This window comes from Martes martes, assembly GCF_963455335.1.
Source record: "Martes martes genome assembly, contig: scaffold_119, whole genome shotgun sequence".
Taxonomy (NCBI): domain Eukaryota; kingdom Metazoa; phylum Chordata; class Mammalia; order Carnivora; family Mustelidae; genus Martes; species Martes martes.
This window is the reverse complement of record NW_027666574.1, coordinates 832-145,010: the sequence shown is the minus strand read 5'-3', so window position 1 is coordinate 145,010 and position 144,179 is coordinate 832. Positions and strand designations below refer to the sequence as shown.

At 39.2% G+C, this 144,179-nt stretch overlaps 1 protein-coding gene across 1 annotated transcript; it reads left to right on the top strand.

Moving 5' to 3' along the window:
* Positions 1-63,336: 63,336 nt before the first annotated feature.
* LOC308337917 (ankyrin repeat domain-containing protein 26-like) lies at positions 63,337-129,795 on the top strand (the record flags this gene model as incomplete). The annotated part of the gene is made up of 17 exons (XM_080831463.1): positions 63,337-63,621; positions 85,368-85,482; positions 85,640-85,813; positions 88,371-88,477; positions 89,945-90,082; positions 92,163-92,230; positions 96,223-96,251; positions 96,343-96,415; positions 101,540-101,613; positions 104,028-104,176; positions 117,518-117,685; positions 119,573-119,606; positions 119,953-120,094; positions 125,364-125,577; positions 127,253-127,436; positions 128,169-128,303; positions 129,643-129,795. Coding segments are annotated over exons 1-17 (2,022 nt in total), but the record flags the coding sequence as incomplete, so codon positions are not given.
* Positions 129,796-144,179: the final 14,384 nt, after the last annotated feature.

Sequence of the window (144,179 nt, the reverse complement as noted above, 5' to 3'; positions counted from 1 at the left end):
CTCTCCCAAACGAATAAATTTTTAAAAATTTAAAAAAATTAATCTTAACATTTATTACTTCCCACTTTAATGGAGACCAATTTCTGCTATATAAATTATGTATCTTATTAACTCTTTTTGTCACCCATTTTTCTGTCTGTTTGTTTTTTCTTAACAAACTCCCCAAACTTTAAACTAATTGTTTGAAGGTTTATAATTTAGACAGCATATTATTATAAAATTGTCAGAATTATCCTAAATAGAAATGAGTTTATTAATATTTATTTATTAATGTTAGTTTATTTTTGGAAGAGTGCATCTTTAACCCAAAAGGTCCAGACGGAAAGGGCAGATTCCACCTCCACTACCCTGGTATCTGTGTTATAACCTAATTGCCTCTGGAGCTGTTTCAGTTCTTTCTGATCACAACTCTGCCATCTACTTCTCCCCTAGCAGTTGTTCGTCTAAATTATTCCTCAGTGCCAAATGCCCAATTTCTCTGAGGTAATGTGTGAAGTGTGCAAGAGTGGTGAAAGCCAATGCTTGAAAAATGTCTTTGAGGGATGTTTTTTTATTTGTATTTTCCTTTAGAGATTTTACATATCTATTTGACAGAGAGAGCAAGTGAGCACAAGCAGAGGGGAGCAGCAGGCAGAGGGTGAGGGAGAAGCAGGCTTCCCGCTGAGCAGGGAGCCCAGTGTGGGGCTCAATTCCAGGACTCTGGGGTCCTGACCTGAGCTGAAGGCAGATGGTTAACTGACTGAGCCACCCAGACCCCCCAGGATGGTTTATTTTTGCAGCTCTAAACTGGTTTACTAAATATAAGTATGTGTCATGGCATCCCCAAGAATCTTTGAAGTACAACCATTCCAGAAGGCAGCGGGTATTACCTGTTAAGCCATGGACATCACTGATAGCCATTTCTCTCCCTCCTTAATTTGAATTACTTGTTAGTTAGGAACCCTAGAAATATATGTACTTCTTTAGAACAGTTTTAAACCTATAATTATACATAGTACGTCTGCTCTGTCACATTTAGCATGTTAAAACACTATTTAACGGCACATTCTGTTTACTATTATGGAAACTTAAAAAAATGAAAGTAATTTAGGACTGATTTGGGGAGAAATGAAATACTAAGCATTGTGTTTTGTAATCTGAACAGGACTAGTGAGAGGCTGGCAGAGACCAGTACCAAACTTCTGGTGGAGAAGCAGCAGAAGCAAACTTTGCCTGACACTATTAATATGAGGCAGCCCTTGATCTGCCTTATGGTAGAAATGTTAATAATAATAGTTCACTATTCAATAGAAATGTTGCTCTAAGAGAAGATGTGGTGATTCATACCTCAAACTCACGGCGTTCAAGTAATGACATCGGGCCTTTCTTGACCAAGGTTAGTTATATTATCCATCCTTTTTTACCTTGGGTTTCATATTTCTGATATAATTTTTGTTTTTAATTTGGTAAAATTCTGAGTTGTTTAGCTAACTAATACAGACTAAGTAAAAGTCATAATTATTTGTGCTAATAAAGAAATGAGAGAGAAATTTTGATTTTTTTTCTTAGTTCCTGGAGCTCTTACTTTCAAGAGTTACCTATTATTACCTTTATTCGATAAATGTAACTAAACTGACATATTTTATTATTTTTTCAAGATTTTATTTATTTTAGAGAGAGAGTGTACAAGAGGGGGAAAGAGTGTGAGACTCTGAAGCAGACTTCCTGCTGAGTGTGGAACCCTACATGGGGCCCAGTCTCACACCCCTAAGATCAGAACCTGAGCCAAAAACAAGAGCCAGACACTTGACTGAGTTACCCAGGCACCCCAAAACGGACACATTTTAAATTTCTTGAAAACCTACATCTAAATTCAATTTTAGAAAGTAAATATTATTGCTCACTAATGAAATCTATACTTAGATGCTTTGACTAATTGCCTGGTTGGCAGTGGTTCATAACAATTTTAAAGTTCGCTGTTACCCATTTTTCCCACCCCTATGTATAATTGAACAACAAGAATCCAAACACTTAATCACATATGGATATTTATTATTTAAAAGAATCCATGATAAGTCCTTTTTATGATTTAAATAAACTTGTAATGCTAAAGAGATTAATTTTTCTTTTTAAGTTGTAATTGTTGTCATTTTTTTTTACCTGTGAGTACATCCTTAATTGTTATCTTACTTGGAGCATTTATTAAAACTTATAACACTTCTATTTCAATTTTTACAAAATGTCTTGCTGAGCAATTGTAGAGCATTTTCTAAATCGCTAAATCAAGCAAATACTGGATTCTTTTTTTTTTTGAGAGAGAGAAAGAGGGTGAGAGAGCGTGTGTGCAAGCTGGTGGTGGGGGGTGAGGTGCAGAGGGTAAGCAGGCTCCATACTCAGTGCAGAGCCTGATGCAGGGCTCAGTCTCAACAATCCTGAGATCATGACCTGAACCAAAGTCAAGATCAGATCCTTAACTGACTGAGCCACCCAGGTGCCCCACAATTGGAATTTTTCAAATGAAGTTCACGTATATCGACCTTGCCATCACTTGAATGATTGATGACTAAAATGGGAATAATAGGGAGTCTTTAAGTAGCAGCTAGTTTCCATTGTGTATCATTGTTATTAAAATATCCATTTCAATCAATGTACATAGGTTTATGGTTTTGAAGGTATATTCATGGTCTTACTAATGTAGACAAAGGTAGCATAGGCTCATGGTAAATGAGGCCTCAATCTTGTTCTTTTATTTGGTTTCCTTATTGTCTTGCTCTCTTCCCTTCTAATTTGAGGACTTTCTTTAGTGTTATGCTTGGTTGCCTTTCTTTTTCTTTTTTGTATATTATAGATTTTTGTGATCACAATGAAGTTCATATATAACATCCCATGTGTATCCCATGAATTCTATTTTAAGTTGATGGTTACTTAAGTTCAAACACATTTTAAAAACACTACATTTTTCCACCGACCTTGTTTTATGTATTTGATGTCTTAGTTTACATCTTTTTATTTTGTGTATCCCTGAACTAATTACTGTAGATATAATTGTTGTTACTACTTTTGTCTTTTAACATTCATACTGGCTTTATAAAGTGATTGATTTATTACTTTTATTGTATGTTTGCTTTTACCAATAAAACTCTTTCTTTCATAATTTCCTTATTTCTAGTTATGGCCTTTTCTTTCTTTCTTCTTTCTTTCTTCCTTTCTTTCTTTCTTTCAATCTATTTTTGAGAGCAAGTGAGAGAGAACACAGATGGGAGGGGAGGGCCACAGAGAGAGGGAGAAGCAGACTCCCTGAGCATGGGGCCTGGTGTGGGGCTTGATCCTAGGAGGTTCCTTAACCTGTCCTCATTTTGAAAATTCTTTTATCTTTTTGTTTTTTGTCTTGGATGATTTCTGCTACCCTGTCTTGTAGATCACTGATCTGTTCGTCTGCAGCTTTTAATCTGCTGTTGATTCCCTCTCGTGTATTTTTCATTTCAGTTATTGTATTTTTCAGCTCTGATTCGTTCTTCTTTATATTTTCTCTTTGTTGAAGTTCTCACTGAATCCATCCATTCTTCTCCCAAGTTTGCTGAGCGTTTTATGACCATTACTTTGAACTTTTTATCAGATAGATTACTTATCTCTGTTTCATTTAGTTATTTTTCTGAAGTGTCGTATTGTTTTTTCGTTTGGAACATATTCCTCTATCTCCTCATTTTGTCTGACTTTCTGAGTTTATTTCTGCAATTGTTCTTTTCAACTTTTTCCCTCTTTAAAGTATGTTGCTTTGAACAATGAATGTTAGGTATCAAGTCAAGGAAGAAGAAACCCTTTCTAAGTATTGTCTGATCATTTTTCTTGTTGGAACTGTGGTGGAGTAGGTGGCAGATGACATTGCTCTTCTTTTTCTGAGTTGAGGACACAGGAGTCAGGCAGTTGGAGATAAGCCTAGTGACTTTAATACATACTAGCAAATTGGAGGATGTGGCTTAGGTATGTAGCCACAGAAAACTTCCTAATGCTTTATTTCAAATTAGGCACTTCCACACACAGTTGTAAATGGAAGGAAGAGGTGTTTGATGCCCAACCTACAAAGATGAAAGCAGACCTTGATTCATGTTACTATGGCAGACATAGCTTTTCAAAGAAGAGATCTGGAAGCACATAGGCACTGCTGAGTGCCTTCTCCCAAATTCACCCACTAGGTAAATCTCCTTTCCTGTCACGAAGAAGGTAGAGAAATGTTCTCACATGGAAATGAAGATTTACCTGTAATTTCTGAGTGAATTTAATTTATAATTAAAGTTAATTGTGTCTTTTGTACATATGAACTAATGGAGAGGCTAGATGGCAAAGAGAAATCTGTTCAGTGTTTTAAATTTCGCTATAAATAACTCACAACATAGGTAACTCATTTGTTCATTGATTTTGATAAACCAAGTTTTATTTGAAGGAAATGAATAATTCTTTCAAGGAAGAATTTCCTCAGGTTCAGGTTCTTTGGTTCAACTAACGATTTTCTCCTTCAAGTTCCCTGTCCCTTCAAGTTAAAAAAAATTGTGCTTATAAATTGAGTATATTGACTGTTACTAATAGGAGTTAAGATAACTTCTCTTCCTTTATTTTTGTTCATGACTATAAAAATTTATAGTTTAGTTAGAAAGCTGTTTTCTGCCTAATGCCTTAACTTTATTGAGCCACATGACAAAGTTTTATGTATTCATTTTCTCTGAGTTCTAGTTAAAAATGCATGTATTTTTCCTGAATATGAGGAAGTAACTGGCATAGAACTCTAAGCTCAGTAAGACCTAAAGCAAATTCCTGGCCTGCAACTAGGTGGTATTTTGACCTCAGGCAAACTACAATCTCTCTGAGGCCTTTTTGTCTCTTATGTAAAATTAAGGACTTTGACTAAGTTAGTGACTTTTATACCTCTGGGGAAAATTTTTTTTTTCCAAAGAATAGAACTAACTTTTTTTTTTTTTTTGCATTTAACTATATTATATAAAACAGAGACAAGTAGAGCTGTTTAGCTAAAGGAGAGATGAGACTACACCTGTAGACTTCCTTGTCCCTCAATCCTGCTGTGTCCCAGTGGAACCTTAGATTTCTATGAGCCATAGTTTGAAAACTAACAGTTATGAGAAAATCCTAGTTAATAATTCTTTGAATTAAAATTTGCTGATACATTGCATATTGTTTTTCTGTGTATAATTTTCTCACCCTCCTATTTTTTTGATAAATGGAAAAATATAAATAAAATTGCAAATGCATTCTCCTTATTAGTGGACTTCTAGCTATTTCTACCATCTAAACACAGTTCTCACCTGGAAATAAAAGTCACAGAAGTAAATACTTAGGAAAAGCTCTTGGGTAAAAGACAGTAACATCACATTGGTAATTCCTTAAGTCATGTCATATAAAAAAGTGTTTTATATTTTACATAGTATTTATTAATGGTATTATAAAATTGCTTCAATAAAAGTTTCTCCCATCAAGTGGTATTGAGTTATTAGTTTTACAAGGCTGTCTAGTAATGTTGTCAGATTATTAATTTTATAAGGCCTGAATATAATGTTATTGTCAAAAAGTGTTATGATTCCTCAAAAAATTAAAAATAGAAATGCAGTACCATTCAGTAATTCCACTACTGGGTATTTACCCAAAGAAAATGAAAACACTAATTTGAAAAGTTATATGCACCCCTATGTTTTTTGAAACATTATTTACAATAACCAAAGTATGGAAGCAACCCCAGTGTCCATCAATAGATGAACAGATAAAGAAGATGTGTGATATACAATGAAATATTTATTCAGCTATAAAAAAGAATAAAAGAATGGGATCTTGCCATTTGTGACAACATTGATAGACCTAGTATTATGCTAAGTGAAATAATGCAGAGAAAGGCATATACCATATGATTTCACTTCTGCATGGAATCTAAAAAACTAAACTACTAATAGCCTACTGATGACTGAAGGTTTACTGATAACATAAATAGTTCAGTAACATTCATTACATGTATTATATACTATATTCTCACAATAAAGCTAGAGAAAAAAATGTTAATGAGAAAAACATAGGAGAAAATACACTAAAATACAGTATCAAAAAAGTCCATGTGTAAGTGGAGTAGACCTGCATCATTCAAATCCATGTTGGTCAAGGGTCAGCTGTATATTACAAATATCCCCATCTAGAATTTTCTTACTTATACCTTTCTCATGGAAGTTATCCTCTCACTGAATACCCCAAATGGGGTCTAATGTGGGGTACTGAGGGTTGCCTGGGTGGCTTTAGTTGGTTAAGTGACTGCCTTCAGCTTAGCTCATGATTCCTGGGTCCTGGGCTAGAGCCCCACTTCAGGCTGTCTGCTAAGTGGGGAGTCTGCTACTTCCTCCCCCTCTGCCTCTTCCCCCATCTCTCATTCTGTCTCAAATAAATAAATCAATAAAATTGCTGGTATAAACATTGGGGTTCAGGTGCCCCTTTGGATCAATATATTTATATCTTTGGGGTAAATCCATAGTAGTGCAATTGCCGGGTCATTGGGTAGCTCTATTTTCAGCTCTTTGAGGAACCACCCTACTGTTTTCCAGAGTGGTTGCACCAGCTTACATTCCCACCAGTGTAAGAGGGTTCTGCTTTCTCTGCATGCCTGACAACATCTGCTGTTTCCTGACTTGTTCATTTTAGCCATTCTGACAGGTGTGAGGTGATATCTCATTGTGCTTTTGTATTTATTTCCCTGATGCCAAGTGATGTTGAGCATTTTTTTCGCGTCTGTTGCCCATTTGTGTGACTTCTTTGGAGAAATGTCTGTTCATTTCTTCTACCCATTTCTTGACTGGATTGTTTGTTCTTTGGGCGTTGAGTTTGATAAGTTCTTTATAGATTTTGGATACTAGCCCCTTATCTGATATGTCAATTGCAAATATCATTTTCCATTCTGTAGATCATCTTTTAGTGTTGTCAGTTGCTTTCTTTGCTATGCAAAACCTCTTTATCTTGATGAAGTCTTTGTTTCCCTTGCCTTTGGAGACGTGTCTAGCAAGAAGTTGCTTTGGCCGAAGTCAGAGAGAATACAACCTGTGTTCTGTTCTAGGATTTTGATGGGTCCTGTCTCACATGTAGGTCTTACATCCATTTTGAATCTTATTTTTGTGTGTGGTGTAAGAAGATGGTCCAGTTTCATTCTTCTTGCTTGTGGCTGTCCAGTTTTCCCAACACCATTTGTTGGAATGACTGTCTTTTGTTCCATTGGACATTTTTTGGACATTCTTTCCTGCTTTGTCACAGATTAGTTGACCATAGAGTCGAGGGTCCACTTCTGGGCTCTCTATTCAGTTCCATTGATCTATGTGTGTGTTTTTGTGCCAATACCATACTGTCTTGATGATGAGAGCTTTGTCATAGAGCTTGAAGTCCGGAATTGTGATGCCACCAGCTTTGGTTTTCTTTTTCAACATTCCTTTGGCTATTTGAGGTCTTTCCTGGTTCCATACAAATCTTAGGATTATTTGTACCAGCTCTGAAAAAATGTTGATGGTATTTTGATAGGGATTGTGTTGAATGTATAGATTGCTCTGGGAAGCATAGACATTTTAACAGTATTTGTTCTTCCAATCCATGAGCATGGAAGGTTTTTCCATTTCTTTGGGTCTTCCTCAGTTTCTCTCATGAGTGTTCCATAGTTTTCAGAGTGCTGATCCCTTGCCTCTTTGGTTGGGTTTATTCCTAGGTATCTTAATGGTTTTTGGTGCAATTGTAAATGGGTTTGACTCCTTAATTTCTATTTCTTCTAACTCATTGTTGGTGTATAGAAATGCAACTGATTTCTGTGCATTGATTTTATATCCTGCCACTTTGCTGAATTCCTGTAGGACTTCTAACAATTTTAGGGTGGAGTCTTTTGGGTTTTCCACATAGAGTATCACATCATCTGTGAAGAGTGAGAGTTTGACTTCTTGCTGATTCAGATGCCTTTATTTCTTTTTGTTGTCTGATTGCTGAGGATAGGACTTCTAGTACTATGTTGAACAACAGTGGTGAGAGTAGCAATCCCTGCCGTTTTCCTGACCTTAGGGGTGAAGCTTTCAGTTTTTCCCCATTGAAAATGATACTCGCTGTGGGCTTTTTGTCGATGGCTTTTATGATATTGATGTATGTTCCCTCTATCCCTGCACCATGAAGAGTTTTAATCAAGAAGGGATGCTGTACTTTGTCAGATGGTTTTTCTAGATCTATTGAGAGCCTCATATGGTTCTTGTCCTTTCTTTTATTAACATATTGTGTCACAGTGATTGATTTGGGGATGTTGAACCACCCTTGCAGACCAGGAATAAATCCCACTTGGTCATGGTGAATAATCCTTTTAATGTACTGTTGGATCCTGTTGGCTAGTACCTTGGTGGGGATTTTTGCATCCGTGTTCATCAGCAGTATTGGTCTGTAATTCTCCTTTTTGGTGGGGTCTTTGTCTGGTTTTGGGATCAAGGTAATGCTGGCCTCATAGAAAGAGTTTGGAAGTTTTCCATCCATTTTTATTTTTGGAGACAGCTTCAGAAGAATAGGTGTTAATTCCTGTTTAAATGTTTGGTGGAACTCTCCAGGGAAGCCATCTGGCCCTGGAGTTTTCTTTGTTGGGAGATTTTTGATGACTGCTTCAGTTTCCTTGCTGGTTATGGGTCTGTTCAGGTTTTTCTGTTACCATTTCTTCCAGATTGCCTAATTTGTTGGCAAATACCTGTTCATTATACATTCTTAAAATTGTTTGTGTTTCCTTGGTGTTGGTTGTGATCTCTCTTCTTTCATTCATGATTTTATTAATTTGGGTCCTTTCTCTTTTCTTTTTGCAAAGTCTGGCCAGGGGTTTATCGATCCTATTCCTTCTTTCAAAGAGCCAGCTCCTAGTTTTGTTGCTGTGTTCTACTGTACTTTCGGTTTGTATTTCATTGATTTCTGCTCTGGTCATTATTAATTCTCTTCTCCTGCTGGATTTAGGCTTTCTTTGCTGTTGTTTCTCCAGGTCCTTTAGGGGGAAGGTTAGGTGGTGTATTTAGGACCTTTTTTGTTTCTTGAGAAAGGCTTGTATTGCTCTATACTTCCCTCTTCGGGACTGCCTTGGCTGCATCCCAAAGATTTTGAACGGCTGTGTTTTCATTTTCCTTTGTTTCCATGAATTCTTTTACTTGTTCGTTAATTTCCTGGTTGACCCATTCATTCTTTAGGCGGATGCTCTTTAGCCTCCGTGTATTTGAGGTCTTCCCAAATTTCCTATTGTGATCGAGTTCAAGTTTGAAGGGACTGTGGTCTGGAAATATGCAGGGAATGAACCCAAATTTTTGGTACCGGTTGAGACCTGATTTGTGACCCAGTATGTGATCTCTTCTGGAGAAAGTTCCATGTGCCCTGGAGAAGAATATGTATTCTGTGGCTTTGAGATAGAGTGTTCTGAATATATCTGTGAAGTCTGTCTGGTCCAGTGTGTCATTCAAAGCCCTTGTGTCCTTGTCGATCTTCTGCTTAGATTATCTGTCCATTGCAGTGAGTGAGGTGTAAAAGTCCCCTACTATTTATAGTATCATGCTCGATGTGTTTCTTTAATTTTGTTATTAGTTGGCTTATGTAATTGACTGCTCCCATGTTAGGGGCATAAACCTTGACAATTGTTAGATCTTCTTTTTGGAGAGACCCTTTAACTATGATAGTCTCTTTCTAAATCTCTTATGATGTCCTTTGGCTTAAAATCTAATTTGTCTGATAGAAGGATTGCCACCCCGGCTTTCTTTTGATGTCCATTAGCATGGTAAATGGTTTTTCCACCCCCTCACTTTCAATCTGGAGGTGTCCTTGGGTCTAAAATGAGTCTCTTGCAGATAGCATATTGATGGGTCTTGCTTTTTTATCCAATGATACCCTATGTCTTTTGCTTGGGGAATGTGGCCCATTGACTTTCAGGGTAACTATCAAAAGATATGAATCAAGTGCCATTGTATTACCTGTAATGTCATTGTTTCTGTATATTGTCTCGTTTCCTTTCTAGTCTATCTCACTTTGGGGCTCTCTCTTTGCTTAAAGGATCCCCTTTAGTATTTCTTGCAGGGCTGGTTTGGTGGTCACAAATTTTTTAGTTTCTGTTTGTCCTGGAAATTCTTTATCTCCCCTTCTATTTTGAATGACAGCCTTGCTGAATAAAGTATTCCTGGCTGCATATTGTTCTGGTTTAGCACCCTGACTGTACCATGCCAGTCCTTTCTGGCATGTCCTGAGCTGCTTTCTGGATTTTTCTCTTTGTCTCTGAAATTTGCAAGCTTCACTACTATATGTCGAGGTGTTGGCCTATTCTTATTGATGTTGAAGGGGGGTCTCTGTGCCTCCTGGATTTGAATGCCTTTTTCCTTCCCCAGATTATGGAGGTTCTCTGCTATAATTTCTCAGATATACCTTCTGCCACACCTCCTTTCCTCCTCTTCTGGGATTCCAGTTATTCTAATATTGTTTTGCTTTATGGTATCACTTATGTCTTGAATTCTCCCCTCGTGATCCAATAATTGTTTATCTCTCTTTTTTCTCAACTTCTTTATTCTCCATCATTCTGTCTTCTATGTCACTACTTCTCCTTTCTGTGTCATTTAGCCTAGCAGTTAGAGCCTCCAATTTCTAAAATTTGAAACAGTTAATATTTATTAGTTAATTACAGCTCAGTAAGTCTGTAAAAGATAAGTAGTGTTTTATTTCACCATTACCCATTATGTACGTGATGAATTTTTTAAAATTTCTATTCAATTAGCTGATACATGATATATCAGTTTCAGATATAGTGTTCAGTTAACCATCAGTTGTATATAATACCAAGTTCTCTACACATTACATGCCCTGATTCATGCCCATCACCCAATTACCTCACCCCATCCCACCTCCTCTTCAGCAAACGTCTGTTTTTTTCCTATAGTTAAGAGTCTCTCATGATTTGTCTCCCTCTTTGATTTCTTCTATTTAGTGTTTCCTCCCTTCCCTTATGATTCTATGCACTCTTTCTTACATTCCCCATATGTATGAAACAATATGATAATTGTCTTTCTGTGATTGACTTATTTGTCTTAGTATAGTACCTTCCATTTCCATCCACATCAATGTAAACGGTAAGAGTTCATCCATTTTGGTGGCTTCGTAATATTCCATTGTATTTATATATACACCACATCTTCTTTATTCATTCATCTGTTGATGGACATTTGGGCTCTTTCCACAGTTTGGCTATTGTGGAGATTGCTTCTATAAACATTGGTGTCCAGGTGCCCTTCAGATCAGTATGTTTGCATCTTTGGGGTAAATACTTTGCAGTAGAATTACAAGGTCATATTTTTAACTTCTTGAGGAACCTCCAAACTGTTTCCGGAGGTAGAGCCTCCACTTTTTTTTTTAATTGCATCTCCTTAATAACCTTTTGATTTCAACTTGGTAATATTTTTGTTCTTTTATTTCTGCAGAAAGGGATTCTCCAGTGTCTTGTGCTTTGTTTAAGCCCAGCTAGTATTTTTATAGTTGTTATTCCAAACTCTAATTCTGCCATCTTACTTATATCCATACTGATTGGGTCCCTGCCAGTCAGTAGTACCTCCTGTTCTCTTATTTCAGGTGAGTTTTTCCATCTAGTCATTCTGTCTAGAGAAGAATAGAAAATGAGAGAACAAAATACTAAAATAACAACAACCCCGGAGAAATATAATCTTAAACCAATGAGAAGAGACCAGAAACCAAAATAAATAAGTAAATAAAACAAATATTTAAAAAGAGAAAGAATATAATCAGACAGATGATGAGAACAGAGCAATACACTAGATTCTGGGTACATTTTGGTCTGTTTGCTGGAGGGAACTGCATCCCAAAATTGTTAAGAAAGAAAAAAATATATATATATATGCAAAAATAACGTTAAACACTACGAAAGGATAGAATGTAACTATAAAAATTGAAATTAAAAAAGTTTAAAAAACCCGAGTAGATAAAATTAGAAATTGGTTGAAATGGAAAAAGAAAAAGAAAATTAAACTTGAAAGGTTAAGGAGCCATGGGTTCTATATAATATTTTCCTCCAGCACTAGAGTTTTGCAATTCTCTGTGATTGGTTAAACTTGATCCTAGCAGGAAGTTCTTGCTGATTTTCTGGGGGAGGGGCCTTTGAGCTTGAACTGATTCTCAGAGGTATTTGCCCTGGTGGTATTGCACTGCCCTTGCAAGGGGGCCAGGCTAAGTAAGGGTTTCCAGATTCCCCTTTGTGGCTTTTGCAGTGCTTGAGAGGATTAGAATGAAAATGTGAGCCTCCCAGTGTCCAGCCCAGAGCTGAAAGCAGGCACCCTCCACTCTTCAGTGTGCCCTCACAGCAAAGCTGTCAATCACTCTTGTCTCCCTGGTTTCTGTATGCACTCTGTATATGCCCAGCCTTTGAGCATTTTTATTTCAGCCATGCAACCCCCTTTGGAGTTTCCAAACTTTGCAGTCTCCTGTGGCATGCATTCATGCCGCTCCTCCAGGGGGAGGGAGGGAGGTTTTGCCCTGGATTTTCTGTGTGTTGGGCCCCTGCTCTAAGAGCCGTTACCCAATGGGATGGGGTTTGTGGTTAATGGCAACACTGAGCTGAAAGCCCCCTCCTCTGCTCTTTGATTGCAGCTGGCTTCCCTGCTGAAACACCTGGGAACTCTCCCATACTCAGGCACCCCATTCTTTCTGTGACCTCGGGGATCCTGAGATCAGGCAGTTCTACCTAGGATTCCGACCTACTTCTCCACCTGAGTGCTTTTCAAGCAGGGATGTCCCTCACCAGATTGGACTTATAAAAATTCCAGTTTGCACGCCACTGCTCTATCACTTTCTGATAGGTGGTTTATGCCCCTCCCCCCACCAACAGTTTATCTTCCCATAAATCACCTTGGATTCACTTCTCCACGCCACACCTCCTACCTTGCATCAGGCTCATCTGGTGGGGCCACCTCTTTAGAATCTACTTTTGAAAGACATATAAATTGTGACGACGTACTGAAATCATACAGAGGTTACTCACAGTTTCTGAAGAAAAAGTAAAGCATCTGAAATATAAATAGTAAAAATTTATTTACCAGATGTTTATACAACATTTTACTTGTTTTCTATTAAATGGATGATGTGCAAAAAATCTTTACTAAAGGAAAATATTTCTGGATCATGTGTGTAAGGAAAGTTTATATAATATTTGGAGCTATGTTTCTTGGCAGCTAATTAACTTTTAAGCAGATTTTTTTATATGGAAATCAGCCTTATGGGTTTTACATGCTCCAGGCTGCCCAAATACCAGCTTTCTAAACAGCACCCAACCAACCAAGACTTCATGAATACTTCAGTCATGTTAATTGATAACTTTTTGGTATTTCCCAATTTTTATTACTACATATGAACCTAGATATTTAGACAGACATTATTTTGATATATTGCTGCTATGTTTATTGTCAATGTTTGCATGTATTCTAATTTTTATAGTGCCATAAAACCTATGTATGATTTTAGTTTTAAATACTGATTCTGGGGCGCCTGGGTGGCTCAGTGGGTTGGGCCTCTGCCTTCAGCTCAGATCATGGTTTCATGATCCTGGGATTGAGCCCCACATAAGGTGCTCTGCTCAGAGGGGAGCCTGCTTCCATCTCTCTCTCCATCTACCTCTCTGCCTACTTGTGATCTCTCTCTCTCTGTGTCAAATAAATAAGAAAAATCTTTAGAAAAGAAAATAAATGGATAAATAAATAAATAGTGATTCATAGCTCTTCCCTCATGGTGAAATAAGATTTGCCTAAGGCTTTTCACCTTTTCTGTTTATTTTTTATTTACTTTTTGAGAACAGTCTTAACATTAGAAGAAAAAAAAGAACTTTTACCCCAGAACCATTTGCAAGACAATTGTTAAATTATGCCTGATTCCCATAGCATTTATATCCTACAAGTCAGTACATTCCACATAACTACTGTACAACTTTGACAATCAGACAATTAATTCAAATACAGTTGACCCTTGAATAATGCAGGGGTTAAGGGCACTGACCCTTTGTAGTTAGAAATATGTGAATAACTTTTGACTCCCCAAGCACTTGAGTACTAATAGTCTGCTGTTGACCAGAAAACTTACTTGTACAAAAACAATTAACTTCTGTTTTATATGTTATATGTATTCCATACTATATTTTTACAATAAAGTAAGCTAGAAAAAAGAAAATGTTATTAAAATCATAAGGAAGAGGGGAAGCCTGGGCGGCTCAGTGGGTTAAAGCCTCTGCCTTCGACTCAGGTCATGATTCCAGGGTCCTGGGATCGAGCCCCACATTGTACTCTCTGCTCAGCAGAGAGCCTGCTTCCTCCTCCCTCTCTCTGCCTGACTCTCTGCCTACTTGTGATCTCTGTCTCTCTCTCTGTCATATAAATAAATAAATAAATAAATAAATGAAAATCTTTTAAAAAATCATAAGGAAGAGAAAATACACTTACAGTACTGTCATGTATTTATTGAAAAAATCTGAATACAAATGCACCCATTCAAACTGTGTCAACTATACATTTTTTTTAAGATTTCATTTATTTATTTGACACAGAGAGAGAGAGACAGTGAGAGCACAAGTTGGCAGAGTGGCAGGCAGAGGGAGATGGAGAAGCAAGCTCCCTGCTGAAAACAGAGATTAATACAAAACACCATCCCAGGACCCTGGGATCATGACGTGAGCCCAAGGCAGTTGCTTAACCGACGGAGCCACCTAAGCACACTATACGTTCTATCATTTAATCATTTAATCCTCATGCTTTTTTAAAGTTTTGCCACTTGTCTGTACTATCTTTACAGCAAGGAAGGTCCTGTTCAGAGCCATATATTTAATTCAGATGTTGTGTCTCTTAGTCTTTCAGTTTTGAACAGTTCCTTAGTCAGTCTCTCCTGGATTTTCATGACTTTTAGTCTTTCGAAGAGTTAATTCCAGTAATGTAGAATGTCTTTCAGTGCAGGTTTTTCTTATGTTTCCTTATGATAAAATTCAGATCAGGGATGCTTGGGTGGTTCAGGTCATGATCCCAGGGTTCTGGGATTGAGTCTCGCATTGGGCTCCAAGCTCATTGGAGAGCCTGCTTCTCCCTCTGCCTGCTGCTCTCCCTGCTTGTGTTTTCTCTCTCATAATACTGAGTTTTCCAAACACGATTTTAATTGATTAACTCCCAATGTTTAAAAAATTTCCTATAAAGGTCTTGTGGATATTTTTTAGATTTATTCCCAGTTATTTGATACTTTTGATCCTATTATAAATATTATTTTAAAAAATCAATTTCATTTCCTGTTGCTAGGATATAGGAATAAAATTATTTTGCATATTGAGCTTAGATTCACCTATCTTGCTAAACTATCTTATTGTATTGTCTCTCACAATTCTGGAGGCTGGGAAGTCCAAATTCAAGGCACTCTCAGATTCAGTGTCCAGTGAGGGCCTGCTTCCTGGTTCATGGATGGTGGTCTTCCTCCTGTTTCTTCGTACTGCACAGGGCCATGGGGGCTCTCTCAGGACTCCTTTGTGAGGGCACTAATCCCATTCATGAGGGTTCCGCCTTCATGAGTAATCACTTCCCAAAGTCTCCACCTCCAAATACAATTACATTAACACTAAGATTTAACACACTAATTTGGGAGCCAGGGGGACAGAAATGTTCAGTCTATAGCAAGGCTGTTCCTTGTTCTTTGCCAGGTAGACCTCTCCAATATGGCTTTTTACTTCCTGAGGCCAGTAAGGAGAATTTCCCTGCAGAGAGAGCTCAGTCGTCTTTTAAGGATTTCACCTGCTTCAATCAGGCTTACATAGACTAATCCCTTTTTGATTAACTTGAAATGAACAATTAATTATATCTGCAAGATTCCATTACAGTTGCCATGTTCTAATGGCTAGAGTCAAGTCACAGATCTTGGCTACACTTAAGGGAAAGGATTATAAAAGGTGAGAACACCAAAGAGCATTTATTATGGGGTCATCAAGGGTCTTTATTTTATAATTATATTAACAGATCCCTTATACTACTAGTTTTCTAAGTTTTATCATGGATTAATGTTGAATGAATGAGTGTTTATTTTGCATATATTGAGATAATTTTTTTAATAATTTGTCAGTGTGGTGAATTACATTATGTGCTCATGTTAAACCAACCTTGCATTTCTCAGGTAAACTGAAGTAAGTTGTGATTTCATTCATTTGTTTCATGCATTGCTACTATTGATATGCTAATATCTTAGTGAGGATTTTCTCCTGTCCTAGGACAATGTTAATACAAGGGATATGAATACGTTTAACTCAATTTACTTGGCTTCAAACTTATGTGTATTGTTGCTTTGTATTTTCTGTCTTTTATCTTTTAAAAAAATCAACATTTTTATAACTTTTATAGGATACTCTCAATGTTCATTTAAATTGAACTATATATTTAAGTTTTTTCCTCTCTTCTTACATCTCAGAATTTCTATTTGGGATTATTTTTCTTCTGTTTGTTTATGTATATACTTTAAAATTTTCATGAGTGAGAACTGCCAGGTAATGAACCTCTATTTAAAAATGTCTTTATTGGGCACCTGGATGGCTCAGTTGATTAAATGTCTGGCTTTGGCTCAGGTCATGATCCCAGGGTCCTGGGATTGAGTCCCACTTCAGGCTCACTGCTCAGCCTGGAGTCTTCTTCCACTCTGTCTACCCCTCCCCACCACTTGTGCTCCCTCTTTCTCTCCTCTTCTATCACTCAGTTACAAATGAATAAAAGTTTTTTTTTAAATAAGTAAATGTCTTTATTTCCTCTTCCTCTTGATATACATTTTCATTGCATAGAGAATCCTAGGTGAATAGTTATATTCGTTTATCGTACAGAAAATGTTATTCCACTGCCTTTGTCTTTCATAATTGCTCTTTAGAAATCAGGTGTCTCCCTGTTTCTCCTTTGAACATAATCTTTTCCCCACTCTTCTCCTTTTCCCCACAATTTTTGGTTACTTTAAAGATTTTACTCATGGGAAAAAAAAAAACAAAACACTTTTTCATTTACTGCAGGTATGCTCTTATGTGTCTAGATTTGGATGTCTTATTATTTATCTTAATAACGTTCCATAATTAGAATTGCATTTACAACAGCTCCAAAAACCACGATAAACCTAGGAATAAGCCTAACCAAAGAGGCAAAGGATCTGTACTCTAGAAACTACAGAACACTTATGAAGGAAATCAAGGAGATGAAGTCACATCCCATACTCATGGATTGGAAGAATAAACATCCTTAAAATGTCTATGCTGCCCAGAGCACAATCTACACTTTCGATACAATCCCTATCAAAATACCATAGACATTTTTCCCAGAGCTAACACAAATAATTCTAAAATCTGTGTGGAACCAGAAAAGACCCCAAATAGCAAAAGGAATGTTGAAAAAGAAAACCAAAACTGAGGCATCACAATGCCTGACTTCAAGCTATATTACAAAGCCACAGTCATCAAGACAGTATGGTATTGGGGCACCTGGGTGGCTCAGCGGGTTAAAGCCTCTGCCTTCAGCTCAGGTCATGATCTCAGGGTCCTGGGATCGAGACCCGCATCAGGCTCTCTGCTCAGCGGGGAGCCTGCTTCCCCCTCTCTCTCTGCCTGCCTCTCTGCCTTCTTGTGATTTCTGTCTGTCAAACAAATAAAAATAAAATCTTAAGAAAAAAAAAAAAGACAGTATGGTATTGGCACAAAAACAGACACACAGATCAATGGAACAGAATAGAGAGCCCGGAAATGGACTCTACATTCAACTAATCTTCAACAAAGCAAGAAAGAACATCCAATGGAAAAAAGATAGTTTCTTCAGTAAATGGTGCTGGGGAAACTCTCCAACAACATGCAGAAGAATGAAACTAGACCATTCTATTACACCATATGCAAAGATAAAATGGATGAAAGACCTCAAAGTGAGAGGAAACCATCAAAATCCTAGAGGAGAACATAAGCAGTAACCTCTTTGACACTGGCCACAATTTCTTTCAAGATGCCTCTCTAAAGGTAGGGGAAACAGAAGCAAAATGAATTTTTGGGACTTCCATAAAGATAAGTTTTTGCACAGCAAAGGAAACAGTCAACAAAACTAAGAGGCAATCCACAGAATAGAAGATATTTGCAAATGACATTTTGGATAAAGGGCTGATATCCTAGATCTATAAAGAACTTCTCAAATTCAACACCCAAAAAACAAACAATCCAGTCAAGAAATGGGCAGAAGACATGAACAGACACTTCTGCAAAGAAGACATCCACATGGCTAACAGACACATGAAAAAATATGCAACTTCACTAGCCATCAGGGAAATTCAAATCAAAACCACAATGAGATGCCACCTTACACCGGTTAGAATGGCCAGAATTAGCAAGATAGGAAACAAATGTTGGTGAGGTTGTGGAGAAAGGGGAATCCTCTTGTGCTGTTGGTGGAAATGCAAGCTGGTACAGCCACTCTGGAAAACAGTGTGGAGTTTCCTCTAGACGTGAAAAGTAGAGCTACCCTATGACCCAGCAATTGCACTATTAGGTCTTTACCCCAAAGATAAGGATGTAGTAAAAAGAAGGGGCACAGCACCCCAATGTTCATAGCTGCAATGTCCATAATAGCCAAATAGTGGAAGGAACCGAGATGCCCTTCAAGAGAGGAATGGATAAAGAAGATGTGGTTTATATATACAATGGAATATTACTCAGCCATCAGAAAGGATGAATACCCAATATTGCATTGACATGGATGGAACTGGAGGGGATTGTGCTAAGTGAAATCAGTCAGGCAGAGAGAGACAATTACCGTATGGTTTCACTCATATGTGGAACATAAAGAATACAGTTGAGGACCACAGGGAATGGAGGGAAAATGGAATGGGATGAAATCAGAGAGGGAGACAAACCATGAGAGACTCTCGACTCCAGGAAACAAACAAGGGAGTAACTGGGTGTTGGGTATTAAGGCGGGCATGTGTTGGGATGAGCACTGGGTGTTATATGCAACTAATAAATCATTGACCACTACAACAAAAACTTATGATGTACTATATCCTGTCTAACTACATAATAAATTTCGTTTGGCTTTTTGAATCTATGATTTGGTATCTCAAAACATATTCAGGCTTTCTTATCTAAACTTCATATCTCTTAACCTCTTTTTCTTGTTTCCATGGTGGTTTTTTGGTCTCTCTCCTTATATTTTCAATTATTTCTTCTATTTTCCAAGTTAATTGTCACCTCTGCTGTATCCAGTCTGCTGTCTGACCTAGCCATAGGAATTTAAATTGGGGTAATTGCATTTTTAAATACATTTTCTTTGGGTCTTTAAAAAATGTATTAAAATAATTAGTTTTCCGGGACGCCTGGGTGGCTCAGTTGGTTAAGCAGCTGCCTTCGGCTCAGGTCATGATCTCAGCGTCCTGGGATCGAGTCCCACATTGGGCTCCTTGCTCAGCGGGGAGCCTGCTTCTCCCTCTGCCTCTGCCTGCCACTCTGTCTGTCTGTGCTCCCTCGCGCTCTCTCTCTAACAAATAAGTAAATTAAAAAAAAAAAAGTTTTAAAATAATTAGTTTTCCATTATTTGAGAACATGGTTTTTTTAATTCATTAACTGAGGGTTTTCTTTTTTTTTTTTTTAAGATTTTATATATTTATTTGACAGAGAGAGACACAGTGAGAGAGGGAACACAAGCAGGGGGAGTGGGAGAAGGAGAAGCGGGCTTCCCGCAGAGTGGGGAGCCCGATGCGGGACGTGATCCCTGGACCCTGGAATCATGACCTGAGCTGAAAGCAGATGCTCAATGACTGAGCCACCCAGGTGCCCGAGGATCTGCTTTTAAGAAAGAAATAAAGGTTAAGGTTAGGGACCACTAATCAGACAATGGGAATGACTACATTTTTGTTCTTTCTAAAAAAATTTTTAGCTGTAAAATGTACAATGTGAAAGCCAGACAAACACCCCACTAAAAAGGAGATCTACAGGCCAGTGTCTCTGATGAACATGACTAGCAAATCAAATTGAATAATACATTAAAAGAAGTATTCACCACGATCAAGTGGGTTTTATTCCTATGTTGCAGGAGTGGTTCAATATTCACAAATCAATGTGATACACCACATTAATAAAAGGATAAGAACCATATGATACTCTAAATGGAGGCAGAAAAAACACTTGACAAAATACAGCATCTGTTCTTTTTTTTTTTTTTTAAGATTTTATTTATTTGACAGAGAGAGAACACAAGTGGGCAGAGAGGCAGGCAAAGAGAAAGAGAGGAGGAAGCAGGCTCCCTGCCTAGCAGAGAGCCGGATGCGGGACTCGATCCCAGGACCCTGAAATCATGACCTGAGCCGAAGGCAGAGGCTTAACCCACTGAGCCACCCAGGCACCCCTACAGCATCTGTTCTTGATAAAAATCCACAACGAAGTAGAGATAGATGGAACCTACCACAATGTCGTAAAGGTCATATAAGAAAAACCCACAGGTAATATCATCCTGAACTGGGAAAAACTGAGAGCTTTCCCCCTATGGTCAGGAACAAGATGGATATCCACTCTCACCATTACTATTTAACATAGTACTGGCAGTCTTAGCCTCAGCAATCAGACAACAAAAAGAAATAAAATGCATCCAAATTGTCAAGGAAGAAATCAAGCTTTCACTATTTGCAGATGACATGATACACTATGTAGAAAACCTGAAAGGCTCCACCAAAAACATTGCTAGAACAAATACATGAATTCAGCAAAGTCACAGGACATAAAGTCAATATACAGAAATATGTTGTATTTCTATACACCAATAATGAAGCAGCAGAAAAAGAAATCAAGGAACTGATACCACTTGCAATTGCATAAAATGTAATTAGATACTTAGGAATGAACCTAAACAAAGAGGTAAAAGGTCTGTATTCAGAAAACTACAGAACACTTATGAAAGAAATTGAAGAAGACAAAAAGAATTGGAAAAACTTTCCATGCTCGTGGATTGGAACAAATGTTAAAATGTCTATGCTACCAAAAGCAATCTACACATTTAACACAATCCCTATCAAAATACCACAAGTGTTTTTCACAGAACTAGAACAAACAATCCTAAAATGCATATGAAACCACAAAAGACCTTGAGTAGCCAAAGCACTCCTGAACAAGGAAAAGGAAAGCTGGAGGCATCGTGATTCTAGATATCAAGCTATATTACAGAAATGTAGTCATCAAGACCGTATGCTCCTGGCACAAAAACAGATATGTAGATAATTGGAACAGAAGAGAAAACCCGGAAATGGATCCACAACAACGCGGTCAACTAAGCTTCAATAATGCAGGAAAGAATATCCAAAGGATATTCAACAAATGGTTTGGAAAAACTGGATAACATAATGCAGAAGAATGAGACTGGAGCACTTTCTTACACCGTACATAAAAGTTAATTCAAAATGGTTGAAGGCTTGAAATGTGAAATAAGAAACCATCAAACTCCTGGAGGAGAACATAGGTAAGAACCTCTTCGACCTTGGCCAGAGCAGCTTCTTACTAGATGCATCACCAGAGGCAAGGTAAACAAAACCAAAAATGAACTATTGGGACTTCATCAAGATAAGAAGCTTGTGCACAGTGAAGGAAACAACAAAACTAAAAGGCAGTCTATGGAATGGGAGAAGATATTTGCAAATGGCATATCTGATAAAGGGTTCATATCCAAAATCTATAAGGAACTTACCAAAGTCAACACCCAGAAAACAAATAATCCAGTTAAGAAATGGGAGGAAGATATGAATAGACACCTTTACAAAGAAGACATCCGGATGGCTAACAGACACATGAAAAGATATTCAACATCATTCATCATCAGGGAAATGCAAATCAAAACCACAATGAGATACCACCTCATGTCTGCCAGAATGGCTAAAAATAACAACGGACAAAATAACAGGTGTTGGCAAGGATGTGGAGAAAGGGGAACCCCCTTGCACTTTTGGTGGGAATGAAAACTGGTGCAGCTACTCTGGAAACCAGTATGGAGTTTCCTCAGAAAGTTAAAAATAGAACTACCCTATGATCCAGCAATTGTACTACTTGTTATTTACCCAAAGACACAAAACTACAGATTCAAAGAGGTATAGTTCCCCTGATGTTTATAGCAGCTTTATCAACAATAGGCAAACTATGGAAAGAGCCCAAATGTCCATCGACTGATGAATGGATAAAGAAGATGTAGTATATATGCACAATGGAATATTACTCAGCCATTAAAAAGAATAGAATCTTATTTTTTGCAGGGATGTGGATGGAACTAGAGTGTATTATGCTAAGCAAAATAAGTCAGTCATTAAAAGACAAATACCATATGATTTCACTCATATGTGGAGTTTAGGAAACAAAACAGATGAACATATGGGAGGGGAAAGAAGAGAGGGAACCAAACCATAAGAGACTCTTTTTTTTAAAATAGATTTTATTTCTTTCTTTGGGAGAGAGAGACAGCGCATGAGCAGGGTGGAGGAGGGGAGGGACAAGGAGAAACAGGCTCCCCGCTGGGCAGGGAGCCCAATGTGGTGCTCTATCCCAGGACCCTGAGATCATGATTGGAGCTGAAGGCAGTTGCTTAAACGACTGAGCCACCCAGGTGCACCTCGAACCATAAGAGACTCTTAACTATAGAGAACAAACACAGTGGTGATGGAGGGAGGTGCGTAGGGGATGGGCTAGATGGATGGTGGGTATTAAAGGAGCACTTGTTGTGATGAGCACTGGGTGTTTTATGTAAGTGATAAATCACTGAATTCTACTCCTGAAATCAATATTGTACTGCATGTTAACTAACTAGAATTCAAAAAAAAAAAAAAAAAAAAACCTCTAAAAAAAAGTGTGCAGTGTGACGGGTTGATATATGTATACATTGTGAAAGGATTCTCACAATCTAGTTAATTAATGCATTCTGCCCCCCACATATTTATTTATTTTTTTATTTATTTAGTGAGAACAGTTGTTTTAGTTTCTTAGCAAATTCCAATTACACAACACAGAATTATCAACTATAGCCACCATGTTACACATTAGATCTTCAGACCATATTCATGTTATAACTAAAAGCTTATGTCCTTCTCTCAACCTCTACACATTTTCCCCACTCTCTAGCCTCTGAAACCACCATTCTGCTCTGTTTATATGAGTTCAACTTAAAAAAAAAAAAAAACTTTTGTAGGTTCCACATATACATGTTATCATGCAGTATTTATCTTTCTCTTGCTTGCTTTATTTAGCATAATGCCTTCCAAGTCCATTCATGTTCTTGCAAATGGTAGGATTTCCTTACTTCAAAGGCTATCTATCTATCTATCTATCTATCTATCTATCTATCTATATACACATATATGTGTATATATATACATATACACATATGTGTGTGTGTGTGTATATATATATATATATAAATGAATTGGGTAATTGGATAAAGTAAATATATATATTTACTTTATCCATTTTACTTTATCCATTCATCCATCAATGAAAACAGGATTTTTCCTGTACCTTGGCTGTTGTGAATACTGCTGTGAGCATAGGAGGATAGATATCTTTTTGAGATAATTTAATTTTCTTTGGATACATATACCAGATGTGGGATTCATGGATCCTATGGTAGTTCTATTTTTAACTTCTTGAGGAACCTCCGTACGGTTTTCAGTTGTACCTGTACCAGTTTACATTCCCATCAAGAGTATATTAGGGTTCCTTTCCTCCACATTCTCAGCAGCATTTGGTACTTCTTGGGTTTTTTTTTTTTTTTCCGTTTGGTACTAGACATTCTAAGAAGTATAAAGTTATTTCTCACTATAGTTTTGATTTTGTTGCTCTGGTGATTAGTGATGTTGAACACATTTTCATGGATGTGTTTTTATGTCTTGGAAAAATGTTCAGATCTTTTGACCATATTTCAATTAGGTTATCTAGCTATCTATTGAATTGCATGAGTTCCTTGTATATTTTAGATATTAATGACTTATTGATTATGGTTTGGAAATATGTTTTCCCCATTTCATAGGTTGCCTTTAAAAAAAAAATGTAATCACCCAGTGCTCATCACAAGGGCCCTCTTAAATTCCCATCACCGATTTCACCCATCTCCCCACCCACCTCCCATCTGGAAACCATCAGTTTCTTTACTCTAGTTAAGAGTCTGTTTCTTGGTTTGTCTGTCTCTCTTTTTTCCCCTCTTTATTCATTTGCCTTGTTTCTTAAGTCCAAATATGAATAAAATCATATGGTATTTGTCTTTCTCTGACTGACTTATTTCACTTAGCTTTATACTCTCTAGTTTTTTTTTGGTTTTGTTTTGTTTTGTTGTGTTTTACATATAATGTATTATTTGCTTCAGGGGTACAGGTCTGTGAATCATCCGTCTTATGTAATTCACAGCACTCACCATAGCACATGCCCTCCCCAGTGTCCATAACCAAGCTACCCTATCCCTCCCCTCACCCTCCAGCAACCTGCAGTTTGTTTCCTGAGATTAAGAGTCTCTTATGGTTTGTCTCCTTCCCAATCCCATCTTGGGATTGGGAGGGAGACCCACCATGACCCCCTGCCCTGCCTTTCAAATTCCTCATATCAGATAGATCATATAATAATTGTCTTTCACTGGTGGGCTAATTTTGCTTAACATAATACTCTTTGATATCAGCCACAGCAACTTCTTTCAAGATATATCTCCAAAGGCGAAGGAAACAAAGGCAAAGATGAACTTTTGGGACTTCATCAAGATCAAAAGCTTCTGCACAGCAAAAGAAACAGTCATCAAAACAAAGAGGCAACCCACGGAATGGGAGAAGATATTTGCAAATGACAGTACAGATAAAAGGTTGATATCCAGGATCTATAAAGAACTCCTCAAACTCAACACACACAAAACAGATAATCATATCAAAAAATGGGCAGAAGATATGAACAGACACTTCTCCAATGAAGACATACAAATGGCTACTAGACACATGAAAAAATGTTCATCATCACTAACCATCAGGGAGATTCAAATCAAAACCACATTGAGATACCACCTTACACCAGTTAGAATGGCCAAAATTAGCAAGACAGGAAACAACATGTGTTGGAGAGGATGTGGAGAAAGGGGAACCCTGTTACAGTGTTGGTGGGAATGCAAACTGGTGCAGCCACTTTGGAGAACAGTGTGGAGATTCCTCAGGAAATTAAAGTAGAGCTTCCCTATGACCCTGCAATTGCACTGCTGGGTATTTACCCCAAAGATACAGATGTAGTGAAAAGAAGGGCCATCTGTACCCCAATGTTTATAGCAGCAATGGCCACGGTCGCCAAACTGTGGAAAGAACCAAGATGCCCTTCAACGGATGAATGGATAAGGAAGATGTGGTCCATATACACTATGGAGTATTATGCCTCCATCAGAAAGGACGAATACCCAACTTTTGTAGCAACATGGACAGGACTGGAAGAGATTATGCTGAGTGAAATAAGTCAAACAGAGAAAGTCAAGTATCATATGGTTTCACTTATTAGTGGAGCATAACAAATAATATAGAGGACAAGGGTAGATGGAGAGGAGAAGGGAGTTGAGGGAAATTGAAGGGGAGGTGAACCATGAGAGACTATGGACTCTGAAAAACAACCTGAGGGTTTTGAAGGGGTGGGGGTGGGAGGGTGGGGGAACCAGGTGGTGGGTATTGGGGAGGGCACAGATTGCATGGAGCACTGGGTGTGATGAAAAAACAATGAATACTGTTACGCTGAAAATAAATAAAAAATTTAATTAAAAATAAATAAATAAATAAATACAAACAAACAAACAAACAAACAAAAAAAGAGTCTCTTATGGTTTGTCTTCTTCCCAATCCCATCTTGGGATTGGGAGGGAGAACCGCCATGACCCCCTGCCCTGCCTCTCAAATTCCTCATATCAGATAGATCATATAATAATTGTCTTTCACTGGTGGGCTAATTTTGCTTAACATAATACTCTCTAGTTCCATCAATATCATTGTAAATGGCAGGATTTTGGGCTTTTAATGGTTGCATAGTATTCCAGTGTATATACCTCATCTTCTTTAACCATTCATCTGTTGATGGATATCTAGTCCCTTCCCATAGTTTGGCTATTTCAGATAATGCTGCTATAAACATTTGGGTGCATGTGCCCCTTCAGATCACTGCACTTATACCTTTAGGGTAAATACCTAGTAGTGCAATTGCTGGGTCATAGGATAGCTCTATTTTCAACTTTTTGAGGAACCTCCCTGCTGTTTTCCAGAGTGGTTGCACCAGCTTGCATTCCCACCAACAGTGTAGGAGGGTTCCCCTTTCTCCACATCCTTGCCGACAGCTGTCATTTCTTGACTCATTAATTTCAGCCATTCTGACTGGTGTGAGGTGGTATCTCATTGTGGTTTTGATTTGTATTTCCCTGATGCTGAGTGATTAAAAAAATTTTTGATAAGATAAGTTGGTTGAAAAAAATAGAGGAAAGAATGTGAGCAGGCAGGAGACTGAAACAAAGCCATGCACTAGACTTAAGGTATATTTTGATCTGTTAGAAGAAACTGTATCCCAGAAGAAAGAAAAGTCTATATGTACACAAAAAGTAAGGTTAAATACAATGAAGGGACAGAATATAACAATGAAAATTTTAAAAGATTTTTTAAAAAGGTATTGATAAGATAAAATAGTTTAAAAAGGTTAAAATAGGAAAGAGGAAAAATTTTTAAAAACCAAATAAGAAAAAAATAAAATTAAAAATATTTAACTTTGAAAGACTAAAGAATCAAGGGGAAAAGCCATGAATTCCATGTGTTGCATTCCCCTAGCTCTGGAGTTCCTCAGTTCTCACTGATCTGTTAATATGGTCTTGGCTGGATGTTCTTGCTGATCTTCTGGGGGAGGGGCCTGTGTGATTCTCAAATGTCTTTGCCCGAGGCGGAATTGCACTGCCTTTGCCAGGGGCCAGGCTAAGTAATCTGCACAGTTATGGTCTTGGGAGATTTTGTTCCCTGAACGCTTTCTGTAGAGCTTTGGAGGACGGGAATAATGATGCCGGTCTCCCAATCTCTGGCTGGAGGAGCCAAGAGCTCAGGGCCCCACTCCTCAGTGCGCCCTGAGAGAAAAGCGTCAATCTCTCCCGTCTCCCTGGTCTCTGGCCACACTCCAAGTTCACCCAGCCCGTGTCTGAGTGTTTCTATCTCTGGTGCAGGGCCCTGTTTGGAGTCTCCAAGCCCAGCAGATTCCTGCCATCCTGTTCTTCCCGGAAGAGGAAGGTGAGTCTCCCCGGATCAGCCACTTGTGTGGTCCCTGCTCTTTGAGATCACGGTTGAAGGTAACCCCGAGCTGAGAGCCCCTCCTCGGCTCCATCTCTGCTGCCATCTTCCCTGCTCTGAAACCTGGGAGCTCTGCCACACTCAGACACCCCTGGTCTTTCTGTAACCACACTGTTCCCGCGAGGGCTCTAACCCCTGCTTAGCCTCTGGAGAGAGGTCCCTCAGTGGAATCGACTTCTAAAAGTTCTGATTTTGTGCTCTGCTTCTCCACCACTTCCTGGGAGCCAGCCCCTTCCCCCACAGTCTATCTTCCTGTGTATCACCTCGGATTCACTTCTCCATACATCCTACCTTCCAGAAAGTGGTTGCTCTTCTGTTCCTAGAATTGTTGCTCTTCTCTTCGATCTCCTGTTGAGTTTGTAGGTGTTCAGAATGGTTTGATAACTATCTAGCTGAACTCCTGGGACCCGATGATAATTAGGTCTCCTCCTCCTCTGCCATCTTGCTCCTTCTCCCTCTATACACCCTTATACTCTCTAGTTTTAACCATGTTTGTTCTTTTTTTATGGCTGAAAAATATTCCATTGTATATATACCACATGTTCTTTATCCATTTTTCTCTCAATGGTCACTTGGGTTGCTTCCATATCTTGGCTGTTGTTAAGTAATTCTGCAGTAAATATAGGGGTGCATGGATCCCTTTGAATTAGTGTTTTTGTAATCTTTGGTTAGGAACTCAGTAGTGCAAAACCAAAAACAAGAACAACCCCCACCCCCCACCCCCAAAAAAAACCCAGTAGCGCAATTACTAGATTGTCAGGTATTTCTATTTTTAACTTTTTTAGGAACTTCCATAGTGTTTTCCACAGTGGCTGTACCAGTTTGCATTCCCACCACCAACATTGCAAGAGTTCCTTTTTTTCCACATCCTCACCACTCCTGATATCTGGTGTTTTTTTATTTTAGCCATTCTGACACGTATGAGGTGATATCTTATTGTAGTTTTGATTTGCATATGATAATGATATATGATAATGAGCATCTTTTCAAATGTGTGTGTTGACCATCTGTAAGTCTTCTTTGGAAAAATGTCTGTGCCTTCTGCATATTTTAAAATTGGATTATTCATTTTGTGTGTGTTCAGCTTTGTAAGTTCTTTATAGATTTTGGATTCTAACCCTTTATTAGGTATGTCAACCCTTTATCAGGTGTGTTATTTGTAAATTTCTCCTATTCCATAGTTTGCCATTTAGTTTTGTTGATTGTTTCTGTCACTGCACAGATGCTTTTTATTTTGATGTAGTCCCCATAGTTTATTTTTGCTTTTGTTTCCCTTGCTTCAGGGACCTATCTAGAAAAAAACGTTGCTATAGCCAATGCCAGAAGAATTATTGTCTTTGCTCTTTTCTATGATTTTTGTGGGTTTGGGCCTCACATTTAGGTCTTTAATCCATTTTGAATTTGAATTTATTTTTGTGTATTTTGAAAGAAAGTAGTCTAATTTCATTCTTTTGCATGTTGCTGTCAGTTTTCCCAACACCATTTGTTGAAAGGACCTTTCCCCATTGGATATTCTTTCCTGATTTGTCAGAGATAATTTAATTGCCCATACAATTGTGGGTTTATTTCTGTGTTTTCTACTCTGTTCAGGTGATCTCTGTGTTTAATTTTGTGCCAGTACCATACTGTTTGGATTACTACAGCTTTGTAATATAACTTGCATTTCAGAATTGTGATGCCTCCAGATTTGCTTTTCTTTTTCAAGATTGCTTTAGCTCTTTGAGGTCTTTTGTGATCCCATACGAATTTTAAACCTGTTTGTTCTGGTTCTGTGAAAAATACTATTGTTTTTTTTAAATAGGATTGTGTTAAATGTGTAGATTGTCTTGGGTATCAAAGTCCTTTTAACAATATTTGTTCTTCCAATCCATGAGCATGGAATGTATTTCCATTTCTTTGTGTCTTCTTCAGTTTCTTTCATCAGTTTTTTATAGTTTTCAGAGTACAGAACTTTCATCTCTTTGGTTTATTTCTAGGTATCTTATTATTTTCATTGCAGTTGTAAATGGGATTGTTTTTTTAATTTCTCTTTCTGTTGCTTCATATTTGGTGTATAGAAATACAACAGATTTTTGTGCATTAATTCTGTATCCTGCAACTTTACTGAATTTGTTTATCAGTGCTAGCAGTTTTGTGGGGAGTCTTTTTGGTTTTCTATATATAGTATCATGTCATCTCCAAATAGTGAATGTTTTACTTCTCCCTTACCAATTTGGATACCTTTTATATGTTTCTGTTGTCTGATTGCTGTAGATAGAACTTCCATGAATATGTGGAATAAAGGTGGTGAGTGGACATCCTTGTCTTGTTTCATAGCTTGCCTTTTGCTTTTGTTGTGGTTTTCTCTGCTGTATAGAGCTCTTTCTTTTTTAATTTTTTAGAAAAGATTTTATTTTTAAGTAATCTCTATGCCCAAAATGGGGCTCAAATCTACAACCCCAAGATCAAGAGTTGCATGCTCTACTGACCAAGCCAGCAAGGCACCCTTGCACAGAGTTTTTTAGTGTGACGCCGTCCCATATGTATATTTTTCATTTGTTGCCTTTGCTTCTGGTATCCAAAAAAAAAAAAAAAAGGTCATTGCTAAGACATTAAAGAGCTTACCTCTAATATTTTCTTCCAAGAATTTTGTTGTTTCAGGTCTTACCTTCAAGTCCTCAATACTTTTTGAGTTGATTTTTGTGAATGATGAAATGAGTCTAGTTTCATTCTTTTGCATATGGATATCCAGTTTTCCCAGTATCATTTATTGAAGAGACATTTTTCCCTATTGTATATTCTTGATGTTTTGTCAAAAGTTAGTTGACTCTAAGTGTATGGGTTTATTTCTGGGATCTCTTTTCTGTTCCATTTAAATGCCTGTTTTTATGACAATACTGCACTGTGTGATTACTATAGCTCTATTACTACACATAGTTTAAAATCAGAAAGTATGATGTCTCCAGCTTTGTTCTTTCTCAAGATTGCTTTGGCTATTCACAATCTTTTCACCTCCTTAGTTAAATATATTTCTAAGTATTTAATTGTGCTGGATGTTATTGTAAGTGGGATTTTTAATTTCCTTTTCAGATCATTTGTTGTTATTGTATAGAAACACTACTGATATCAGTATGTTGATATTGTATCCTGCAACTTTCCTGAATTTGTTAGTTACATCTAACAGTTTTTTTGGTGGAATGTTTAGGATTTTCTATATATAAAATCATGTCATCTGCAAATAGACAGAACTTACTTTTTCCTTTCTGATTCAGAAAACTTTTTGTTTTGTTTTGTTTTTTCTTGCCTGATTGCACTGAGTCAGTGTGGTGAGAGTGGGGATCCTTGTCTTGTTGTTGATCTTAGAGGAAAAGCTGTCAAGCTTTCCTCATTGAGTATGATATATGGGTGCTTATTCCATATGGCTTTTATTATTATGTTGAGGTATGTTTCTTTATCTAATTTGTTGAGCGTATTTATCAGGAATGGATGTTGAATTCTGTCAATTGCTTTTTATGCATCTACTGAGATTATCATGTGATTTTTATCTTTTATTCTATTAAAGATGTTATTTATTACCCATTCTTATTATTATTAGGTTTTTTTATTGATTTGTGTGTATTAAACCATCCCTGTATCACAAGGATGAATCCTGCCTGATCATAGTGTATGGTACTTTTATTGCGATTTGAATTTGGTTTGCTAATATTTAGTGAGAATTTTTCATCTATGTTCAGAGAGGATATTGGTCTGTGGTTTTTTGGTTTCGTTGTTTTGTTTTTCCTTGTAGTGTTCTTATCTGGCTTTGGTATCAGGACAATGCTGGCCATGTAAAATGAATTTGGGAGTATTCCTTCCTCTTCAATTTTTTGGACGAGTTTGATAAGGATTGTTGTTAATGCTTCTTTAATCTTTAGTAGAATTCAACGAATATAATTATCTGGTCCTGGTCTTCTTGTCATTGAGAGGTTCTTGATTAATGATTCAATGTCTTTACTCATTATTGGTCTGTTAATATTTTCTGTTTCTTCATGATTCAGTCTTTATAGGTTATATGTTTCTACAAATTTATATATTTCTTTTTGGTTTCCAATTATTGCCATATAATGGTTCACAGTAATCTTTTATGATATTTGTATAGTTGTGGTGTCAGTTATGTCTCCTTTTTCATTTCTGATTTTATTTAATTGTTTTTTTTCTGGTTGAGCAGAGTTAACACAATGTTCCATTAGTTTCAGGTGTACAATATAGTCATTCAATTTCTCTATACGTTATGCTATACTCACCACAAATGTAGCTACCATGGTTTTTTTTTAAAACCACTTAAAAAAGAAAAGATTATTTATTTATTTGAGAGAGAGAGAGAGCACAAGCCAGGAGGGAGGGGCAGAGGGAGAGAGGGAAGGAGACTCCCTGCTGAGTAAGGGAGCCCAGTGCAGGTCTCAATCCCAGGACATTGAGATCATGATCTGAGGCGAAGACAGATGCTTAACTGATCGAGTCACCTTGGTGCCCCTGTAACTTCCATGTTTCACTATACAATACTATTACAATAACATTGACTATAGTCCCTATGTTGTGGCTTTTATTTCCATGACTGATTTGTTCCATAGCTAGAAGTCTATATCTTCCACTCCCCTTCATACGTTTTCGCCCATCCCTTCACTCCTACTCCCCTGGCAGCCATCAGGTTATCCTCTGTATTTATAGGTCTGATTCTGCATTTGGTCTGTTTATTCATTTGAGTTTATTAGATTCCACATTTGTCTTTCTCAGTATGACTTAATTCACTGTGCATAATACCATCCAGGTCCATCCATTTTGTTGCATATGGCAGGATCTCAGCCTTTTTAAGGCTGCATAAAATTCCATTTTCTGTCTTCCTCCCTCCCTTCCTTCCTTCCTCTCTTCTTTCCTCTCTCCCTCCCTCCCTCTCTTTCTTTCTTCCTTTTTTCTTTCATTCTTCTTTTCTTGTCTTGTCTTGTCTTTTTTCTTCCTTCCTTCCTTCCTATTATGTTGTGTTAGTCACCATACAGTACATCATTAGTTTTTGATGTAGTGTTCCTTGATTCATTGTTTGTGTATAACACCCAGTGTCCTCCTTAATACCCATCACCATCCCCCACCCCCCTCTCCTCTAAAACCCTCAGTTTGTTCCATTTACTACTTCTTCCTTATCCATTTGTTTATTGATAGAAATTTAGGATGCTTTCATATCTTGGCTATTGTCAATAGTGCTGCAATAAATGTAGGGATGTATATGTCTTTTCAAAATTAGCATTTTCCTTTTCTTGGGTAAATTGTAGAGGAATTATTGGGTCATATGGTATTTTTATTTTTAATTTTTGGTGGAACCTCCATATTGTTTTCCACGGTGTCTGTACCAATGTGCACTCTCACCAACACTACCCAAGAATTCCTTTTTCTTCACATCCTTTCCAACACTTGTTATTTCTTGTGTTTTTGATTGTCGCAATTCTGACAAGTATAAAATGATATGTCATTGTCATTTTGATTTGCATTTCCCTGATGATGGGTGATGTTGAGCATCTTTTCATGGTCTTTGGTCATCTGTATGTCTTCTTTGAAAAAGTCCTTTTCAGGTGTTTTACCCATTTTTTAAACTGGAATTTTTTTTAAGTGTTGAGTCATGGAAGTTCTTTATGTATTTTAGATATTAACCCTTTATTGGATATGTCTCTTGGAAATATCTTCCCTTATTCTGTTAGTTGTTTTCTTGTTTTGTTTATGGTTTACTTTGCTGTGCAAAAGCTCTTTATTTTGACGAAGTCCCAATAGTTTATTTTTGCTTTTGTTTCCCTTGCCCTAGGGGACATATCTAAAACAGATCTTAAAAAATGTTGATATGACTGATATCAGAGAAATTACTGCCTGTGTTCTTTTCTAGGATTTTTATGGTTTCAGGTCTCATATCTAGGACTTTAAGTCATTCTGAGTTTATTTTTGTGTATGGTTTTAGAAAGTGGTCCATTTTTATTCTTTTATATAGCTCTCCTGTTTCCCTATATCGTTTATTAAAGAGGCTGTCTTTTCCCCATTTTGTAGTCTTGCCTCCTTTGTCATAGATTAAGTGACTAATGAGTATAGGTCTATTTCAGAGTTCTCTTCTGTTCCACTGATCTGTGTGTCTATTTTTGTGACAGTACCATAATGTTTTGATTATGGAAATCTGGAATGGTGATATCTCCAGCTTTGTTTTTCTTTCTCAAGATTGCTATGTCTATTTGAGGTATTTTGAGACCAAGAAAAAAAGAGAAAGGACCCAAATAAACAAAAACAGAAATGGAAGAAGAGAAGTAACAATAGATACCACAGAAATAGAAAGTATTATAAGAGAATACTGTGAAAAATTATATGCCAACAAATTGGACAAAGTAGAAGAAATGGATAAAATCCTAGGAACATATAATCTTCCAAAACTGAATGAGGAGGAAATAGAAAATCATTTCTGATTTTATTTATTTGAGTCTTCTTCTCTTTCAGGCTTAGTGTAGCCAAAGTTTTGTTTAGTTTTTTATTTTTATTTTTATTTATTTGACAGAGAGAGATCATAAGCAGGCAGAGAGGCAGGCAGAGAGCTGGGCGGGGGGAGCAGGCTCCTTGCTGAGCAGAGAGCCCGATGCAGGGCTCGATCCCAGGACCCTGGGCTCATGATCTGAGTAGAAGGCAGAGGCTTAACCCACTGAGACACCCAGGCACCCCTGGTTTAGTTTTGTTAATCTTCTCTATTATTTTTCTGGTCTCTGTTTTATTATTTTTGCTCTGGTATTTATTATTGCCCATTTTACCCCAAAATTTATTCATTTGTTGATTTTCTGTCTGGGTGGTTTATCTACTATGGAAAATAGGGTATTAAAGTCTTCCAATCTTATGATTTTGTCTGTTTCTCTCTTCAGACTTTTTTTTAAAGATTTATTTATTTTAGAGAGGGAGCATGGGGTGGGGGCAACGGCAGAGGGGACAGGGTGTCTTTTTTTTTTTAATAAACATATAATGTATTATTAGCCCCAGGGGTACAGGTCTGTGAATCTCCAGGTCTACACACTTCACAGCACTCACCATAGCACGTACCCTTCCCAATGTCCATAACCCCATCACCCTCTCCCTACCCCTCTCCCCCCAACCCCCCTCAGTTTGTTTTGTGACATTAAGAGTCTCTTATGGTTTGTCTCCCTCCAGATCCCATCTTGTTTCATTTATTCTTTTCCTACTCCCCAAACCCCTTATGTTGCGACTCCACTTCTTCATATCAGGGAGATCATATGATAATTGTATTTCTCCCATTGATTTATTTCGCTAAGTATAATACCCTCTAGTTCCATGCACGTCATCGCAAATGGCAAGATTTCATTTCTTTTGATGGCTGCATGGTATTCCATTGTGTATATATAGCACATCTTCTTTATCCATTCATCTGTTGATGGACATCTAGGTTCTTTCCATCATTTGGGTATTGTGGATATTGCTGCTATAAACATTTGGGTGCATGTGTCCCTTCTGATCACTACGTTTTATCATGTGGGTAAATACCCAGTAGTGCAATTGCTGGGTTGTAAGGTAGTTCTATTTTCAACTTTTTTAGGAACCTCCATACTGTTTTCCAGAGTGGTTGCAACAGCTTGCATTCCCACCAACAGTGTAGGAGGGTTCCCCTTTCTCCGCATCCTCACCAGCATCTGTCATTTCCTGACTTGCTAATTTTAGCCATTCTGACTGGTGCGAGGTGGTATCTCATTGTGGTTTTGATTTGTATTTTCCTGATGTTGAGTGATGTGGAGCACTTTTTCATGTGTCTGTTGGCCATCTGTATGTCTTCTTTGCAGAAATGTATGTTCATGTCCTCTGCCCATTTCTTGATTGGATTATTTGTTCTTTGGGTGTTGAGTTTGCTAAGCTCTTTATAGATTTTGAATACTAGCCCTTTATCTGATATGTCCTTTGCAAATAATTTCTCCCATTCTGTAAGTTGTCTTTTGGTTTTGTTTACTCTTTCCTTTGCTGTGCAAAAGCTTTTGATCTTGATGAAGTCCCAATAGTTCATTTTTGCCTTTGCTTCCCTTGCCTTTGGTGATGTTCCTAGGAACAAGTTGCTGTGGCTGAGGTTGAAGACGTCAATGCCTGTGTTCTCCTCAAGGATTTTGATGTATTCCTTTCTCACATTGAGGTCCGTCATCCATTTCGAGTCTATTTTCGTGTGTGGTGTAAAGAAGTGTTACAGTTTCATTTTTCTGCGTGTGGCTGTCCAATTTTCCCAACACCGTTTGTTGAAGAGGCTGTCTTTTTTCCATGGGACATTCTTTCCTGCTTTGTCGAAGATTAGTTGACCATAGAATTGAGGGTCTTTTTCTGGACCCTCTATTCTGTTCCATTGATCTATGTGTCTGTTTTTGTGCCAGTACCATACTGTCTTGATGATGACAGCTTTGTAATAGAGCTTGAAGTCTGGAATTGTGATGTCACCAACTTTGGCTTTCTTTTTCAATATTCCTTTGGCTCTTTGAGGTCTTTTCTAGTTCCATATAAATTTTAGGATTATTTGTTCCATTTCTTTAAAAAAATGGATGGGATTTTGATGGGGATTGTATTAAATGTGTAGATTACTTTAGCATAGACATTTCACAATATTTATTCTTCCAATCCATGAGTATGAAATATTTTTCCATTTTTTTGTGTCTTCCTCAATTTCTTTCATGCCTACTTTATAGTTTTCTGAGTATAGATTCTTCGTCTCTTTGGTTAGGTTTATCCCTAGGTATCTTATGGTTTGGGGTTTAATTGTAAGTGTGATTGACTCCTTAATTTCTCTTTCTTCTGTCTTGTTGTTGGTGTAAAGAAGTGCAACTGATTTCTGTGCATTGATTTTATATCCTGACACTTTCCTGAATTCCTATACAAGTTCTCGCAGATTTGGAGTGGAGTCTTTTGGGTTTTCCACATATAGTATCATATCATCTGCCAAGAGTGATAGTTTGACTTCTTTGCCGATTTGGATGCCTTTAATTTCTTTCTGTTATCTGATTGCTGAGGCTAGGACTTCTAGTACTATGTTGAATAGCAGTGGTGATAATGGACATCCCTGAAATGTTCCTGACCTTAGCGGAAACGCTCTCACTTTTTCTCCTTTGAGAATGATATTTGCTGTGGGTTTTTCATAGATGTCTTTAATGATACTGTAGTATGTACCATCTACCCCTACACTTTGAAAAGTTGTGATCAGGAAGGGATGCTGTACTTTGTCAAATGCTTTTTCAGCATCTATTGAGAGTATCATATGGTTCTTGTTCTTTCTTTTATTAATGTATTGTATCACATTGATTGATTTGTGGATATTGAACCACCCTTGCAGCCCTGGAATAAATCGCACTTCATCGTGGTGAATAATCCTTTTAATGTACTGTTGGATCCTTTTGGCTAGTATTTTGGTGAGAATTTTTGCATCTATGTTCTTCAAGGACTTGGGTCCGTAATTCTCTTTTTTGATGGGTTCCTTGTCTGGTTTTGGGATCAAGGTGATGCTGGCCTCATAAAATGAGTGTGGAAGTTTTCCTTCCATTTCTATTTTTTGGAACAGTTTCCGGAGAATAGGAATTAATTCTTCTTTAAATGTTTGGTAGAATTCCCCTGGGAAGCCATCTGGCCCTGGGCTTTTCTTTGTTTGGAGATTTTTGATGGCTGTTTCAATCTCCTTACTGGTTATGGGTCTGTTCAGGTTTTCTATTTCTTCCTGTTTTATTTTTGTTTTTCAACATTTCCTTAGCAATTCGGGGTCTCTTCTGATTCCATACAAATTTTAGGATTATTTGCTCCAGCTCTTTGAAAAATACCAGTGGAATTTTGATTGGAATGGCATTAAAAGTATAGATTGCTCTAGGCAGTATAGACATTTTGACAATGTTTATTCTTCCGATCCAAGAGCATGGAGTGGTCTTCCATCTTTTTGTGTCTTCTTCAATTTCTTTCATGAGTGTTCTGTAGTTCCTTGAGTACAGATCTTTTACCTCTTTGGTTAGGTTTATTCCCAGGTATCTTATGGTTCTTGGTGCTATACTAAATGGAATTGATTCTCTAATTTCCCTTTCTGTATTTTCATTGTTAGTGTATAAGAAAGCCAATGATTTCTGTACATTGACTTTGTATCCTGCCACGTTACTGAAATGCTCTATGAGTTCTAGTAGTTTGGGGGTGGAGTCTTTTGCGTTTTCCATATAAAGAATCATGGTTCAGTTGTGGTTGTTTATATGTCTCTAGGAATGCATCCACTTCTTCCAGATTGTCAAATATGTGGGCATAGAGTTGCTCATAATATGTTCTTTTTTTTAAATTTTTTTATTTTAATAAACATATAATGTATTTTTATCCCCAGGGGTACAGGTCTGTGAATTGCCAGGTTTACACATTTCACAGCACTCTCATAATATGTTCTTATAATTGTTTGTATTTCTTTGCTGTTGGTTGTGATCTCTCCTCTTTCATTCATTATTTTATTTATTTGGGTCCTTTCTATTTTCTTTTTGATAAGTCTGTCCAGGGGTTTATCAATCTTATTTATTCTTTCATAGAACCAGCTCCTAGTTTCGTTGATTTGTTCTATTGTTTTTTAGTTTCTATTTCATTGATTTCTGCTCTGATCTTTATGATTTCTCTTCTCCTGCTGGGTTTAGGTTTTCTTTGTTGTTCTAACTCCAGCTCCTTTAGGTGTAGGGTTAGGTTGTGTATCTGAGACCTTTCTTGTTTCTTGAGAAAGGCTTGTATCACTATATATTTTCCTCTCAGGACTGCCTTTGCTGTGTCCCACAGATTTTGAACTGTTGTATTTTCATTATCATTTGTTTCCTTGAATTTTTCAATTCTTCTTTATTTCCTTGTTGACTCATTCATTCTTTAGAAGGATACTGTTTAGTCTCCATGTATTTGCGTTCTTTCCAAATTTCCTCTTGTGATTGAATTTTAGCTTAAGAGCATTGTGGTATGAAAATGTGCAGGGAATGATCCCAATCTTTTGATCCTGGTTGAGACCTGATTTATGAACCAGGATGTGATCCATTCTGGAGAATGTTCCATGTGCACTAGAGAAGAATGTGTATTCTGTTGCTTTGGGATGGAATGTTCTGAATATAGCTGGTCCAGTGTGTCATTTAAGGCCTTGATTTCCTTGTTGATCTTTTGCTTAGATGATCTGTCCATTTCAGTGAGGGGGGGTGTAAAAATTTCCTATTATTATTGTATTATTGTCATTGTGTTTCTTTGATTTTATTATTAATTGGTTTACATAGTTGGCTGCTCCCATGTTAAGGGCATAGGTATTTAAAATTGTTAGATCTTCTTGTTGGACAGACCCTTTGAGCATAATATAGTGTCCTTCCTCATCTCTTATTATCAGTTTTGGCTTACAATCTAATTGATCTGATATAAGGATTGCCACCCCAGCTTTGTTTTGATGTCCATTAGTATGGTAAGTTGTTTTCCACCCAGGACAGGGAGTCTTAAGCAGACTCTGCATTGTGTGCAGAACGTGATGCAGGGCTCCATCTCATGACCCTGATCATGACCTAAGCCAAATCCCAAATCTGGATGCTCTACCAAGTCTGCCAGCCAGGCGCCCCTCTCTTCAGATGTAGTAGTATTTGCTTAATATATTTCGGTGCTCTCGTGTTGGATGCATATATGTATTTATGATTGTTGTATCTTCTTGATCAGTTCACTCTTGCATCATTCTGTAATAGCCTTCTTTGTCTTTTATTACTATTTTTGGCTTAAATTCTCTTTTGTCTAATGTAAGTAAAGCTGCTCCTGTTCTCTTTTGGTTTCCACTTGCATGGAATATCTTTTTCCATCCATTCAATTTTAGCCTATGTGTATTAAAACTGAGGTGAGTCTTTTGTAGGAAGCATATATGTGGGTCTTATATATTTTATCTGTTCACCCACTCTGTGTTTTTTTCCTGGGAGAAATCAGTGCATTTTCATTTACAGTAATTATTGATAGGTAAAGATTTACTTATGCCATCTCATTGTTTCCTAGCTGTTTTATAGTTCCCTTATACCTTTCTTCCTCTTTGACTGCCTTCTGTTCTGAATTGATGATTTTCTGTAGTGGTATGCTTTGATTCTCTTCCACGTATCATTTGTGAATCTATTGTAGGTTTCTGCTTTTTGGTTACCATGAGGTTTACATGAAACATCTTATATGTATAGCGGTCTATTTCATACTGATAACAATTAAACTTGAATCACATGAAAACTCTACCCTTTTACTCCCTTTTATATGTTTATATTATAAATATAAATACATATAAATATACAATATATTTTATATTATATACTATATATGTTATATAGTATATATATATTATATTATATACTACCTTTTTATATTGTTGATGTCACAGTTTACTTCTGTTTGTATTGTGTATCCATTAATAAATCATTGTAGCTGTAGTTTTTTATTTTATTTTACTTTATTTCAGTGTTCCAAAATTCATTGTCTATGCACCATACCCAGTGCTCCAGGCGATAAGTAGCTGTAGTTATTTTTAAAAACTTTTGTCCTTTAACTGTTAAACTAGAGTTAAATGGTTAACATACCAGTGTTGTGTATTTTCATGTGTTTTCATGTTTCTAATTATCATCCTTTCACTTCAGTTTCAAGTATTCCTTTCAGCATTTCTTGGAATGCAGTTCTAGTGGTAGTGAGCTCCATCACCTTCCTTTTTTGGGGGAAAGTCTTCATTTTGCCTTCCTTTCTGAAGGCAACTTTGCCAGGTTAAATATTCTTCTTTGGCAGTTTCTTTCTCACAGGATTTTGAATATATCATTCCATTCTCTCCTGGCCTGCAAGGTCCCTGCTCAGAAATCTGCTGTAGCCTTATGGGGCTTACCTTGTATGAGAGAGTTTTTTTCTTTTGTTGCTTTTGAAATTCTTTCTTTGTCTTTGATTTAGTGAGTTACATTATAATGCATCTTGTAGAAGATTATTTTGGGTTGAAATTTTGTGGTGACATATTACCTTCATTAACTTGGATCTCCAAATCTCTCCCCCAAGTTTGGGAAGTTCTCAGCCATTATTTCTTTCTTTCTTTCTTTTTTTTTTTTTAAAGATTTTATTTATTTATTTGACAGAGAGAGAGATCACAAGCAAACAGAGAGGTAGGCAGAGAGAGAGAGTGGGGAGCAGGCTTCCCGCTGAGCAGAGAGCCCGATGCGGGGCTCGATCCCAGGACCCTGAGACCATGACCTGAGCCGAAGGCAGAGGCTTTAACCCACTGAGCCACCCAGGTGCCCCTCAGCCATTATTTCTTTAACTAACCTCTTTATCACATTTTTCTCTCCTCCTCTGGGACTCCAGTGATCCTTACATTGTTTTTTGTTTTGTTTTGTTTTGTTTTGATGGTGCCCCATAATTTTCATAAGTTTTCTTTATTCTTTTTCATTCTTTTTCCTTCTTGCTCCCCTATTTGGATAATTTCAGTTAATCTCTCTTTTATGTCACTGATTCCTTATTCTGCTTTGTCGAGTCTGATATTGAAGCTCTCTATTGAACTATTCAGTTACTGTATTCTTCAGGTCCAAAATTTCTGTTTGCTGTTTTTATTTTTTATTTTTTTAAAGATTTTTATTTGTTTATTTGACAGACAGATCACAAGTAGGGAGAGAGGCAGGCAGAGAGAGAGAGATTGGAGGAGGCAGGCTCCCTGCTGAACAGAGAGCCCGATGCAGGGCTTGATCCCAGGACCCTGGGATCATGACCTGAGCCGAAGGCAGAGGCTTTAACCACTGATCCACCCAGGCACCCCTGTTTGGTGTTTTTAAAAAATGTTTTCTCTTGGTTGAACTTTTCATTTTTCTCTTGTATTGTCTTCCTGATTTTGTTAAGTTGTTTATATGTGTTTTTTTTTTTTAAATAGTTTCCTGAACATCTTTAGAACAACTGTTTTGCACTATTTGTTGAGCAATTCTTGAATTTCCATTTCTTTGGGGCCAGTTCCTGGAGGTTTACTCTATTCCTTTGGTGAGTCATCTTTCCCTAATTCTTTGTGATTCCAATAGCCTTTTGTAGGTCTGTGCATTTGAAGTAGTCACCTGAACTTTATGGCCTGACTTGGGTAATATAAGACTTTGACCTCAAAGTGGGGGCATGCTGGGCACCAAGTGTGGGGTGTGAGTGGCATGGTTCTCTTTGGCTAAGGCCACTAGGGTCCACAGCATTGACAACATTGTTGTCCTTGATAAGCATTCAAGGGGTCCATAGTGGCTTCAATGGCAGTTGGGGTCCTCAGTGACACTTCCAGGTACAATGGCTAGGGCCCAGGCATGTAGTGATGGTGGCCAGAGCTCGTGGTGGCATACTTGGCTGCAGAGTCCAGCTGCAGGTGCCTGTGTCGTGTCATGTGTCAGTTGGGCACATCATGCAGTGGTGGGGTCATGTAAGGCAGCAAAGGACAGGCCCAGCTACAGGCTCACTGGCATGCACTACTGTGGCTGTTGGGTATTGCCATGGGTGCTTAGTAGTGTGGACTGTGGACAGGATTCAAACCTGGGATGTGTGGGTGCACAGCTGGTGGGGCTAATGACAGAATACAGGGCCTAATCCAGGCCCACAAGCAATTACAGAATCCCTGGCTGTTGGTGTGCTCCCCTATGTCGCCACAGTCTTACTCCAAGGCCTACACACTTCACCAGAGGCCAGTGACAATTTTCAGGCTTACCAGGCTTGCAGCGTGCAAGTGCACAGCTAGATGGGTAGCCCCAAGTGCACCCATGGGGGTGGGGTCAGCGTTGGGGGTTTAGACTGGCATCTTACACCTGGGGAAAAACAGAGGCTTGAGCTGGCTGCTGGTGCAGTTCCCAGGCTCTTTTTGCAGCCAGAGAGGGGAATTAGAGGGAAGAGACTCAGACAACGGGTGTCAGCAAATGCCAATACCTGAAAGCTGGTGAAAACTGCAGGTTTTCACCTTAGTGAAATTTAGTGAAACTTACTTCCATGGAGGCTTAGTTGGTGATTGATTTCTTCACTGGCAAAACCTGCTGGGCTTCACTGTAGGGGGTCCTGCTACGTGGCTGCTATTAGTAGCTATTTTGTTTCCTTTTGTTCCTAACCATCTCTGCATATCTCACTTTTGTTGGTCTCTGGGTGGGGTAAACCTGAATTGGGACCTTTGTGCAGTATCCCGAAAGCCTGGAGAAGCTGGTCCCTCACTCTGCTTTTCCTTTTCTAGTAAATGGAACTCCTTCTGGCTGGGGACTCTTGGCACTGAGCAGTGCCAGCTTGAGGGGTGAGATGATGCAGGCAAAATGAAACGTTCTTCTTTTCTTGTGCAATTATTCTCAAGTTTTTTTGTTTCACTGTGTTGCTAAGGTTTCTTAAGAGGACTCCTGAGCTCTTCCAGAGCCGTTTTTGTTCATGGAGAGCTTTCTGATTATTGATCTTTGTGAAGGGATGGAGGTGTCCCTACATCGTTGTTTTGGTGATGTCACTCCCACCTTTCCCAGATTTTTAAATGCACTCCAAAATTTGTGAATCATTGTGCAAGATAGTAAAGGAGGGAGAAGTCAAGTACCATGTTTTATTGATCCCGGGTCAGCACAATTCCTTATATTGACCGTCATTACAAATTTATATTATTTACTTATCATCACTGTTACCCTTAGAATTAACTTGGGAAATAAAAGATATAACATTTTTATTATTTTCTTTACCAAGCTCTAGAAGGCCATACCACCTTCTGGGGAGTCATCAGTGCTATCGCTGTCAATCAAAGTCAGGTACTGTCATCACCAGACCATCTCAGAAGAGCAGGAGAGGCCCCTGCAGAGCATCTATTTGACTCATGTTGACCCATTAAGAGTACAGGACAAGACTCACAGCATGGGAATGTCTGCTGGAGATCCCACTAAAGTGGAGACCTTGGCAAACACCATTGGAAGAAATAAGCAACAGGGGACTCCTGCTCTGAAGGTTGGTCAGTGAAAGGCAGCAGTGGCCACACTGAATCTGCAGGGGGAATAGTAGGCCTCATTAAGCTGCACTATATAGAGATCCTTCCATCGTTGCACTATTTAGACAGTGTAAACAGCATAAACACTAAGAGGTTGAATCTGTCCATTCCAGCAAGCCTGGAGGCTTGTAAAAGAGTCCCAAGAATTTATCAGGGGAGCTAGGGTTAACAATTTTGGATTTGGGGGGAACCAATGTTCATGTTGTCATTAGACGTTTGAAGCAGGAATCCCAGAATCTTAGGAGGCTAAATGAACCATTTCTACAGGCTGCCAGTTCCAGGAAGTCCCTACAGCTCCCAATGGAAGACATGGCTTATTATCTGGACCAAAGAATTTGGATACATCCTTAATTGGCCATACTTTTATAAAGGCTTGAAAACAACTCCAATAGGTTATCTAAAATATTGGTTTGATCAAAAGAATCTTAAGACTTATTTAAAACGTCTTCAGTTGTAGCACAAAAGTAAAAGGGGAAAGTGCCAAGATCTGAGGTAACAAAGAAATAGGAAAAAAATCAAATATATGGATATATAGTAGAAGATGAAATTGTAAACTAGATCATACAGGGTGCTTTGTAGACTATCTTTAAAAATGTGTGTTTTAAGTATGATAGGACATCACTGAAAGATTTTTTTTAAGATTTTATTTATTTATTTGAAAGAGAGAGAGAGTGAGAGCACTAGCAGAGAGGAGAGGGATTGTTTTATTTATTTATTTATTTTGGCTGTTATGCACAATGTTATGAACATTTTTTTTTCAAAGATTTCATTTATTCATTTGAGAGAGAGAGAGAAGGAATGAGAGAGAGAGAGAGAGAGTATGAAAGGAAAGAGGTCAGTGGAGAAGCAGACTCCCCACCGAACAGTGCGCCTGATGCGGGACTCAATCCTGGGGTTCCAGGGTCATGACCTGAGCCGAACGCAGTTGCCTAACAAACAGCTACCCTGGTGGGCTTCTATGTACATTATTGGGCAATCCTAACTGGTTTTGGTGGTCAGGATCATGGGCCCCAGACAAGCAACATAGGTTGGCCAGTAAAATTGAAAGAAATATTTTTCAGATACTTTTGAGTTTCTATTATGACTTTTGACGACACTAAGTGCTGAGATTTGGAACATAATTATGTTTGGGTTAACTATCCTAAGATTTGGGGATTGTTTTATTTTTGTTAATGTGTAGGTGTGAAAAACAATTGCTGTGTAATTTTATATGCTTTAGATCCTTCATAGTGAGGCTGCTGAGCTGTGTGGCAAGCAAACAGACACAAAATCTGAGGTCCTGAACTGCAGCCACTCTAGAGAAAGACAGTCCAGTCTGCAGCTGCTTAAAGAATGAAGACATGGGGTGCCTGGGTGGCTCAGTGGGTTAAAGCCTCTGCCTTCAGCTCAGGTCATGATCTCAGGGTCCTGGGATCGAGTCCCATATCGGGCTATCTGCTCAGCAGGGAGCCTGCTTCCCTCTCTCTATCTGCCTGCCTCTCTGCCTACTTGTGATCTCTCTCTGTGTCTCAAAAAAAAAAATAAATAAATCTTAAAAAAAAAAAAGAATGAAGACACAGAAAATTCATCTAACTGAAATTGAGCAGAATGAACAGTTGAGGGAAATGATTACTTAGACTTTAAACTGAAATTGGGGACTTTAATTTCTTGGATTAGTAATGCACAGGGACAGCAGAATTTTTTCACACGTTAGCCCTTTGGGACTTCAACTAAAAGATTTTGAATTTTAATTTTTTAAGATTTTTATCTTTTAATTACATCAGTGGGAAATTAACAATGGGAAGGTTTTTTTATTGAATTTAGGAGTATCACAGTATGTCGATATATGATATTTGGAATATTTTAAAGATTTTATTTATTTATTTGACAGAGAGAGATCACAAGTAGGCAGGAGGCAGGCAGAGAGAGAGAGAGGGAAGCAGGCTCCCTGCTGAGCAGAGAGCCCGATGCAGGACTCGATCCCAGGACCCTGAGATCATGACCTGAGCCGAAGGCAGCGGCTTAACCCACTGAGCCACCCAGGCGCCCCGATATTTGGAATATTTTAATTTAATTTGGAAGATTTGATTTCATTTTAATGTTTTAGTGTTGTTATTTAACCTCACTGCAGAAACTCTGAGAGGCTATGTTGGGCAATGTAGCTGGGCAAAATTTGGAATAGGAAATAGAACAGAAGTGAACGTTCATCTTTAAATTCAGAATGGCCACTGAGATCATTCAGTTAATATACCATTCTATCCCATTTCAGACCTTAGAGCAAAATCTAATTCTATTAGCAGTAAGAAAGGTCCTAGAAAGTCCCAGAGAGATCCACAAATGCATATGGAAGGGCTGTTATTTTCTTATAACAAATATTTTCTTCACTATGATAAATGCATATTAGTTCTATGCTAATAATGCCTCATGGACTGATTTTTAGAAGATATCTAAAAAAAGTCAGAGACCTACATTTAGAATAAATTTTTTTAAAAATGCAGCAAAGATAACTCTTCTATTCAAAGGTAAAGGAAAAATACAGGGAATGATGATTGTATTATCACTTACTCTTCCATCTGGGAGATGGAAAATTTCTTTGCTGTAGGCTTTTTAAGCAGTTAGATGACAGAGACATTCAAATGTGGAAAAAAAAAAATAGTTCTGGATTTTCCTCTCTTAGCTGAATCACTGCTACTTCCACTGCCAGGAGTGTACAAATGGTGATTGCACTTTGGCCCTTCAGTTTTTTCTCCTTGGGCCAGAGTGGAAGATAAATTTGGCTGTTCTTCCAAGTGTGGGCCTTGAGCCCTTTCCTGCCAGCATGGGAAAGAGGCTGGAAACCAGCTATGCCCTTTCTGCCCCTGACCTGTCAGCACGGCGGGTTTTCCAGAATTTTCCCACTTGCTGCTACTTTGCATACTCTTCTCTGGAAAGGGAGTCACTTTTCCATTCCTGGCATTATATCTTAATTTGGTGCAAGGTTGTGGTATAAGATTGGACCTTTTGTTTGTTTGTTTGTTTCATCATGAAAGACCTGTTCTTTACCGTTTTTATTTTTTAAGTTCATGTCATTCACTTTCAAGAGTGATTTCGAAAGGGATTTCAAGAAGGGCACCTGAGTGGCTCAGCTGGTTAAGCATCTGACTCTTGATTTCGGCTCAGGTGGTCATCAGATGGGTCGTGATCTCATGGGTTGTGGAATTGGGCCCCATTTCAGGCTCCATGCTAGTGGGAAGTCTGCTTGAGATTCTCTCTCTCCTCCCTCTCCTTCTGCCCCTCCTCCTGCTTGCACGCATGCTCTCTCTCTAAAATAAATAAATAAATCTTTAAAGAAAGAGAGAGATTTCAAAATTTGTGCGTATATGGCCATTTTATCCTGACTTTAGAACTTTTAAAAATGTTTCAGTGTCTCCTTTAAAAAAAAGTCTGGCAAATTTGTTTAGTTAATGTATGGACACCATGTAAGGTTCTGAAGCAGAATGTCATATACATTAAAAGCCATCTCTGGAATTTTGAAGTTAGAGAAAAATTCTGCAAAACATCCCATCTAACCGTCTAATTCTAGTAGTGTTCTGAAGCTCACCTACTTTTTTTTTTTCTTTTTCAAAGATGATTAAATATTACACAGTCAGAATTTCACATTCTACCTGGCATATGGTGAGTGTTCGACAAATGTTGGCTTTTATTGTTGCTACTCTTTAATTTGCTCAGCCACATGTGATCATCACACAACAATTTTACCCTATGCTTATGTAGTACCTTTTTACTCTCCTTCTCTCTTCCCTCCCTGGCTCTTTCATTCTTCACTTTTTTTCTTTTCTTCTTGCTCTGGTCAGCTCCACAATCATCCTCTAAGTCTGCTACTATTTCTATCCTCATTGTTCCTATCAATAACTCCCATCAGGCAAATAGTGCAGATTTGTATGTTTACTTTAAAAAAAAAAAAAGATTTTATTTATTTATTTGAGAGAGAGAAAGAGAGCACATGAGTGGTGGGGGTTGGGCTGAGGGAGAGGGAGAAGCAGGCTCCTGGTTGAGCAGGGAGCCCAGCGTGGGGCTAGATCCTAGGACCCTGAGATCATGACCTGAGCTAAAGGCAGATGCTTAACTAACTGAGCCACGCAGGCTCTCCTATACATTTACTTTCTAGTCCTATAAAGTACAAATGTGTTTCTTCCTTTTTTTTTTAAGATTTTATTTATTTATTTATTTATTCATTTGACTGAGAGAGACAGCAATAGCAGGAACACAAGCAGGCGAAGTGTGAGAGGGAGAAGCAGGCTTCCCAAAGAGCAGGGAGCCCAAAGAGGGCCTCCATCTCAGGACCCTGGATTCATGACCTGAGCCAAAGGTAGATGCTTAATGACTGAGCCACCTAGGCGCCCACAAACATGTTGCTTATTGAGGCATATTATTAAATTTAAACATAAACTGTTTAAATTACTATATCAACTACACTAGGAGGTCCTATATGTTAGTATAAATGCAGACCACCCAAATATTATTGCTTATGGGGATATCCTTTTGTTCTTCATGGACAGATGTGAAGTACCAGAATGCCTTTACTATGCAGAAGGCCTGCTTCTGCTTGGCACCATTTTGTATTCAAAGTAAGGATGCTTGTTAGTTAACTCATGGCATTTTCCTTTAGTCTATAAGATGTGAGGCCTTTGGGAGGACATTTTAGCTCATGCTCATCTTATTTCTTTGGTCAATCCAGATGTTTCTGGGAAGAAGGATTTTAACACTTTTTATAGCATTACGTTTTCTGGAAGTCAACCTATGCTTTCATGGACTCTGAAAAAATCCAGTCGTATGTTGTTTCCAGTGCTTGGAATCGTCTCTCAAAGACATTTGCTGATTACTATGGTAGTGCCTAAAAAAGGTTTTAGAGCTCTTTTCTATGAATGCATTACTGTAGCATTCAGAATTAAGATCTGTCTCTGATTCAAAAATCAAAGTATAATCATGGAAACTATTTTTTCAGGAAATTAGATTTTCCTGGCTGAGATAGCAATAAGTCTGACTGACAAGGAAAACTCTCCACATGAACAATATTTTATCTGGGAATTTCAGAACACTGAGAGAAATGATTGCTTAAGGTGGGCCAGATTTGGGCAATGATTCTTTAATATATTGAAAGAGTGAGATAAAATTTTTATTTTTACTTCTTTGTAACCACAAGATGGCACCACTTTCCTATTTTTAAAAGTTTGACACTGCTATTTTTCATTTTTTACGTTTTTTTAAAGATTACAGATGTTTGGGGACATTTGGTTATAACTTTCCCTCAAATACAGGCTCATAGACTATAAGGCTAGAGTTACGGTATTAAATAAGAATTTGTAGGTAGAATAAGATTTATAATATGCATCGCATATGCATGGCATTTAAATGGTTTAAATGGTTGGAATCTCAGCCCAAGGGAAAGGAGTTTCTCTGGGGGTTTTGTAAGTGAAAAGGGCAATGGGCAACTTAAACTGAGAAGTCAGATGTAAAGTGGTCTTGGCCAGCAGTTCCCTGTCTGGTCCAAGGGTATGAGCTGGCAGAGAATATAGGCAGGAGGAGAAGGAGGGTAAAAATGTCAGCTGTGCTGAGAGTTGAACTCTTGTAGAAATGATATTTTGAAGTGATGGGAGTGCTGAGGTTGTGTTTGAGGAAGAAGGAAGAGATCAGAGGAGGAGAAGCATACCTAAGGCCGAAGCAAAAAGTAGAAGGCAATTCCACCCACTCCTCAGCTCTGACCTAACTCTGTTAACATATCCTGGTTTAGCAAACTGTCCTGGGCCTACAAAAGACAAACGAAGGGAACCAATGGGGAACCAGCCACCTTCCTGTCATAAATGCTGTTGTAAGGCTGTTGTCTAGCTATAGTTATAAGACCTTCCTGTCCTCACCGTCCATTCCCTGTTCTCCTTCTCTTCATCAGTCCAATCCCTTTGGGTTATAGTTAGTAGAAATCCAGTGCAAAGTAGCTTAAACAAAGGGGAATTTATCCACGCATGAGACTTAAAAGTTCAGGGTTTGAATAACTTCAAACAGTTACATATAGATGTTTCACTGTTGGTTCTGTTGTTGTTGTTTTTTCCCCTGTTGTCTTCATCCTTCCTCACATCTGTCCAGGTTGCAGGAAAGACTGCCCCAGCAGCACTAGACCTTCATGATTTTCATAGCCATCAATCTCAGAAGCCATTAGTTTCTCTCCCAGTATTCCTACAAAGACCCTCATTGATGGCTCTGGGTTGTGTGTCCACTTGGCATAAGAATTATATGGACCACACAAGGTGCAATACTCAAAAGAAAAGGTTTATGGACAGATTTTAAGTGTAACCCATGTCCATTATATCTTCCTAAGAAAGTATCTGGATAATAACATGGCCCCAGGCCAATGTTCCCAATGTAGTAAGAACTAATCTACTAAGTGCAGGGAAAATGCACAGCTTATAATTATGGATAAGGACTAGACCTAAGTTTGGAGATCTTCAACCTAGGAGGAAAGCCTCTTAGAGAGAATTAAAGGTTTGATCTGTTGTTACCCTCGAGTATTTCCTGTTCTTTTTAGCCATTGACTTCTATGAGTAAGTATAATGGTGGTCAGGTTGACTCGAGAAGAATTTCTGGTCTCAGAGTCTCCTGAACTAAACTCAGTCTTTTCCCCTCACCCTCCTTCTATCCCTCCCTCTGTACCTTCCCACCCCATCATCAAATGTGACTGGATTTCCCTTGCCCCATTGTATGTAGGACTCGTTTGGAATCCTGAAATGAGACATCCAACAGAAATCTTGGGACTAAAATCTTTGTGTTCAAAGCAGGGAATTGGAGATGTTTCTTTATACTGATGTGTGGTGATATAATTATGCCAATAACGAAAGCTCTAGATGTAGTTACTTTCATTAATTTCCATCTCACAAAGGTAATAAGGGTTCTGTAGTGAGTGCCTGGGAAGATGGCTCTTGCCAAATCTGGAGAATATAAGAAAAGAAGAGTTCTTCTGGGTAAACGTTCTTGGTGCCAGGTATTAGAAGCTTTTGTAGACCTCAACAGCATACTGAGAAGTTTAATGATATACTCATATATTTTAGGCTAAGTTTATTTTATAAAGGGTCAACCCATTATATTAGCATGATGACTGTGCTTTCCTTGTGGAAAACTTGGAAACAGACTTATAATAAAATGTCTCCCTGCCCCCCCCGCCATGAAAACTAGATTGTTTAGTTTGAGAGAATTGATCATAGTCTTACAATGACAGTTTCTACACTATTTTACACAGCATTCTCAGAGTATTGAACATTTACTTTGACAGCAAAGCTGTGGAAAGAAAGGTTCTGACAGTGGTTATGAATGAAAAACCAGGTAAGAAGCTTGACTTTAAGGAATAATTTGTATCCTGTTAATTGTCCTATGGGTCTTAAGGAAATGAGATAGACAATAATCCATTGTTAGTGGGCTAACGAGGCACAACATCTGAAAAGTTGGCACGTATATTGCAAGTTCCTTGATGATGAATGATGTTGAACATCTTTTCAAGTACCTGTTGGCCATCTGTATGTCTTCTTTGGAAAAATGTCTATTCAGAGCCTCTACTCGTTGTAAAATCAGACTGTGTTTTGTTTTGTTTTGCTATTGAGTTGTAGAAGATCTTCTTGTAGTTTTGATATCCACTCTACTCCAAGTCCTATTTCTATGTTCCCTTTTCATTGACTGGCACCACCCTTCAATTGGACAGGTTAGTTTATCTCTCATCCCATCAACCACTGAATTTTAAAATTTTTACCTTCAAAACATCTTTTGAATTCTTCTGTCACTTTCCACCATAGTCTGAACACCATTTTTTTGAATGTGGAATACTACATTATTAGCCTTAAAAATGGCTTTCTTGTATGCAATCTGACCTTCACCCTGGCAGAATAACCTTTTCAAATATGAATCTGTTGATACCACCGCTTAGACAAGACACTTCAGAAATTCCCCTTTATGTTTAGGATAAAGACTATTTCTAAACATAAGTCACCAGTGCCTGTATGATCTGGCCCCTCCCTTAGACTCTGGCTTTCACCTGCACCACCTCCCTCACTCCTCCATGCTCCAACCTCTCTGGCCATGTTCTCTCTAGCCACAGAGTCTTCTCACATGAGGCTCCTTCTGTCTGGATCACTCTTCTACCTCTCCACTACTTACCAAGTGGACTCCTATCTTCCCACAATATAAGCTCAAGCTTCAGCTCCTCAAGTCTGCCTTCGTGCACCTGCCTTGCAGCTCTTTCTTGGCACTTATCACTGATAATTTTACATTTGCTTCTATTATTATTGTTAGCCAATAATGCCTATCTTCCCTACTGGACTCAAGCTCTACAAGGTCATGACTTATGTCTGCCAATCATTAATTCCATAGTCCCAGGCAAGAGAATGTAAGAGGAGCTCAATGAATAGTTGTTAGATGAAAGATTGCTTATATTGCTTTACGACTTACTTTTCTATCTAAAAGAAAGCGGTGTGCGGTTACTGTTAGGTTTGGGCTGCCTTGAGCATTGTTGTGAAGTGGCCAGCAGAACCTTCAGTGGCATACATGAAAGGGATGTAGCAGGCTACTGTGTATGTTCTTTCAGAGGAGGTTGTGGATAGAGGAGCCCAATTTCTCAGAAGAAATAGATGTTGCTCCCACCTCACTTCCTGTCTAGCCACGTAAAAAGCAGCCTAAATGAAGCAAGTTAATTTAGCACAGTTTCAGATGAAGTCTCACACTATTCCTGGGATGGGATAGCATTATAGGATAGTCAAGGTGGTCTGAGATTGGCTGTGGACAGTTGCAATTGGTGTTCTTCTATACACGTTGGGAAGCATGTCAAAGTTTCCAGAAGTGTTACCTGAAATAAAAATCTTGTTTGCCTACCTAAAAACTGTTCCCACCTTTTCTGGGGATGTAGAGTCTTTATTGCATTCCAGTGTGTAACCCTAACTCATGCGCCTTGAGAAAGATACAGTATCCAGACCCCAGCAAGAAATTCTAATGGATCTAAGCCAGCCATTGTGACCCAGTTTCCTTGTCAGTTATTGAATCTGATGCAGGCATGCCACGGCATGTGAGAGGCCTTCGTGTTCTTGGAGAAAAGGCTCTTCTCTTGTTATCAGAAGCACATGGATAAGCAGTCCCCCTCCTTCTGCTCAATGCTGTTGTGTCTGAATGGGGTCCTGAGAAGGCTGCAGCTAGCTTGTGACATGGGAACTAGTCTGCAGATGAGACACATGCTGAGCATGGCAGAGAGGCAAGGTAGAAAGTTCTGAGCTGCAGGCTAGTTCTCCAGGCTCCAGCCTCCAGACTGCCACCAAGCCACCATCCATCTAAAATGTTTTAATGTAATAAGTGTATTCCCCTGCTTTCTTGTCAGTTTCCTGCTGGAGTATCCATTTGGCCTCTGCAAACCATTTTTCTGTTCTCACCTTTAAATATGGCACCCCCTCTGAACCTCTACTCCGCTTGTTTCTTGGCATTTAAAGTCCTGTCATACAAGATCGCTTGCCATTCCTGAGTGCTAAGGCCTGTTATTTCATGGCTCTGTCAGATTGTTTACGCTTTGTGTTCCCTGTGGTTTAGAAATCCTATTCGCTGTGATGCCTCTCTTGACTTCTGAGGTAGCATTTTTTTTTTACCACCAGACCTATAACCTCTTTTTTTTTTTAAGATCCTCTTTATTTGAGAGAGGAAATGCATGCGACCAGAGGAGGAGCAGGGTGGGGGAGGGAAAGAGAGGGGAAAGAATCTTCGGCAGACTCCTTGCTGAGCTCAGAGACTGATGTTGGGCTTGATCCCATGACTCTGAGATGATGACCTGACCTAAAACCCAAAAGTTGAGTGCTTAACCGACTGAGCCACCCGGGTGCTCCCAGACCTAGAACTTCTAACATAATATCAAAATGATTTCAAAAAATTAGTTATTTGTTTATCTCTCCCCAGTAGACTGAAAACATTCTGATCAGTGGTTATTTATCTTTACATTTTCACAACCTATACAAGTTCAAGTTTGTAAAAGGTACTCAGTAAACATTTAATAAATTAATGACGTTTTTCCTCTGGTAGAGATAAAGGAGTGTGAACATCAAACCATTGGAACCCTGAGTCCACATGCGACCTACTGTTTTCAGTATAGTGTTCTTACAGAGAGTTTCTTTATTAATCAATGGATGGAAGTGTAAGTTCCAGAGTTAGTTTCCTTGCCATTGATCAAGTAATTTATTTTTGAGTCTTAGTGTAATTCTTCTGATGGTCAACAAAAACTAGAAATTCTAGAATTTTGGAAAGGATTTTTTTGTGAGTGATCATTATATTATTGGGCAGTGTTATCTGTATAGTAAGTCAGTACTGATGCCTTGTTTGTGTATTTAGGGGTTCCTGTTGCGGGACAGGGGATCAGATGTTGAGAGTTTGGACAAACTCATGAAAACCAAAAATTTACCTGAAGCTCACCAAGATGCATTTAAAACCGGTTTTGCAGAGGGTTTTCTGAAAGCTCAAGCCCTAACGCAAAAAACCAATGGTAAGTTGATTAGACACCATCCATATTTGGGAATAATATCTAAAAGGAAGTCATAGTCCTACCTTTAAGTGATTACACATATTTTTTCTAACACATATGCACCTTTTCATTGGTTATATTCCATTATATTTGTAACTTAAGCTGTGTCAAAATGGAAATACCTGTTGACACTCTCCCTTTTCTCAAATGAGAACCAGAGTCAAGGACAGAAGCATGAGTGCCTTCGTGAGGTTTTTGATAATAGGGTGCTGAAAGGAAATCATGGCAATTATACAAAAGAATGTCAGGTTCCAAAATTGCATTTGATGGAATATGATTACTGTCAATAACCTAATTCTTGCTTTTCATCAAGGTGTCATTTGTCATTGTTGTTATTTAAGTTTTTTTTTTTCTTTTCTTTTCCTCCTCCAGATTCTCTGAGACGAACTCGTCTGATTCTCTTCTTTCTGCTGCTGTTTGGCATTTATGGACTCTTAAAAAATCCATGTTTTTCTGGTGAAGGCTCTTTTTATTTATCTGACTTTTATTTTTAATCTTTTAAATACTTGACTATTTTTCATAGTCTGCCTTAGACAGGAGAGAAGAAGCATTTCCTGTTTTGTTTTTTAAAGATTTTATTTATTTGACAGAGAGAGAGAAAGATCATAAGTAGGCAGAGAGAGCGGGGAAAGCAGGCTCCCTGCTAAGCAGAGAGCCTGATGTGGGGCTCGATCCCAGGACCCTGAGACCATGACTTGAGCCGAAGGCAAAGGCTTAATCCACTGAGCCACCTGGGTGCCCCAGCATTTACTGTTCTGGTGTCTAGGCCTTTCTTTCCTAAGTCAACAGTTCACAGATTGGGTCAATTTGAGGTGTTTTTTTGCATTGAAGTAGAAAAGTTTTAATCTGTTATGGTTACATGCCAACTGCATTATCAGGGCTCATTATATTTACATTGCTTTGTGGGTTACAAGAAAAGTTCCTTCAGACACTGTACGAATTTCAAGTTTTATTTTGAGAAAATAATTAATATTTTGTTAATGTTCCAAGGATTATGTTATAGCAAAAATGTTAGCTTAGCTTCTGGTAATGGTTGGTTTTCCAGACTTCTAGAAAGTTACACCTGTCCAGTTATAAAATTTGAAAACATGTAGAATAATTTTATAATAACAATACAAAGTGAAATAGTCCCCTATTTCAAAGACACACTAATAAATTTATGAAAAATGTATATATAATACATAAGTGTATAAAAATCTGGGGCTCCTGGGTGGCTCAGTTGGTTAAGCATCTGCCTTCAGTTCAGGTCATGATCTCAGGGTCCTGGGATCGAGGCGCCTGCACCTTCCCCCACTTGTGTGCTTTCTCTCACCCCCTCTCAAATAAATAAAATCTTAAAAAAAAAATATATATATATATATATATATATATAAATTTAGTATACAATTAAGAATTGCCTCAAGCGATTCTCATAGTTCTCCGTTTGCCAGTCTAAAATGAAGTAATAACGCCCATCCTAAGTAGTTCCTGTTGCTTTCTCAGCTATTCAGTTTTTACCTTGTGTTTTCTATGTTCTTTAGGATTGGTTACCTTGAGAGAAAAACGGATAACAATTAAAGAATTACAGTTGGTCAGGGGCGCCTGGGTGGCTCAGTGGGTTAAGCCTCTGCCTTCCGCCCAGGTCATGATCTCAGGGTCCTGGGATCGCTCCGCATCGGGCTCTCTGCTCAGCGGGGAGCCTGCTTCCCCCTCTCTCTCTCTGCCTGCCTCTCTGCCTGCTTGTCATCTCTCTCTCTCAAATAAATAAATAAAATTAGAAAAAAAAAAAAGAATAACAGTTGGTTTGGATCAGGACCTCATCCCAGAACTTGCATGTTACCCCAGATATTTTAAGGTTTTTGTATCATCAAACCTTAGATGAGATTTTAACATCCATCCAGGAATATCCTTTTCTTTTTTTTTTTCTTAAGATGTTATTTATTTGACAAAGAGTGAGTGCAAACATGGGGAGCAGCAGGCCCAGGGAGAAGCAGGCTCCCCGTTGAGCAGGGAGCCGGATGTGGGGCTCAGTTTCAGGACCCTGAGATCATGACCTGAGCGGAAGGTAGATGCTTAACTGACTGAGCCATCCAGGTACCCCCAGAATATTCTTTTTATAGTCAGAGTCACCTTCTTTTGTCTCCTCATTTTCAAAACACAACCAGTGTAGGGACACCATATGATTGATACTGGAGGGGTGGGGTTAGTTCTGGCTATTATTTTATGTTTCTTAATTTCTTATATTAAACAAAAATATGTATCAAAATATGAAGTGCATTGCCTTATAATTTCTTATAAGGTTCAAGTGGTTTGGCTATAAATTTAATTTGCATAATTTATAAAGTCCCTCTGTATAAATCCTTAAATAAACAATGTAGTGGGCTAAAACTGTTAGTATCCAATGTAGAATTACTACACTACATTTACTCTTCCAACTTGTGTATTCTTGGTATGTTAAGTGTTTTCAACAAAACTCTAGTTTTGCTTACTGATTTTTTTTTTTTTGCATCTAAATTTCTGTCTTAAAGACAATATTTTTGTCTTCTTCTGAGGAAATTAGAAATTGCTCTAATTACTCACTTACTTCTGTTCAGTAGGGAAGTTTAACCAAAGGGGAGAGGTTTTAAGAAAGTTTTGTGATAGTTCCCTGTAGTTGATCTGAAGTATTTTACTGTCTTTCAAGCTTTCACTGTCATTCTTAATGATGTCATTACTGATATATATCATCTGAGGGCAAGTAATAACAGCTGCTAGAGGAGGAGGCTGCGTGAAAAGTGAAATAATCTCTTTTAAGGTTTACCCTTTTTAAAAAAAAAATGTTAGTGCCAGTTTTTATGCTAATTTTAAGGCAATGAATTTTGTGGTGTGCATCCCTGACCAGTTGTATCAGGATAATTTAGGGTGATTGTTAAAAATGCAAACTGTCCTGGGCCTTTTTCTAAAACTATAAACCAGAAATTCTGGGCCATGGCCTGGGAACTTGCATTTATACATTTCTCAAGTGATTTTTATGCAGAGTTGAGTTTGAGAATGATTGGTTTAAATTTCTCTTAGATATGATAGGGGAAGAGGGAAATAATTTTTCATTTTAAAATATTTATTTATTTGACAGAGAGAGAGATCAGAAGTAGGCAGAGAGGCAGGCAGAGTGGGAGGGGGAAGCAGGCTCCTTTTCTGAGCAGAGAGTCTGATTCTGGACTCCATCCCAGGACCCTGAGATCATGACCTGAGCCGAAGGCAGGGGCTTAACCCACTGAGCCACCCAGGTGCCCCAATTTTTTATTTTAACTGGAAGGTGTAAAAATGTTATTTTAGGGGCACCTGGGTGGCTCAGTCATTAAGCGTCTGCCTTCAGCTCAGGTCATGATCCCAGAGTCCTGGGATGGAGCCCGCATCAGACGCCCTGCTTGGCGGAAGCCTGTTCCTCTTCTCCCACTCCCCCTACTTGTGTTCTTTCTTTCGCTGTGTCTCTCTCTGTCAAATAAATAAAATCTTAAAAAAAATGTCATTTTAATGTGAGTCATTTATTCCTTGAACATGGTCTAGGAATCTGGAAGATGTAGTTTCTTTACCTCACTATGAATTAATGTATGTAAACTTAAATATAATTTTCTGTACTTTCTTACATCTGAATAATAGGGTGGTTGAAATCTTATGAAACTATCAAATATATAAACAATTATTTTTTTTTCTCTTTAGTCCGCTTCCGGACAACAACAGGGCTTGACTCTGCAGTAGATCCCGTCCAGATGAAAAATGTCGTCTTTGAACTTGTTAAAGGAGTAAGTTAAAAAGTTTACCCTGCACTCTTCAAATATTATCTAATTATATAAGGCCAATATTTGATTTTAAAGGTATAGAATAGAAAATATATACATTGGTCTCTACCTCCAGTTCGAGGCACTAAAACTCTTGTAATTCCCTAAATGACAAGAGTACTAAGTGCATCTTTGCTTCTGCAGTTTGGTCTTTGCAGCTTATGTGTGACACAGGGCTTCTAAATCCCTAGGAATTTCCTGGGCGATGGCACGGTCATTGTATGAGGCCACTCTGGTGGGCTCCTGGGTGGGGCTGGACACTAGATAAAACGAAGCCATGATTAGAACCTTGGAAGTTTTAGCTTCACTGCGTATTCTCCAACCCTCTTTTAGGTATTGGGACAGAAGAAATAAATCTCTGCTGTCCTTTCTAACAGAAACTAAACCATGATATTGCATATAAGGAAATAATAGAGTATGTTCAAATGTGATGAAATCTTATGGGAAAAATATGGAGCCGCGTGAAGAAGATTGGGAGTTTTGAGAGAAAGATCACAGTTTTAAATGGGGATGTTCAGTTTCTGATTGACTGAGAAGGTGACATTTGAGTGAAGATTTGAAGATGATGGAGTAAAATGCATGTGTTTTTTTTTTTTTAAGATTTTATTTTTAAGTAATCTCTACACCCACCATGGGGCTCAAACTTGCAACCCTCTACACCCAACATGGGGCTCAGACTTGTAACCCTGAAATCACATGCTCTACTGACTGGCCAGCCAGGTGTGCCTAAACCATGTATGTATTTGAGCAGAGGACACTTCTAGCCAAAGGAAGAGAGAGAGCAAAGATGCTGAGAATTAATGTGCCTGACTTGTTTGCTGACCAATCAAAAGGCCACTTTAATATGGAGCAGAATGAGGGCTCTTACTCTTTCCACACTCTCTTCCTTATCTATGCATAAATATTTTTCACAGCCTCGACTATTAGGGAATAAATTATCAGGAGTCACTATGATAATTTTATACCAAGTAGTCCTTCCCTTCCCTTGGCAATTTTTTTAAGATTTTATTTCTTTATTTGACAGAGAGAGATAGCACAAGTAGGTAGAGACGCAGACAGAGAGAGGAGGAAGCAGGCTCCCCACTGAGCAGGGAGCCCGATGCGGGGCTCGATCCCAGGACCCTGAGATCATGACCTGAGCCGAAGGCAGAGGCTTTAACCCACTGAGCCACCTAGGCACCCCTAAAAATATAATTTGTTAAAAAATATTTTATTTATTTATTTGTCAGAGAGAGAGAGAGAGAGAGAGAGCAAGCAAGTGAGCTCAAGCGGGGGGGAGAAGCAGGCTCCCTGCTGAGCAGGGAACCCAATGCGGAACTCGACCCCAGGACCCTGGGATCATGACCCAGGGTGTTCGAGAACTGGTCTCCAGCACAGCGCTGGCTGGTTATCACTTAGCAAAGCCCTAAAGTCCATGTATTTCTTTAGAGAGTCTAAATTTTATACTTTGCTTGTCCTGGGTCTCCAGAGAACTTTGTGTTTGGACCCAATAATTCCTTTAGGCTGAACCATATCAGAAACCCCTTTCCATGTGACGAGAGGCCCCTAACCTGCGAAGCAGGGACTCTATCCCACAAAAGAAGCAGAAAACATCGCATGCGCTCTGCCTTGGCGGCTCAGGTGTAGTGACATGACCCAGGCTACGCCAATGAGAGGGACACACTGCGGTGACGTGATGGGGAGACTCCGTGGGATCCATCTGACAGGTGGAAACAGCCGCATTCAGGGTCCAGATCTGACAAGTCTTTGCAATGAGCTCAGTCATCTCTGCGGCCCCCAGAGCACCTCCCACCATTGTCTGCCCTGACCTTCCTTCCTGGAAGTTATCCTTCCCCCCTTTGTCTGTAGGTCCACTACATGTTTGTATCCTGAAATAATACCTTGTCTTGTTTTGCAGGGTGTGGACCTTCGTCCAGACGGACTCATACCGCACGCGCTGTTCTGTCTTGTGGACGCTGGACGCTGTTACAGAGATTTGCCCGTATTGTCGCCTGTGGGCGCAGTGCATTGATTTTTCCCCCAGGGTCTTATCCCACTGCATGAGCACATCCCGGTGTGTTTACCTATTCCGCTGTGGAGGGATAGCTGGGATGTGGCTAGACCTTTGCTGGTTGGTATCTCTTGCTCTATGTGGCTAAGGTAAAAAGAAAATCCTCACCTCTGGCAGAGGCTGGGAGAAATACAGGGTACATCTAAATATTGCTTGGCTTGGTTTGGTATAGGGCATAAAGAGGTTAAAAACATTGTCTCTGTCACCTTATATCTCAAAACTTTGATATCATTGTGACCAAGAAAACCAAAGCGAAGCCTAGTGAAGTGAGTGGAATTATCTGGAATTCTAACGGTTTCAAAGACATGACGACGTGGCAGCGAAGCAGAGGACGGAGCAACAAGCAGTGCCTTCAGTCACGGACATCCGAACTGTGAACTTGGAAGAACCAGCAAGGCCCACACAATTATTTACATCCGTAAAACTTGAAGACATACCGGAGTGTGAAGAAGTCTAGGAAATTTCTCAGGGCAAGCAGCCTCCCGATCAAGGAATATTTGTTAGGTGTCTACTTTGCGCAAGACATTCCATTAGGTATTGTAGGAAGTACACAGATGTTTACAAGATGGAGGAAAAGATGCCCTAGACCTTAAAGAGCTTATCCATTGACTATCAGATACAGGGACATGTACGCTAAGGGTCAAGTGAATGGCTGTAAGGTTTCTGCTTTACTCCTGGGTTACAAGCTCTGTGAAAGCAGGGACTGAAGCAGTTTTCTTTCTTTCTTTTTCTTTTCACCCTCCCTTCCTCCCTCCCTTCCTTCGCTTTATGTATTAACTTGAGAAAGAGCACAAGCAGGGGGAGAGTGGCAGAGGGAGAGGGAGAAGCAGACTCTCCGCTGAGCAGGGAGCCCGACGCGGGACTGGATCCCAGGACCCCGAGATCATGACCTGAGTCGAAGGCAGATGCTTAACTGACTGAGCCCCCCGGGCACCTCAGCAATCTCTCCATTGTGTCTCCACAGTTTTGGATGAATGTGTGAATGAAGAATCTGGAATCATCAGGAAAGACTGTGGAGAAGAAACATCTTTTTATTTATTTACTTAATTTAAATTCAATTAATTAACATATAGTGTTTTATTAGTTTCTGGGGCAGAGGTCAGTGATTCATCGGTTGCATATAACTCCCAGTGCTCACTTCATCACATGCCGTCCTTAATGCCCATCCCCCAGTTACCCCGCCCCCCCCACCTCCCCTCCAGCAACCCTCAGTTTGTTCCCTGGAGTTAAGAGTCTCATGGTTTGTGTCCCTCTCTGATTTCATCTTATTTTATTTTTCTCTCCCTTCTCCTATGATCATCTGTTTTGTTTCTTAATTTCCACATGAGTGAACTCATGTGATAATTGTCTTTCTCTAGTTGACTTATTTCGCTCAACCTAATACCCTCTAGCTCCATCTCTGTTGTTGCAAATGGTAAGATTTCATCGTTTTTGATGGTCGAATGCTATTCCGTTGTGTATATCACATCTTCTTTATCCATTCATCTGTCCATGGACATCTGGACTCTTCCCATAGTTTGGCTATTGTGGACACTGCTGCTATAAACATTGGGGTACACGTGCCCCTTCAGATCACTACGTTTGTATCCTTTGGATAAATACCCAGTAGTGCAATTGCTGGGTCGTAGGGTAGCTCTATTTTTAGCTTTTTGAGGAACCTCCGTACTGTTTTGTAGAGTGGCTGCCCCAGCTTGCATTCCCATTACATCGCAGCGTAAGAGGTTCCCTTTCCCGAGAAGAGGGTCTCGGTGTGAATGCCAAAGGGAGTTAGCACTGACTCTGAACAGTAGGAAAGAGGATACGGAATAGGTAAAGGGGCTGGGCCTTGGCCTTGGGGATTGGAGAGAGGAAGAAGCCAGGTTGTAGCCGAGTGCTCTTCAGGGCATGAAGTGGGGACAGTGTCTGGAAGGACGGGGTCGGGCTCCAAAGTCAAGCTCTTGAAAGCCAAGTGAAGGATTATAGTTTTATTCTACACTTCGTGAGAACAACTGCATTGCGGTGCACTGAACAGGGGAGGAAAGCGGTGTTACGGGAAGATTTGTTTTAGAGGGATGCAGAAAAGACTGTGTCAGATGGGATCCAGAGAGGACTGGGATCCCTCTCTCTACTTGGTCGGGGCTTATTTGCACAGTAGCAGTTGGAAGATGCCCAGGGCTGGTAAGAAGGGACAAGCCCTGATGCACAAGCGCTTTTCAAAGTAGCATCATATATTCTACTGTTCTTTTGGCCAAAGCAAGTCACCTGTTCAGGCCCCGATTCAAGGAGGTGGAAAATAAACCCTTCTTGATGGAAGGAGGGGCAATGCCACAAGGCAGACAGGAGAATGTATAGGAAGGGGTGAGCTTCTGGCTGTTTTTGAAGCCTCCCACCCTGGGCTAGGGGCTGAAGAAAACAGAAAGCACTAGATGCTTGGCGGTTGGGCTAGAAAGAGCAGAAATGCATCTACTTCCCGGAACACATCTAAATGCCGTAGTCTTAAAATCTGACCTGCTTAATCTAATTAACCCAGAAATTATGCAGATCATTTCGGACAAGTGTTTAACCCAGCTCTCAGAATCCGGGTGTCTAGAAAAACAGACTCAGAAACTTTGTCTTTCCGTAGTTCTTTCCGTCTCTGAGACATTTTAAGAATAAAAGTGAACATTGCATTTAAGCAGTTGGAAGCATGCCTGGTTTCTTATCAGCCTGTGGCAGCAGGGGCACTCCCTCAGAGCAAACCTGTTCTGGTCCTCCCACTACCCACAATTTACAGCCTACTGCATCACAGGCACGGTGTATGGGGTTGACACGCTTTTTGGAGACCTTAAAAACATTTTTTTTTTTTTTTGAGTCATGAGCAAACTTTTAACTCAAAATTGCAAGAGATACTGAAAAATCTAGATGCAGATACATCATTAAAATAATTTGAAAGCAATTTCTAGATCTTCTCACTTCCTTTGAGTTCTCAATTAGAGATGCCCCCCAAAATCGCACAGCCATTTTCATTTAAGTGACCTCTTTATAGTGAAATAAATCCCGAAGTAAAATGATAAATACTCCTTCTGACTCAGTTTCGCGGCGAAAACAGAAAAAAGAACACTGAGGTAAAGTGGGGATGAATGACCGTGTTTGGTCTGCTAACAGGTCCCCAATATGAGCATCTGCCCAGGGCCTCCCGGGGGCGGGGACTCCACCGGCTCGGCAAGGGCCTCGCACTCAGGGCTGTCCACGCTTTCCAGGCGGGAGACGCCGTCATCGGAGCCAAGGGAGCCAGGTTTCCGGGGGTCCTTCCTGGCCTTTGACCTGCTGTGGCGGAGCGCCAGTTCCGCGGGAGACCTGCTGGCCTGCAGGCCGCGCCGGGCCACGAAGATCCCCTCCTGCCGGGAGCAACTGCACCGAGGCTGTGGCCGGCCGCCCCGTTATCCTTCAATGAGGAAGAACCCGCTCCCGCCGCCCCACCAGGATCGCGTCCCCGACCGGCTCCGGCCTCCACTTCCTCGGCGCGTGGCCCCACCGCCCCTCACCAGTAGGCCACGCCCCTCGGCGGCTGAGGAGCGCGCCTTTCTCTGACGTCAGGTCCCGCCCCGGCCCCGCCCCGCGCCCGCCCTCCGCAGCTTGAGCGGCTTCGCCTGAGGCGGCCGTTGGGGAGGCGGCTGAGGCGGCGGTTGGGGAGGCGGCTGAGGCGGCTGAGGCGGCGGCGGTGACGGGGGCTTCGGTGGCCGATCCTGCGGACGGCGGTCGGCTGTCTGTCTGCTTCCGTCCCGGAGCGGCGGGCGATGGTGCGGCGGAGCGCGCGGACGCGGGCGGCGCGGCGGCGGGCATGAGGGAGGATGGAAGGGCAGGACGAGGTGTCGGTGCGGGAGCAGCACTTCCACAGCCAAGTGCGGGATCCACGGTGAGCCGGCCCGCGCCCCGCCCCCCGCGTCCCCGCGTCCCCGCGCCCCCGCGTCCCCCGCGCCCGGCGCCCCCCCCCCCCGCCCCGCGCCCCCCGCCCTCTGCGCCCGGTGCCGCCCCGCGATCCCCGCCCCCCGCCTTCCGTGCCCGGTGTCCCCTGCCCCCCTGTCCCGCGCCCGGTGCCCCCCCCGTACCCCGCGTCCCCCCGCTCCCCTTCCCCCGCCCCGCGCTCCCTCGCGGAAGCTCAGGTGGGCGCAGTACCCGCACGGGCCGCTGGGCGCTCTTCTCGTCGCGGGGGGCGGACGCCGGCCCGGCGGACCCGCGAGCGTGCGGTGCCCAGTGGCGGGCCCGGGAGCCGAGCGTGCGCAGCCCGCCCTCTGGCCCCGCTGGCGTTGGCTCAGGACCCTGCGGGTTGGGGGGGCGGCCGGTGATGTGGGCCGCGCCCGCCGTGCTCGGGGGCCGCTCCCGGGAGCCGTCGCGCGGGGGTGCCTGTTCCGACCAGCGCTCGGCCTCGGGCACCGGTGTGTGCGCCTTCCGTCCCGCAGCGCAGCGCGGTGTGCGCGTGTCTGTGTCCCCGTGGCCGCGCGGGGACCGTGTTACGTGCGTGCGTGCGTGTGTGTGCGCGCGTACTCGTCCCCTCTTCGGACCGACGGCTCCCGCGTTCGGCCCCGCGTTCAGCCGCAGCGCCGGGAGCCGGGGAAGAAGTTCTGCTGCGGAATCGCCGCCCTCGTGTGGCTCTCGGTCTCGGGGACTGAGAATCGCCTTGCCAGGCCCTGGCTTGGAGCGAAGCGCATTCCGCGAGCGACGGCCGTGCGACGGCGGCGCGGGGGCCCGGGCTTGGGGCCTGGGGCGCGCGTGTGCGCCCCTCGCGGGCCCGTGACGGGTTCCGAGCGCTCTGCCCCGGGTGCCGCCGCGGCTCCGTGCACCCTTTCGCCAGCTCAGCGCGTGCCGTGCTCTGTTCTGGATTTCAGCCGCTGCAGGAAGCGCGTCCTCATACTTTTATTTTCTTACTTTGTTTTGCACAAAAAATTGTATATGCGCTTCCCTGATGATGAACGAATTTGGGTACCTTTTCCTATATCTATGGTCATTTGGAACGCTTTCGTGAAGCGTCTTCAAATCTTTCCCCATTTCAGATTAGTCCTGTAATCTCTTAAATACTGATTTGCAAGTTTTCTTTATGCTTTCCGAATATGGTAATTGCGTCAGGTATATGTATTGCAGGTTTTTTTTTTTTTTCCACTTTGTGGATGCTTTAACACTCAACGACGTATCTTCTGATGAGAAATCCTTAATTTTCAGAGTTACTTTAACAGAAATTGTTTCACGGTCAGTCCTGGCTCTGTCCTGTTTAAGAACTCTTTGCCCGCTCCAAAATTGGGAGGACATTCTCTGTTTTCTCTAAATGCTTTACTGATTTGCTCTTCTCATTTCGATCTGCAGTTCATCTGGAATTTGTTTTTCGTGTATGTTTTGAGGTAGGAATCTTTATTTTTTCCCCCCACCTGGATGTCCAGTCCCTTTAGCACCATTTACGACCTTTGTCATGACTTAGGTAACTATAATTGTGGGGGTTAATTTTGTAATCCACGCTGTTCCATTGATCTGTTTGCTTTTTGCCTTACTTTTTAATTAATTACGGAGTCTGTCATTTGGATTGAGAAGGGGACTTGCGTTGTAGTAGCCACGAGCTTTATTACCTTGCTACTCTGGAAACAGCCTAGTTTTGGTGCTCATTTCAAAGTGCCTTAGTTCTGCCACTTGTCACCCCAGCTTTCTCCGAACCAGCACCTCTGGGTGGTGAATGCATCCTCTGCAGAAGCTGTACAGATGCGAACAAGCCCACTGGGTTTCCGGTCTTTGGCATTTTTTTCTCAGATTATTCAGAGGGAATATAAATACTTGAGTTTTCTCTAAGACGTGCTGCCAATACTTTTATTTAGCGATTTTTTGGTTTTGCCCTGTAATGCTGTAAGTTTTACGCTTTTTCTGATACAATATTCATAGCATGTGATTAACATTTTTAAGTGTACAATTCATTGGCTTTAAGTGCATTCACATCTTGTGCAACCATCCCCACTGCCCATCTCTAGAACTTTGCTGTCCTTCCAAACTGAAACGGCCCTCATGAGTCATTGACTTACCATTCCTTTCTCCATCCAGCTCTTGGCAACCACCATTGCACTTTTGTCTCTGTGCATCTGGCTCATGCAGGTATCTCATGTAAGTGGAGTCACACAGTATTTGTCCTTTCGTGTCTGGCTTATTGCATAAGGCTTTCAAGTTGCATGCATCTTGTAGCACGTGTCAGAATTTTTTTCCTTTTTAACGTTAGATGACATTCACTCGTATTGACATAGGACGTTTTGTTTATCCATTCATTCATCACTGCACATTTGGGTTGTTTCCTGGCCTTTGTAAATAGTGCTGCTATGAACATGGGTGTACAAATACCTCTTCAAGACCTTGCTTTCAGTTCTTTTAGATATATGCATACCCAGAGGTGGAATTGGTGGGACCACATAAAAAAATGCTATGTTTAATGTTTTGGGGAGCTGCCATGCTGTTTTCTGTAGTGGCTGTGCTTTTTCACAGTCCCACCAGTGGTGCTCCAGGATTCCAGTTTCTCCACCAACACGTGTTGTTTTCTGTTGTTTTAAAATACAATAGTTATTCTAATGGGTGTGCAGAGGTATCTTATTGTGGCTTTTATTTGCATCTCCCTGATGATTAGTGCTGTTGAGCACTATTTTATGTGCTTCCTGGCCATTTACATTTGTATATCTTCTTTGGAGAAATATCTGTTGAGTCCTTTGCCTGTTTTGAATTGGGTGGTTTTGTTGTTGACTTTCAGGAGTTCTCTATATATTCTGGATATTAATCCCTTATTAAATGTCAGATTTGCAAATATTTTCTCCCATTCTGTGTGTTGCCTTTTTACTCTATTGATAATGTTCTTTGTATATGTTATGTGTATTATATACTGCATTCCTACAATACAGTAGCTAGAGAAAAGAAAGTCTTACTAAAATCATAAGGGAGAGAAAATACATTTACAGTACTGTAATTTTTTAAAAAAAAGATTTTATTTATTTATTTGACAGAGAGAAACACAGCAGAAGAGGGAGCACAAACAGGGGGAGTGGGAAAGAGAGAAGCAGGCTTCCTGCCAAACAGGGAGCCCAATGTGGGGTTTGATCCTAGGACCCTATAGTACTGTATTATATTTAGGGGTGCCTGGGTGGCTCAGTTGGTTAAGCGTCTGCTCTTGGCTCAGGTCATGATCCCTTGGTCCTGGGATGGAGTCCCACATCGGACTCCCTGCTCAGCTGGCAACCTGCTTTTCCCTCTGTTGCTCCCCCTGCTTGTTCATGCTCTCTCTCTTTCTGTCAAATAAGTAAAAATCTTTAATTAAAAAAAAAAGTTGCTAGAGAAAAGAAGATCATAAGGGAGAGAAAGTCCGTTTACAGTACTACATGTATTTTTAAAAAGATTTTACTTATTTGATAGAGATATAGCGAAAGAGGGAATACAAGCAGGGGGAGTGAGGGAGGGAGAAGCAGGCTTCCTGCCAAGCTGGGAGCCTGATGTGGGGCTCAAGCTGGGAGCCTGATGTGGGTCTTGATCCTAGGACCCTGGGATCATGACCTTAAGCCGAAGGCAGACACTTCATGACGGAGCCACCCAGGTGCCTCTATAATACTCTATTATATTTAATTTAAAAAATTCACTTATAAGCGGACCTGTGCATTTCTAAGCCATATTGTTCAAGGATCAACTGTACATGGAAAAATGAGGATTGATTGTCTCCTGTTAAAATTTGCTTCTTTGAGGAGCTGAAAATTTTACCTTCAGAGGTTTTAGCCAGGAAGTGGGCTTCTGGTGGGAAAGTTGCTGGGCCATAAGAAAGAAAACTCTGGGTTGTTTAATGGTCTCCTGAGAAGACTGTGACAGTCTTGGAATAAGGAACAGACATCTGTTGTAGCAGCTGAGCATCTACCTGCTGTGAGCAGGTGGACGGTCTGATGATTCTTTAGGTTCCCTATAGCTCTTTTTCTGCTTATTTATGCTGATATATGATTGTTCTGCCCTTTAAATTTTTTGAGGTGTCAAACTGGATGGGAAGCAATAAGTTTCTTTTTATCAGATTTTGCTTGACTAAAATTTGAAATCACACAGATACAACTACATTGGAGAGATTCTTATGCCAGGATTCTTTTTTATCGATACTTTGAAAATTATTTGGCATAGTCCTGAATTTATAGAAAAGTTAGAAATACAACAAAAAAAGAGCCTTTCTGCCCCAGAACTGTTTGAGAATTTGCCAACCTGGTTCTCCATTTCCTCAGGATACTTTTGTATATAATGCCTACAAACAGTGTGTCCTCCTGTGTATCTACCATACAACCATCAAAATAATGAAATTGAGGCTGTACCACTCATGCCCCATTCAGATTTACCAGTTGTCCCAGTCATGTCCTTTGTTGCGAAAGGACCCCGTTAAGAATCACAGGCTGCGGGATGCCTGGGTGGCTCGGTTGGGTAAGCGGCTGCCTTCGGCTCAGGTCACGACCCAGGGTCTTGGGATCGAGTCCCACATCGGGCTCCTTGCTCGGCAGGGAGCCTGCGTCTCCCTCTGCCTCTGCCTGCCTCTCTGTCTGCCTGTGCTCACTCTCTCTGACAAATGAATAAATCAAATCTTAAAAAAAAAAAAAAAAAGAATCACACGCTGCTTGTAGTTGTCGGGTCCCTTTCGTTGCCTTCAGACTGAAACCCTTCTTCAGTGTTTTCTTGACTTCCCTGTCCTTGATGCTTCTGAAGACTGCAGGCCGGTTGTTCGGATTTGTGTCTTCATGCTTGGTATCAGATTATTCATTTTGTGCCTGGGGTGGGGCGGAGGTGAGGAAAGGGAGAAAGGCTGCCTGCACTTAACGCACACATACACAAATACTCTCACGTACTCTTACTCAGCCGTAAAAAGGAATAAGGTACTACAACGTGCAGGAACCTCAGAAACATCATGCTAAGTGGAAGAAGCCAGACCCGAAAGGTCGTTGAGTGTGTGATTCCATTTATGAGAAATAAACTAGTAAAGGTAAATCCATCCATGTCATATTGATGGTTACCAGGGACCAAGGGGAGGGCAGAATGGGGAACAACTCCTTAGTGAATACAAGGTTTTATTTTGGGGTGATGAAATGTTCTGGAACTAGAAAGTGGTGGTGTTTGCACAACACTGTGACTACACTAAATACCACTAGATTGTTCACTTTGAAATGGTTAATTTTATGTTATGTGAATTTCACTTAAATAAAAAAAATACTTTCAACTGAGAAGTGACTTGAATAGGGCTGATTTGATTCATAACTGAACAGTGAATTTAAATGGACCTTGCTTTACTAGGTTTGGTCATTTAAATTATTTTAAATGCCCTGGGGAAAACATCTGTAACTTTATATTGTGAATTCTTCTTGCTTCGTGGATTTAAAACTTAGGCCTATTACTTTATTTAAATTTATAGGATTAGGGGTTATAGTTTTATTTCAGACCATGACATTTATGAAAATTCTTCAGTGATTTATCATTTTTCTCTGCCTAATTTCCTGGTCTAGATAATTCACTTACCTCAAAAAGCTTCAGCAAATCACACACTGAATAAAGGGCAGATATAATTCCTTCCCAGTGAAATCCTCTAGGGATGAAGTAAGTACCTGTGAGATGTGTGCCACTCTCCTCTCTGTTTAGTCTGCGCTCCACTCTTGGTGGTACATTTCCATACATGCATTTGTGGATCAGTCACTTACGAACAGACCAGAGCACAGCACTTAGGCTTTACCCTGCAATGCATTCTGTGAAATGGTGGCTGTGCCTCGTTTCCTTCTGAGGAGGCTCAGGAGCCCTGACCTCCCCTTCTGCTTTCACCAGTTCTGCTGCCATCGCTGTTGCGGTGGGTCTGAGGGCTTTGGGTTCTCCTGGCGGGTGGTTCCTGCATCCCGTGGGTGGAGGCAGGCAGCTGGGGGAGCACTGACATTAAAGATGGGAGAGGGAGGAGGGGTGAGGGCACCTAGGAGAATCAGGACTAGTCTGTTCCCTTCCACCGCCTCCCAGTGACCCTTCCGGCTTTCACTGCTTTTTTCCCCCCTTGTGTGATAGAATGAGTGAGAATGGAAGAGGAAGGCAGATCTGGATTCAAACTCTGAACTCAAGATTAAGTTCAGGTCCGAAGAGATTGAGAAACAAACATTTGTTTTCTCTTTGTGTGAAGGAGAGCTGCCACTTACTCTGTCATGCTGTTGTGTGGATTAAGTTGCATCTGCAGAGTAATCCGGACTTGGTGCTGGGGCATTGTACGTGGGACTTCGGGGTTGCCTCTCTTCTCTCCACCATCTTTCCTTCCCTTGCCCCCTCCACCGAAGAGGAGGAAGCGGAGGAGAGTCCTGCTAACCGGGAGAAGAAAGGGAAAGGGCTTGACAGGTTCTTAAGTGCAGTGGTTGGCAGCACTCCGGGGTCTCCACAGCTGGCTCAGCACGCATGGCAAAATGGAAGGCCTGTTCCTCGGCCTCCTCACCTCCCGTTAGCCCTGCGCTTGCTTTCTCCTTTGCTCCTCTGTTCTGCTCTTCGCCTGTACCTGCTTGTGCCTCCAGATGAACTTTGCAACCAAAAACTACATTTTCTGCGAGCTACTGTTGGCTAGTTAGTTGATTTGAGAATGAAATCGGAATGCCTAACTGGTGAGACTTTTACGAGCCTTTGCAGGTGAGAGGAGGGTTTCCATTGCAGGAGGTGGTCCTAGCATGACGTATCAGAGCCCCGGGGGGGTGACCTGGTGTGGGCTCTCAGGGTCTGAGAGGAGGGAGGGAATTTTCCCTGCAGAGGGAAATCCCGGCGTGGAGTGTGAGCTTGGGGGTGATGAGGGGCACCCGCACGTGTTTAGGGGTGCTCTGTCACAGGGTGTCAGAGGTTGGGGAGGGCACCCATACAGGATGACAGAGCCCAAGTAGGCTGGTGTCCCTGGAGGGATGGCCTGGCATGGGTATCAGAAGTCAGTGGGGAGGGAGGTAGGGCAGTCCAGAATGGGGAGTCACCTAAGCAGGAGGGTGGCTCTGGATAGGGTAGGAGTGTCAGATCATTTCCAGGGGATTGGTCCATTGAAGGTGATGGGGGCCATTTGCAGTTACAGGAAGGGGAGAAAAATGAAGATGAACAGGGTTGTTGCATTGCGGTTGGACTTGCCAGTGGACGATCAGTGCGGCCTCATGGTTTTTGACACAAAGTTATCGCAGCAGATCTCGATGTAAAGGCGGGTGTAGGTAACTGTGTATATGTACCTGTATGCATAATGCGCACTTACAGTCCTTGCCCTGTCCGTTGGGAGCGTGACACCCCAGCGGCAGGGAGTATATTCAGCACCAGATCGGTATTTCTAAATACAATTTCCCACTAATAGGGACCCAGGCTCCTTGGGGGAGAAGCTGACTGCAGGGTAGGGGAGGGGAAGTTCCAGGCTCATTCTGTGCGTGTGGTACTGCCGGAGTGCAAGGAAGTGCCCCAAGAATGATGGGTACATGTCAAAAAGACCCAGAAGCCTCCGAGGGCTTTCCCACCAATCAGGGACAATCTCAGTGTCCGGAGAATGATTGTAGTGGACCCTACACAGAATAAAATAGAACAATCTTGAGTCCAAACTGATAGGAATCCATAGATGAATAATCTTTCTTGGCAAGGAACAGGCTATTTTCCCTAGTTTCAAACTTAGCTTCCCACAAAATACTTATTATTTAAAAGGGAAAAGAGTGATGTTAGAGTCAGAGAGCCCTGGCAGACACCATCCTGACCAGTGGTCATCGGAACGTGACCAGCAATGGGGCAGACAAGGTCTAGGCCACCTGGTAGCCTGCAGAGAGAAGTGTGAAGCATTGCTTCTGTGATGCTCCTGCCTTGTGGACGTGACGGACGAAGCTGGGCCAAAGCTGAGTTCCCGTTTCCCCGTCAGCCTGCCCCAGCTGCGGCCTTCTCCACCACAGGCAGTGCCCGCTCTGCCGTTCCAGTTCTCAGGCTAAAACTCAGATCGGCCTTGAGTCCTCTCTGCCCCCACCCTCAGGCAGTCCTGTGGGTTCTGTCCTCAGAATCTGCTCCGTTTCAGAAGGTGACGTTTGTGAAACGGTGCTTTAATCCGAGGGGCACTTCAGTAGGTCTGTAAGCCATGGCCACTACTGCCCTATTTCGACTTGACTCAGGGCCTTACCTTAGGGACCCCTTGCCAGCGTTGACCTGCACTGCTCCGGCCTTCTGTGAGTAGCTGTCACCCTAGGTGCCCACGGGCAGTGCGAGAGGGTGACAGCATCTTGTCCGAACATCCTGAGCCCAGTCATGGTACCTGGAATACATACAGTAGGTTCTGGAAGTGTTTTGTTGAGAGTTGGCGTCGTTGTTATGGTGACCATACATTCAGGCTTTTCTGGATCGTTGATTTCAAATACTTTACCTATTTGTCCTCATAAGCTCAGTTTTTTGTCAGATTACAGGACCCAGTTTTTGATTTGGAAACTATGGTTGGTCTTCTTGCTGGTTGTGTGGTGAGTGTCATGTGAGCTGAGAAGAGAGGGATTGACTACTGAGAGGAATGTGGAGAGTGGTGGTTCGCAGGGCAAATGACATAAAGGGGACCCTAGGGACAGAGCTGACTGTGCCCTGGAGCACAGAGCGATGAAACGCATTGAGGTTTGGTGTACAAGAAGACTGGGTACGTGGCACTGTATGTGGGAGTCTGTCGTGGCGAGAGGAGCCTTGCACACATACTGGAACAGCTGTGCAGGACCTGGAATGGTGAGCTTGTGGGTTTGATCCTGTTTTTAGCATTGGAAGGCAGAAATGGTAGTGGTTGGGGTAAGTTCCTCACTTGACTTGCAAGGACAAAACCAGAGAAGCGTGCTTCAGGCCACTGGCTGGTAGTTGCCAGAGTTGGCGGTGGACCGGGGTAGACATTGTTCCTAGTGCTTTTCCCAGGAAACGTGCCCACTCAGCTTCTAAGCCTTCTTCTGTGTCTGATTTGAGTTGTATTTTTGGTATGTATGATATGGTCTACATTTGAACTTTATCAATGATTCACTGAACAGAGAGGTTTCATGGTTGTTTTGGCTTTTAAGTAGGAAAACACTTCTTTTGGTTGCCACAAGATGGCATTGGTCTCAAAGTTACTCTAGTGGATGTTTATTTCCAGCGTTTCATATGCATTTTTTCCTTATGTCGTCTTACATTTATTTTCACGTTGTTCCTATATTGACTTTAATGGAATGGATATTAAATTAAGGTTCCATCTATAATGTTGGTGAGGTTTTCTTTTCCTTTCCCTTTTAGTCTTAAAAATTTTTTTTTAAAAAATTAGATAAAAAATTTTTGAACATTGCAGACATGTATAAGTGAGAGTGTGAAAGCCCACTCTCCTGTGGCATTGTTATATATTATGCTAGGTTGTTTTTTTTTTTTTTTTGGTACCTCTGTTTTCCTGTGTATATAAATGCATTTTTTGGGTGTGTGTGTGTGTGTGTGTGTGTGTGTGTGTAAGCATGTATTCTATTTATTGTCCATGCTTTCTCAGTTTTTGGTTTTTTACTTAATTTATTTTTGACATCTTTCTGTATTAGTATTTATTAGCAGTATCTTATTTTTAAAAATGACAAGGCAGTGTTTTAAATAGTTTAATAGTAGAATATTTAATAGTTAGATACTGTTAGCTAGTCTAATTTATTTTACCTTTACCTCTTTTAAGAGGTAGCTGACCAATGGCTTTGCTGAGTTTTTTTCCTTGAAATAACCATTTTGAATTGGTTTTTCATATTGTTTTCACAAGTATTTTTTTTTCACCTGAATCAGTTTTTGCATTGCTGTTAGGATGTATTTGCCAGTTGTTAATGAAATGCAATTGTGGAATAAATATTTAAATTTAAAAGAGGAGAGAAACTATGGCTTATTCTTTGTAAAATGTGCAAAGTACTTTGTCTTCTGTATGTGATTCTTCTAGGGCCTGCTCGTTCGAGTTACTGACCTTTTTCACAGAGTGAGGAGTTTTGGAGTATACCTAATTGAACTTGTAGTATCATACATATAACATTTGTCTCCCAACTATACGTATTTAATGAAAATCTTATGTAACTCTTTTGGATTAAAAGATTTAAGAGTTTTTGTCCTTTTTGAATTCCTACTGTATTCCTTGCTTTTTCCAGTTGCTGGTGACAATGATCTCTTCCAGGTTGTTCTTGAGCACGTTCGCCCTGGCAGTTTCAGCTGGGGCTGTTCTGCTTTTACCCTTTTCAATAATCAGCAATGAAATCCTGCTTTCTTTTCCTCAAAACTACTACATTCAGTGGCTAAATGGCTCCCTGATTCATGGTCAGTATATATTGCTTAATAATGAATGTTTTCATGTTTTTCTGCACTGTATTTTTAGATTTGCCTTTTCTTAATTTCCTTCATAATTTGCATCTTCCTCCATGAGTCCTTCATAAAATCAGAAAACCAGATTTTACTTACTATTCCTGTTCTTAGTTGTGACAGCCTTTTCTGTTTTACTTAATCAAGAACCAATCTTTATACTTAATAATGATTTTGATAAGTAAGTTCTCATGTAAATATGTATCAAGAGAATTTTGGTTTATCTGGATATGTCAAAAGAACTCAACCTCCATTTAAGACCTAAAAACACTAGCCGTAGTTTTCTACTTCATTTATTTTCTCTTAGTTACTTTTTTCATTTAAGAATGTGTAATTGAAGGGGGAAAAAACTCTTTTGTTAAGTATGAACTTTAAAATTAACGTGGTTAAAAAAGTGACTTACTTGCTGTGGGCAACATGGTATATTGCTTGGAGGCCAAGTAGACCTGCATTCCAATCTTGACTCTACCATTTTCTAGAAATTTTTGATGAAGTAGGACATTTTAATTTTAATTTATAAAATATAAGATCTAATACATAGATCTTTTTTATATGTTTCATTTCCTCCCCCCTTTTATTCTTATTGAATTATGATTTCTTTATATGCGAAACATCAGCTTTTTATTAGATTTTTGTAAATATGTCCTGGTTATTTTTCTTTTTAACTTTATTTGCTTTCTTGATTGACAAAATTATTAACATTTGTATTTTGCCCAGTGTGCAGTCTTTTTTCTTCCTTTGGTTTTTCTAATTGTTCTGTGTTTAGAGGATCCTTTCCCTTCCTGAGATGTGACAAATAATCCCTTCCCCTCCCTCATTTTCTAAAGATGACTTTGTGCATAACTCTTTATCTGGAATTTATATAGATGGCTACCTTTTCTCTCACTCCTTTGTGTTTAAAGAAATGCTATGTTTGCTGTAGAATATTTGGAAAACAATATACAGTGAAGAAAATTAATGTTACCCAGAACCCTACAACTCACAGAGCTATTGGGAATACTGTGGCCTGTAGCCTTCAGTAAGGTGTATTCCTGTGGATACATAACCAGATGGAAACCTTCATGGACTCACTGATAATTTGTATTTTCCTAAATCAGCATATAAGGGGGAGGTTTCCATGCCATTAACTACTTTTCTGTGCAATTTACAGTAGTGCCTGAAGCTGTTATAAGCATGGATTGTTCCCATTTTTTTTTAACTAAAAAAGCTACATCTTTACAAATAAATATTTGTCCTTAGGATAAATTTCTGCAGTTTACTTTCCAGGTAAGCACACTTCAAAAGTTTTGAGAAGATATTTCCTGATTCCAAAAAGCTGTGTGAATTCCACTAGTGGTTTCACTTTCAGGGGTGGGATGGGGGAGGGGCTCGTCTTCCCAGAATGCATCTTCATCAACTGTGGGCGGTACTTAAAACGTGCCAATTCAAGGGGTGCCTGGGTGGCACAGTCAGTTAAGTGTCCGAGTCTTGGTTTCTGCTCAGGTCATGGTTTCAGGGTCATGAGCTTGAGCATCGGGTTCCATGCTCGGTGCGATCTACTTGGATTCTCTCTCTCTGCCCCACCCCCAAACAAATCTTTAAAACAATCATTCCAATTCAAAAACGTGAAACATTTCTCCTTGTAAATGTACATTTCTTTAATTACTAGTATGGTAGACATTTACAACATTTACAAAACATACTCGGAGGTCATTCATAGTTTTTTTTTTTTTAAAGGTTTTATTCATTTATTTGACAGAGAGACACACAGCGAGAGGGGGAACAGAAACAGGGGGAAGTGGAGAGGGAGAAGCAGGCTCCCCGCTGAGCAGGGAGCCCGAAGCGGGGCTTGATCCCGGGAACCTGGAATCATGACCTGAGCCGAAGGCAAACACTTAATGTCTGAGCCGCCATAGTTACTTTTTTAGTAAACTGCCTGCCTGTGTTTCCTTTGCCCATTTTTACAGTGTTTTTTCCCCCTTTTTCTTTTTTTAAATTACATTTTTAATTCTTGTTTGTTAACATCCAGTATGATATTAGTTTCAGGTGTACAATATAGTGATTCAGCACTCCGTACACCACCCCGTGCTCATCACGATAAGTGTACTTCTTCATCCCCATCACCTATCTCACTCATCCCCCAACCACTCCTTCCCTTCTGGTAACCACCAGTTTGTTCTCTATAGTTAAGAGTCTGTTTCCTGTGTTTCCTGGTTTGCCCCTCAACTCTTGTTCGCTTGTGCATTTGTTTTGTTTCTTAAATTCCACATATGAGTGAAATCATAGGATCTTTGTCTTTCTCTGAGTGACTTATTTCTCCTAGCATTATATTCTCACTCCATCCATGTTGTTGCAGATGGCAAGATTTCATTCCTTTTTACACCTGCTTTTTTTTTTTTTTTTAAGTAATCAGTTGTTTATCAGGTTAATTGCAGACACTTTCCTCCCGTATGTCCTTTAATACTGCTTAAACTGTTTATTGACATGAAAAATTTTAACATTTTAGTTTAATCATATATTTGAATTTGGCCTTTGTGGTATCCATTGTGCTTGAAAGTAGAAACAAATGGAGTCATGATGCTCTGAAGACCAAGTGAATTCAGCAACATTAGAACTAATTATTAAATGAATAATTTAATAATGACTTAATTTTTTGCTTAGCAATTGAAAAAAACTCAAATAAGCAAACTGAAATTGATAGAAAAAGTAAATCTTCTACTGAAAAGTCCGCTGTTACTATGAAAGGCAGGAAACAACCTGGAAAGTAAAGGCTATGAATGTTTTGGTGAGTTATTTTTAGATGACTTGTTATTTGTTATTAAAAATATGTGAATAATATATAATTTAGAAAACGTTTTTTACATGTGTTGTCTAAAATGTTTGAGGAGGACTGTTTGGCATGGTTCCGCTTGGCCCTACCTTTCTGTAAAGCTGTAGGTACTATGGCACAGATGTTTTGCAGGGTTGGGCTCCAGGTGTTTTTACCAGCAGTGCAGGTGATTTCAAGCTGGGCTAACCGGTATGACAGGTCAACTGGCCTTTGTTTCCAGTTTCACTGAGTAGAAATTGCGTGCTATACTTAATGACCTTCACATACTCTAAATCAAGGTCATTTCTTTTATTCTATTTATGGACTGGAAGTAAGAGCTACTAACACATGACATGCCATATATTTGGAGGCCTTAACTCTGGAAGTAAATATATTTGTTTTATTGGTAGTCTTTCTCATGATGATGTAAAGTGTGCATGTAAGCTCGAATATTTTGTTTATAAATTAGGGCTTAGAGCAATGATTCCCACATAGTTGATTGCCTAATAAATGTGTTGAATGAAAATGTAATAAGCAATAATTTTGAACTCCAGTAAACCACATCCTCTGAAAGTCGGGGAACTAGAGGAAGAACCTTCTAGATGATGTCACTGCTTCTAAATGTACTCTTGGGAATAGGTTTCAGGAGGCCTGGGGTGCAAGCCTCGGAAATTTTCCTTGAGGGTTTTATGACCCCTGGCTTTGTTTCTGTTAAATCTTTGGTATGTCTGTATCCTTTGCTGCATGTAGTGAATTTCATGAATCTTTAAATTCATCTTTCTCTTCTAAATTCATAGCTTTCTTTAACCTTGTCAATGACATTCGAGGGAGTGATTATTAGTCCCTAAGATTGTCTTGGGTTGAAGATTTTTCAGCCTTAGACATGCTTGCTTCTTGGCTTTTAAAAAATCATTAATGGGCTCAAATTATGGTGATACTAAGACATGCTCTGAGTCATGTCCTGTTTTCTAGACACACTCTTCCTCACCTCCATTGTGGAGGAGCAGTCCAGGTTCCACTTGGTGGTCAGGACTCCCTTCCTTGCTGGTTGAGAGGCTGGAGGACCACAGAGTGCTGGGCAGCAGTCTGAGCTTCCAGGTCCGTGGAATCACTGTTGTGTCTCCTGGTGGATGTGTTCCTCCCTTTGGAGCTAGAACCTCTAGCCTAGCAGCACTAGTTTCTAAGGTTATAGGAATAGGAGGCAGAAGGTTTGCTAGGGGTCAGTAGGGATACTAGTCAGTGCTACCACTTGCATTTCTGCCCCTTGATTCCTGGGCCTGTGAACCCTGGCTATGGGAGAAATGCCACCATGTATTGAACACAGATTCAGGGTAAATACAACTTCTTGAGTACCTTTCTTCAGCCCTGCGAGGTATTACCTCCTAGCTAGTACCATAACTGAGTCTTCAAAAGGGCATTCTGTTGAACCAGCTGCTTCAGGACGGCGGGAAACATGCATGGCCAGTGAATTCCAAGGGCATGGGCCCATTGTTGTTCTGCTGTGAGGTATTTCCTAGATCAGAAGCACTCCTGTGATGATGGTGGACAAGGCATTCTGAAAGTCCGCAGATAGTAGTTTTGGCAGCAGCTCACCTTGCGTTCAAGGTGAATCTGTACCCAGAGTAAGTGGCTGTTCCAGTGAGGACAAAATGTTGCCCTCTGCATGATGGGAGTGGCCCATTTCACTGAACCCACCACCAGGTAGCTGGCTAATCTCCCCTGGGAGTGGTGCCATAGTGAGGTCTCAGTGTTGGTTTTTGCTGCGGGCAATTAGGCACGCAGTGGTAACCATAGCCAGATGAGTCCGATGAGTAGAGGTGCACATAGCTGAGCCCATGCCTAATCTCCACCCTGCCATCATGACCACTTTGTTTATGAGCTCATTGGACCAGGACAGGGGTGCTGGGGAAAGAGGCTGACTGGTGTCCTGTCCACTTGATTATTAAACTCCTCCTTTGCCAGTGTCCTCTTTTGACGAGCAGTCACATGGGACATGTATATCTTCACATTTTTTTCCCCATTCAGAGAGTTCTGTCTGTATACCTCTGCCCCAAATTCCCTTGCTACCAGTTTTCTAGTCATTTCTTCCTGACCATCTGGCACATCACTGGACACAACGCATGAATTTATAATCCCATGTCTGGCCATTTCTCCTCCCAAGCAAAGTGAACGGCCAGGAGCCTCGGGAGGATTTCCCTTCACTGCTGTCCTTCCGGGATGTTTCAGGGGGGCCCTAGTGCTGCGGCGTCCACTCTGGGTGCTGTTGTGCAGAACCATCTGTAAACCAGGCTGGAGTCTTCCCTCTGTCAGCTGACTGTAAGGAACTCCCTATGAGGCCCCAGGTGCAAGTTGGGGGAGAGAAGTAGTAGAGTAGGAGTGGGGACCATGGGCATTTGGGCCACTTGTTCATGTGACTTACTCGTACCTTCAGGGCCTGCTTGGGCTTGATCACGTCCGTACCACTTCTGTTGGATGGTGGAGTGCTGCTGCACGTCCGGTGTTATGACTCGGTGGGTCAGATGACAAATACCCTGTTCACGATGGGCAGCTCCAGTCACGTGGTAACTTGGTGGCTCATGATGAAGTGTTCAGTCTCTTTTAAGGCCCAGTAACAGGCCAAGATCTGTTTCTTAAAAGAGACTGGTTATCTGTGCAGGGCTGTCCTTCCTGTATGTCCCAGAGGGGCAGGGGCTGTAGTGCTGTAGGGCTTTGCTCTAAAGTCCTAAGGGCCTGTGCCGTGATCTGTCTCTAGTGCCTGCCAAAGGCTCCAACCAGCATCCCTGTCCGCCATGGACACTTAAGGCACCAGTGGATTTGTGGACCCGGTGGCCTGAGGAGGGGAGCAGCTTGCGCAGCAGCCTATACTTGTCGCAGAACCTTCTTTTGTTCTGGACCCCACCGTACACTGGCAGCTCTGGGCGTCACTCGGTAAATGAGCTGGAGTAACACATCCAGAGGGGTCGGTGAGGAATATGTTACCTCCAAAATCCCAAGAAGCCCGTGGACAGTTGTTCCTCTCTTGGTTGTAGGAGGAGCCCAATTCAACAGCTCATCCTTCTCCTGAGAGCTCTCCATGTGCTCCATACCACTAGACCCCTAGAACTTTGACTGACGTAGAAGGCCCCTGAATTATTCTTGGATTGATTCTCCACCTCTGACATGAAAATGTCTTACCCATAAGCCTGGATACTTGCTACTTCTCACTCACTAGATCCGGTCAGCACAATGTCATCATTAGAATAGGCCCCTGTGACATTTTGGGGAAGGGAAGGGCCATCAGAATTCCTGCACATTAAATCGTGACACAGGTCTGAAGGGTGGGAGGGCCCTGAGGGAAAACAGTGAGGGCGCTTTGCTGGCCTTGCAGCTGCGAGTAAACTTGCGGTGGGTCTTAGGGACAGAGATGGAGACAGAGGCCAGGAGTCACACACCAGGTACCAGTGTGTTAATTTACTCAAGCATTGAAACCACATCTGGAACAGCAGCTGGAACAACAGCAACAGTGGGGGGTCACCATCGAGTGAGGCTTATGGTAATCAACTGTCATTGTCCTAAGGTCTGTTCTGGGGATGTGGGAGTCACCACTTTTGTGTCTTTCTAACCCTTGATGGTGGCACTAATCTCTGCATTTCTTTCGGGGATGTGGCATGACTTTTGGTTTACTATTTTCCTAGTTAGAGGCAATTCTGGAGGCTTCCACTTGGTGTTTCCCACTGTAGGAGCCCTTACTACACAGGTCAGGGCACCAGAGTGGGAATTCTGTCAGTAGGAATTCTGTCAGGAATTCTATTCCTTGTGCATTCCGGCACTGGGCATGTGACCATAGACCAGGTTTGCAGACCCACTGGGACATCTGTGAGACCTGAGCTAATATTCCATTGACCGGCTGACCTCCATAAGCCCTTCCTCTGACTGGTGGGCCACAGTGGTGTTTTGGGTCTCCTAGATTTAGTGTCAGGTCACAGCCAGTGTTTAGTAGTCTCTGGAAAGTCTGAGGGTTTCCTTTACCCCAGTGCAGTTATATCATCCACATTCGTCAGTCATTTAACATTTTGTAAAACTTAGCAGATTTTCTTGAGTTGTTATTTGTCTTCTTGGTTAAGCCTTTTGTGAATTTATGCCAAATTCTTTGAGGTCTCAGAATATGTCTGAAATTATCTTTATCATTGCTCCAGTACTTTCACACTGAAATTGTCCAGTAAAGATTCATCGTTCAGTGAATAAAAGTTATTTATTGTGTCATTAGCAATACCTTGGTTAAAAAAAGAACTTAATTTGAAAAGAAATAGAATGACTTACCTATAAAATTGTCAGTATGGATGGTTTTGATCGCTTGTGCCTTAGTGTAAATCACATGGGTTAGGCCAATATGAGTGTTGATAATGCTTTAGTGTGTTTAAAAATATTTAGTTTGAATTAAATACAGTGTCTGGATTTTGGGCACATGAATTTAAGAGGTTACATGTTAACCAAATTACGGTAGATGGCCACTTCACTTCTGTGGGCCAGAATTGAGTAATGTAAATAAATAAAATATTACTCTTAGTTCTAAATCTGTATCATGTAACAAGATGTATCTCTGTCTACAGTGAGAAAATTATTAAAACAGCTTGAAAAATGTGATGTACAAAAGTGATATCAGAGCTGGAATGAGGCAAAATGGTAATCCTGTGATTATGGGCAGTTTTAGCCCAGTGTCTGTCAGCCAGACGCAGTTGAGCTGTGTCCCATCGCTCACTTAGTGTGGGTATGACATGGCCAGCAACTATAGTTATTCTAGGATGGTACAGAGAGAGCAGAGATGACAAATTCAAATGGTAACTAAAATTTGTATTGTCACTTTTATTGTTAAAATTGGAAAAAGGTGAAAAATGGACAGAAAAAAAAGAAAGCATCAATTTGTATTCACTTTCTTTGTATCTTGTTAAAAACTTAGAAAAATATGAAATTAGTGAGTTCCACAGGTTGAAAAACTGATACACAGGGGATTTTCTTCTCTGGGTGATAGACATGTCTTGGAATGAGATGGTGACTTGTGAATGCACTAAATGCATTGAATTATTCCCTTTCAGTGGTAATTTCACGTTATGTGAGATTAAAGTTAAAAACTAAACAGGAATAAATCTTTGGAGGGTAGGAGAATAATGGTGTTCAGTTGTACCCTTAAATGGTCAGGAAATCGTTCTTCAGTTCTTTAAGGTATCCCCCCACTGGGGGTCAATTTTTGCTAAGCTGTCAATACTTACTTATGAAACAGACAGAGACACCTATTTATAACATGATTGCCTAGTTGACATTTAGTTGTTAAGAGATAGCCACCATGATCTGTGTGGGCTTCTAAGTCCATGCAACATTTGGGTCATTTTCAAGGCTGCCTGGTTTTTGCTTTCTAACAAGCTTTCTGCTTCTTTGCGTGTATGCGCGTGGCTTAGCAACCATGGGTATGTGGGTGGCTCGAACCAGCTTCAGTTTCTACTGCCTGCCTCGGGTAAACCTGGAGTTTATGTGGAGTGCTTATCCCATCCAGATGGCTCTCTGACCTCTCAGAGCTTACAGTTAAATACCTTGCTACTCTTGTTTCCCCTAAACAGCATTGCAACCTCAGGCTAGAGAACTCTGTGTGCTTAGCATGGAGGCCACCTCTTTGACTTACTCTGCCTCAGGTCAGGCAAGTCCCTTCTCTAAGTGACAAGTTTCTGGCATGGGAAGTGAGAGCACAGCACAGACTCACACAGCTCTAACCAAACTTCAGTAATCTTCATGAATAAACCCTTCTTAGTTTGTTGTAGGTCTTCAGAGTCTTTAAAATAATATTATCCAGCTTTATAGCCTCGGGGCGGTGAGCCGAGTGGGGGCCCCGCCGCTCTGCCCCGTCAGAGCGGCGCGCCGCTGCACTGAGATTTGAGAGGCTTGGGCCTCGCACATGCACTTTGGGCACCTTTAGTCGCTGGCCCTTTATGCGCAGGTGCAGCCACGCGGGTTTCAGAGGTGCGCAAGCGCATTTGTGCCTGGCGTCATGGTTACGGTTGTTAGGTGCTCCAAGATTCCAAACCGTTGTGGGGTCGGTTTGGCTTATCTCTAGCACTGGTGCTGGTGTGTAGAAGCGGTGAAAAGCCCAGTGGAAGGTGAAGTGTTGGTGAAGCCTCTAGGCTTTGCAATGAAGAAGTTTTTTGGTTTCAGGACTGGGAAGGTTGGTTCATCCGTGACCTTTCGCAGGGAAGTGATGAATGACTTGAGGGCCCCAGTTGTTAAGAAGGGAGAATTCAACGAGTCCCAGCGGGTGTATAACATCCGAATGAAAGATCTCAAAGAGATCCACAGAGTTGCCGTCATGAACAACATATTGAAAATGCAGCGGTTGCTACTGCTTGGGAAAGATGTGAATAAAAGAGACAAGAAAAAATGGTAATAGAGCTGTAAGGGCCTGCTTAGCCAGAGGGAGTCATTTTGTGAACTTAGATTGACCCTGCCCCTTCCAGAGGAACTTACTTGCAAAGTCCAGTTACAAGGGCGGGTCAGGCCAGGTGAAGACATCCAATCAGTGGGGTGTGCATATATCTACTAGGGTAAATTGAAATTCAGTTGGCCACTCATGTGTAACCTAGCAGTTTTCTCTGTGTGTTGCAGACCTATTGCAATCTCACTGGCCACCTGTGTATAGCCCGGCTAATCTACCTCTATAAAAGTTAGTCTGTTATTTTTAATGGACATCTTTTTATACGATAATGTTATAAAAAAAGATCTATTCCCATAATAGATCAACTTCTGGGCTACAAATTCTTTCGATAAAATCCAATATATAATTTATATCTGTGTCCACTTTGTATGTATGTTATTTACTGACTGGCTGTCGAAAGAAATTTTGAATTGGGAAGATGGTTCTGTTTGTGATTAGGAAGACATATTTCTCAAAATGTGTACTCTTCTTGTATTTATCGACATTCCATAAAGCAAATAAAATCATCATGGTTTAAAGAATTTTGGGTTACACCTGCTCTCTTTTATCATTGTGATGACATTAAGAAAATTTTTGGAATCACTATAGTGTACACCTGAAAGTAATATAACACTGCATGTTAACTGGAATTAAAATAAAAACTTAAATTTTTATAAGCAGACAAATTTACCCTTCCAGATATCAAAATGTATCTTAAATTTCCACAATTTACACGGTTACTAATAGCTGAAAGGACAGATGAATGAATGGGGCAGAGTAGAAAATGCCAAACACCCAAATATGGTGACATTTCATATTAGTAGGAAAAGGTGAATCATTCATAAGTGGTGGAGAAATATCTGTTATTTATTTTTTATAATAGTATTGAATACTAATATTGATCATTGGTAATTCTTGATTTTCATATGATCTATAAATCTAAATATCTAATAAAATGAAGAAAATAATTTCATTTATTATTTAATATAATGTATATAAAATCTATCATATAAATATATGATATATTTATGTATAAGATATATAAAATATTTATTATTTAATATATAAAAATATATAAAATACATAATCTATAAAAATAAAACTGGTCCCGTCTATTTGAATCCTGAGCTTCCTTTGGCTTAAATTTCTTGAAAATCAGAGTGAAGAATTACTTAAAAAGAATTCTTCATTATTTTAGTCCTCTTTTCCCATAATGCTTTCAAGAACTAAAATGTATTTAAATGCCAACCATGTGACTAGAACTGCAGTAGAACTGTTGTATGTATATACCATTATTTCAGTTAACGTAAGGCACATTGATTGTGTGATGCCCCACCACTTTATATACCAATAAGAAATCTTAAAAAATTCTGCCAATTATAGTTGTAAGACATTTTGAATTATAAATTGCATCCCAATGTCAGAGATACTAAAAGGTGACAAAATGAGCCTCCTAGAATCATTGATATATAGTATTCCTGTGAATATTTAAAACATATCTGAGAAGTAGGCATAATTGTATCACTTTACCTAATAGGAGAGTTGTCTTTGTACAGTAGTAGCAATAGTAATAGTTATAATAATAATATGTAAAAAACTTTGCATAGATCCTCATTTAAGCATGGTGACGAGGTCTTGTGAGATAACTATTCTTTATTTTATTTTTATTAGTTTTTAGTAATCTCTATAGCCAACACGGGGCTTGAATTCATGACCCTTGAGATCAAGAGTTACATGACCTTCAAACTGAGCAGGGCAGGGGACACGAGATAACTATTTTCATGTCCATTTTGTTGAGGAGGAAATTGAGGATAAGGCTGAGTAATAACTATTAAGTGACAGAGTTAAGTAGGATTTAAACCCAGGTTGAGCTGAATCCTGAGGTCACGCTCTACCTAGTCAGATAGCCCGCTCTTTTACTAGCATGGTGACTAATCACTAATACATATTGTACTTTCGTCAAAAGAAAACTAAATCTTTGTTTTTGAGTCAAAGGAATAAGATGCTATTTAACGTTTACGATTACATGAATTAACTGCATGTTTTGAAGTAGTGCACTATAATTTCCTAAAACGTTCTTTCACTTTCCTAGGACTCCTCTCCATCTGGCCTGTACCATTGGCCATGCCGACATGGTGACTCTTCTTGTACAGAGGAAATGCCAGCTTAATCTCTGTGATAAAGAATGTAGGACTCCTCTAATGAAGGTGTGTGGTAGCAGCTGTGTCTGCCTGAGATGGATTTGATTGAATTACGTAGAATGAAACTTTATTGCATTTAAATGTAACTAATTGGTGAAAACTGTGGCATGCTTGCTTTAAATTCCCAGAATTTACACTCTGTTTCTTGGGATACTACTGACAGGCTATACAATACCAGGAAGAGACGTGTGTAACTATTCTCTTAGAACACGGTGCTAATCCACACCTTACGGATAACTTTGGCAATACTGCCCTCCACTATGCTGTTGCTGGTGACAACACGTCAATAGTAGAGAAGCTGATTTTATACCATGCAAATATTGAAGCAAGAAACAAGGTATGTCAACTTTATTGATAAAGTATTTGAAATTTTAAAACATACATATAAATTTTTTTAGCGACAAAACATTTATTTACGTATTTATTTATATATGTAATAAATAATAAATACTGAATTCGATACATCAAGTCCTATCACCACGGAAACAACTCCAAAGCCAGGGCAGGGAGAACTAGAGATCGACGATGCGCACAGAAAGGGCAGAGTTCTGTTTCCCATCCACTCTTCCACCCCAGAAGGAGAATCTTCCCATTAGTGCTTGGGAGTGGATGGTGGGCTCAGAGCCCACAAAGGATTGAGGGCCTGGAGGGGAGTGAGGTGATGATGGAGGCTGAGTGCTGTGCAGGGGCTTAGGAAATGGGTGCTGCTGGGAATGGGTGGGAGTCCATGACCCAGTGGGGTAACTTGAGTGAGTGCAAGTGGGAGGAGAAAGCAGCAGGTTGCAGGCCCTGGCCACTCCAGGCCCCAAGGTTCTGAAGATGAGAGCAGGGGGATCGGGTCATGACATCCTACAGGGGCGTCTACTTGCGCTCATAGCCACTCTGCCTGCCATGTACCGCAATGGGGTCTCCCATTTCACAGAGTAGTTCCTCCTCAGCATTGTGTAGGTCCTCGGGGGGGTATAGCTGTGCATGGGGAGTAGTGGAGGACCGCGCTCACTATTCCACTTGTTATTTCTTTGACGTGCGTCACCTCCTACCACTGCCCTTAAGGAAGCACTGTTGGTTGACATAGATAGGGTCAATTTTTCATATGTAGAAGCTCGAGCATTCCCTGAATGAAAATATTTTGAAATAACTTAATTGTCTAAGATTTCCCTTTATTTTTATTTTTTAATTTTTTTTTTCTTGAGCGTACTTTTTGGAAATACATTTTTGTAGGAACTGTAAAGAAAGAAAGCAGGAAGAAAGCACATATACAGACTTGTAAGAAGAGAAGCATGTTCTTCACATAGCAAGAATTTTTATGCCTCGGCTTCTAACCCAAGGAGTACTTCTGAGTAATTTTACATGGAATATGCTTTATTCTGCTCTAAGACCATGATCTTGTTATAGAGATAGAGAAGTGATCTATGTCTCTATGATTCAGCTGATATTAACACTAATCTTTGATACATTTTCATTCTTAAATGCAGCAATTATCTACAATTGCTTATAGTTACTAAGATTTAGTTGACCCAAGTGTTGGTTTTCTTCAAGTTTTGAAAGAGGCCGGCTTTGGCTAACAGTGCTGTAAACTGTCAAGTCAGTTATTCGAAGTTTTAAGATTTCACTTTAATGAAGTTTAAAAAAAAAAAAAGATTTTATGTATTTGAGAGAGAGTGTGAGAGACAACACACATGAGTAGGGAGGAAGGGCAGAGGGAGAGGGAAAAGTAGGGGAGCCTGATGCAGGGCTGGATCCCAGGACCCCGAGAGCACGGCCTGAGCCGAAGGCAGACGCTTAACTGGCCGATCCACCCAGATGCCCCAGAGCTGCTCTTTTAATTCAGAGTGCATCTCCTCAGTGACCCATTTGGAGCAAGAGTGCTTTATGTTGACATCTGGGATCCTGATACCATTGATAGAAGAGAATCAAGCATGTTGGTATAACCTGGAGAAAACCTTCACCTTTATTGGAAAGCTCTCGACACTGTATCCCTGAAACTCTAATTTCTCAAATGTTAATGTTTGCCGTGAAAAGTATTGTCAAATGGGGATAAGCAAATTTAAACCGATTTCTTTTGTGCGAGAGATATAGTGCAGTTCTGTAATATTTCTCAAACATAGAGGATCATTGACTCTTTCTATTGAGGCACAATCCTCACCTTCCAGCAAAGTGTGTGTTCTTTGGGATATAATTTGAGAAACACTACTCCAGAGATAATCATTTAGGCTGTTAACTCAGTAAAAATACTTTAAGCTTTTACAGCTATGTCTTAGAGTTTGGAGATACAGAGATAAAAAATAGTCCCTTCCCTCAGAAAGCTCTTGGTTTCGATGGGGTGCAATAAAATAATTGGAGTATACAATGCTAAATGCTGTGATAGAAGCCGAGATTCTTGGAACCAGCCAATGTTTGAAGTAAGATTTGGAGAATGACTACAGTTAATCTGTTGAAGAGGTGGAGGAGGGCTATTTAACTTAATTTGTTTTATTTTTTTCAAAAATATTTATTAAGTTGAGAGAGTGAGAGTGGGAGAGAGAGCATGAGCAGAGGTGTGGGGCAGAGGGAGAAGGAGAAGCTGACTCCCCACGGAGCAGGGAGCCTGACATGGGGCTGCATCCCAGGGCACTGGGCTCATGACCTGAGCTGAAGGCAGAAGCTCAGACTGAGCCACCCAGACCCCCTGAGGAGGGCTGTTGTAAAGAGAAGGAGCAGCTGGTGAAAGCAGGGGGGTGAGGGAGGGTCGGGGGGTGGGGAGGATGGGGGGATGGGGAGGATGGGGGGGTTAGAGTACTTATATATGTGTTTAAGTTTAGAGGATCCTTTATAGGTTTTAAAATTCAGTATGGAAATATGTAACTTTGTAAATTATAAATTGTAAATGATAAATTGTTTTTACACTTTTACAGTTGGAACTCACACCTTTTTTACTTGCTGTAAATGAAAACAAACACCAAATGGTGGAATTGTTAATTGGAAAAAAAGCAGATGTACATGTGGTTGATAAGTCCAAAAGGTACAGTAGTTGTCTTTTTTTAAACCTTATATTGTTCTAGGATGGTAACAGTTAAGTCAGACTAACTTAATAAGAAGAGGATTAATTTATAATTATATAGTGAAAAATGTCGACATGTCATCAGTTAGGCAGAAAGCAGTTATTCTGATGGGGCAATATGAAGAACAGTATACGGCAGAATTTATATTCCTTCATATCATTAACTGATGTGATTTGCAATCTTTTTTTTTCTGCCATGTGATTTTATGTTAGCTAAATGGGTTTCATATTAGTTTTATTATAAAGTGTGGACTCCTTTTATTTTATGACACAATACTGAACTTCTTACCCTTTTATAGTATTTTTTGGAAACTTCTACTTCATATATATTTTCTTTAAAAGATGCATATTAAACATAAATAGGAGTTGTTTTATCTTTTGAATGACTCCTTGCTTTAAATTGTCTTTTTTTTTTTTTAAGAATACTGATGTTAGATGATCCCTAAGTGATTATTAATTAGTATTACCAGATAGTGTGGGCTTATCATCCTTTTTCGTGTTCAGTATATTTTTTGTTTTGTTTTGTTTTGTTTTCGTTGGTAAGGGTAGAAGGATGAAAGATAACTTTAATTGAATAGATTTTTCTTTTAGTGAGGACAAATCATAGGTTGGTGATAAAGAGAAAAGAGATGGACTTTAGATAGACACAAGACTAGGTTTAATTCCTTTCCTACTTGCTGGGTATGTGACTTTGGAAACATTACTTATCATCACCAGATACATTCTCTCATATGAAAAGGAGGATAATATATCCTTCAAGCGTTGTTGTGTGTAAATAATATCTTACATATATAGTATTTAATTTAGTGCCTAACACATGCTTATCTTAGTATCATTAACTGCAACTATGACTCTTTTGTTACTGTTAGTGTGAATACTGTTATTTTAAGCCTGCAAATAGCTTTTTTGTTTTTTTTTATTTTTTTACTTTTAAAGATTTTATTATTTTTTGAGAGAGAGAGAGCATGAGCAGGGGAAGGGGTTAGAGCAGGGAGCCATATGTGGGGCTCAATTCCAGGACCCTAAGTTCATGACTGAGCTGAAGGCAGACGCTTAAATGACTGAGCCACCCAGGCACCCCTGCAAATTACTTTTTATACAGACCTGTCCTCTAGAAGGCATGGAGGTACACTGAATCAGCTTAAGGAAGAAATGGGGAATTCTTTTTTAAAAGAATTTAGCATAGTTTCTTGTTCATCAAGTGACTTTAAATTAGCAACCTCTACTCTCATACCCAGGGGGGACAAGAGGCTTCTTTTTTGTCCTTTAATTTTAGCCATGGAGGTAATTTACAAAGATAAACACTTGAACGTGTTAATGGTCAATTCTGGACCGACAGGCAAGATATTAATCTGGTAAAGTATATGAAATTTGCTGTTTAGATAACTCTGAGTTCCTAAGGGTGAAGTTATGTCTCTGTTATTTTAGAACAGCCCTCATGCTTGCTGCAACTCTTAAATCTCCAGATGTAGTCAGGCTTCTTCTTCAGCAAGGTGTTAATACCTCTTCTCAAGATGAATGTGGATGGACGGCAGAAGACTATGCTGATTTTTGTGGATTTTATGTGTAAGTGTGTACATTAAAATGTTAGTTATCACTAAACTGAAGTTTAAAATAGTTTAACTCTTAGTTCTTATGTAGTGGTTGAGAGTTCGTAGTTTGATTTGGGCAATGTTGGGATGGCAGTGAGTTAGCCCCCATCATTTGTCAGAAACCAAGACAAAGGCTAGACTAGTTAGCAATAACAATGGGTGCAGGATTCTTTATCTCAGGACTATTGAGACCTTTGTCTTTAGGGATCTTAACTGTATCTGTTTCATTCCAAGGATAACTCTTATGCATGGGGTACAAAGAAAGTTACATTTGTTTGTTTGTTTGTTTGTTTTCCTTCCTGCCTCCATCCCTCCCTCCCTCTCTTCCTCTCTTCCTTTCTTTGTAGATTTTATTTATTTATTTCAGAGAGGGACAGGGTAGGGACAGAGGAAGAAGCAGATTCCCTGCTGAGCAGGGAGCCTGATGTGGGGCTCAACCCCAGTCCCCCAAGACTGTGACCTGAGCTGAATGCAGATGCTTAACCAAGTGCCAAGTGAGCCACCTAGGTGCCCCAACATCCAACATCTTTTTTTTTTTTTTTTTTCCTAACTAGTTACTTGGGTCTTGAGATGTTCAGTTTAGTAGAAAACCCTATACTTTCCCTTGAGGGTTATCTCTTATACTTTCCCCCTTGAATTTTCCAGGAACCTAAGGAGTTCCCTAAGACCAAAGAGACCATCCTCTTTCGCAAGTCATTTGGAGGGAAAAAAGGACATTCTTGTCATTCCCTTGTTTCCTTTGATTCTGTTGCTGCAACATTGCTGTGTGTAGTACCTTGGTGACTCTGTTAAGCGACTGTCTTTGGCTCAGGTCATGATCCTGGAGTCCCAGGATCGAGTCCCCCAACTGGCTCCCTGCTCAGCAGGGAGTCTGCTTCTCCCTCTGACCCTCCCCGCTCTCATGTTTTCTCCCTCCCTCTCTCATTCTCTCACTCAAATAAATAAATAAATATCTTTAAAAAAAGAAAGAAAACTAAAGATTTTATTTTTTGAGAGAGAGAGTGAGAGCATGAGCAGGGGAAGGGGTTAGAGCAGGGAGCCAGACATGGGGCTCAATTCTAGGACCCCAAGATCATGACTGAGCTGAAGGCAGATGCTTAAATGACTGAGCCACCCAGGCACCCCTGCAAATAACTTTTTGTGCAGACCTGCCCTCTAGAAGGCAATGTTATTTTTCTGCAGTTTGGTTATGGTTATGATTGACCTTTGCTCCCAGGATGCCCTTGCTGATCCGCATTCCTCAGTCTTCCTGGTGACCCACGATGAGACTTCAAAGTTACCACATTTTTTAGTTTACGACATATGCTTGTATGCTCAGCTGCTATTCCAAGGCACCAGCACCCTGTTCTGGCCATTGGGCCCCCTGGCTTTAGCCACACACACCCTTCCCTTTGCACTCAAAAGCCTTACATGAAGCCCATATGTTAGCACAGACCTTCATAATGAAGTACCGCTTGAGGATTTTGCTTTTCTATCCCGCTAGCAGATGGCAGTTGGGACCCTTCTAAGCTGTTAGAGAGGTTCAAGTAATGCTACAGGAAGAGCCTGGACTTTCCTTTCTCCTTTGTTTCTAGGCCTATATCTCAAGCCTGCTTTAAATCCTGAGGAGCGCCTTTTCTTATGGGCTGATGAAAGGTCTCATACAGCCCTTCCCAGAGTGGTGGGTGTCCCCTTTCCCGAGAGGCCATGTTTTGGGTCTAATATTTCGTGAAATCCTCTTAACAACCTTGTGAAATAAGGCAGTAAGATGCCTGTTTTATAGAGGAAGACTTGGAGCCAGAGAGAAGTGGCTCGTCCAAGAGCAAATAGCTGTGGTTACAGAGTTAGGACCACTGAGTTCAAGACACGTTCCGTTATGGCAAGCTAATACTACTAATTGCTAAGTTACTACTTCATGACTGGTTCACCTTCCTTTAAAGTATATGGGGTAATTTAAGGTTTGATATTAGCTCTGATATTATTCGAAATACTCTTATGAATTGATATATTTGGTAAATGTTTTTCATATCAGTATTAAAATAGTAACATTGTTTATCACCCCTTTTTATATGTAGCAATCGCCAAATAATTGCCCAACATAGAGAAGAAAGATTTAAAAATTTTTCGCCAAATAACAATCCAGGTAAGACTTTTCAGAGTGAAGTACTTTTGGTGGTCACATAGATGAAGGCAGAGTAAGGAAGTTTTGATTATGAAAGAGCAGTGGGGGGAAAAAAAAAACCCCAATGTGTAAATTGCATAAGCTCACTTTCTTGCTTTCTTCCTTTCTTTCTCTTTCTCTCTCTCTCTCTCTCTCTCTCTCGATTTTATTTATTTATTTGACAGAGAGAGAGAGAGAGAGCACAGGCAGAGGGACAGGGAGAAGCAGGTTTCCCACTGAGCAGGGAGCCCAATGTTGGACTCAGTCCCAGGGTCCAGGGATCTTGACCTGAGCTGAAGGCAGATGCTTACCCAACTGAGCCACCCAGGGGCCTCTATTTTTTTTTTCTTTCTTAATAGTCTAGTATTCAGAATTATTTAAGACTTTAAATACTGTCATGAACAATAGGAACAAATCCATGAGAGAGACCGGACTCCAGGAAACAAACTGAGGGTTATGGAAGGATGGAGTGGGGGAATGGGGGAACTGGGTGATGAGTATTAAGGAGGGCACGTGTCGTGATGAGCACTGGGTGTTATATGCAGCTAATTAATCATTGAACACTACATCAGAAACTTACGATGTAGTATGTGCTGGCTAACTGACCATAATTAAAAAAAAAAATGGTACCTCAGTGTGAACAACAACGAAAAAGGAAGTTAATTGTAGGTAATTTAACATATGAGACATTATTGTCTGAAAAGAAATTCATTATTTTAGTCATGACCCCTAAAATCCCTTATATCTTTGTGTAAATAAGAGAGAGATTTTTAAGTTAGTATGTTTTATGTTTCCTTTATAAGCATATTAAAACAACTTGAACTTGTTATGAAAATGGATCTTTTAGTTTTTACAAGTGGATTACATTTAGTAAGTATTATTACATACTGATTTGTCTCATTAAAAAAGGAGCTATCCTCAAAACTGGGAACTCTATAATACCTTCCTGGTACCATAAACAAATGGCAAGCAATAAGAACTGGAAAACTTAGCTAGTATGCAGCAATACCAGTGAGACTGTTTTTTTTCTTTAAAGGTGACTGTCCGTGGTACAGAAATCAGAAAAGAAATGCCTTGAGAATCATAGGTGGTTTTATATATTGTTGTATCAATAAGATATCATTAACAACTTCATTTCTCATTAGTTAAAGAGAATGAGATATGTTGACTTTATTAGAACAATGTTTTCTTCTGTTCATTGCATAATTGTCATGATACTGTAATTTTGTTAGAACATGACACTCTGTTGCCATTAGTAAAAAGATTATCATAATAAAAATTCAAATGGGGCAACTCTGAGGCTCAACAGATTATAACAAAAGCAGAAAAATGGTTCACAGTAACAAAAATGCTACCACTGCTCCCTAGATGTGGCACCTAGTGCATTGTACAATCTGACATGTATGAAGGAACCTTTAACTTAGTAGACTTTTATCAAAGAAAATCTGTAGGTTGGTTTGGTTTTGCAATTTACTCATTTTCATTTGTTCACTTAGCAAATAACTATCAAGTGTCTTTTAGCCACTAAGTGTTACTCTGATATAGAATACAAACATTCAAAAAACACAATCCCTTCCCTCTGGGAGTTTGTTATTATCATTGTCATTCTTATTATTTACTCTGTTTTTACTACTCTATTTTTATTATTTACTCTACTTTATTCCGTGCTTACTATGTGCCAGAGTCCCCTAGTGCTTATAATTATCATTGTTATGTTTTTATTGGTACTTAATATGTAAGTCAATAGTGACAAGTTAGAGTTTTAGAAGAGTGGGTAGAATTTAAGGTAAGTATGCAGACCGAGTATTAAGTTTGCCAGGTAAAGAGGCAGAAGAACCATGTTTGGCAGGAGAAACGTCCATCAAGATGACATGTTTTGCACAGGGAACAGCAGTGCAGATGCTCAGATGTACGAGTGAACTTGGGAGCACTTACGAGCAGTTCAATTTTGCTGGTACAAAAAGTGTGCTATGGGAATGGTTGGAATGAGTGAATACTTAGCTAAGGCAAGCTAATGAAAGTTTTTCAGTACCATGGAAAGGTGTAGCTCTTAGGCTGTAGACCTTGGCAAATTTATCAGGTCGAATGCTTTTAGCTGCGAATAACAGGTGACTTATAATAGTGACTAAAACGGGGCCACCTGGGTGGCTTAGTCAGTTATGCATTGACTCTTAGTTTTAGCTCAGGTCACAGTCTCATGGGTCATGAGATCAAGCCCCACATCCCACTGGGCTCCGTGCTCAGCATGGAGTCTGCTTGACGATTCTCCTCCTCTGCCATTCCCCCCGTTCGTGTACTCTCTCTTGCATGCGTGCACTCTCTCTCAAATCAATAAATCTAAAGAAAGCAAACCAAACAAAACAGTGACTAAAACAGGAGGAACCAGAATTGTTTTGATGGTTCAGTGATGTCACCAGGATTCCAGTTGTCTCTTTTTAGCTTTGAGGTTGGCGGTATTTTATATTTCCTTTCCTGATTGGCTAATTAGCAACAGTTCGAGGCATATTCTCACATGACAATATTCAATGACTGGAAGGACTGTTTTTCTTTATATGTTCCTTTTATTTTTTTAAAAGATTTTATTTATTTATTTGACAGAGAGAGACAGACAGAGAGGGAATACAAGCAGGGGGAAGCGGCAGAGGGAGAAGCAGGCCTCTTGCTGAGCAGGGAGCCTGACGTGGGGCTGGATCCCAGGACCCTCGAATCATGACCCAAGCTGAAGGCTGAGGCTTAACAACCGAGCCACCCAGGCATCCCTATATGTTTCTTTAAATAGGAAGAAAACTCAGAAGCTTGCAGTAAATTTACTGTAACATCTTATAAGCTAGGTTATATCACGTGCTTGTTCCTAAACCAGCCGCTGGTAAATCAGGTACTGTGATTAGCTTAGAATAATCATTTCTCCTTTTGAAGCTGGGGTAAGGCCACCTTCTTCGTCTTTGGGACAAGAAATATCCAAATAAAGTTGTGGTTCTCCAGCAAGAATGAAGACTCTGGCATGGTTATTGGGGAGGGAGCCAGCAGTACTTGATGCAGGGATTCACTGGAGAATGTGAAGCAGAAGGGTAACAAGATTAGATTTGAATTAGGGCCTTCTGGTTGTGGCACAAAATAGGGATCACCAAGCTTTTTCTCTAAAGGGCCAGATAGTGAATATTTTAGGCCCTGTGGTTTCTCAACTACAACTACCATTATAGTGTGAAAGCAGCCGTAGCAATACGTAGGTGAATAGCAAGAACCAACCATCTGGTCCTGTAAATAAAGTTTTATGGGAGCACAGTCACATGTGACTGGTCCAACTTGGCCTGTGGCCATAGTTTGGTCACCCCTCATGTGGAGGATAGATTGGGAAAAAACCATGTAAAGAGACTGGAAGATAAAGGACCCTTCTATTTCCTTAGTCTAGTATCAGTCCATTATGAAATGTTCACTCCTCTATACTGAAAAAGTCAGGAGGCCCAACTAATCAATTTACAATGTTGTTCTTTTTCAAGGCCTTATGTCTTTCTCATTTTTTTAATTTAAGACTTTTAAAAAGATTTTATTTATTTGCGAGAGAGCACAAGTGGGGCCGAAGGGCAGAGGGAGAGGGAGAAGGAGACTCCCCATTGAGCAGGGAGCCTGACACGGGGCTTAATCCCAGCAATGTGTACTCCTACAGGACAGGACAAATTGAAGCAGGTCATACATACTTAGAGTCCAATGGTATAAATGATTCTGCTGTGCTGCCTTAAGGATGTGGTGTAGCATTCTACCATGGGCTTTCACGTATGTCCACTCAGGGTCACGATTTGTTCCTCTCATTAGAAATTGCCCTTCTGGCCAACCCACCTTCCTGTCTGCAGAAACAACCCCCAAACCCATTTGTCATCTGAGCCAGGCATGAGGATTCAGCTTAGTACTAAGTGCATGAGTGTTTGTGGGGTTCTCTATGTACATGGAGCTAACTAGATGACCCTTTTGCTTTTTAGATTCTCCAGGAAACTATTCTCACCGGAAGGTAAAACTTACATTTTTATTTTGAGGCTTTAACTACAGATTGCATGAAATATTCATTATGTCTTAATCATATTGTTTCAATACCCATTCAGCTTGCTGTGGAGGGGAAAGGTTTTATTTCGAATCCACCCAGAGACATGGAGGAAATTCAAGCATCCCAATCAGGTAAATTTTACAATATAAACTGAACGGTGTAAAGAAGTCCACTAAAATATTTGAAATGCTCACAGTCTTCTTATTCTGAAGTCTTTTTATTTAGTTAGTTATTTAGTTAGTTAGTTATTTAATTTTGGGGGCAAGCTTCAGTGAAGGTTCTGACATAAATAAGGTAGATGTTATTGCTGATATCTATGTTTGAACAGAAGATATTTATAAGCCTAGGAACAAGAGCTTCTGAAACATGGAAGGTTTCGCTCAATTCTTTTAAAAGGAAGAGCAGACTGTTTGAAATGCCGGAGGGGTATCAGGGGCGCTTCCGGTACCAAAACCTGTCGGAGTCGGATACCAAAATTTTCCCCCTGTTACTGCTTTCCTCGCTGCTGGGAAGACATTAAGGACGGACGTGGTTGATGATGCAAAGCTATGTTCTAGTCAGCTATAAGAATGTGTGGCTGGATGGCATGTGAAATGGTGGTACTTCATAAATCGTATCATTGAGTGCCAAGTAAGAGTATTGGAAGGAGAAGAGAGCAGGGTCAGTTTGGGGGAAATTGAGGAAGCCTTAGCCGTGCTAAAAAGTCTATTAGAAAGTTTGTGACTTTTAAGACTTTTCCAGTTTTGAAGAATTGATAGTGACGAACGTGAAGCTTGCTTCTCGAAGGTGAAGTTAAGGTGAAGGAATGTGGCAGCAGACTCAGTATGGACCAGAATTTCTCCAATGTTACTGAATCCTCGGAGACCTTGTTAAAAATGCACATTGTGGGGGCGCCTGGGTGGCTCAGTGGGTTAAAGCCTCTGCCTTCGGCTCAGGTCGTGATCCCAGGGTCCTGGGATCGAGCCCCACATCAGGCTCTCTGCTCTGCGGGGAGCCTGCTTCCCCCTCTCTCTCTCTCTGCCTTCCTCTCTGCCTACTTGTGATCTCTCTGTCAAAGAAAGAAAGAAAGAAAGAAGGAAAGAAATCTTTAAAAAAAAAAGAAGTGCACATTGTGAGGGGCGCGTGGGTGGCTCAGTGGGTTAAGCCTCTGCCTTGGGCTCGGGTCATGACCTCAGGATCCTGGGATTGAGCCCCGCATCCGGCTCTCTGCTCCGCAGGGAGCCTGCTTCCCCCTCTCTCTCTGCCTGCCTCTCTGCCTACTTGTGATCTCTCTCTGTCAAAGAGATAAATACAATCTTTCAAAAATAATGAACATTGTGAGCGGCAGGTCTGGGATCCTGCATTCTGACCTGTCAGGTGATGCAAATATCAATGGTCCGTTGGTCATGTGCTCCATTGCAAGGGTGGAGACTTCCACGTAGAGACACCTGGAAAGGCCACTGGATACTTCAAGACACCACAGGATCAAGGAAAACATTATTTTCTTTTTGTTTGTAAGCATGTTTTCAGCTAGACGGGAGAAAGGAGATGCAGAAAGGGAGGTTATAGATGTAAGATACTAGTGCTAACTAAAAAGGAAAGAAGTGGTGGAGATAATCCCTAATAAAAAGGGTGTAAAAGCAGAACAATCAAGACTATAGATCCACAAATAAGTCTTTTTTTAGGATTTTGTTTTCCTTTATTTGTTTCAGGGAGCAAGATTGAGAGAGACAGAGAATGATCAGGGGGAGGGGCAAAGGCAGAGGGAGAGGTTCCTTAAAGAGGCTCACTTCTGAGCCTGGAGCCTCCATGCAGGGTTCCATCTGAAGACTCTGTCCTCATGAGCTGAGTCAAAATCAGGAGCCAGATGCTCAACCCGCCGTTCCGTCCGGGTGCTCCCAGAAATTACTTTTTGAAGGGGCATAGCGAAGGGAACAAGGGAAAAGGGAAAGGTACGTTAGCTTAGAAGTCTTGGAGTTGAGAATGAAACTCCAGAGGATTCACTTTAGATGGCTCGAGGGTATTTGCACTAGAACCACATATCCATCCTCCTCAGGTCTTTTGGACATCAAAGATACAGGTTACGTCGGTCTTCATTACTCAAGTGAGATACGGAAGCTATGGCTTTCTTTTTTTTTAAGATAGGTAATTTTTTGGTACGAGAGCTGTTTCCAAAAACCCTTGAAAGACTGACATGATCTACCAAATCAAACTACTTTTGGAAACTATAGAAATACAGGATTGGTTCCCTAAATATTAAAATTTTTATTATCAGTAAGTGTGACACTAATTCTGAAATACATATTTTTTATTTTAATAAATAGAATTTTTTTAAAATTTTAATAAACATATAATGTATTTTTATCCCTAGGAGGTACAGGTCTGTGAATCGCTACGTTTACCCATTTCACAGCAGTCATCATAGCACATACCCTCCCCAATGTCCATATCCCCCGTGGAATCTTTTTTTAAAAAGATTTTGGAGATTGTAATTTCTTTTAGGCTGTTTTTAGCATTCACTTGAGAGTGGGTGGCAGTATTATATTTAGAAGTTTGTGCTCGGCTGGGGATACTAGGTTGAGGTCTAAAGATTGCTTATTGAAAACAAAGTTTCTTAACTTTATTTTTATAGCTTTAAATTCACAAGTATTGGTCCAATTATATTCAATGTAACTAGAAAATGCAGCTTCCCAAACCAAATATTAAAATATTTCCTATATTCTCTATGACTTTATTTTAGAGTTGGCTTTCCCAGCATTAATGGGAATCATTGAGAATTTACTATATAGTATCATCTTCTCAACTATGTATGCATAGTCTATGTTCTTGTTTTATTATTTTTATTTTATTTTTTTAGAGAGCAAGAAAGTGGGGAGGGAAGGAGGTAAGGCAGAAGGAGAGGGAGGGAGAGAACCCCAAGCAGCAGGCTTCACGCTTAGCACGGGGTCTGATGTGGGGCTGGATCTCACGACCCTGAGATCATGACCTGAGATGAAATCAACAGCCAGACACTTACTTCACTGAGCCACCCAGATGCCCCTTATTATTATTATTATTATTATTATTATTATTATTTGAAGATTTTATTTATTTGAGAGAGATTGAGAGAAAAAGTGGGAGGAGGGGCAGAGGGAGAAGCAGACTCCCCACTGACCTGGGAGCCCGATGGAGGACTCCATCCCAGGATCCAGTCATGACCTGAGCTGAAGGCAGCCGCTTAACTGACTGAGCCACCCAGGCGCCCCCCTTCATTAATTTTGATGAATAGGTGGAATATTGGTTTTAAGGAGTACTACACCGTTTAAAAATAACATTCTCCTGATATACTCAGTCTACTGATTAACCATATCTAATGTGTGCTCTACTTAATGTACCAGTTAACTAAGGGCCTTTCATCAGTCATATGATCAGGTCGGTACTAATAAATTGTACAGTATTTTTTTCACCCCTGTAGTTTTATGTTCTTTCTTTACTTGTAGAATTAACACTATAGTTTCAAAAGATTTTCAATTATCTCCTAGAGTAGTGAACGCAGACAATAAATTCAAAGTTACTTACCTATACAAGTGACTTGTTCCTGTTACTTCCTCATGAGCTTGGTAGATCCAAGAAGCAGGACTTTTAAAACAAAGCACCCACAGGCTTCTGTAACATAGGAAGATATGGAACAGAAAAATTATAAAATAAATACATTCAACTTAAAACAGTTCATGTAGAATAATTCCCACTTGATGCCTTTTATAAAGTAACGAGCAAAATTGGTTGCTAGGGACCCACGATTGTGTATTTACTCATTTAATATAGATTTATTCTGTACTGGCCCTGATAATTTTATATCCTCAATATTTCTAGAACCATTCTGTCGGTTCAGGTGTGCTTCATCTTTATTTTGCATCAGTGCCTTCTCATTCATCTCCCATCTTTTATTACAATGCCCCTCAGATTCATCCCTCTCCACAGCATTTAGAGTGATGTGTCTCGAATGCAAATATGACTGTGAACCATTGTTGAAAATATGTTTGTGTCCAGGTATCTTAAAATTACATATAAGGCTTTCATAATTTTGAGTTCTGCTAAGCTCTCTAACCCTTTCTACTGTCTGCCCTTTTCTCTGGCATCTGAACTGCTTTTGATGTCTTCCTCTTTGATTCCTGTATTTTAGACAGATATTTACCCTGTTGTGTGTTTCTCTCCCTTGTCTTACTGCGCCCTCTAACCCCTTTGACTCTGGCTGACCTCAGTGTTGCTGTCTCAGTTCAGGCATTATCTCTACAAAAACCATTCCTGACACCTTTTATCTACATGCTGCTTTAAACCTGGGTGCCTAGCACTTACTGGGAACTCAGTAAATAATTACTGAGTGGAATAAAGACTGTTTACACAGAGATGATTTAAGAGATTGTCCCATACAGGGGCCCCTGGGGGGCTCAGTCGGTTGAGTGTCCAACTCTTGATTTTGGCTCAGGTCAAGCCCCAAGTGGGGTTCAGTGCTGGGCGTGGAGCCTGGTCAAAATTCTCTCTCCCTCTTCTCCTTCCCCCCCGTCTCTCTCTTGAAAAAAGAGAAAGAGAGAGATTGTCCCATACAGTCTAGTAACAAAAGGAATATGTACACATAAAGAAGTAACTTACAGTTCGGGTGGTGAAGATGCACTAGAAAAATCTGTATGGTACTAACGTAGCCCCAAAGAAAGAGATCTATTTATCTAGGGAAGGGTAGCCTTAATCAAGGATGACTTTGTGTAGCAGTCTGTGTCCTAGAAGATGTGAAGAAATTTGTCAAGAAGTAGAGGAAAACATTTTAGGAATGTTTACATTCATCAGGGAAATACACCCATAGGAAGGTTGTACACTGATAAAGGCATAAAAAATACTAGTAATTTTGGAAACCATGAATAATGTTGTAGTTGAAGCTTAGGGTGACGTTTAAGAGGTACTGTAACAAGGTAAAGAATAGTCTGTTGTGATTTTATATCTTTCTGCTGCATTTTAAAAATTTGTTTCTGATTGTTTTGTTCATTGGTGTTAGGTGGGTGAATTTGTGAATGATTCTTTGAGATGTTTGTGTGCCTTTAACCTAGTGATGTTTAGTATTTCCCAAATGGTTTGTTGAAGTTTTTGATAATGAAAAGTATTTCTTAAAGTAAATATCCAGCTAAAGATTATGTTTCATTTAAACTCTTAATTGATAAGATGTTGTTTTCTATTTTTATGAAGGTTATAGCTTTTATCTAACCAGTCTAATTTGTCCATTTTAATAAAATATATATATTTTTCAGCAGAACTAGACTTAGAAATGACAACAGAAAAAGAGGAAGAAAGTCTTAATGAAAGTGAAAATAAACACCTGCAGGTATATACAAATTTAAATTTAAATTTCCAATTTTATATTGTTTTCCCTGCTTTAAGAATGTAACATAGCTCAAATGAAATTATCTTCTGAACAAAATGTATTGAAGTTGATCGATTATAATTTAGTATTTAGTTTTTGTAAAATTTTACAAGTTACCATATTTAAAATATTGTTAGAATTTATAGTAGCTTGTAGTTAAACTTCATCCTTGGAATCGGACCAAAAAAATTTCTGAATATTGTTTGCTTCTTCCATTTTTGTAAGTTTTTACATGCTAAAAAGTTGACATCAAATACTGAACCATATGTTTAAGCAGTTGAAATTAAGTGCAGTATAACAATTATGACTATTGACTTAGATTCATGTAGAAGGAGTGGTTCTTAATGTGCAGTTCTCAGTGGTTCAAAACGTGCAGTTCTGTATTGTCAGTCACTAATGCCAAGATTAAAGATTTATTTTGTCTTGTGATCTCTGTGTAGTTGACTTCAGAGAGTAGGATCATAAAATGAACACAATTGCCTATTGTAGAATCAAACCTTCCAGGATGGGACCTTTGTATTTGGGTAATAAACAGGAACGTTTTCAGTTATTTCATTTCCATATAGGGAATCTGTAAATATTATTCACATTTTTCTTATCCACTCTCAGTGGACGTTACAATAGCTGGATACAGGCAGATAATTTATAGTGATGTATAACACTATCATAGTATATAATTTGAATTAAAATTTAGGAATTTATTTTTCTTTCTGATTGATGTTTATTGATTTTGGCTCCTAATAATAAGTTTGTCTATTCTCTAGTTATTAATCTTTAAAAAAATTCTCAAATGCACTATTGGGGTCACTGTTTAAGGTATGGTAAGATAAAATGGTTTTAAGTTTATAACATTGAAAATCATCTAATTCATTTTTTGGTAGATGTGACATGTAATGAATTGTTTAGTTTAAAAAAACTGACAAAGTTAAGTTTATGGATTTGTGTTTTTCTTCTGTCTCAGGCTAGGGCAAGTTATTTTCGCTTCTTAGTTACAATCCAGTGACTTGGGAGCAGCTTAACATAGATTAAGACATTTAACAGTTAAATTTTAATTATTTTCTAATTTTTTCTTTGTCCATACTTGATTACTTAAGGATAAAGTTATTTTACAAACATGTATGCCAACAGAAAGGACATCTGAAAATGAAACACAGCAATTTAACTTTTATATCTGTCAAAAATGGCTCAAGAACCAGGAATGAATAAGGAATGTGATAGAGAGGATGATAGATTTTTATATTCAGAACATCCCTCTGTTCAAAAGTGTGAGAACATGTGGACCAAACAAGACAAATTAGAGTGGAAAAATAAGTTAAAACTCATCACCAGAGAGTTAAAGCAGAAGTTTGGTGAAATTTGTGGAAAAAAAAAAATTACTGCTTATCCTAAGGAAGATTCACTACATGGTCACTTTAAAGAAGGAGCAAACTTAATGGAAATACCTTCTAATTTGACAAATGATAGACTTGATTGTGAGAAAAAAGATGCATTTGCATCTTTGAACAGAAAGAGTCTAGACTTGAAAATGTCGTTCTTCCTCATTCATCCTCAGATCATAGTTGCCAGTCATCTTCTGATCTTTCCTTAAGTGAAAATAAATCAGACTCTGAAAATGATAACAAATCAGACTTTGAGCATATTTTTAACAAAAATGAGAGTTTTGATAGTGACATAGAAAATAAAAAAGTAAGGAACCCAGGGGTTACGTTTGAAGGGAAAGAAGACCAGGAGTTTGACATGCAAATGGCAAAAAGTATAAACCAAACTAGTTATTTTAAAGATTTTATTTACTTGTCAGAGAGAGAGTGAGAGAGAGAGAGAGAGAGAGAGAGAGAGAGACAGCATGTGCACACAAGCAGGGGGAAGTCCTGGCAGAAGAAGCAGGCCTGAACTCTGTCCCAGGACTCTGGGATCATGACCTGAGCCCAAGGCAGATACTTAGCCAACGAGGTATCCACGTGTCCAAATTCCTCTCTTTTTATTGACACAGAAATGAAGCAGAATTTATAAAAATTGCAGTTACTTGTAATGATAAGCACAAAATATTTTTATCAATTAAAATTAGGACAAACTAAGAGTCAAATGATATAATTAATGAAAAAAGTTCTGGGATGCCTGGGTGGCTCAGTTGGTTAAGAGCCTGCCTTTGGCTTGGGTCATGATCCCAGGGTCCTGGGATGGGGTCCTGCATTGGGCTCCCTGCTCAGGAGGGAGCCTGCTTCTCCCATTGCTGGCACCTCCTCCTGCTTGTGCGCTCTCTCTCTCTCTGATGAATAAATAAATAAAATCTTTAAAACATGTATAATTAATGAAAAAAGTTCATTTTAATGAATAAACTAGTAACGATTATCCTTCCTATCAAACTTCCATTAAAGATTGAAGAAACGGAGAAGCACCAAAATGATGAAATGGCAGTATTAGAAAGCGTATATGCTTCTGCTGCTGCTGGACTAATGCATCAAAGAGGGAGTGGAAAAACTGATAACAACCTATTTCCTATTATGGAAAATGAAGAATCTGATGGGTAAGCCTATAGCAATGCTTAAATAGTAGGTAATTATTATTTTCCTATAAAACAAATTCTAGTTGGAGCTAACATTCATGATTAACAAATTTTATGTTTTTTAGTAAGGCTATTTCATCTTGGGTGCTAATCAGAAAAATTTAAATAATGAGATACCATTTTTTGCTATCATAGTGATAAATATTTTATTAAAAAATTAACAACCAAAGTTAGCAAATGTGAAGAAAAGGGCATTCTTATACACTGTTGTTAAATAAAATTGGTAAAGCCCTTCCGAAGGGTGATTTAGCAGTGTGTTTCAAAAATTTTATATATTCTGACCTCTTATCCCAAGAACTTCATTGCTAGGACTAGATCCTATAGGAAAACATGACTTGTGTAACACACACACACACACACACACACACACACATTCTAAGGACATTTATTATACATTTATATATATATAAAATATGACATATGTTAAGGATATTTATTATAGCATTATTTTCATATAAAAAGTTGGAGATAGTCTAAGTATCTGTCAATAGGGAAGTAAACTTTCACCCCTGTAAAACAATGTAGTACGCGACTGTTTGAAAAAATGAGTTTAGGTCTACAAGGTACTGATTGTTTAACAAAGTATATTTAAAGTTTTTGGTTTGATGTCATGTTTTATGCAAATTTTAGAATACTTTTATTTACTTATTTATTTTTCTACCCCAGCATTTCTTTTTCTTTTTTTTTTTTTTAATTGCGCTATGGTAGTCACCATACAGTACATCATTAGTTTTTGATGTAGTGTTCTGTGATTCGTTGTTTGTGTATAACACCCAGTGCTCCATGCAATACATGCCCTACTTAATACCCATCATTGGGCTCACTCAACTCCCCCACCCCATTCCCCTTTAAAACCCTCAGTTTGATTCCCAGAGTCCATAGTGTCTCATGGTTCATCTCCCCCTCTTATTTTCCCCCCTTCATTTTTCCCTTCCTTCTAATTCCTCCATGCTATTCCTTATGTTCCACAAATAAGTGAAACCATGTCATAATTGTCTTTCTCTGCTTGACTTATTTCACTCAGCATAATCTCCTTCAGTTCCATCACGTTGATGCAGATGTTGGTATTCATCCTTTTTGATGGCTGAGGAATATTCCATTGTATATATGGACCATATCTTCTTTATCCATTCATCTGTTGAAGGTTACCTCTGCTCCTTCCACAGTTTGGCTATTGTAGACATTGCTGCTATGAACATTGGGATGCATATGGCCCTTCTTTTCACTACATCTGTATCTTTGGGGTAAATACCCAGTAATGCAATTGCTGGGTCTTAGGGTAGCTCTGTTTATATATATATATATATATATATATATATATATATATATATATATATATTTACATTATATATATATTTACATTATATATATATTTAGATTTTTATTTATTTATTTGACAGAGAGAGATCCCAAGTAGGCAGAGAGGCAGGCAGAGAGAGAGAGGAGGAAGCAGGCTCCCTGCCGAGCAGGGAGCCCGATGCAGGACTCGATCCCAGGACCCTGAGATCATGACCTGAGGCGAAGGCAGAGGACCAACCCACTGAGCCACCCAGGCGCCCTGTTTTTAACTTTTTGAGGAACCTCCACACTATTTTCCAAAGCAGCTGCACCAACTTGCATTCCCAACAGTGTAACAGGTTTCCTCTTTCTCACATTCTCTCCAACATTTGTTGTTTCCTGTCCTGTTAATTTTGGGCATTCTAACTGGTGTAAGTTGGTATCTCAATGTAGTTTTGATTTGAATTTCCCGATGGCTAATGATGATGAACATTTTTTCATGTGTCCGTTAGCCATTTGTATGTCTTCTTTGGAGAAGTGTCTGTTCATGTCTTCTGCCCATTTTTTAATATAATTTTTTATTTTTTTATTAACATATAATGTATTATTAGCCCCAGGGGTACAGGTCTGTGAATCACCAGGTTTACACACTTCATAGTACTCACTATAGCATATACCTTCCCCAATGTCCATAACCCAACCACCCTCTCCCTACCCCTCTTCCCCCAGCAACCATCACTTTGTTTTGTGAGATTAAGAGTCTCTTATGGTTTGTCTCGCTCCCGATCCCATCTTGTTTCATTTATTTCTTTCCTACCCCCCAAGTCCCCCATGTTGCCTCTCAACTTCCTCATATCAGGGAGATCATATGATTGTTGTCTTTCTCTGATTGACTTATTTCACTCAGCATAATACCCTCTAGTTCTATCCATGTCATCACAAATGGCAAGATTTCATTTCTTTTGATGGCTGCATACTATTCCATTATATATATATATACACACACACACACACACATATATATATATGTATATGTATATATATGTATATATGTGTGTGTGTGTGTGTGTGTGTGTGTGTGTATACCACGCATCATCTTTATCCATTCATCTGTTGATGGACATCGAGGTTCTTTCCATTGTTTGGCTATTGTGGACATTGCTGCTATAAACATTCAGGTGCCCATGCCCCTTCGGATCACTACATATGTATCTTTAGGGTAAATACCCCGTAGTGCGATCGCTGGGTCATAAGGTAGCTCTTTTTTCCACTTTTTTGAGGAATCTCCATGCTGCTTTCCAGAGTGGTTGCACCAGCTTGCATTCCCACCAACAGTGTAGGAGGGTTCCCCTCTCTTCGCATCCTGGCCAGGATTTGTCATTTCCTGACTTGTTAATTTTAGCCATTCTGACTGGTGTGAGGTGGTATCTCATTGTGGTTTTGATCTGTATTTCCCTGATGCTGAGTGATGTGGAGCACTTTTTCATGTGTCTGTTGTTCTGCACATTTTTTGACTTGATTATTTGTTTTTTGGGTGTGAAGTTTGGGAAGTACTTTATAGATCTTGGATACCAGCCTCTTGGATATAAAGTACTTTATAGATCTTGGATACCAGCCTTTTATCTGTAGTGTCAGTTGCGAATATGTTCTCCCATTCCGTGGGTTGTCTCTTTGTTTTGTTGACTGTTTCCTTTGCTGTGCAGAAGCTTTTTATCTTGAGGAAATCCCAAAAGTTCATTTTCACTTTTGTTTCCCTTGCCTTTGGAGACATGTCTTGAAAGAAGTTGCTGTGGCTGATGTCGAAGAGGTTACTACCTATGTGCTGCTCTAGGATTTTGATGGATTCCTGTCTCACATTGAGGTCTTTCATCCATTTAGAATTTATCTTTGTGTATGGTGTAGGAGAATGGTCGAGTTTTGTGAAAAATGGAATACTTTTAAAATCTGCTGTGTTGCAAAAGGAAGTTACCTGCTATACTGGCACTCTTATTACCAACAAAATTGCTAGTCACTAGGTTTTGGTTTTGGTTCCTAATGCATGAGTGCTCAAATGTTGGACCCTCAAATTGATCTGAGTATTACCAAGAGATTTCATATAGCAACTTCTCCCATGTTCTATACAAACATTTGATTTGATCCCTGTGCTATAAACCAAGATGTTGCTAATGCGTTGAATCTTCTTCTTAAGGTACCATGCACGCGTGCTATTATCCTTCCTTTTTTACAAAAATTAATTTATTTTATTTTTAATTTTTTAATTTATTATTATTTTTTAAATAAACATATAATGTATTTTTATCCCCAGGAGTACATGTCTGTGAATTGCCAGATTTACACACTTCACCGCACTCACCATAGCACATACCCTCCCCAATGTCCATAACCCCACCCCCCTCTCCCTCCCCCCACCCCAGCATATTATCCTTCCTTTTTAAAGAGAATCTATTTCTACATGCGCCTCACCAAAATTTTCAATAGTGACTTCATATTATAGAATTTATGAGAATTCAGTTTACAAAATAGGAATATTTTCTACATTCTAAACCCCTTGTACTTTCCTTACAGAATTTTAATATGACTAATGATTTTGGATAGTAGAAGATATCCTAGAGTTAGATGATTTTTATCAAGCATGAAATACTGCTGTTGGAACTTAGAGTTTTTCTGTGGTCTTTCTAAGCATGAGAAAAATGATAATCAGTTTATATAATATTATATATCTAGGAAATTTTTAAAGAGTCTTTTGCTTGTATAATTTCATGAATTATTTAATGCTTTGGTTTGGCTTTTTAAAAAGATTTTATTTGTTTATATTAGAGAGAGAGTGGGGGGTGAGGTGCAGTGGTGGGGAGAGGGACAAGCGGGCTTGGCACTGAGAGTAGAGCCCTGTGCAGGGCTTGATCCCACAACCCTGAGATCATGGCCTGAGCCAAAACCAAGAGTCGAAGACTTAACCGGCTAAGCCACTCAGGCGTCCCCTTGGTCAGGCACATAAAAAAAAAAATTAGTGCTACATGTATTTAATTTAAAAAATTTCAAAATATTACAAAAATACTACATCATCTTTGTGTAAGGATTGAACTAAACAAGAAAATTGAGTCATCTGTGACTGTGGCTTCCACTTTGCTATGAAATCCTTAAAAGAACCACGTACACTCAGTGATCCTTACTTCCCTCCCATTCACTCTTGAATTCTCACTAGTAATTTTCACTCCCATTACTCCAAAATTGATTTTCAAAGGTTACCACTGATTTTCATTTTAATAAATCTAGACATAATTTCTTAGATCTCTCTTTTTTTAACCTATCAGCAATATTTGACCCATTGGAAAACTCTCTTCTCCAAAATTCTGTCTTCATGTAGCTTTCAGAATATCACTCACTCACCTGGTTTCCCCCTGCCTTTCTAGTCTGTACATCTCAGCCTGATTTGCTTCTTTCTCCTCATTCTCCTGATTCTCCTTCCAGGAATCAGTCCTTGATTTTCCTTGTCTTGACTTTTACTATCTTTTTTCTTTTTTTAATTTACTTATTTGTTAGAGAGAGAGCGAGCGAGCACAGGCACAGTGGCAGGCAGAGGCAGAGGGAGAAGCAGGCTCCCCGCGGAGCAAGGAGCCCGATGTGGGACTCGATCCCAGGACGCTGGGATCATGACCCAAGCCGAAGGCAGCTGCCCAACCAACTGAGCCACCCAGGCGTCCCATTGACTTTTACTATCTTGTATATTCTAATGATCCTCAAGTTTGTATCTCCAGCCCACATCTCTCTGTGGAATTCCAGACTTACATATAAAACCACCTATTTGATATTTTGGGGGATAGTTATTGGGTATTGCAAACTTAACATGCCCAAAATTGAACTACTGATATTCTTTCTTATACCTGCCTTTCTTATCTTTCCTAATTAAGTTAATGACAATTCTAGTTGCTCTGCCAAAAAACTTGGTATCATCTTTGACTCCTGTCTTTTTCTTTTTCATACATGCCCCATCTAATCTGTCAGCCAATCTTGTCAGGTCTTCCTTCAAAATATAATCAGAAGCCAAACACATCCTCCATGACCAAGCCACTGTCATCTGTTGTCTGTATCGGTGTAATAATTAACTAATTGGTCTTCTTGTTTGTTCGTTCTTTTGCCTTTTCTTTTCCCATTAATTCTAAACACAGTGGATCTTTTAAAACATAAGTCAGAGTATGTCTTCCTCTGCTCAAACCCCAGTTGCCTCCCATTTCGCTCAGAGTATGTGCCGAAGTTCTTTCTAACACCTACAAGGCCTTGTATGATCTATTCATCTCAGGTCTCTCCCTATTGCTTACTACCTCTCCTTGATTTGAACTCCTATTTTCTGTCCTTTTCACTCTGCTGAGGTACACTGAATGTTTCACTTTTTTTTTTTTTTTTTCCTCACTATAAACACTTTGAGCTTACCTCTCTACTTCCTGTTGACTCTGTCTGGAGTGCTTTTCCCATCAATAATACTCTTATGGCTTGCTTGCTCCTTGCTCCTTCCTTTTTTTTTTTTAATTTAATTTTTGCTTAAAAATTAATTAAATTAATTAAATTAAATTAATTAAAATTTTCGGGGTGCCTGGGTGGCTCAGTGGGTTGAGTCTCTGCCTTCAGCTCAGGTCATGATGCGGGGGTCCTGGGATCAAGCCCTGCATCGGGCTCTCTGCTCAGTGGGGGGCCTGCTCCGCCGCCCCCCACCCCCGCCCCGCCGCCTGCCTCTCTGCCTACTTGTCATCTCTCTCTCTGTCAAATAAATAAATAAAATCTTAAAAAAAATTAAGGCCTTTCTTGGTTATCCCGATTTCTTGGTTATCCTATATTTTGGGAAATATCCTGATTTCTTGGTTATCCTATAGCACATCAAAATTTGATTTCTCTGCTTTAGTTTTTCTCCTCTACTACTGGCTATTTTGCCTGTGTAGTTTATTGTTTTTTGTGTTTACTTCACTCATGAATAGGATTTTTATCTGTTCATTGCCATGTTCTCAGTGCCTAGAAAATGTTCTAGCATATATAGTTCTATTCAATAAATGTTTATTGAGTGAATGGGGTTTAACCTGCATGTATTGTTTTTAACATAATGCTGATTCTCAGTTAAACAAAAGGAAAGTTTGACATGGGTCCCTTCTGACAATTTAACCTGTCAGTTGTATGCATTTTTTTTTTAATTTTTTGGGGGCCCAATATTGTGGTTACTTGCTACTTATTCTTTTACTGGTATTTATGTTAGCTTTAATTATAGTAAAATGGATCAAAGGAATCACAAACTTCATTTATATTTTATTAGGGAAAATGAAATATGATTGTAAATTATTATAAGATTTTAACAATTCTTGCAAAAGGATTATGAGCCCTCAATATGTAAACTAAGAAGATGAAGCTGGAATTTATTGCCTACTAGTAAGAGAGAACTATGCTGGTCAGTCTTTTCTGACAGAGCCGTCTGCTATTCTTATATAGGGTTTTGGGAAGAGTAGAGTTTAAGGTTTGGGGGACTTTCAGAGAATTAAGTGGTTTGTCATCATCTGAAACACCATGGTAATTTGGGTGAGACTGTTGGTTGGTTGGCACTCGAGGCATGTGTATTGGAGTGATTTTGTTCCATATTGGCTTTCTTTTAGAAAGGAGGAGCTGACATTGCCTGATTGGTGAGTGAGGCCAGTAGGCATTGATCAATTACACGCATTTAAAACTGCATATGGTGGCTTCTTGTTACTATGGCTTCCTATTCCTATTTGGGTTCCCCCCACCCTAAGTTTGAGGCGACTTTAACTAGATTTTTTCTATTTAAAAGTTGCTTCTATCAACTGTGTTCAAAATGAAAGCTATTTCATATTCTGTAATTATAGATTTATTTTTGAAATTTAGGTCGAGAGAGATTGTTCAATAATTGCTTTCAGGAAGATCCTTCTTTTTTGGATGTTAAATTTTAACTAGAATAGTTATCTGTTTAACAGTTTTAAAACAGTAATTGCTAGCTTTGTTTTTGTTTTCAGTGCTCTGAGGGGCTCATGTTCAATTCCTAAATTAATCATCTCTTGTGGGAAATTTAGTCTTTTTGTGAGTTTAGGTAGCTATATGCTAATAATATTCTCTTGCATGCATTTAGTCCATGAAAAAGTAATTATAATTTTGTATTAGTAAATCTAGCTTTTTATGTTAGGATTAAATAGTAAGGTAAAAGTATACAAAAGTTACCAAATCATTTTCTTTAAGAAAATTAAGAAGAAATTATTTGTGTGAGAGAGAGTATGAGCAGGAGGGAGGGACAAAGGGAGAGGGCGAAGCTCAGCGGGGAGCCTGATTTGGGGTTCGATCCCAGGACCTGGAGATCATGACCTGAGCTGAAGGCAGACCTTATCCGACTGAGCCATCCAGGCACCCTCAAATAATTTTATTTTCAAACAAAATTAATCAGATTATTGCTATTTTTGACATGTGAGTATTGTTGAATTTTGTCCAGATTTTTTGAGGTCTAATTGACAGATAACTGTGTAGGTGTAAGGTATACCTGTATTACTTTAATACTCTTTTATATTGTCAAATGATAATAGTGTTAATAACTCTATCACCTCACATAATTATCATTTCTTTTTTAGCAACTCTTTTAGTAACTTTCAAATATGTAACAGTATTATTAACTGTAATCACCATTCTGTACATTAGACCCTCAGATCTTACTAATCTTGTAATGGGAAGTTTGTACCCTTTAGCCAATATCTATCCATTTCCCTCAGCCTCCTACCCCTGGCAACCACAAGTCTATAAATGTGTTTTTTTCAAGATTCCGTGTGTAAGATTATAGAGTATTTGTCTTTTTGGATGACTTCCTTCACTTAGCTTAATTCCCTCAAGGTTCATTCATGCTGTCGCAGATGGCAGGGTTTCCCTCTTTTTTTTGTGGCTAAAAATATTCCATTGTAAATATATACCACATTTTTTTAATTAAATTTTTTATTTATTTTCAGCGTAACAGTATTCATTGTTTTTTCACCACACCCAGTGCTCCATGCAATCTGTGCCCTCCCTAATACCCACCACCTGGTTCCCCCAACCTCACACCCCCCCCTCCGCCCCTTTAAAACCCTCAGGTTGTTTTTCAGAGTCCATAGTCTCTCATGGTTCACCTCCCCTTCCAATTTCCCTCAACTCCCTTCTCCTATATATATATACACCACATTTTTAAATCCGTGGATCCCCTGATGGGCATGTAGGTTGTTTCCATGTCTTGGCTGTTGTAAATAATGCTGCAGTAAACATAGAGGCGCAGGTACCTCTTTGAGATACTGATTCATTTCTGTCAGAATGTTCCCAGAAATAGGATTACTGGATATTCTGATAGTTCTATTTTTAGTTTCTTGAGGAACCTCCACACTGTTTTGCATAGTGGCTGTACCAGTTTACAGTCCTGTGACAGTGTGTAAGGATTCCCTTTTCTGTACATCTTTGCCAGTGGTATCTCTTCCCTTTTTGTTGTAAGCCATTTTATTAGGTGTGAGGTGATCGATATATCATTATGGTTTTGATCTGCATTTCCCTGATGAATAGTGATGTCGAGCCCATTTTTTGGTCCTGTTGGCCATTTGAATATCTTCTGAGGAGAGCTGTCTATTAAGATGCCTTGCCCAGTTTTTAATTGTATTTGGTTTTTTGCTGTTGAATTTTATGAATTTCTTATATACTTTACATATTAACCTTTTTTCAGATAGTGTGGTTTGCACATATTTTCATCCATTCTGTAGGTTGCTTTTTCATTATGTTACTTGTTTCTGCTTTGTTTTTTAGATAAATTCAACTTAGTTAACATATATTGTATTACTAGTTTCAGGGGTAGACTTTAGTGATTCATCACCTGCATGTAACACCCAGTGCTCATCACAAGTGCCCTCCCTAATGCCCACCGCACAGTTAGACCATCTTCCCGTCACCTCCCCTCCAGCAACCCTGTTTGTTTCCTCTAGTTAAGAGTCCCTTATGGTTTGCTTCCATCTCTGTTTTTATCTTGTTTTTTCCTTTCCTTCCCCTATATATTCAACGTAAATGGAACTAGAGTGTTGCTCGTTTCTTTTGCCGTGCAGAAACATTGCTTGTTCCACCGATTCTGCTTTTGTTGCTTGTACTTTTGATGTCACATCCAAAATCATTGCCAACATCAATGTCAGGGAGCTTTCCCCCGTTTTCTTGTAGGAGTTTTATGGTTTAAGGTTATATATTTAAGTCTTTAATCCAGTTTGGGTTAATTTTTGTGAGTGGTGTAAGTTAGGGGTCCGGTTTCATTCTCTGCATGTGAATATCCAGTTTTCTCAGGATCATTTATTGAAGAGATTATCTTTTCTTCCTTGAGTGTGCTCAGCTCCCTTATCAAATTTTAGTTGACTATATCCATGGGTTTATTGTCCGGTTCTTGATTCTGTTTCTTTGCGTTTTGTGTTTTTTTTTTTTTTTTTTATGAATGGTCATCCTATTTTGATTATTGTACCTTTGTAACAGTTCGAAAACAGGAAGTGTGATGCTTCCAGCTTTGTTCTTTCCTGGACTGATTTGCTTATTTGGGGTGTTTTTTGTTCTATATAAATTTAAGTATTCTTTTTCCTATTTCTCTGAAAAATGTCACTGGAATTTTGACGGGGATTGCATTGAATCTACAGATGGCTTTGAGTCACGTGGATATTTAATGTTGATTTCTCTAATCCATGAATAATGAGATATCTTCCTATTTGTGTGTCTGATGTTTCTTTTATCAAAGTCTCATAGATTTTAGTGTACATATCTTTCACCTCCTTGGTTAAGTTTATTCCTAAGTATTTTGTTCTTTTTGATGCTTTTGTGAATGGTATTTTTAAATTTCTTTTTCAGATTTTTTTGGTTAATGTATAGAAATGTAACGGATTTGTATATGTGGATATTGTATCCTTCATCTTTGCTAGTTCTAACAGCTTTTTGGTGGTGTCTTCAGCATTTTCTATATGTAAGATCATATCCTCTGCAGACAAAGACAGTTTGATTTCTTCTTTTCTGATCTGGATGCCTTTCATTTCTTTATCTAGTCTGATGTTTAATACGAGTGGTAAGGTGGGCGCCTTTGTCTTATTCTTGAACTTAGAGGAAAAACTTTCAGTGTTTTGCCACTGAGTATGATGTTAGCTGTGGGTTTTTCATATGTGGTCTTAGTTATGTTCAGGTATGATACTTTGGTACCCACTTTATTGAGAGTGTTTATCATGAAAAGATGTTGAATTTTGTCAAATGCTTTTTCTGCACATATTGAGATGATCATGTAATTTTTTTCCCATTCTGTTAATGTGTATCAAACTTACTGATTTGATTTGATTGATTTCTATAGGATAATTTTGCTCAATAAAGTATTCTTGGTTGGCAGTTCTTTTCTCTCAGCATTTTTTTTTAAGCTTTTATTTATTTGACACAGAGAGAGGGATCACAAGTAGGCAGAATGGCAGGCTGAAGAGAGGGGGAAGCAGGCTCCCTACTGAGCAGACAGCCCGATGTGGGGCTCAATCCCAGGACCCTGAGATCATGACCTGAGCTGAAGGCAGAGGCTCAGCCCATTGAGCCACTCAGGTGCCCTTCCAACTCTTTATTAAACTTCTCATTTTGTTCATCTAGTATTTTTCTCATTTTATTGAACTGTTTTTTTTTTGTTTTGTTTTGTTTTTTAAGATTTTATTTGTTTATTTATTTATTTTAGAGAGAGCACGTGTGTGAGCCGGGCAAGTAGCAGAGGGGGAGCGACATGCAGACTCCACACTGAGCATAAGGCTGATGCTGGGCTGGATCTCATGACCTTGTGATCATGAAACAAAATCAAAGGTCTGGTGCTTAACAGACTGAGCCACCCAGGCACCCCTGAATTGGCTTTTTGTGTTTTCTTGTAGCTCACTGAGTTTACTTAAAACTGCTATTTTGAATTCTTTTTTGGATAAACTACTGATCTTCATGTGTTTGAAATCAATTACTGGAAGATTATTGTGATCATTTTGTGGTATCATATTTCCTTGACTTTTTATATTCTTTGAAGTTTTACATTGCTGTCTTTGCATTTGAAGTAGTCTTTAATGACTACCTTTCCAGTGTATCCAAACCTGATTTTGTTTTGTTTTGTTTTGTTTTTGCTCTGGTGGTGTGCTGGAACTTTACTGTAGGAAATCTAGTTTTTCTAAAAAAGCTCTTTTGTCAATGGGTGATTATCTAAGTGTTTTCCAGGGGCTCCCAGATGTGGTTGAGAGGAAGGGGCTGGAGCCAGTCTATGGGCTATTGCTGGGTCCATAGCTGGGACTGTAGTGAGTGTGCCTGTTATCTGATGCATGGGTAGGCAAGAGTTTTCCTAGGTCCCTTGGTTTATGGTGCTTGGTTCCACAGCTCCTACAAAGAGGTCCACAGCTGCTTTGTCACCACAAAGACATTGTATTGTAGTTGTATATTGATCAGTCTTTGAAGCAAGGGATGTGTATTTGCTTATATATGGTTGGACTTCATAACTGTTCTGTGAACTAATAAATGAATTGAAATGGGTAGCCGAATTTTACAAAAAATTGGTTTTTTTTTAATTCTTGACCAGTGAAATTATTAGAAAACATTGGCTTTTTAAATCTTTAAAAAAATTTTTTAAAAGATTTTTTTAAATTAAATTTAATTTTTTCCCAGTGCTCCAATATTCATTGTTTATGGACCACACCCAGTGCTCCATGCAATATGTGCCCTCCTTAATACCCACCACCAGGCTCAACCAACCCCCCACCCCCACCCCTCCAGAACCCTCAGTTTGTTTCTCAGAGTCCACCACTCTCGTGGTTTGTCTCCCCCTCCGATTTCCTCCAACTCACTTTTCCTCTCCATCTCCCAATGTGCTCCATGTTATTACTTGCTCCACAAGTAAGTGAAACCATATGATAATTGACTCTCTCTGCTTGACTTATTTCACTCAGCATAATCTCCTCCAGTCCCATCCATGTTGATACAAAAGTTGGGTATTCACCCTTTCTGATGGAGGCATAATATTCCGTTGTATATATGGACCATATCTTCTTTATCCATTCGTCTGTTGAAGGGCATCTTGGCTCTTTCCACAGTTTGGGGATTGTGGTCGTTGCTGCTATGAACATTGGGGTACAGATGGCCCTTCTTTTCACTACATCTGTATCTTTGTGGTAAATACCCAGTAGTGCAATTGCAGGGTCAGAGGGAAGCTCTATTTTTAATTTCTTGAGGAATCTCCACACTGTTCTCCAAAGTGGCTGCACCAACTTGCATTCCCACCAACAGTGTAAGAGAGTTCCCCTTTCTCCACATCTTCTCCAACACTTGTTGTTTACTGTCATGTTGATTTTGGCCATTCTAACTGGTATAAGGTGGTATCTCAATGTGGTTTTGGTTTGAATCTCCCTGATGGCTACCGAAGATGAACATTTTTTCATGTGTCCATTAGCCATTTGTATGTCTTCTTTGGAGAAGTGTCTGTTCATGTCTCTGCCCATTTTTTGATGTGATTTTCTGTTTTGTGTGTGTTAAGTTTGAGGAGTTCTTTATAGATCTTGGATATCAGCCTTTTGTCTGTAGTGTCATTTGCGAATATCTTCTCCCATTCCATGGGTTGTCTCTTTGTTTTGTTGACTGTTTCCTTTGCTGTGCAGAAGCTTTTTATCTTGAGGAAGTCCCAAAAAGTTCATTTTCACTTTTGATTCCTTTGCCTTTGGAGACATGTCTTGAAAGAAGTTGCTGTGGCCGATGTCGAAGAGGTTACTGCCTATGTTCTCCTCTATTATTTTGATAGATTCCTGCCTCACATTGAGGTCTTTTATCCATTTCGAGTTTATCTTTGTGTATGGTATAAGAGAATGGTCGAGTATTTATTTGAGAGAGAGGGATAGAGAGTAAGAAAGAGCATGAGAAGGGAGAAGACCACTGAGCCAAAGGAAGTGGCTTAACCAACTGAGCCACCCAGGCTCCCGAAAACATTAGCTTTTTAATGGATGTTTTAAATGGATTTTTAAAAAATAGTGCTCCTGCTTTGGATATAAAGGAAGTAAGGAAAGGGGATAAAGAAAAACAAACATCAAAAGAATCTGTGATTACATCAAGGTTTGAGAAAGCCCCTTCTCTAACTTCTCATCCTCTACAAATGAATGATGACAACACTTCAAGTGGAATGGATCAGGATGAAGGAAGGTAAAATCTACAAATTCTTTATTTCCTTCTGAAGGAATTTTAACAATGATTACTTTTTATGGAAATGAAATGCTGTAGCGTAGGTACAAGTGAAGACAAGAAATACTCAAGTATATCAGACACACTGCTTGAAAGGTTAAGATGAGGACAAGTGACTTTGACAAGGAGCAGTTTCAGCAGTCACCATGGAAGCTGGACTGTAATGAATAAGTATAAAGAACTCCTTAAAGAATTTTTACAGGAAAGGTAATAGAGAAATGGATGATATGAAAAAGAATGTGGAGTTCAAAAGAATTTTCTTTATTTTTTAATTTTAAGATGGGAGCTTTTAGAATACCTTTGTATGCTCCCGGAAATGATCCAATGGAGATAGGCATGGCTATTTTATTTAATTTTTTTCACATTTCCAAATGTTAGAAAGCTTATTGATTGTATTACATTCTTTTAAAGATGATATAGTAATTGTCCTTAGTACTCCTATTCATGTAGTTTTGTGTCAAGAAATTGTTTATTCAGAATTGGTTCCACCGTGGAGTATTCTCATATAATTGAATATGCAGATACTATCATTCATTCACTTAAAACTATACATATAATAGTAAATATATAAACCTTAGGCCATTCTGAATAGAACTAATCATTCCTTGATAATTTTTTTAGATTTTATTTATTTATTTGACAAACAGAGATCACAAGTAGGCAGAGAGGCAGGCAGAGAGAGAGACGAAGGGAAGCAGGCTCCCTGCTGAGCAGAGAGCCCGTTGTGGGGCTTGATCCTGGACCCTGGGGTCATGACCTGAGCTGAAGGCAGAGGCTTTAACCCACTGGGCCACCCAGGCGTCCCCATTCCTTGATAATTTCAGATATTCAGTGCCTTTGACAGTATCATGAATAGCTATGGTTTTATTAGGGACTTTGAATTATCTGCTTATATTTACTTAATATTTGTTTAGATTCTGGGGGAAGGGGAAAGATTTTATTTATAATTGAAAAAAAAAACTATCAATCTATCATAGATTATTACTTTTGGTTTATAAAGTTCTAAATTACAAAGCTGAAGATTCCTGTACCAACAGTGTCATTGACACCTACATAGTATACTCAATAAGTGTCTGTTTGTGAATAAACAGTTGAATGAATAAATGAATGCGCATTGATCAACTTATTTAGAAGAAGCAAATCTTGAGTTGTTTGAAAGTAGATTTTCAATATTGCCTACATATGAAGTTTTTTATTTAAAAAAATGGTTAAGATTCATGAATTATTATTTACAATTATAGCTAAAAATGGAATACGCATAGATTCATTTGCTATCAGATTACTTAAAAACACTTAAATATTACTTTCACCATATACTGTAAAACACGTGTTTTGAAGGCACATTTCCTGGATTTGAATTCTGGGTCTACTCCTGACCACCTGTACCAGCTTTGGGAAGTTACTTTTTTCTGTGCCTCATTTTCTTCCTGTGTAAAATACCCAATATAATTACCTACGTTTATAAGATTGTTGTGAGGCTTAAAATACCCTTAAAACATGTGAAGTTTTCATAATAATGCATAGTGTTTACACAGTAGATCCTCAAAACACTAATATCATGATTATCAAAAAAGGGTTTCTTTCATATAAGAACTTAACTTGCACTTTCCGAATAGTTTTTAGAACCAGTAAAAGCTTGTTTTTATTGAAAATGATGACAAAAAATGTGGTATGTTTCTTCATGTCAAATAATGCAAGTAACGTTATGATTTTCCTTTGCTTTTTGTCAGTTTGATCTAAATTTAATGCTTTGTTAACATGATTCATAATATAGTTTAGATATGATTTAGATATTCTTTGTATGTTAAGTATTTAATGTTTGCCTGAAAAGAATTGATTTTTTTTTAGATCTGCAAAGGAAACATCTAGTGACAAGGAAAAGGTAAATATATACATATAATTTTTTTCATTTATTTTTAAATTTTTATTTTATTACGTTATTTTGATAAATAATGTTTATCAGAAATATTATTCCATGATAAAAAATTACTTTAGGAAAGGCATAGTGAATAAAGAGAAAATCTGCCTTTGTTGTACAGACATATACGTTGAAAAAGTTGTTCAGAAACACTAGTTATTGATAAAGGTCATTTTGATAAAAATCAGTCCTTTCGAAAGTACCTTTTTTTTACTCTTGTAAAAAGATACGGGTATTTATCATCTCTCTACACTTAGTATATTTTATCAACATTTAGGGGACATTTTGAAGTAGTATTATTTATTTGTAGGTCAAAAAGCAAATTGATTCTATGGATGACTTTGATGACTTAACTCTGTCATCTGAAACAATTTCGGAGGGTTTCCGCATGCCTTGCTCTAATTATATGATTTGCATGTCGCTAATTGAACAACATGGCATGGATTGTAAAGGTAAGACCCTTGTGTAAATATGAAGCCTTTGTATGTACATTCCTATAGTAATATGTGCACTTCTTGTCTAGTGCTGTACCATACAACACTGATGTGTTGTTATAGAGCTACTCATCTCAGAAATACGTTTTATATGAAAATAGAGAAATGTTGAATACTCTTAGCCAAAGAGCTGTAATTTCCACTATGTTTTTCGTCATAGGAATGGCACACCTGATGTGTGTTAACTCTCCTCTTCTGTGCCTTCACCCAAGGTCAGGTCAGGTTACCTCTACATTTGTCCTAGAATACTGAAACGACCCAGGACTGTTTTCCCTGGCATTCCACTTCCCAGAATCTTGGTCTACACTGCAACCATAGTCACCATATATTTTTAAAAATTTATATTTCATCACGTGACCCCCTTGCTTAAAGCTTAGTTATTACGTCTCATCGTTCTGGGGTGAAAAACCACAGTTCTCAGCTTCATCTTGGATTGTTTCATATTCTTCTGTCCGTGTCTCAGCCACTGTTTTAGATATTTTTTCTTATAATAGAGCTTTTTTCCCCTCAACAGCTTAAGTTAGGGCAACTGCACATTATGAAGTGTATAATTTGATAGTTTTGACATATGTATATGCATATGAAACCTTAACTGTAATTCAGGCAGGTAATAACCCTTAAGTCTCGTGTCTCTTTGTATTCCCTCATTATGAAACTGCCGAATGGTTTTCTAAAGTAGTTGCACCATTTCCAATTCCCACTAGCAATGTGTAAGAGTTCTGATTTCTCCCTATATATTCATGAACACTTAGTATTGTCAGTTTTTTAAGTCTTAGATGTTCCGATGGGTCTGTAATATATGTATCATTATGGTTTTAATATACATTTCCCTAATAACTTATAATGTTGAGCATATCTTCGTGGGCTTATTTGCCATCTGTATATCTTCTTTGAACTGTCCAAATCCTTTGTCATTTTAAAAATTAGGTTTTCTTGGGGCACCTGGGTGGCTCAGTGGGTTAAAGCCTCTGCCTTCGGCTCAGGTCATGATACCAGGGTCCTGGGATCGAGCCCCGATATCGGGCTCTCTGCTCAGCGGGGAACCTGCTTCCTCCTCTCTCTCTGCCTGCCTCTCTGCCTACTTGTGATCTCTGTCTGTCAAACAAATAAATAAAACCTTTAAAAAAATTAGGTTTTCTTAACCTGTTGAGTTTTGAGAATTCTTTGTATATTCTAGATATAGTTCCTTTATCACCTGTATTTTTTTTTGCAAAGATTTTCTCCCAGTCTGTGACTTTTCATTCTCTCAGCAGTATCTTTTGAAGAGCAGTTTTTCTTTTTGATGAAGTCCAGTTTATACCTTTGTTCTTTTATAGATTTTTGCTTTTGGTGTTCCTATCTGAGAAATCTTTGCCTAGCACAAGGTCAGAGGTTTTCTCTCACGCTTTCTTTTAGAAGTTTTGCAGTTGAATAACAAAGTTTTATAGTTTTAGGTCTTACATTTAGATCTGTGATCCATGAGATCCAGTTTGTGTCCTTTTTTTTTTTTTAAAGATTTTATTTGTTTATTTATTTATTTGACAGAGAGGGAGAGCGTGAGCAGGGGGAATGGCAGGCTGAGGGAGAGAGAGAAGCAGGCTCCCTGCTGAGCAGAGAGCTGGACACAGGACTCAGTCCCAGGACCCGAGATCATGACCTGAGCCAAAGGCAGCCACTTAACTGACTGAGCCATGCAGGCACTCCCATTTTGAGTTCTTTTTTATTTATGATACAGGGTATGGATCCAGGTTCATTCTTGAACTTGGTAAGTTTACTTATTAGTTTTAGTAGCTTTTTAAAAAATTCTGTCAGATTTTTCTACATAACCAAAGTTTATCAAACTTTTTTTAACTACTATTTTACTAATTTCTTCAGGTGGAGCCAAAGGTCATCAGTTTGAGACTTTTCTTCTTTTTTAGTATATACATTCAGTGCTATAAATGTTCATGTGAGTGCTGCTACTGCAGGATTCCAGAAATTCTTAGGTGTTATATGTTCATTCCCATTCAGTTCAGAATATTTTCTAATTTCTTTTTTCCTTACTTCTTTGACCCAGGGGTTATTTAAAGATTTTATTTATTTGAGAGAGAGAGATAGAGAGTGAGAGAGAGAGAGCGAGAGCGAGCGAGTCTTAGAGCAGACTCCCCTCTAAGCAGGGAGCCCAGTGTGGGGCTTGATCCCAGGACCCTGAGATCATGACCTGAGCCGAAGGCAGATACTTAACCAACTGAGCCACCCAGGCGCTCTGACCCAGGGTTTATTTAGATGGGCGTTAATTAGTTTGCAAATATTTGAGTATTCTCCAGAGATATTTTTATTCTTGATTTCTAATTTGATTTCTTTGTGGTCACAAAACACACTCTTATGACTTCAGTTCTTTTGACTTACTCCTTTTATTAGAATTTATTTTATGACCCAGAATATAGTCTCTTTTGGTAAGTGTTCCACGGATGCTTGAGAAGAACGGTAGTGTTCAAGTCTACGATGTCCTTGCTGATTTTCTGCCTACTGAACTCTCAGACTATAATTGTGAATTTGCTTGTTTCTCTGAAGTTCTGTCAATTTTTACTTTATGTATTTTGAACCTATTAATAGATGCATAAACATTTATGTTTATTATGCTTCCTTTAGTTGACCCTTTTATCATTATTAAATGAACTTATTTATTGCTGCTAATGTTTTTGCTTTGAAATCGATTTTGTCTGGTATTAATGTAACCGCTCAGGCTCAGCCTTCTTTTGCCAAGTGTTAGTGTGGTCTATCATATTTCTGGCCTCTTAACACATTTGTAGTTTTTACATTTAAAGTGCATTTTTTTTTATAGGTGGCAGATAGCTGGGTCTTCCTTTTTTATCCATTTTGACAGCCTGCCTTTTCATTGAGACTTTTAGACCATTTTCATTTACTGTGATTATTGATGTAGTTGATTTGAATCTGTCATCATGTTGTTTGACTTCAATTTGTCCTTTCCGATCTTCATTCCATTCTCTTCTTTTTCTGATTTCTTTTGGATTAAGCAAGTAATTTTTATGATTTAGTTTTATTTATGTGTTTATGTGTATGTATGTATTTCGCTTACTAGCTGTAACTCTTTAGTTTTGCTATTTTGGTGATTAGGGCCTAAAGTATATGACGTAAGCATCATAGTCCTCCATCTAGTAATGTTATAACACATCATATGTCGTTTAAGAAAATTATAAAGGTTTACTTTCTTTTCTTCACTCCTAGCCAGATCCTTCTGGATCTGTGGGTTTAGAGTTTTCATTAAGTTTAGAAAGGTTTTGGCCATTTTTTCTTTTCTTTTTTTAAAGATTTTATTCATTTATTTGAGAGAGAGAAGGAGAGAGAGAGAGAGAGAGAGAGAGTGCAAGCACAAGCCAGGGGGGAGGGGCAGGAGAGGGAGAAGCAGATTCCCCTCTAATTGGGGAGTCCAACACTGGGCTTGATCCTAGGACCCTGAGATCATGACATCATGACATCATGACCTGAGCTGAAGGCAGACGCCCACTGACGAATCCACTCAGGTGCCCCCCTCATTTTTTCTTCGAATATTTTTTTCTAGTTCCTTTCCTCTGCCTCTTTGGGAAATTGTATATTAGCTTCTCACAGTTTTCAGATGTCAAACTTCAGTCTTTTATTTTGAGCTGTCTCATATGTGTTTATTGGAAAATCCAGTGTGTTTTTCATGTGTGATATAATTTACATCTCTGTAAGTGCTATTTAGTTTTTAAAAAATAGCTTCTATGCCTCCACTTACCTTTTTATGCTTTCTTTGGAGTTCTAGCTAAGTTAGTGACAAACAGTTTGATCCTTTCCCGTCCTGCTCTTATGAATTGTTAGGTGAATCCAGAGTAGTGTTCAGCCTAGAGCTCATAATTCCCCACTGCTGAGGCACGACCTACTTACGCTATTCATTGTGCTGCGGGTTATGAGTTTTTCCAGCATGGCTAATGGGGATAGATACTGCCCCTGGTGCCGTGTGAGCACCAGGCAGGGTTTCCTCTGCTCTTTCCAGATGGATCTTTCCCCTGGTCACAGGAGATTTCCTTACGTGCATGCATTGGTTATTACTCTTCTGTTCTCCGGGGTTCGTTCTTTCTTCTGCTTTCTCCTCGCCAGTGCTTTGACCGCTGATCTCATCTGTCTTGGTTTCACCGGACTCAGTTTCATCACCTCAACTCAGGGAGTCTGGTGGAGTCTATCTCAGTTTTTTCACCTGTGTCATGGCCTGGAAATTGTGCCAAGGCAGTGAGCTCCAGTATGTGTTAGGCTAACTTCTTGTGTTTTCAGGGATCATTGTCCTTCATTGCCTGAATTCCTTTTTCTTGAAAGTGATTTTAAAGTGTATTTTACCTGTTTTTGTTTGGCTTTTTTCAGGTAGGAAGATAAATCAGTACCTGTTACTCCATCTTGGCCAGAAGCAGATTGCCATAGAACTTTGGCACATGCTGTAGACTGTCTTTAATGCTCTCCTTCCTCCTTTGCTCACGTGTTTCCTGCTCCTCCTTCATTTCTCAGAATAGTTATCTCTTTCTCAGGGAAATCTTCCCTTCCTACCGTAGATCAAGTTATGTTATGTGATCCTAGAACTCTTTTATTATAGGAACTCTCTGAATTCCTAATTGTTTTCTCCTTCCCTAGACTTTAAGCTAAATACAAGCCAGAGATCTGCAGAGCTTAGTGTAATATCTTTTGCTTTTTAAAAAATTTTATTTATTTGAGAGACAGAGTGCATAAGCGGGGGGAGGGGCAGGGGCAGGGAGAGAAGCAGACTCCCCACTGAGTAGGGAGCCCAGTGGAGAGTTTGATCCCAGGACCCTGAGATCATGACCTGAGCTGAAGGCAGATGCTTAACCAACTGAGACACCCAGGCATCCCAGTAATATATTTCATATTGAAATCCTTCAATATATATTTGTTTAATGTATGAATGATTGAATGTGAAAGCATACAGTCCTTTATATGCAAAAGTACTCATATATTTTATTCTTTTTCTTTTTTAATATTTAATTAATTTATTTGAGAGTGAGCATGACTAGGGGTGTGGGAAAGAACAGAGGGGTAGGGAGGAAGGGTGGAAAGAATCTCAAGCAGACTCCATGCTGAGTGGAGCCCGATGCAGGGCTCGATCCAACGACTCTGGGATTATGTCTGACCTGAGCTGAAACCAAGAGTTAGGTGCTTAACCAGCTGAGCCACCCAGATGCCCTATATATTTTTTTTTGTTTTTGTTTTTTCTCTGATGTAGATCCTGTCAGTTTATTGAAAATCCAGGAGGCGGTTCTTTCATATGAAAGCTTAATAGAACTTAAAAAATATCACTGTGGACAACTTAAAAGAGAAAATAAAAAAATGGAAAATAAGGCTAATGAACTACAAAAGGAGCTATTAGAAACAAAAGAAATGATATCGAAGTTAGAGCTTCAAAAAGTGGAATGGAAGCAAGAACTCTACCGTTTGAGGTATGATATCTTGGTTTTAAGGAAATACTTGAACTATTTACTTTTTTTTTTTTTTTTTTTTAAGATAGGCTCCACGCCCAATATATGTGGGGCTTGAACTCACAGCCATGAGATCAAGAGTCACATGCTCTATCAGTTGAGCCAGCCAGGCACCCCTTGAATTATTTACTTTTATACTACAGATGTGTAGAAGTTTTAAAATTGCTAACTTACCTTCTGGGATTTTATAGGGAAGAAAACTTCTTTAGTATTGTGAAGTATGAGATTCTTCGAAATAATACAGCAAGTTCTTAACAGCTTTTAATAATTTAATGAATATTCCAAATATAATTTTAATGATCATATAGAAATCCACCATGTGGAAACCTCATTATTTAACAAATTGAATTTTGGGTTTTTTTACCCCCATTTTTCTATACTTTAATTAATGCTGTAAGCAATGTTTTTTTATATAAATCTGTTTATACATTTCTGGTTACTTGGAATAAATTCTTCAATGTACTATTGTTTACTTAAAGTATAAAAATTTTTAAAAAAGTTCTTTGATCCTATTTTTAAATTGGACCCATCAACAGGGTATAAAATGGCCATTTTTCTCGAGACAGAAAACATTTTTAAAATTAGTTTTTTTAAAACTAATTTTAGTGTGACTAAAAAGTAAAATGGAAAAGGACTACTGCTATGTTTTTTCAGCATCTCTCTTATATGTTGATAAAATTAATTCAAAAGCCTATGCTGCAAGCACATATTACTCTTTATTGTTTACTTAATATAGATCCTGTGTTGTTATAAAAGGGGTTTTTAAATGATTTATTAAATGGATAGTAGGGGAAACAAATAATACATTATATGTTAATAAAAAAAAAAAACAACTGATAAGGGGTACCTGGATGGCTCAGTTGGTTACGTGTCTGCCTTTGGCTCAGGTCATGATCCCAGGGTGCTGGGATTGAGTCCCCCATTGGGTTTCTTGCTCAGCGGGGAGCCTGCTTTTCCTTCTCCCTCTGCCTGCTACTCCACCTTTTTGTGCTCTCTCTATCAAATAAATAAATAAAATCTTTAAAAACATGAAATGAATAATAATCAATAAGGTAAATTGAGAGTATTGCAGAAGAAGAAACATAAAAATTATAGGGCAACAAATATTCGACTCCCTAGCCTGGTCCTGGATCACAGTAATCTGCAGGTGTATGTTGTGTAAATGCATCTGCAGATACTGTCTTACACGGCTGTACCTGTGATGTTTCATGAAGTAGCAATTTACTTGTAGTGAATTATAACTTTTTTATAAACAGCAACTTCTCTTTTTTAAATAGTAACTAAATTATCTCTTCTAATGGAGGAGTAATTAGGACTATGTGGAAAAAACAATAATTTTCCATTCTTTCTTGAATAATTTCAAAATTCCTTTCCCTAGAATGTCTCCCACAGTTATTACTGACTAAAACTTAGTACTAAGCAGCACAATGCTTTTTCATTGCTTCTTTTCAACTATATATATCTTTTGGAAGAGATTGAAGTGAGAAATTAAAAACACGAGCCCTAGAAAGGAAAAAAAAATTGAGAATGTAGAAATTTCATTTGGATAAAAAAACAGCATATGTGGAAGCAGATCATAACATGAGCTTTTTATTGCTTACAAAACAAATTTTAAAATAAGCACATTTATTTGCAGATTTACTTTAAAACAAGAAAACAAGAACAGAGCAATTGCTGAAATGTTATATGAAAAGATTCGGGAGCAACTAACAAGAAAAGAAGAGCAGTATAAGAAAGAAGTTGAAATGAAACAAGAACTTGAACTTAATCTTAGAGCACTAGATATGGAATTGAGGACTGTAAGAAATAATTTCAATCAGGTAAGTCTTTGATAAAAATTTCATATTTCCATCACTATTATTTATAATACCCTTTGATTTAATGTATATTACTTAGGTATAAAGTAGATAAAAATTTAGTTTTATACTAATAGGAACTATGATATTTATAGCTAAGATCATTAATTTATTGGAATTCTTGGCTTCTCGTATAAACGCTATGTCTATTTTCTGAATGAAGGGATGGAGGGTAAATTGAGATAAATATGCATGTTGGCTTTTTTTTTTTTAAGATTTTATTTATTTTTAGAGAGAGAGCATGAGTAGGGGAATGTGTAGAGGGGGAGGGAAAGGGAGGGATAAGAATCTCAAGCAACTCTGAGTGCAGAGCCTGACTCAGGGTTGATCTTAAAACCTTGAGATCATGACCTGAGCTGAAACCAAGACTGGGACACTTAACCAACTGAGCTACCCAGGCACCCCAGTTTTGGATTTTTTATATTAAAGTACAGGCTAAATCACCTTGAGACTATGATGGAATTAGTTAAATGCTTTGTAAAGAAATTTTATTTCACATACTGTATCTACCTGTATTTTTACTCTATGACAAATATAGCTGTCATTTAAATTAAAATTTGAGTTATTCGTGTAGGATAAAAATCCTTGTATTTAAAAAGGCTACTTCTTTTGAACTTTTTTTTTTAAGTTCTCTTAAGCTTTTGACTTTTTTTTTTAATGGTGTCATCCAAAATTCTAATGAAAATATGTCTTTAGGTTGTGGAAGAACGGTATGATACTGAGAAACAACTTTGTCGAAAACAGGATGCCAGAATATTACAAGATGGAATTCTAAACAATCACCTTTGCAAACAAAAAGAGATAGAAATGGATAACAAAATGAGTTCTGGGGTATTTTCTTTAGTTATTTTGAAGTACACATGTGTATGTATTTGTATGTATATATATTTTATTTTCTGAAATTATTGTTTTTTCTCCGTGTGTGTGTGTACATATACATATATATATATTTCTCCATGTGTATATATGTATACATATATATGTATATATATGTGTGTTTGTATATATATATATTTTCTCCATGTATATATGTATATATATTTTAAAAGCCAACACTCCAAGCATAGAGGATTTTTAAAGCATGCATATTTTGAAATTGAGATTCAATTAAGTGGGTTAACTTGACAGTTAGCTCCAGATTTCCCAAATGAACTGAATAAAAAGTACAGTATCTCAGTACTTCTTATACATACATACATAAGTATAAGTATATATTTATAAGTATAAATATATGTGTATATATACATACATATATACTTTTATACATTTATACATTTATGCAAGCTCTACATGGTAGCTTTTTATACATTTTAGGTTGGCATAATTTTATTCTTATTTATATAAATTTGAATTTTTAGTCTGAAATCATGTATTCTTATGACCTTTTAATCTTTTGCAGGCCCTTACTTTTCATTAAATCATAATTTGGGACGACTGTAATGAGCTTTAGCAAAACTATATTTGATTTAATCTTCCCACTGCTATTTATAATTTTTTAAGCAATTTTACAAATAATTTGCTCATTTCAAAGCTCAATTACTATCATTTGGGCATAAGTTTGTCCAACACAAAGAGAATTGTATCTCTGTAATTTATTAATTGGGCATTGCATCTCCATTTTCAGATTAATGAGGGGTGGCAGGATTCTTGTGTAGCAGGAATGGAGGTCAGGGAGAGAGGTGAAAGCCAGTCATGTAGGGTCTTGAAGGCCATTAGAATGACTTCACTTATGTTCTGAGATAGTTATCTGTTAAAAGGATTTGAGCAGAGGATTGAACCTGTGAGGAACTCCGACATTAATTGAAGCCTCTAATAAAAAAGAGGGAAAACATTTCATACTGTAGAATTTACCAAAGTTAGTTCCACCTATATAGCCATTTCTTTTTGAGACTTCAGTAGCTTGGGAAGCTTTGGGAAAATTCATCCACAAGGAATGGATAGTGGGGCTGAATTAATTATCTAAGTACCATAATACTGACTAGGCAGGATAACATCTTTTTGTGTCTTTAACCAAATTCATTAAACATCCATAATGTGTACATGTTAGGAAAAGGAGATGAATTGACGTTTGTAGTGAAATTTTCCAAGTACATAGGTTAAAGTTATATTTTGTTAACGTAATTTAATAGTAAGATGATTTATAAAACGAGTAACAGAAATGTCTTATTAGGTAGTTGTGAGAAAACTTCAAGAAGAACTGGCCGATACCCTAAAAAAACTATCTATGTCAGAGTCTTCACTGGACGTGACATCACGTTGTCGTATGAATTTAGAAGATGAGGTACAGGACTTAAAGAAAAAACTGGCTCAGAGTAGGAATCAGGTATGTATGAAATGTAACATGTCAAGTTAATCTGTAGTTGGTTAAATAATATGAAGTGTTTTAGGATGCTTATTTCCATGGACCACTTTCTTCTGTATTTTCATTACAATTAATTTAGTACAATTTTAGTATCTTCACAATGTATTTATTTCTTAAACTTTGACTGTCATTCTGTTATTTGTGTTATACATTTTTTTCTTATAGTAGTTACCCTTGAAAGTTGAAACTTACACATCATTCCTCACAGAAATTGGGACTTTTTCCCTACTAAATAATTTTTTTAAAGACTTATTTATTTATTTGTGGTCTGGTGGGGGGGTTGGAAAGGCAGAGGGAGATGGAGAGAATTTCAAGCAGACCCCTGCCCAGCAAGAGCCCCATGCCGGCTTGATTCCATGACCATAAGGTCATGACCTGAGCTAAAATCCTGAGTTGGCTGCTTAACCAACTGAGCCACCCAGGTGCGCTAAACAATGTTTTTTAATGATATCTCTGTTACCATGATGAGCTAAGCCATGTAAAAGCAGAAGATAATGTTTAATAGAATGTTTCAGGAAATTATCTTATTTTTCATCTTTACTTTTTTGAATGGATACAGAATCTGTACTGATTTCAGGGTAACTTGTACAGAAAAGTGATTTCACAAACCAGTTGAACTTAGGCATTTCCTTCATTTTCTTTTCCTTTTCAATATATAATAAATGCACAGAAATATTTAGATCATGTATACTATATACACCCAAAAGAGAGAATTAAGAAAATTATCTATGTCTTGCCATTGGATTTTTTTTAAAGCTTTATTGAGATAGAATACACATTCCATACATTTCACCCATTTAATATGTGTAGTTCAATGTTTCTGAGTATATTGATAGAGTTGTGCAACCATTATTGCCATCAACTAGAACATTTTAATAACCCTGAAAAGAAACCCGTAATCCTTGCCCCCAGGCTCAGGCAACCACCAGTCTACTTCCTGCCTCTATAGAGTTGCCCATTCTGAATATTTCATATATAGGGAATCACACAATGTGTGGTCCTTTGTGACTAGCTTCCTTCGCTTAATGTTTTTGGGGTTCATCTGTGTCATAGCATATATCAGTGCTCCATTCCTTATTATCAAACAGTACTCCATTGTGGGCTAAAACCCTTGTTCATTCATCATTTGATGCACCTTTGGGTTGTTTCCACTTTTTGGCCGTTGATAATGCTGCTGTGAACGTTCATTTAGTTATTGTCTGGACATCTCATGTTATTTCCCTGCTATCACATTTTATCCTCTCAGTTAATTGGGTTGATTTCACCATCTCTCAGTCTTTTTTTTTAAATTAACATATAATGCATTATTTCTTTCAGGGGTACAGGTCTGTGATTCATCAGTCTTACACAACTCACAGCACTCAGCATAGCATATACCCTCCCCAATGTTCATCACCCAGGCACCCCATCCCTTGCACCTCCCTCCCCTCCAGCAACCCTGTTTGTTTCCTGAGATTAAGAGTTTGTCTCCCTCCCTGGTCCCATCTTGTTTCATTTTTTCCTTCCCTACTCCCCAAACCCCCCACATTGCCTCTCAACTTGCTCATATCAGAGAGCTCATATCATAATTGTCTTTCTCTGATTGACTTATTTGGCTCAGCATAATACCCTCCCTTTAGTTCCATCCACATCATTGCAAATGGCAAGATTTCATTTCTTTTGATGGCTGCATAGTATTCCATAGTGTATATATACCACATATTCTTTATCCATTCATCTGTTGATGGACATCTAGGTTCTTTCCATCATTTGGCTATTGTAGACATTGCTGTTATAAACCTTTGGATACATGTGCCCCTTTGGATACCTACATTGGTATCTTTAGGGTAAATACTCAGTAGTGTGGTTGCTGGTCATAGGGTAGCTCTATTTTCAATTTCTTGAGGAACCTCCATGCTGTTTTCCAGAGTGGCTGCACCAGCTGACATTCCCACCATTCCCACCATTCCCACCAGTGTAGGGGGGTTCCCCTTTCTTCGCATCCTTGCCAACACCTGATGTTTCCTGACTTGTTAATTTTAGCCATTCTGACTAGTAGGAGATGGTATCTCAGTGTAGTTTTGATTTGTATGTCCTTGATGCCAAGTGATGTTGAGCACTTTTTCATCTGTCTGTTGGCCATTTGGGTGTCTTCTTTGCAGGAATGTCTGTTCATGTCCTCTGCCCGTTTCCTGATTGGATTATTTGTTCTTTGGGTGTTGAGTATGATAAGTTCTTTATAGGTTTTGGATACTAGCCCTTTATCTGATATGCCATTTGCAAATATCTTCTCCCATTCTGTCAGTTGTCTTTTGGTTGTGTTGACTGTTTCCTTTGCTGTGCAAAGAGCTTTTGCTCTTCATGAAGTCCCAATAGCTTATTTTTGCCCTTGCTCCCCTTGCTTTGGGGGATGTTTCTAGGAAGAAGTTGTTGTGGCTGAGGTCAAAGAGGTTTCCGTCTGTGTTCTCCTCAAGGATTTTGATGGATTCCTTTCTCACATTGAGGTCTTTCATCCATTTGGAGTCTATTTTTGTGTGTGGTATAAGAAGATGGTCCAGTTGCATTCTTCTGCTTGGGGTTGTTCAATTTTCCCGACACTATTTGTTGAAGAGACTGTCTTTTTTCCATTGGACATTCTTTCTTGCTTTGTCGAAGATTAGTTGACCATAGACTTGAGGGTCCATTTCTGGGCTCTCTATTCTGTTTCATTGATCTATGTGTCTGTTTTTGTGCCAGTACTACACTGTCTTGATGATGACAGCTTTGTCATAGAGCTTGAAGTTTGGAATTGTGATGCCTTCGGCATCAAGCCCTGCATTAGGCTCCCTGCTCAGCAGAGGGCCTACTTCTCCCTCTTCCTTTGCAGCTCCCCCTGCTTGTGTTCTCTCTGTCAAATAAACAAATAAAATGTTAAAAATACCCACAAAAACTTAATTATGTTGAGCATCTCATCTTTTTATGTGTGTTATTATCCATTTCTATATCTTCCTTAAAGACTGAATCAATTGTTTTGCCCACTTCTTTATTGGATTGTCTTTTCATTATTGTAAGAGTTATTTGCATATTCTAAATACAGATCCCTTATCAGATATAAGATTTTCAAATCTTTTCTCTTATTCAGTAGCTTGACTTTTCACTTTATTGATGGTGACGTTTGAAGCAAAGACGTTTTTAATTTTGATGAAATATACTTAATCTTTTTTTGTCTTTTGGTGTCATATCTAAGAAACTGTTGCCAAATCCAGTCACAAATGATACACCTATGTTTTTTTCTAAGTTTTTTTTTTATAGTTTTAGCTCTTAAGTTTTGAGTTAATTTTGTATATATGCTATGAGGTAGAGGTTTAATTTTATTACTTTGCATGGGGACATCCATTTGTCCTAGTACCATTTGTTAAAAAGACTATTCTTATTCCATTTAATTGTTTTATACCCTCGTTTTACGTCAGTTCACCATAATGTAGCAATTTCTTTTTAGATTGTCAATTCTAATACATTGATCTATATGTCTATCCTTATGTCACTGTCCAATCAAATTTTATGAGACATCTTCCCTAGTCGTCTTGCAAATTACCACTCACTTATGTAATAATAAAAAGTCACTGTAGGAGAACTTAACTTTACTCCTGTAGACATTTTTTGCTTCTTGAAAAGGAGACTTTTACCAACTTATGCCTTGCTGACTCCATGATCCAATGAGAAGTTAGGCTCAAAAAGCTAGAGTCCTGTTTCTTTTCTCCATTCATATCTTTAGTCTCTCACTCAGTGCCTCGCATATCCATTTTCATCAAATCTTGGTTGTGGGATCTGCTATCTACTATTTACTTCATTACGTTTTATGAACTTGTTATAAAGTGTAGACTCATCCATAAATTTCACCATGTAGGAAGGAAAAGATGAACTCTGGGCCTTCAGCTTTCCTGTTTTGAAATCTTGCTAATCCAGAATTGCAACTCACAAGTAGATACTCTTTTGACCTGGTTCTTGTGTATAACACTGGTATTGATCCTGTTCTTGGCACAGATCCTACATTCTCAGAAAACACAGGTGTCTTTATCTGTCTTCTTTTAGTTTAAATAGAACAATATGTACTTTAATAGCTCAATACGTAATAAATGGAATAAATATTTATTACATTATTTCCAGAATACAGCTATAAATTATCAGGTTTTATTTAAAGGAGTTATCAGAGACAAATAGTAGATAATCAGTTTAAATTCCAAAAAAAAATTCAAAGCCTGTTTGTGTGATATAGGAAAGCTTTGTGGCACAACATAAAGACGAGATGGTCTTACTTACCTCCCCACATAAACAAGCTTCGAGTAAAATAAAGGAGAAGTTATATTCAATTTAAATAATGCCAAAGGATAGTACATTTCGTTTTCTACTGAAAAGATTAAAAATGATTCCATAATGTTCTCTTTATTTCCTCACTGATGAAAGCAGAATAAAGATTGAGTATTAGATTGGTTAAAAAATACTCAAATCTGCCTATTTCTTTTAGAATTTCAGTTAATGGAGATCAGGTAAAAGGTCAAATTTTGGTTACTAAACTATTTCTAGTTTTTCAGCTATTATACTTCAAATCATATTGTCTCTCTGCTCGCGAGTTTTTCTTTTCCCCTAGCTTGTGGGGAAATTCTGGAAAGGTGTTCCTGCCAGTTGTAATAATTTGTAATTGAAGGGAATCTTAGAAAAATATCTTAAGAGAAAGGAAGAAGGTGGCAGAGTAAGAGGAGCCTAGTTTCAACTAATCCCTGAAGACTAACAGAACAAAGTCCACTATTAGAGAGAAGAGGCCACATCAAAGAAGGTAGGAAGTACAGAGATGTGGTTTAGGAGAGAAACAGATCCTGGCGGCTGCAGAGGAGGGGAGTCATGGTCATGGAGAAGGGCAGGAGCGAGACACGGGTCTGCACAAAGAGAATGTTTCCCTGTAGCCACTGACTACACAGGAAAGTGAGAGGAGTATAATGTCATGAGTTCTTACAACTAGGGGGACTTAAAACCTGGAATTCTAAAAGTCACTGGGTTTGGCTGGGATAGAGCCTGTAGGGCACTGTGCTGCTCTTGGAGAGAAGGCAGGCAAACCACCTGGGAACATACAGCATGGAAACAGTGATCTGAATAGTGTCTGGGGCATACAGTAGGGAAATTAGTCTTCTCAGAGCATTTCCCTGAGAGGCAGTGTTCACAGAGACCCCTCTCTAGGAACAAAGGAACCAGCTTGTACCATTTCCCTCCAGTGCCCCTCAGCAGAAGCACAGAGCCATCTGTGGGACACAGTGCAGCTCTGACACTGGCTGCCTAATCTGCTTACACCGAGCACCATCCCCTTGCACTCCAGAGGAACTGCCCTGCTCAATCATTCTTGCCTCAGTTCCACCACAGCAGGCCTTTCCCCCAGAAAATCAGCACAAGTCCCTGCCCACACCACATCTGACCAGATTCGGGAGGGCCTCAGTTCCAGTGGAGGTGGTGACAGGTCTCATTTCACAAGCACACCAGAGCACACCTAGTTAAAAGTTGCTACCTTCAGGCCAGGTACTAAACACTGCCCACAGCAGTGAGGGAGAGCCTCTGCAGATGTCTGGCCTGAAGGACAGAGCAGCCAGAACACAACAGCAGAGTGCATGCAGCGCACACTAGAGATTCTCCCCTAAGCACGAGACCCTGGGCACTACATGACGTCTTTTTTCATAAGTCCATTACTTTCGGGAGCAGATGATGTAACTGGCTTTTTTAACACAGAGAAGCTGGTAGAGACTTAGATAAAATGAGAAAACAGAGGAATTTATCTCAAACAAAAGAACAGGATAAGGCCATGGGTCCAGAGATTGAAGTGAGACAGATGTAAATATCATGCCTGATGGAGGATTTAAAGCAGTGATCATAGGGATACTCACTGGACTTGAGAAAAGAACGGACAACATCAGTGAGATCCTTACAACAGAGATAAAAGAGCTAAAAAAGAATCAGAGATGAAGAGTGGAATAAATGAGATAAGAAATACACCTAATGCAATGAACAGCAGGCTGGAAAAAACAGAGGAACAAATTAACAACTTAGAAGTCAAAGTAATGGAAAGCAATGAAGCCAAAGAAGGGAGAGAAAGAAGAATTATGCAAAATGAGACCAGACCTAGGGAACTCAGTGACTCCATCAAATGTAATAACATTCGTGTTATAGGAGTCCCAGTAGAAGAAGAGAGAAAAAAGGTGTAAGAAAAGTTGTTTCTAGAAATAATAGCAGAAAACTTCCCTAATCTAGGGAAGGCAAAAGACATCAAGATCCAGGAGACACAGAAAACTATCAAAATCAACAATAGTAGGCCAACACCAAGACCTATTGTAATTGAATTTGCAAAATATACTGATCAAGAAAACATCTTAAAAACAGGAAAGCAAGTCAGTAACTTCCAGGGGAAACCCCTTAAGGCTAGCAGGAACTTTTTCAGCAGAAACTTTGCAAGCCAGAAGGGAGTGGTATTATCTATTCAACGTGGTGAATGGGAAAAATCTGTAGCCAAGAATACTCTATCCATCAAGCCTATTACTCAGAATAGGAGAGATAGAGTTTCCCAGATTAAAAACTAAATGAGTTTGTGACTACTAAACTAGCCCCACAGGAAATATTAAAGGGGACCCTTTGAGTGGAAAGAAGAGACCAAATGTGACAGTATAAGGGCAGGAAGCACAAAAGTAGCAAAAATGAACATTTATACAAAAACTAAGTTAAGGAACTCAGGAAAAAAGGATATAAAATATAATACCTTACCTAAAGCATGGGGAGAAGAGAAAAGAAAGGGCTCAAACTTAAAGACCAGCAGCTTAATATAGACTGCTATATGCAGAAGAGGTTATATACAAATTATATATCAAAAACCACTAATAGTGGTGCCTGGGTGGCTTAGTTGTTTAAGCATTTGACTTGATCTCAGCTCAGGTCATAATCTCAGGGTTGTGAGATTGAGCCCTGCACTGCTCTCTATTCCAGCCATGGAGTCTGCTTAAGATTCCTTTCCCTCTCCCCACTCCACTCATGCCATCTCTAAAAAGAAAACAAAACCACTGATAAACACTCAAAGAGAGAAAGAAATCCAAATATATCACTAAAGAAAACCAGTAAAACATCGAAGACACAAAAAATGGTCAGAGAAAATCTCTAGAAACAACCACAAAGCAAGTAGTAAAATGAGAAATACGTATCTATCAATAATTACTTTGGATATAAATGGGGTAAGTGCTCTAATCAAAAGACATAGGATGTCAGAGTGGATTAAAAAAAAGAAGAAGAAGAAGAAAAAACAAGACCCGTGTATAAGCCGCTTGCAAGAGCTTTCTTTTTGTCATAAGGACACCTGCAGATTGGAAGTCAGGGGGTGGAAAAAACATGTATCTTGCAAGTGGATATCAAAAGAAAGCCAGAATAGTAATATTTATGTTGGACAAAATAGAGTCTGAAAGAACGACTATAGTAAGAGACAAGAGCACTATATCACAATAAAGAGGACAGTCTGACAGGAAGAAGAACTATCTATTGTAAATATTTATGCACCCAACATGGGATCACCCAAGTACATAAAACAATTAATGACTAAAATAAAAGAACTAATTGATAATAATACAATAATACTAGGGCCCTTTAATTTTATTATATATGTTTTAAATGAAATTCATTGCTTTTATTCCTAATTGCAAAAGTATCCATGAAGACAATGTACAATTTGGATATTTTAGGAAGGAATAGAAATAATCAATAGTTTATTCTTCTAATCCAAGAGCATGGAATGGTCTTCCATCTTCTTGTGTCTTCTTCAGTTTCTTTAATGAGTGTTCTGTAGTTCCTCGAGTACAGATCCTTTACCTCTTTGGTTAGGTTTATTCCCAGGTATCTTATTGTTCTTGGTGCTATAGTAAATGGAATCGATTCTCTAATTTCCCTTTCTGTATTTTCATTGCTAATGTATAAGAAAGCCACTGATTTCTGTACATTGACTTTGTATCCTGCCATGTTACTGAATTGCTGTATGAGTTCTAGTAGTTTGGGGGTGGAGTCTTTTGGGTTTTCCATATAAAGAATCATGTCATCTGTGAAGAGAGGGAGTTTGACTTTTTCCTTGCCAATTCGGATACCTTTTATTTCTCTTTGTTGTCTGATTGCTGTTGCTAGGACTTCTAATACTATGTTGAACAAGAGTGGTGAGAGTGGGCATCCTTGTCGTGTTCCTGATCTCAACGGGAAGGCTGCAAGCTTTTTCCCATTGAGGATGATATTTGCTGTGGGTCTTTCATAGATAGATTTTATGAAGAAGAATAAACATTGTTAAAATGTCTATACTGCCTAGAGCAGTCTATACTTTTAATGCCATTCCGATCAAAATTCCACCGGTATTTTTCAAAGAGCTGGAGCAAATAATCCTAAAATTTGTATGGAATCAGAAGAGACCCCGAATCGCTAAGGAAATGTTGAAAAACAAAAATAAAACTGGCGGCATCACGTTACCTGATTTCAAGCTTTACTACAAAGCTGTGATCACCAAGACAGCATGGTACTGGCATAAAAACAGACATATAGGCCAGTGGAACAGAGTAGAGAGCCCAGATATGGACCCTCAAGTCTATGGTCAAATAATCTTTGACAAAACAGGAAAAAATATCCAGTGGAGAAAAGATAGTCTCTTCAATAAATGGTGCTGGGAAAACTGGACAGCTATATGTAGAAGAATGAAACTCGGCCATTCTCTTACACCGTACACAAAGATAAACTCGAAATGGATAAAAGACCTCAATGTAAGACAGGAACCCATCAGAATCCTAGAGGAGAACATAGGCAGTAACCTCTTTGATATCAGCCACAGCAACATCTTTCAAGATATGTCTCCAAAGGTGAAGGAAACAAAAGCAAAAATGAACTTTGGGGACTTCATCAAGATCAAAAGCTTCTGCACAGCAAAGGAAACAGTCAACAAAACAAAGAGGCAACCCGCGGAATGGGAGAAGATATTTGCAAATGACAGTACAGACAAAAGGTTGATATCCAGGATCTATAAAGAACTCCTCAAACTCAACACACACAAAACAGACAATCATATCAAAAAATGGGCAGAAGACATGAACAGACACTTCTCTAATGAAGACATACAAATGGCTATCAGACACATGAAAAAATGTTCATCATCACTAGCCATCAGGGAGATCCAAATTAAAACCACATTGAGATACCACCTTACACCAGTTAGAATGGCCAAAATTAGCAAGACAGGAAACAACATGTGTTGGAGAGGATGTGGAGAAAGGGGAACCCTGTTACACTGTTGGTGGGAATGCAAATTGGTGCAGCCACTTTGGAGAATAGTGTGGAGATTCCTCAAGAAATTAAAAATAGAGCTTCCCTCTGACCCTGCAATTGCACTACTGGGTATTTACCCCAAAGATACAGATGTAGTGAACAGAAGGGCCATATGTACCCCAATGTTTATAGCAGCCATGGCCACGGTCGCCAAACTGTGGAAAGAACCAAGATGCCCTTCAACGGATGAATGGATAAGGAAGATGTGGTCCATATACACTATGGAGTATTATGCCTCCATTAGAAAGGATGAATACCCAACTTTTGTAGCAACATGGACAGGACTGGAAGAGATTATGCTGAGTGAAATAAGTCAAGCAGAGAGAGTCAAGTATCATATGGTTTCACTTATTTGTGGAGCATAACAAATAACATGGAGGAAAAGGGGAGATGGAGAGGAGAAGGGAGTTGAGGGAAATTGGAAGGGGAGGTGAACTATGAGAGACTATGGACTCTGAAAAACAACCTGAGGGTTTTGAAGGGGCGGGGGGTGGGAGGTTGGGGGAACCAGGTGGTGGATATTAAGGAGGGCACGGATTGCATGGAGCACTGGGTGTGGTGAAAAAACAATGAATAGAGTTATGCTGAAAAGAAATAAAAAATTAAAAAAAATAAAATGTGTAAAAAAAGAAATAAAAAAGGAAGCAAGAAAAAAAAATCAATAGCTAGGCACTTTAACACACCACTTATATCAGTGGACAGATCAGAAAGTCAACAAGGAAACAGTGGCTTTATATGATGCACTGGACTGGGTGGACTAAGGAGATATATTCAAAATATTCCATCCTTAAACAACAGAATACACATTCTGGAACATTCTGTAGAATAGATCACATATTAGGCCACAAAACAAGTCTTTCTTTTTAAATTTAATTTTATTTTTTTTTCAGTGTTCCCAAATTCATTGTTTATGCACCACGCCCAGTGCTCCATGTAATACGTGCCCTCCATAATACCCACAAAACCGGTCTTAATAAATACAAGAAGACTGAAGTCATACCATCCACCTTTTCTGATCATAATACTATTAAATTAGAAGTCAGCCACAGGAAACAATGTGAAAGACCACAAATACATGTTGGTTAAGTAACATTCTACTAAACAATGAATGGAGCAACAAGGAAATAAAAGAATAAATTTAAAAAAAAATACATGGAAGCAAATGAAAATGAAAACACAATTGCCCAAACTTTTGAGATACAGTAAATATGGTTCTAAGAGGGAAGTATATAGCAATACAGGCCTACCTCAAGAAATCAGAAAAATCTACAACAACCTTACCTTCACCTAAAGAAGCTAGAAAAAGAACAACAAATGAAGCCTAAAGTCAGCAGAAGGAAGGAGATAATAAAAATTAGAGCAGTAGTAGTAGTAGGTGGCTCAGTTGGTTAAGCAGCAGACTCTTGATTTCAGCTCAGGTCATGATCTCAGAGTCCTGGGATTGAGCCCTGCTTCTGGCTCTGTGCTCAGTGGGGAGTCTACTTGAGGGTTCTCTCACTCCCTCTCCATTTGATCCTCTCCCCACTTTCTCTCTCTCTCAAATAAATTTTTTTTAAAAATTAGAGCAGAAGTAAACACTATAGAAACTTAAAAAAGACAAAAATAGGAGAGATCAATGAAACCAGGAGCTGGTTTTTTAAAAAACATTAATAAAACCAATAAGGCTTTAGCCAGAGTTATCAGAAAGAAGAGAAGAAGGACCCAAATAATATCACAGATGAGAGAGGAGAAATAACAACCAACACCACAGAAATGCAGACAATTATGAAAGAATATTATAAACAACTATATGCCAACAATTTGGACAATGTAGAAGAAATGGATAAATTCCTAGAAACATATACATTACCAGCACTGAAACAAGAATAGAAAATTTGAACAGACTGAAAACCAGCGAAGAAATTGAATCATTAATCAAAAAACTATGAACAAACACAAGTCCGGGACCAGAGGCAAATTCTACCGAGCATTTAAAGGAAGAGTTAGTACCCATTCTCAAACTATTCCAAAAAACAGAAAAGGAAGGAAAAACTCCAAATTCATTCTATGAGGCCAGTATTACGCTGATACCAAAATGAGACAAAGACACCACAAAAAGAACTCTAAGCCAGTATCTTTGGTGAGCATGGATGCAAAAATCCTCAACAAAATACTCGCAAACTGAATCCAACAGTACATTAAAAAAAATCATCACCATGATCAAATGGGATTTATTCCTAGGTTATGGGGGTGTTTTAATATCAGCAAATCAATCATTGTGATACACCAAATTAATAAAAGGAGAAGAATCATCTTATCATTTCAAAAGATGTAGAAAAACATTTGAGGGGCACCTGGGTGGCTCAGTGGGTTAAATCCTCTGCCTTTGGCTCAGGTCATGATTCCGGTGTCCTGGGATCTAGCCCCACATCGGGCTCCGTGCTGTGCTCGGAGGGGAGCCTGCTTCCCCCTCTCTCTCTCTGCCTGCCTCTCTGCCTACTTGTGATCTCTGTCCGTCAAATAAATAAATAAAATGTTTAAAAAAAAGCATTTGACAAAGTGCAACATCCATTCATGATAAAAAAGTACAACATCCATTCATGATAAAAATCCTTAACAAAGTAGGTTTAGAAGGAACATACTTCAACATAATAAAGGTCATATATAAAAAATGCACAGGTAATGACATTCTAAATGGGGGAAAACAGAAAGAAAAACTTCTTAGATCTTGCTTCTAGTTATGGGCTTCTTCTCATTAGCACTGTTTGTCATTATTAAATTAATCTTAGGGGCACCTGGGTGGCTCAGATGGTTTGTCTGCCTTTAGCTCAGGTCATGATCTCCAGGCCCTGGGATTGAGTCCCATGTTAGGCTCCCAGCTCAGCAGGGAGTCTGCTTCTCCCTCTCCCTCTGCCTCTCCCCCTGCTTGTGCTCTGTCTCTCCGTATCTCTCCCAAATGAATAAATTTTAAAAAATTTAAAACAATTAATCTTAACATTTACTACTTCCCACTTTAATGGAGACCAATTTCTACTATATAAATTATGTATTTTATTAACTCTTTTTGTCATCCATTTTTCTGTTTGTTTTTTCTTAACAAACTCCCCAAAGTTTAGTGGCTTAAATAAATAACATTTATTTCGTTCACAAATCTACTGTTAGGAAAAGTGTGGCCAGGACAGGTTGTTCTCTTCCCCTAGCTTCAGGTGGGGCAGCTGAAAGTCTTGGGGCTGGAACTGTTTGAAGATTTGTTCACTCACATCTGGTGGTGTTGATGCTGGCTGTTGCCTAGGGCTATAGTTGGGGCAGGCAGCCAAAACACTTACACTGGCACACTAGCCTCTTTGTGGCCTGAACTTTCTTACAAGATGGGGGGCTCAATTCCAAGAAAGCTGCCTGAGCTGCAGAGCAAGGCAGAAGCTCTGTTGTCTTTTGTAATCTAGCCTTGGAATACACAGAGCATCACATTCACCATATTCTGTTAGGAGAAAGTCACGAAGGTAGGCCCATGGTCTTTTTTTTAATGGAATGAATATTTAAAAACCTATGGACACATTTAAAAAGCAGCATGATTTACCCACTGGCCACAATTTTTTTGTATTCCTCCCACATGAAAAATACACTCACCTTCCCCCCATACCTCCCACAAATCTCAGTTCTCCTGGCATTGGGTTTAAGCTTGAGTCCAAGATCTTACCATCTTAATCAGGTACAGCAGGGATAAGGTACCTGAAGTATAGTCCCTTGAGTGCAAGTCCTCTCCATCTGAGCACTTGGGAATTAAGGAAGGCAGTTCTCTACCACTCCAAATGGAACACTCTGGTAACCTGCTCAGGACTCTCCCATTGAAAGAAAATGGGAGGCACACTAGTCCACAGCAGTTTTGAAACACACCCTGAAGCATGCTGTCAGTTCTTCAGTTAGGACTTAGTCCTAACCATGGGAATGCTTCTCCATGGCTGTTTGCTTTACTCTTGGAGCTCTTGGTTCTGTCCTTTTCATAAGGAATGACCTGTGTTTGTAGCTTCGTTCTCAGCTTGCTTCCTCCTGGTGGGACTTCTAAGACTCAAAGGCCTATTTTTAGTTTGTACTATCTTGGTCTCTTTTAGTCCAAGCTCGCAAACAGTGTTTTTGCTACTGTAATTATCTTAGTTTTTTGAATTTTCCGTGAATATGATTGGATTTCATGCCATTAGAAAAGCCATTCTCCCGGGTCTTTTTGAGATAAGCTTTTCACCTCAGGTTTCCTGTGCAGCTCTCATTTGACAATGCGTTTCAAATTCTCCTACTCTTAAGATCCTTAAAGAAATTTGAGGCACACCTTAAATCCTTCTCAAGTCTTAATAAAGGGTTTATAGTTTTGGCTTCATCCATAGGCCATGTCTTCCTGGATTTGCTTTTAACCCAGAAACCATCTCTTTCTTTTAGCGTTATTTGACAATACAGCATGTGGAGAGGCTGTAAATGAGGAACAGATAGATGAACCCAGTAAGTCCTGGTTCCTTCATATTGAATAGTCTTTCTTTAGCTTATCTCTCCTATCAGTTTTACTTTCAAGTGGTTTGTGGCACGAGTTCCTTTCCCTCTAGTGTCGTTTTCTTCCCTTGTCTAGAAGCCTTTGCTGTAAGCCTCTTCAGGGGCCATCAGGTTTCCACTAACAGTCTCTTGGAAGCCCTTTTGGTTTTCATTCTTACTCTTCTCCACTTCGCACTCTTACTCTTCTTTCAGGTTCCACCCACCTCCTGGTTCGAAGAAGGTTTAGTTTTAGTTTTTTGGTTTTTTTTTTTTTTAATGGCAGCACCCCATTTTAATATCAGTATCTGTGCCAGTTATTTATTGCTGTATAATAAACCATCTCAAAACCTAGTGGCTCAAAACAGCATTTATCTTGTTCACAAATCTTTGGACAAGGCTGAGGAAGGCCAACTCATTTCTTCTTCATTTGGCCTCACCTGGGGTGACTGGAAGCTGGGAACTAGAATCATCTAAAACCTTGTTCCTGTACATGTTTGGCTGTTGAGGCTGGCTTTTGGCTA